We start from the raw sequence: 132,337 nt of genomic DNA on the forward strand, positions 1-132,337 counted from the left end.
CCAACTTTTTTAAAGTAAAGACAAAATCTTTGGAACAGAGTATGCTTTTTTTTTCAGTGTGAATAAAGTTCGAAACAAAACCGATACCGGTTTACCGGATTCAATTAATCAAATCGAAATCGAATACCGAAAAATTAGCAATTCGGTTAACATAATAAACTTCATAATTAATTCGATAAAACTGAAGATATATATTGTGTCTTTGACACAAAGTAAAAATATTTTCCTTCGGAATGATATTTTAATAAAACTGAAATTCCGCTTTGTTGTAAAGTCCTTACTTTGAGAACAAATAATCGCGAATTAATTAGAAACGTTGCGGCAGTTGTCCCAATTTTTTTAATATTTTTTTCTAAAGACATTTTTTAGTCCGACATCTTTGTTTTATTTCTTTGGGAAATCATCTTTAACCCATACACCAAAATTATTCATGGTTGTCAGCAAAATAGAAAAACCGAAAACCGGTTTAAAAAAAATTGAATTTTCAGATGAACCGAATCCCGACTTAAAAAAATGGTTATTTGGACCCACTAGCAAAAACCACATAAAGGTTTGATGTAGACAGACCGATGTTCTAGAATTTGGAGTTACTTTGAACCACACTGTTGAAGGGAGAGGAATTCGTTAATTTCTATTCGCATTTACTCTTTAGCAGTTTTTTTTCTTATTTGTCTGCAATTTAGGGCTCTTATGCGAATTTTGCAATTACTTAAAAGATGACTTATGGCATACTTATTTTTCTGGTAATTGGAAGATGTGCATGACTTACAAAATATAGACAATTTTTGATTGTATGTACGCCGAGAAGAAACATGATTAGCATGATAACATTCGAACAGCGATTCCGATATTCGGAATCGCAAATCGGAAAAATTTCCATTTCTTATGAAACAAGTAAGGAAAGTCTAAAGTCGGGCGGGGCCGATTATATTATACCCTGCACCACTTTGTAAATCCACATATTCGATACTATATCAAATCCGTCAAATGTGTTAGGTGCTATATAAAGGTTTTTGTCCCAAATACATACATTTAAATCAGACCAATTGGAAAGTAATTCCTCAATACACTATTCTATTTGCTTAAAGTTTCCAAAAATAAATGATTTGAAAAGTACATACATTTTATTCTTCATATATACCCTACTTAGTTCATTGTGGGATCCTGATGAATAACCATTTTTCTATAAAAATTTGAAGTTAGCTGACTTTGTCTTCCCTTTGCATGCACTAAACTAGCCTGTAAGTGTTCTTATCTTGATGGGGAGTTGTAATGTGCTGGCAATCTATCCATGACAATGCAAATATTATTCATGAATTTTTGCCTATTTTCTGCAAGACCTGCTTTAAGTGAACCTCCCGTCAATGTATTTGGGCTAAGCTAACTCTAAAGCTTTTGCAACGAACGATGAAATGATGAAGTGTGTTTTTTTACTTTTGTTTTCCTCTTTTGTATTCCATGGTATTTTTTCTTTGGCACAAATATGTGTTAGGTCTTAAGTCTTTTGAACTTTTGACCCTATTCTCTGTAGTGTTTGGCGTATGCGCACTTTTTTATGATTTTTATTATTTCGATTTTTTTTTTCTTTCAATGGTATTTAAAGTTTCGAAATTATGATTTTTTCCAACGGTGTTTCTTTTACATTTAACTAAGTTTTTTTTTTTATAAAATACCAGTTTCATTTGTTTGATGTTCTTATTGGGAGATTGTTAAATTACTATTTATTGTTTGTCTAGGTTCTAAATGATTTTACAAATTTTACGAATACATCTATCTACGTTCATTTTCATTTCGTGTTTTGTTTTGTTCTGTTTGCTTGGTTTTAGATTTTTCGTATTTTTTTTCCTTTGGTATTGTTGAAATCATAAAAATTATTTTTTCTTCTTCAAAAATAATTGTAATTTTATATTTGTTTGTTTGTTTTTAATACGCAAACATTTTTTTCAATGAAGAGAATGTGTGTGTGTAAAAAGTGGGTTAGTAAGACAAGAATTATAAATACCGGACTATCTAATTTAAATTGAACTAGGGGGAAGGTTTTATACCCCCTAGCACGGAAAATATAGTAATCACAAAACCTGGTTCTTTAAGGTCGGACTATTTTCTTAAACCAGTGGAATGTGTTTTTTAAATAAATAACCGGCATGACCGGTTAATCGGCGATTTCCCCAAAAAAAAATCATAAAAACGCTTAATTTAGAGAAGAAATACAAATTTTATTGTCATAAAAATCAACGTAAAAATTAATTCAATGATTAAAAAAATGGGTCCAATCGCCATCATTTGGCATTAAATTGGCAACTTTATATTGATATAACAAAAATCGAATCCCATGGAAACCATCAATTCTACTGGTTCATTGCAAACAGGATTTTCCACAAAACCGACAATGGATTTAAAAAAGATAAACTGATCCACCGGTTTTGAACACTCTAGTGGTGAGGTAATAACAAAAAATTCTCACAAGGACAATAGTTCATGATTACATTGCTTGTGTGTACGATGGAGACGCAGCTTCAATCTCTAAGTTCCACTAAACAAAGTTTAGCCCAAACAAGTATATACGGCCGTAAGTTCGGCCAGGCCGAATCTTATGTACCCTCCACCATGGATTGCGTCGAAACTTCTACGAAAGACTGTCATCCACAAATTTCAACTCTCTCGGATGAAATTTGCTCCTCCAAGAGTCTCCAAAACCAAATCTCTGGATCGGTTTATATGGGGTCTATAAATGATTATAGACTGATATGGACCACTTTTGGCATGGTTGTTAAATATCATATACCACCACCACGTACCAAATTTCAACCAGATCGGATGAATTTTGCTGCTCCAAAAGGCACCGGAGGTCAAATCTGGCGATCGGTTTATATGGGAGCTATATATAATTATGGACTGATAGAAACCAATTCCTGCATGGTTGTTGGATACCATATACTAACATCACGTACCAAATTTCAACCGAATGGGAAGAATTTTGCTCTTCCAAGGTGCTCCGGAGGTCAAATCTGGGGATCGGTTTATATGGGGCCTATATATAATTATGGACCGATATGGACCAATTTTTGCATGGTCATTAGGAATCATATACTACCATCATGTACCAAATTTCAGCCGGATCGGATGAAATTTGTTTCTCTTAGAGGCTCCGCAAGCCAAATCGGGGGATCGGTTTATATGGGGGCTCTTTATAATTATGGACCGATGTGAACCAATTTTTGCATTGTTGTTAGAGACCTTATAATAACACCATGTACTAAATTTCAGCCGGATCGGATGAAATTTGCTTCTCTTAGAGGCTCCGCAAGCCAAATCGGGTGATCGGTTTATATGGGGGCTATATATAATTATGGACCGATGTGGACCAATTTTTGCGTGGTTGTTAGAGACCATATACTAACACCATGTACTAAATTTCAGCCGGATCGGATGAAATTTGCTTCTCTTAGAGGCCTCGCAAGCCAAATTTGGGGGTCCGTTTATATGGGGGCTATACGTACACACAAAAAAATTTTTTTCTGATTCAATCACGAAATTAATTGATCCAATTAATTTTTAATTGAAATGTCTTCAATCACAAAAATGATAGTATCAATTAAAAAATTAATTGAAGGTCAATTAAAAAGTTAATTGATCCAATTAAAAAATTAATTGATACTATTATTATTGTGATTGATTTTTGTCTCAATTAAAAAACTTGTTGAATCAATTAAATTTTTAATTGAATATTTTTTAAAACTGATTTAAAATTTTAATTGGAAAAATTTTCGTGAAATTGTTTTTGTGTGTAAAAGTGGACCGATAGGTTAGGTTAGGTTAGGTTTGGTTATGTGGCAGCCCGATGTATCAGGCTCACTTAGACTATTCAGTCCATTGTGATACCACAGTGGTGAACTTCTCTCTTATCACTGAGTGCTGCCTGATTCCATGTTAAGCTCAATGACAAGGGACCTCCTTTTTATAGCCGAGTCCGAACGGCGTTCCACATTCCAGTGAAACCACTTAGAGAAGCTTTGAAACCCTCAGAAATGTCACCAGCATTACTGAGGTGGGATAATCCACCACTGAAAAACTTTTTGGTGTTCGGTCGTAGCAGGAATCGATCCCACGACCTTGTTTATGCAAGGCGGGCATGCTAACCATTGCACCTCGGTGGCTCCGATATGGCCCATTTGCAATACCATCCGACCTACATCAATAACAACTACTTGTGCCAAGTTTGAAGTCGATAGCTTGTTTCGTTCGGAAGTTAGCGTGATTTCGACAGACGGACGGACATGCTCAGATCGACTCAGAATTTCACCACGACCCAGAATATATATACTTTATGGGGTCTTAGATCAATATTTCGATGTGTTACAAACGGAATGACAAAGTTAATATACCCCCCTCCTATGGTGGAGGGTATAAAAACGATCAGTTAATATCAGGGTTTCCGTAAGTCTATGTGATTCAGTTTAATTATAATAATAAAATAATAATAAAAGGTATAAATCAACTATGCGTTGTCTTTTGATTTCATATGTGGCGATTTTTTTTGTGCCCATTTTTGCTGTGTTGGGTATTTTTCCCCAAGTTGGGTATATTTTTTCCTTGTAGGAGAGAATGGTTTTGACTTGGTGTCTTGGCGATTTGGTGGGAAATTTCCATAAATGTGGGAATTTTTTCGAAATTGTTCAGTGTAGTAAATCAGATTTGTAATAATGGTTTACAGGAAATACTTTTTATTTCTACATTATTAAAAACGAAGCACAGCGAAACGTCAAAATTTAACAAGTATATACGGCCGTAAGTTCGGCCGGGCCGAATCTTATGTACCCTCCACCATGGATTGCGTAGGAACTTCTACTAAAGGCTGTCATCCACAATCGAATTACTTGGGTTGCGATAACACTTGCCGATGGCAAGGTATCGCAAAACTTTTTAACACTGTCTTCTAAATTGTAAGTTAGCCCATACGGGGTATATATTAAACAAAAAAAGGCCGATTAAATACGTATATAATATAGTTTGACAAAATTTTCTATAGAAATGAAAACTTGACAAAATTTTCTATAGAAATAAAATTTTGACAAAATTTTCTATAGAAATAAAAACTTGACAAAATTTTCTATAGAAATAAAATGTTGACAAAATTTTCTATGGAAGTCAAATGTTGACAAAATTTTGTATAGAAATAAAATGTTGACAAAATTTTCTACAGAAATAAATTTTTTACAAAATTTTCTATAAAAATAAAATTTTGACAAAACTTTCTATGGAAATAAAATTTTGACAAACATTTCTATAGAAATAAACGTTTGACAAAACTTTCTATAGAAATGAAATTTTGACACAACTTTCTATAGTAATAAAATTTGACAAAATTTTCTATGGGAATAAAGTTTTGGTAGATTATTTTTGGGGATATGGACTAATTTTTGTGTAATAAGTCATCGGCTATATATAACTAAAGACCGATATTGACCAATTTTTACATGGCTGTTAGAGGCCATATATTGACAAAATGTACCAAATTTCAACCGCATCGGATGACTCTTGCTATATATAATTATGGACCGATATGGACCAATTTTTGCATGGTTGTTAGATACCATATACTAACACCACGTACTAAATTTCAATTGGATCGGATGAATTTTGCTCCTCCAAGAGGCTCCGGAGTTCAAATCTGGGGATCGGTTTATATGGGAGCTATATATAATTATGAACCGATATGGACCAATTTTTGCATGGTTGTTAGAGGCCGTATACTAACATCAGGTACCAAATTTCAACAGGATCGGATGAATTTTGCCCCTCCAAGAGGCTCCGGAGGTCAAATCTGGGGATCGGTTTATATGGGGGCTATATATAATTATGGACCGATATGGACCAATTTTTGCATGGTTGTTAGAGGCCGTATATTAACATCAGGTACCACATTTCAACCGGATCGGATGAATTTTTCACCTCCAAGAGGCTCCGGAGGTCAAATCTGGGGATCGGTTTATATGGGGGCTATATATAATTATGGACCGACATGAACCAATTTTTGCATGGGTGTTAGAGACCGTATACTAAGACCACGTACTAAATTTCAACCGGATCGGATGAATTTTGCTCCTCCAAGAGGCTCCGGAGGTCAAATCTGGGGATCGGTTTATATGGGAGCTATATATAATTATGAACCGATATGGACCAATTTTTGCATGGTTGTTAGAGGCCGTATACTAACATCAGGTACCAAATTTCAACCAGATCGGATGAATTTTGCTGCTCCGGGAGGCTCCCCAAGCCAAATTTTATATGGGGGCTATACGTAAACGTGGTCCGATATGGCCGATTTTCAATACCATCCGACCTACATCAATAACAACTACTTGTGCCAAGTTTCAAGTCGATAGCTTGTTTCGTTCGGAAGTTAGCGTGATTTCCACAGACGGACGGACAGCCGGACAGACGGACAGACGGACGGACATGCTTAGATCGACTCAGAATTTCACCACGACCCAGAATATATATACTTTATGGTGTCTTAGAGCAATATTTCGATGTGTTACAAACGGAATGACAAAGTTAATATACCCCCATCCTATGGTGGAGGGTATAAAAACGATCAGTTAATATCAGGGTTTCCGTAAGTCTATGTGATTCAGTTTAATTATAATAATAAAATAATAATAAAAGGTATAAATCAACTATGCGTTGTCTTTTGATTTCATATGTGGCGATTTTTTTGTGCCCATTTTTGCTGTGTTGGGTATTTTTCCCCAAGTTGGGTATATTTTTTCCTTGTAGGAGAGAATGGTTTTGACTTGGTGTCTTGGCGATTTGGTGGGGAATTTCCATAAATGTGGGAATTTTTTCGAAATTGATCAATGTAGTAAATCAGATTTGCAATAATGGTTTACAGGAAATACTTTTTATTTCTACATTATTAGAAACGAAGCACAGCGAAACGTCAAAATTTAAAAACGAAAACATTGGATTTTATTTTGGTGTTAATCACTGAGTTTGACGATATGTCCCATAATATAGAAATTATGAAGAGATTCACCTTCATTGTGATCTACCAGCCAATTTTATTACTTGAGTATTTAGAAGTTTTACAGTCGTTTGTATTTTGTAAAAAATTTCGTAAATGTTTCACTTTTGACCACAATCGAAATCGCCATAAGAAATCCTGTTGACAATTCTAGCGTTTCTAGAGAAAGGCTTATGTGTAGCTTCCCGGGCTCGTCTGTAAGAATGAATTTCAGAAAATAAAAACAAGTAAATTAAACAAAAAAATTAAAATTATATATTTTTTTGGTTCTTTCAAACTTAGGCCTTATTTTAATTTTTTGCAGATTTGAAACGTTTTTATCAAAGTAGCCTATATTAGAAAGGAGATTATAATGCCTAGCCTTACAGATTTTTGTACACAAAAAATCTGTACAAATATGTACAAAGAATTGGGTTGATATACATATTTTTTTGTAAATACTGGCACGATTTCGAAGTATTCCAACCTTGGATGGCATGTCGATCGCAATTATATATGATACACAAAAAGTGTATCATATATAATTGCCACGAAATTGAAAATATTTGTTTGGTCTCTTTTGGAAAATCTCAAAATGTCCGGTTTTATGAAGTAAAACAAAGAACTCGCCGACGAGTTTAATTGTATGTTTTTTGGATAGTATAGGTTGGGGTTTCTTCCAATCGATATTAATATTTAGTATTTTTTGTTACAATGTTTCAGGCATAATTATTGGCTTTAGTTTTGGATTCAATAGTCCATGACAAGGAAAATAATAATGAATTAATTTTCATTCAATGAACACATTCAATAAAGGCAGGCTGATTGTTGTTCTTTATAATTGTATGTCTTTGTTTTTGTTGGTATTTTTCGTTTTCGTTTTTATTAATTTATTTAGTTTTAGGCGTGGTTTATAATTGATAAACGTTTTAAGTTTTTCTTTTCTTTTAGGCCATTTGTCTTTAACTTCAAGAGCTGTTATTTATTGGCTTGTATTCTCAAATTGTGGTTGGTCCCTACGCCTTTTCAGATTTTGTTTTTTTTTTTTTTCAAATAAAAACTTTTTTAATTGTATTTGTAATTTCCGAATGTGAATATAATCAATTGGAAATATAATCTTGGGATAATAACGAAAAATAATAAGAGCAAATCTCTGATTTGTTTTTATAGAGATTCTTTGTGATGGATTTTTAATTTTGTTTTTTTCCGTATTTTGTTTTTTTTTTTTGCTGGTTAATAGAAAACACTGATTGTCGGAGTAATTGTTTGCGTATTAGTTAATGTTTAATATCTTCCCCGTCTGCATTGTTTGTTTGGTATAGTGTGTATCAATTCTTAATACTTAAGAGTGTATGTGTGTATTTTCTGTCTGTGTTTTTGTGTAGATTTTAACGTTCATTTCTTTTATTTTTATTTGGCTTTGTTTTATGGTGAAAACATATAAAATATAGTTTTTAAGTCTATTTTTCTACAAAATATTTGTTTTTGTGGTTTTTGTTTTAATTTCACAATCATTTAAATTTCTTTTATTTTTGTTTTTCGGTTTTTTTTTCTAAGTTTTTCGTTTCTTATAAATCTTTACAATATTAATGTACTATTATTACATACCATCTTTTGGGGTATTTTTTTTTTTGTTTTTGCATTTATTTATGTTATATATACGGTTTTCCGGTAAAGCCCAACATTTAATGCTCTCTAACAGACATTTATAAATCTCTATTTTTCTATACTTTTTTTTGCAAAGTTTTTTTTTCTTTTATGTTTTTTTTTTTATATTTAACGTCCTGGCGACAATTGCTTAAGTCTTTTTTTAGTCTACAGAAAAATGTACACACACTTTCTTAATTTTTCTATATATTTTTTTTCATTTATTTTCGTCTTTTTTGTTTATTTACTTTTCTTGTACACTTAATACATTCTAAAATATAAATAATATATATCGTGTGTATAGAGTTACTGTTTTTTGTTTTATATTATTTTTTAGTTTTTTCCATATATTTTGTGAAGCGGCAATTCTATTACTATTTTAATTGGTATTATCTGGTCATGGAGATAATGAGGATCATTTCGTTGCTTGAAAGTAGTTTGATTTGATTTGAAATGTTGGTGAAGTTTGAACAAATATTCATTTAATATTTAATTTATTATTATATATTATAATTATATTAATTGATTGAAACAATACAGTCGATTAATTTCGAATTAATGGCCTCGACCACACATGAAATTAATATACCTAGCAAACAAATTTGGAAGTACTTCTAAAGGCACAACTTTAAAAGCACTTCCAAAAATATCCTCCCAAATATGTTCTTTATTTTAACTAATAAGGAAGTTCTTTTAATTAAATATTTTATAACTATTTTTTTATATTTTTAAAGGGTAATTTAATATTTTTTTTTTGTTTCAAATAGATTAAAACCCGAGTAAGGATTAATGAAATGGTACAAATTATTTAAATTTTGTCGAAAAAATGCTAAGTCTATTGTAGAAAAATTTTGAAAATATTTGAGGCGAAGCTTTTGGACAGCATTATATTCAATACTTTTCAATCACAAACATTTTTTAAAGCATTATTTTTTTTAAGCAAATCATATGATAAAATGACTCCCTTTCTTATCTCCAGGTCTGTCCAGGTGAATACTTTTAATAACAATTGCAACACATTTATTAAATCCTGTTCCTTGTATTTGTTATATTGTTCAACCCCAAATTGTTTTATAAGATTTTTTTATAGCACATTTTTCTATAAATTTTTTGAAACCGGATAAAATAGAAAGAAATTTTTATATGAACCAAACATATTTATCTATTGTAAATAATAAATTCTTTAACAATTTAACAAATTATATACCTCTGTATATTTTAAGTTCATTTATATTCAATTATAAAAAATTGTAACTGCTTTAAAAATATATGTATATGTTTTTGTTTTTGCTATATTTATGTGTGAGTGTGTCTTTTAAAAATTTATATGACAAAATATATTTTATATATATATACGCTATCGCCTTTAAATGAGGTGCTGGCTTCACAACTGTCTTTGTTGATTTTCATTAGAAAAATACATATTTGTATATTATATTTTTATCATATATAATTTTATAAGAGTTCCAAAATATTATGTGTGGAATATTAATATCATATGTGTCAATATGAAACTTTGAAAACCAATTTTCTCAAAGTGAAAAAAATACATAAAAATTATGTGCTTTCTAAGTGCATTTTTTTAGAGTATAGAAATAAGTTTCTCTTAATTTTTCAAAATACCAGCAGGGCCATTTGTTAATATTCTTGGAGCGGTTATGGTAATGCCTATTGGTGAGGGAAGGACAATCGACATGTATAATTCCACACATACTTGAATCTTTCTCCCTCTAGCTTCCATAGGGGAACTACGATTACCATTTTATAGACATTGGGTATAAAAATTAATCCAGGAATTCAATGTGGAATATGGCAAAGCCCTCAAATCGCACTAAATTCAAGTGCTTTAGAAGGAAAGACTCTCCTTGTTGTAGGTCGAAGATCATCAGGCCAATTAAGTTGCCTTAGTTTCTGTAGGAATAGAAAATACTTCTTTATTTCTAAAAGCAAAGCCCCCACCTGGATAATTCGATCAGTATGTATAAAATGAGCAGCTACTGCCCAGAATTGTTAAAAATAAAAACATATACTTGATTAAATTCTTAATTGATTTCATCGGCACACTCAACTATTTTTAAAATACAATTAATTTTTTCTTTGTTTTGATTTTGATCGCATATTTTTTTTATATGAAACATTTATTTATTATGTTCATATTTATTTATATAAATATTTTTTTTTGTAATTTTATATGATTTACCCCCATTTTCATGAAGCTCCGTTAGTGCTACGTTAGCTAACGAACTTTTATACCTTACCATGGACATATCTGTCATCTTGCTTATATATTTCATATGCCAGTTAGGAACTTAACTGCTGAAAATTTTTCAGCTAAAGTTAACCGGAGAGAAGATATTTGCAATTTTCTTTCTGGTAACTGGCAGTTAAAGCCTGACGGAGCTACATGAAAATGGCCGTTAGTAGTTTTGGATTTTTCTGTGGATTTGAGATTTTCTTTTGGATTTCATTTAATTGAGACAATGATATATATACTAACCCGTAACATCTGCGACCAATATTTTGGAAAATATGGAAATGTAAATTTCAAACCATATCGTTTCCAAGAATATTAACAATCAGTACTTTGCAATAATAAAAAATTGATATAATAGCACAGTGGTAAGCTTAGGACCATATACAAGGAACATGAACTTGTCCCTTGTGGCATTCGATCCATGTCTGAATCTGGAAAATTTCGTTTTATTCAAATATTTACATAAATATATATATTATAAACTTAATACTAATTAACATTGTTTTTTATTTAATTTCTTTTTTTTTAACGAACATAGCCAGCATGTCCTTTGTTAGTAGGGTAAATTGTTATTAAATTTATTATTCAGATTTATTAGAGGTGATTTATATGGATTAAGGTAATTTAGAGATTCGAAAATCAAAAATTTAGAAAAAAAATAAATTGTAAAGTCTCTTATTAAATTTCCCATAGAAACCAAATTTTAAATCTATAATAAAGGAAATCTATTCCTTGAAAAAATCTTACAAAACTTGTTGCATATATCGTTTTGGGGTGAGGTTTTTTTTTAGAATGCAGGTTTATTTATTTTAAATTTCCATATAGCTGTTTTGGTTGATTTGATTGGAGTTAATATCGCGTTTAGTTTTGTTTTTTTTTTTAATGGTGGGGAGCTTTTGTTTTTATTTTGTTTAACCGGAATATGTAACACCTATTTCCACAAACAACAATTTTTTTAATTTAGTTTTAGTATTAATTATAGCCTATTATACTAATTTGGGTTTTTCGAAAAAAAAAATAACTTTGTTTTGGAAGGGATTTTCCCGTTTTATTTGACACCTTAATTGCTATGACATTTCGTTCTAAAAACATCGATTTTTGTTTTAGTTCTCTAAAATATTGTTTGTTTCATGGGGGATTGAGAAATGGATTTTCTTTGCCATTTGTTTTTGTCTTATTAAAATTACTAAAAAATGTTTTATTTCTCATTTTGTTTGTTTGTTTTTTTTTTTCTAACGACGATGGGCCAATTAAAAAGAAAACCAAAAAAATTAAGAGCATTTGTAAATATTTTCTATCAAAATTCAGTATAAATTGCAGTGAACTTATTTCGAATCGCACTTGATCGACAAACATACACATTTTGTGTGTGTGTATGGTTTTAGATTTGTCGTTGAGGCCAACCTGTTGATCGCCCGCATTACTTCCGTTTCCCTAACGGATGTTTTGATTGAGTGATTAGTGGCCTTTTAGTTTTAGTTTGTCTTGAGGTGAGATAAGTCTCTCAGGTGAGATTCGTGATGAGAGGAGAATTTACTTTGAATAGATGTGGGGTGTGTGATTGTGAAGCTATCTCTTTGGGTTTCTTTTTCTTTTGTTGAGGTTTGGTATTAAATAAATTCTATTAAATCAAATACCCGTATATAATTCTGTTTTTGTTGTTATTCTTGATTTTTTCCTCTTAAAAATGTAAGGAGTTGGTTTTCTTTAACAGTGTTTCCCTTTATATTTAGTTGTTGGCGATGCTGTGAAAGTTGAAACACAATTAATTTGATTCACTATTAAATGGGGTTTTTGCGATTTGCCTGATTCACATGCACTTGAGTTTAGGATAAATGGATGTCCAAAGGTGTATAAGTGGGCTAGTCTACACATACGAAATTATGTTGTAAACATTTTTCTATAACTATTGTCTGCACTTGTTTGACATTTTCTTTTTGTTGTTTTTTGTATTCGGGCTTTAGTTTTATTTGTTTCTTTTATTGTTTGGCATTCTTTTGTTGTATTTGTTTTCATTTTATCTAAATTCCTTTTATGATTTCTTGTTTTGTTTGCTTGTTTTTTTATTCGTTTTAATATTAAAAGAGTGTTTTGTCGAAAGGCTCACTGCTGGAGGCGTTTTATTTTGGGACAACGCTTCGGGTTTATTATTATTATGTATTTTGTTTGTCAGTTTAGGGTGGGGTCCGTTAATGCTTCTTTAGCTTGGAAATATTTTAAACGACACTACTGGGGGCAATCTCAATTGGTTTCGGGTAGTGGTGGGCAGGCGGTTTGCTTAAAATATAAAATCGCCACAGTCCATGGCATAGTCAAAGTCCTCACCACCCAGATCTTCCACAGTTGAGCCATGAAAATCGAAACCTCCAATGTCGGTATGGTATACAGCCCCACTGCAGGAGGTGTCAATTAGATTGGTGCAATGCGTAGTTGGCAGTGCATGTAAAGTGAATGTGTCCTCACATTGGGACCATGTTAAACCTTTAAGGGGAAAGCAACATTGTTATTGACATGCTTGGTATTGCGAGAAAAAAATGTTTTCTTACCTCCACTCCACACACCATTCGGTAATGTCGCCCATCCCCAGCCATGACCCCAGGGCAGTGCACAGGCTAAAGCTGCCTTTGAATCTGGATTTTTGCTTAGGATCGCTACAGCAGCATCACTTTTCACTAAAGGATTCTGATTATAAAAAGCCCTTTGAGTGGCCAAAGAGCGTGAGTGAGATTTACTATTCGCCAAAGCTTTGCGTTGTTTGACTTCAGATGTTGTGGCAGCTAGAACAGAGATAATGACACACAAACATGACATAGAATTGTTAAATACACAGATATGTGTGTTGAAAGAACTATTGAATAGTTCCATTAGATTTCTTTACTAAGGGGTCAAGGTATAAAAATGTCGATCTATGTGAAGTAGGCGCATATATAGTTTTTTTTTTTTTTGACTAATCGGCTTAGGGTTAAAAAAGTACTTTTTGTAATCTTTAATGGCGAAATTTTTTTTTTTTTGAAAATTAAGTCAAATGGATTAATCGTTCTATAATGTTGTCCATAATAGACATTAATATGGATCAAAATTGGCTAAACGATGTTGAACGAAAAAATTGAATTTGAATTGAAAGGGGAGCGTAATGCAGATTTTCTTCTAATGTAGGTTAGGTTAGGTGGCAGCCCGATGTATCAGGCTCACGTAGACTATTCAGTCCATTGTGATACCACATTGGTGAATGTAACTCATTCGAAAGTAGTGACGACAAAAGTCGACTTTCCACTAATGGAAAAAAGTCGAAAAGCTGACTTTTCAATTTGTAAAATGGTCTTTTCGACTCTTTGATTATCATTACAATCCCCAAAGTTTGTACTAAACAAATTTACTTGGAATTTGGTATTGATTCCAAGCCAAAGATATGGCTTCGTTAAAGTAAAGAAATTTTAGATAGTTATTCAGCTTTAAATCTATACTCAAAAAACAGTGAACTCACCAGGAAGTAAAATTATGGTTACTTTTAGAAAATTTAGGTTAGTTTTAGAAAATTTCGATTTGAGAAAAATAAGTAAATCACCCTTATTCTTGAAGACGCCCTCGCCGTCGCTTTTTGTCGCTTTTCGTCTGTCGCCACTAATTGGTATTCCGTTCGTCGATATATTCTGCTATCGACGAAAATCGGTATTCCTGGTGTCGCTTTTTGTCGCCAATATCGTCGCCGTTAAATTTACTAGCGACGAGTTTAGTGATTAATTTTTGAAGAAGTTATTTAGACTTTATTAATCGAACAATTGAAAAATAAATTTAAAAAATGAAATTTGGTAAGAAGTAAAGTGACTAATCTTCAAAAATTACAAAAAATTAAATAAAGGAACTAGATATCAGCCATTAGATGAGCTAGACTGACTCCAACGATTTACAACCAATTGGAACAAATGGTTTGTAGTTCAATGCCTTTGGTCTTTAGAGACAAATTGTAACAAATGGTAAAAAAGCTGTAACTATTATTAAAAAAAATGTATATTGTTCAAGTATTTATTCCAGCTTCCACTCTTTGAGGAACTCATGTTCTATATCAAGGAGTCCTGAGCTGACCACGATCACAAATCTATTGATATTAAAATGCGCTATTTATACTAAATTGACAAAGATCTGTATATATAGTTGTTATAGTCATCACATTCACATCATAGAAAAGAAAACTGCACAATTAAAGTAAACATCTTCAACCTCTTCAAGACCAATGTATTTTATTTAGCATCAAACAAAGATAATGTATATCATTTCCCGAGTCAAATTTATCATTTATCAAATAAGCTGATTGTTTTCTTTCACAATGATTCTTGTGCCATTGATCTCAGCGTCGTCGCCATTTTTATAGTTTTGGAAGCTTTTACTGTCCTTGAATATATATTCACATTTTTCCGCTTTAAATTAAATATTTTTTCTTGATTTTCCGACACAGAACTGCGTCAGATATAAAAATTTCTTAAACCGAAAAAATTAAAATTCATTTTTTGCACACTCTTAGAAAAATATGTTTTGTATATGTTCCGATATAAACAAAATGTGTTTCGGGCACAATTTTAAAACACAATATATTTAAGTGCAAGCATGTAATGTTCCTAAATTAACACTAAATGTTTGGGACATCTATGTTAATATGTTAGAATATATTATGTTTGGGGCATAAATGTTTCATAAAAATCGTATGTGTGAATGCAAACATATATAAATTTACAAATTTCGACTAAACATACATATGTTGTGATATTTTATTCAAAGCGACAGAGAGAGTATAGAGAAAGAAATAGAGATGAAAACCGGGAGAGTTGACGAAAGATATCAACATAACACAGCGAAAGAATCAAAAGAGAACAATTTCTGTGAAACCGCTGGTATGTTGTTTCGGAAAACTGTTTTATGATAAGCCCAAAAATTTGATATGCTTAAGTCTAAATATTATTTAATTTGAATAAAGAGAATGGACATTCAGAACCAAGAGAATAGACATTTGAAAAAAAAACATGTGTTTTCGCCTTGAGAGCAGCATTTTATGTATGTGTGGACATGTGTTTTGTTTATCATTTTGGCATTATGGGCACAATTTTTTTCTTGGTTCGTTAAAAGAAATCAGGGGTCTTCAAAATAACGAAAGGGCACTATACTCTTTTTATACCCACCACCATAGGATGGGGGGTATATTAACTTTGTCATTCCGTTTGTAACACATCGAAATATTGCTCTAAGACCCCATAAAGTATATATATTCTGGGTCGTGGTGAAATTCTGAGTCGATCTGAGCATGTCCGTCCGTCCGTCTGTTGAAATCACGCTAACTTCCGAACGAAACAAGCTATCGACTTGAAACTTGGCACAAGTAGTTGTTATTGATGTAGGTCGGATGGTATTGCAAATGGGCCATATCGGTCCACTTTTACGTATAGCCCCCATATAAACTGACCCCAATATTTGGCTTGCGAGGCCTCTAAGAGAAGCAAATTTCATCCGATCCGTCTGAATTTTGGTACATGGTGTTAGTATATGGTCTCCAACAACCACGCAAAAATTGGTCCACATCGGTCCATAATTATATATAGCCCCCATATAAACCGATCCCCCGATTTGGTTTGCGAGGCCCCTAAGAGAAGCAAATTTCATCCGATCCGGCTGGTGTCAGTATATGGTCTCTAACAACCATGCAAAAATTGGTCCACATCGGTTCATAATTATATATAGCCCCCATATAAACCGATCCCCCGATTTGGCTTGCGAGGCCTCTAAGAGAAGCAAATTTCATCCGATCCGGCTGAAATTTGGTACATGGTGTTAGTATATGGTCTCTAACAACCATGTAAAAATTTGTCCACATCGGTCCATAATTATATATAGCCCCCATATAAACCGATACCCCGATTTGGCTTGCGAGGCCTCTAAGAGAAGCAAATTTCATCCGATCCGGCTGAAATTTAGTACATGGTGTTAGTATATGGTCTCTAACAACCATGCGAAAATTGGTCCACATCGGTCCATAATTATATATAGCCCTCATATAAACCGATCCTCCGATTTGGCTTGCGAGGCCTCTAAGAGAAGCAAATTTCATCCGATCCAGCTGAAATTTGGTACGTGATGTTAGTATATGGTCTCTAACAACCATGCAAAAATTGGTCCACATCGGTTCATAATTATATAGCCCCCATATAAACCGATCACCAGATTTGACCTCCGAAACCCCTTGGAAGACCAAAATTCATCTGATTCATTTGAAATTTGGTACGTGGTGTTAATATATGGTCTCAAACTCCCATGCAAAAATTGGTCGATATCGGTCCATAATTATATATAGGCCCCATATAAACCGATCCCCAGATTTGACCCCCAGAGCCCCTTGGAAGGGCAAAATTCTTCCCATTCGGTTGGAATTTGGTACGTGATGTTGGTATATGGTATCCAACAACCATGCAGGAATTGGTTCATATCAGTCCACAATTATATATAGCTCCCATATAAACCGATCCCCAGATTTGACCTCCGGTGCCTTTTGGAGAAGCAAAATTCATCCGATCTGCTTGAAATTTGGTACGTGGTGGTAGTATATGATATTTAACATCCATGCCAAAAAGGGTCCATATCAGTCCATAATCGTGCATAGTCCCATATAAACCGATCCCGAGATTTGGTTTTGGAGCCTCTTGGAAGAGCAAATTTCATCCGAGTGAGTTGAAATTTGGTACATTGTGCTAGTATATGGTCGTTAACAACCATGCGTAACTAGGTCCATATCGGTATATAGTTATATATATCCCTTAGATAAATCGATTTCCAATCACACAAAAATTGGTCCATATCAAGTTCATAATTGTATATAGCCCCCGTATAAGCGACCCCCATATTTCAATTCTGGCTCTCTACGTACAAAAAGTCCATATCGATTCGTAATTATTTGTAGACTTAACTATACATAACTTTTTTGTCTAATATATACAATGTATGTACTAAATCACAATTTAGAAAACGATGTTAAGAAGTTTTAAGATACCACATCCCAAGTAATTCGATTGTGGATGATAGTCTTTCGTAGAAGTTTCTACGCAATCCATGGTGGTGGGTACATAAGATTCGGCCTGGCCGAACTTGCGGCCTTATATACTTGTTAGAGTTAGGACAGTAAAATGAAATAAGGAAGAAATAGTGAAAAATTACACAGTAAAATGTATAAAAACAAAGTTTAGTTCCTCTTTATTAATAAGTAGTCCAAGAAGTGTTGACGGACACCTTCAAATATAAAATCGGGCATTAAGTTCGAGTTTTGCAGCTAAAACAATTTAAAAAGTTTATTTTCTTTAAAATGAATTATTAAAGAAAAGTAAAACGCATTTTAGACCGATGGTGTTAAATGCTACTAAAAACTGTTCACACCTAAATAAACTTATGTTTATATTATAACATTATTTATGTATGTTTATACTCGACTCCACGTTCTTCTTTTGTTAGAGCTTTTGAATTCCTTCCAAATTTTAAAGTTTTGTACCAAAAACAGTTTTTTGTTACAAAATTGTTATTTTGTCAATAAAAAATAATATTTTATCCAAAAATCAGCCAATTTCGTTTATATCAAGCACTGTTAATGACTATAAATCTTTAATAACCCACATTTCGAAGTTTCATTATAAAAATTTAATATAGTTGATATATCCTGTATCTCAGTAACCTTTGTGTTAAAATATTTATGGCATCGAATTACCTTTGAATTGATATAGAAAATTATTTTCCATTTTTTATTATTTGATTTGAATTGAATAAACAAAGACACATTAATTGGCGACGAGGATAAAAATATAATGGAGCAAGCGTTTGAACAAATTTTGGAACGTCAGCAAGCTTGGGCACAACAAATGCTGACACAACAACAGAAATTCTTTGCAAGTGTATTGAACCAGCGTATAGCTAGTCCAGCTGTTAGTACATTGCCAGGAAGTATATCAGTGCCGAAATTTCATCACTTTGAGGAAGAAGTGACCGAATTTGATTCCTATAAGAGACAACTAGAGGAACATTTTAAAGCTTATGGAGTGGATGATGACGGTCGCAAAAGATCCTTTTTATTATCTTGGATTGGAGATAAAACATTTTGCGTTCTACAGAAACTTGTTGGGAAGGAGAGACTACAGTTATTGTCCTACACAGAGTTGATCAGCAGCTTACAAACACACTACAAAAGTAAGACACATGTAATCAAAGCAAGATATGAGTTTTATAAGAGATTGAAACGAGAAGGAGAAACTTACAATCAGTGGGTTACTGAATTGAGAGGTATGGCCAGAGAGTGTAATTTTGTATGTAGAAATGCAACCTGTTCTACTGAATATTCTGATGAACTTATTCGAGATATAGTGATCTTATATACACCGGATGAACCGGTTAGAACTGCTGCACTACATAAGGAGGAACCAACACTTAAGGAAGTGATGCAGATTGCTGAGACATTTGAAACTACCCAGAAAACAATTAATAGTATAAAAGCTAATAATACTGGCGATTCAGAGATTTTAGTGGTAAGAAATAGTTCCAGGAAAACATACGACCAAAGCTCGAATCAAGACTATAGGAAATGGAAATCGAGTCAGCAGTGGCCATCATGCACGGGCTGTTTTAAGACACATGAGAAAGAACAATGTAAATATCGTAGAGCCCAATGTTATATATGCAAGAAAATCGGTCATATTGCCCCGGTATGCAAGTCAAATCAGAATACTAATACTCACATACGAACGGTAGAAGACGAATTTGCAATGCTTTCATGTGATGTTGATGATAGTATCATTACAAGAACAGGCAACAAATTAGTTCTGAACGTGGAAATTAACGGTAAGGAAATGGAGTTTCAATTTGATACAGGTGCTATGAAATCTGTTATTGGAATCAGAGGGTACAACCAGCTAGGAAGCCCCCAACTGCAATACACAGACGTTAAGCTCTTCGGATATGGTAAGACCGAAATTCCCGTATTGGGTTTACTGAAAGTTGAAGTAAAAATTGAAGGGGAAATAAAAAACTTGGAGCTTATTGTTGCGGACTCAGTAGAGTGTTCAAATATATTCGGACTCAATTGGTACGATGAATTTAAAAGAGTTCATATTTTTAAGATTGAGGACAACGTACATATAGAAAATATATGTAAAGAATATAAAAAACTGTTTTCAAAAGAACTCGGCTTATGTAAAACTATGATGGGACATATATATATGAAATCGAATGCCAGGCCAAAATTTTTTAAATCTAGACCAATTCCGTATGCTATGAATGACCTTTTTAAGGAAGAAGCAGAAAGGTTAATTAAGTTAGGTATATGGAAACCGATTAAATACAGTCAATGGGCATCTCCACTTGTTATAGTGCCAAAACCCAACAACAAAATTAGGGTTTGTGCAGATTTCAAACTTACAATTAATCCTCAGATGGACGTGGAAAGATATCCTATAACCCGTATTAGAGATTTGTTTCATAAACTACGAAATGGAAGCTATTTTTCTAAGATAGACTTATCAGATGCATACCTACAAATTGAAATGGATGAAGAATCTAAGGCACTTTTGGTAGTCAACACCCCATTAGGATTGTACCAATACCAGAGGTTACCATTTGGTGTTGCTAGTGCTCCCGCCATATTTCAACGCCTAATCGAACAGACAATCCAAGACATACCAGGTTGTGTCAATTACTTAGATGATATAATTGTAACGGGAGATACAGAAGAAGATCATTTAAAGAACTTAAGACTCTTGTTCCAAAGGTTGACAGAGGGGGGATTTCGATGCAATCGTGATAAATGCTCGTTTTTAAAGTCAGAAATTGAGTACTTAGGTCATGTAATAACTAAGTCTGGGATTGTTCCTTCGGGTGCAAGAACAGAGGCAATCAAGAAACTGCCTCGGCCCAAAAATATTTCAGAGTTACAGTCTTTCTTGGGAAAAGTAAATTATTATTGCAATTTTATTAACAATTATTCTACCATATGCGGTCCCTTAAATCTACTTCGTAAGAAGGAACAAAAATTCGTTTGGGGAGACCAACAAGAAAGTTCATTTCAAGAATTGAAAAGACAGCTAGTGGAAATAGCAGAGCTGGTACATTATGATGAGAACATGGGAATTGTTTTAGCAACTGATGCTTCGTCGTATGGATTGGGAGCTGTAATATCACACAAATTCCCTGATGGTTCAGAACGACCGATTGCCTATGCATCAAAAACCCTGTCAGAGAGCCAAAAGAACTACAGCCAGATAGAAAAAGAAGCTCTATCTATTATATTTGGTGTTCGAAAATTTCATGAATATTTATACGGACGGGAGTTCATATTAGTGACGGATCACAAACCACTGGTCACTATATTTGGTCCAACGAAAGGAATTTCAACAACCACGGCGAATCGTCTTCAGAGGTGGGCCGTGATCCTTTCTGGATATAATTATACAATAAAGTATAAAGGCACTAAACACCACGGAAATGCCGACGCATTGTCCAGATTACCTTACAAAGAGGATAAAAGATTTGATGAGTCGGTGGAGGGAAATGAGGTTCATGTTATAGCAAGTTTAGAAAATTTTCCCGTGAATGCAAAACAAGTCGCAGAGCACACTAAAAAAGATCGAATATTAGGACAAGTTTTAAACTGGGTACTAGAGGGGTGGCCCGAAAAAGTGGCTGACAAAGACTGCTTGCCGTATTTTCATCACCGATACAACCTTACACAACGCGATGGAGTCTTGATTATGCTGACTGACTACAACCGTATAGTTATCCCAAAGCAGTTACGTTCTAAAGTTTTAGAGATGATGCATGAAGGTCATTGGGGTATTGTTCGCATGAAGCAGATAAGTAGACGTTATTGTTGGTGGCCCAAGATAGACGATGATATTTGTAGACTGGTATCATCTTGTCGCGCATGCATTATACATTCTTCAGATCCTCCTAAGCAGTTTTCACCTTGGCCGGAGACTTCTGCTCCGTGGCAACGAATACATTTAGATTTCGCTGGACCATTCCATGATTATATGTGGTTAGTTCTTATCGACACCTATTCTCAATTTCCGTATATAGTAAAGATGAAAAATGCTACGTCGACAGTGACAATAAGAGCTCTGCAGTCAATTTTTGCGACGGAAGGCTTACCGGAAACCATTGTAACAGATAACGGAACTCAATTTACGTCACATGAATTTTACTGTTTTTGTGAGAAAAACGGCATTAAGCACTTAACAACTTCACCGTTTCATCCAGCGTCAAATGGACAAGCCGAGAGATTTGTGAGAACAGTGAAAACATCATTAAAAAAGCAAATTGAGGGAGGTAAGAGTCTCGAAACTGCCCTACTAGCTTTTTTGAGTACGTATAGAACAACCCCAAACAAGAATGGCAAATCGCCTGCAGAACTGCTTCATGGGCGCCAACCCCGAACATTGTTGTCTTTGTTGAATCCTACAATGAATTCATGGAGGGATGAAGAAAAAACGGAAGCAAAATCGAAGTATTTCAACGTTAATGAAAGAATTGTGTTCAAGAACTTTGGCAAAGGGGAAAGATGGCTACCGGGGGTCATACTAAAACGGATGGGCAATGTAATGTATTGGATTAGAAGTGGAAATAATTCATTAATTAAAAGACATAGAAATCAAATAAAAAGGTCAAATGTATCGTCAGAGTTCACCGAATTGTCTCAAGCCGCCCGATTATTAATGGATGCTTGTGAGTCGAAGCTGGGCGGGATCAACACGTATTCTGTCCCATTGTTGATCGATGGAGACTCTTCTACAATTAATTCGAGAGATACTCCAATTGTCGGAAGGGACAGTAATAATACCAATGAACACCCAGAATCAATACCACTCCCACAACAGATCCACACTCCAGATGTTGGTGACGCTGTATATAGTAGGGAAAATCCAATACCACGTTTGAGGAAATCGGAGAGGGTTAAACGCAAACCTATTCGCTACTCTCCGATGATGGCAAACAAATTGGCACGGAGGATGTGATATATCCTGTATCTCAGTAACCTTTGTGTTAAAATATTTATGGCATCGAATTACCTTTGAATTGATATAGAAAATTATTTTCCATTTTTTATTATTTGATTTGAATTGAATAAACAAAGACACATTAATAGTATAAATATAAATGTGTAAATTAAAAAAAAAGTGTTCGGTCGGAGCAGGGATTGAACCCACGACCCTTTGCATGCAAGGCAGACATGCTAACCACTGCTCCACGTGGCAAACAAATGTATGTTTCTGTTAAATAATGTTGTGTTTGTATGGGCTCGTGGGCGCTGCAAACTATGCTATATAAATGTAACTTATAACGATAATTATCTGCTGGTGACCATAACAGCTACGTAGCCCAGTGGATAGTGTGTTGGCTTACAAACTGTATGGTCCTCGGTTCGATTCTCCGTGCAGGCGAAAGGTAAAATTTAAAAGATTTATAAAAGTGAATAATTTCTTCAACATTATTTGTATTACAGAAAAAGGTGCCAAGAATTAAAATATTTCGTGGAAGTGAAAATAACGAGTATGTTAGGGAATGAGCACAACCGTCTTTGGGAAAAATTCTTCCAAGCATATAATATTTTTGGGCTCAAAATGCTTCCAAACATATATTATGTTCACAAAGCTTCTCTAAGTGAAACCACACTTCAATGTGGAACCCCGTTCGGACTCGGCTATAAAAAGGATGTCCTTTGTCATTGAGCTTAATATAGAATCGGGCAGCACTCAGTGATAAGAGGGAAGTTTACCACTGTGGTATCACAATTGACTGAATAGTCTAAGTGAGTCTGAAATATCGGGCTGCCGCTATATGTTAGGTAACATCTTACTTTTAAATAAAATTACATACCGCGCACTAGCGGTAACGTGAACACGATTTTTCTTACACTAACTACTCCGTAAGGCTGAAAACCATGAAATTTGACGTTAAAGGCAGATTCACAATGACAAATACAAATACACTTACGAAATTGTTTATTGATCTAGTTTGGCTTTTTTCGTGAATTTTAATTTTTAATTTAAATTGCTTTATAATTCCATACCCACTGATATTTTTCCGATTTCTTTTTTTTTTAATTTTTCAATGAAAGTAAATAAATTAAATGTTTAATATTACTAATAACAAAAATAAAAGACTATTAAGCTAGAACGTGTAAAACTCCCGAATATGGCTATGTTTTGTTCTGAAATTCGCTGAAGTTCGCTAACGTGAAAATTTTCGCTAACGTGAACTCTCTCGGTTTTAATTAGTTCACGTTACCGCGAGTGAACTGTAGTTTGAATGAAAAAATTGGAGTTCAAAATAACACACATATCTTTGGTGCCATTCGACGTTCAAGGTTGGCCAATTATTGGTTTGAATTTTTTGTGGGGCAGGTTTAAAAAAAAATTTTGAAATGTAAAAATAATGCCAATATTTTTTTCCAATATTTATACCCTTCACCACTACTGTGGTACAGGGTATAATAAGTTTGTGCATTTGTATGTAACGCCAAAAAGGAGTAATCATAGACCAACCTTTTAGTATACGAATCGGCTTAGAATTAAATTCTGAGTCGATTTAGCGATGTCCGTCTGTCTGTTGGTGTATTTTTGTGTGCAAAGTACAGCTCGCAGTTTTAGTCCGATTGTCCTAAAATTTGGTATAGGGTCCTGTTTCGGCTCATAGACGATAAAATCGGTTCAGATTTAGATATAGCTGCCATATATATTTTTCACCGATCTGGTCATAATTGGCGTGTATATCAACCGATCTTTCTCAAATTCCGTACATCCGAATATTTTATGAGTCTCGAAAAACTTGCAAAATATTAGCCAAATCGGTTCAGATTTAGATATAGCTCCCATATATAGCTTTCGCCCGATTTACACTCATTTGCCCACAGAGGCCAATTTTTTGCTCCGATTTAGTTGAAATTTTGCATACGGAGTAGAATTAGCATCGTAACTATGGGTGCCAAATTTGGTTGAAATCGGTTCAGATTTGGATATATCTCCCATATATAAAGGGTGATTCTTTTGAGGTTAGGATTTTCATGCATTAGTATTTGACAGATCACGTGGGATTTCAGACATGGTGTCAAAGAGAAAGATGCTCAGTATGCTTTGACATTTCATCATGAATAGACTTACTAACGAGCCACAACGTCGAATTTTCAGTGAATGGGCCCTAGAAAAGTTGGCAGAAAATCCGCTTTTTTATCGACAAATTTTGTTCAGCGATGAGGCTCATTTCTGGTTGAATGGCTACGTAAATAAGCAAAATTGCCGCATTTGGAGTGAAGAGCAACCAGAAGCCGTTCAAGAACTGCCCATGCATCCCGAAAAATGCACTGTTTGGTGTGGTTTGTACGCTGGTGGAATCATTGGACCGTATTTTTTCAAAGATGCTGTTGGACGCAACGTTACGGTGAATGGCGATCGCTATCGTTCGATGCTAACAAACTTTTTGTTGCCAAAAATGGAAGAACTGAACTTGGTTGACATGTGGTTTCAACAAGATGGCGCTACATGCCACACAGCTCGCGATTCTATGGCCATTTTGAGGGAAAACTTCGGAGAACAATTCATCTCAAGAAATGGACCGGTAAGTTGGCCACCAAGATCATGCGATTTGACGCCTTTAGACTATTTTTTGTGGGGCTACGTCAAGTCTAAAGTCTACAGAAATAAGCCAGCAACTATTCCAGCTTTGGAAGACAACATTTCCGAAGAAATTCGGGCTATTCCGGCCGAAATGCTCGAAAAAGTTGCCCAAAATTGGACTTTCCGAATGGACCACCTAAGACGCAGCCGCGGTCAACATTTAAATGAAATTATCTTCAAAAAGTAAATGTCATGGACCAATCTAACGTTTCAAATAAAGAACCGATGAGATTTTGCAAATTTTATGCGTTTTTTTTTTTTAAAAAGTTATCAAGCTCTTAACAAATCACCCTTTAGCTTTCGCCCGATTTACACTCATATGACCACAGAGGCCAATTTTTAACTCCGATTTAGTTTAAATTTTGCACAGGGAGTAGAATTAGCATTGTAGCTATGCGTGCCAAATTTGGTTGTCATCGGTTCAGATTTAGATATAGCTCCCATATATATGTTTTTCTGATTTCGACAAAAATGGTCAAAATACCAAAAATGGTCAAAATACATATATATCGAGCGATAAATCATAAATAAACTTTTGCGAAGTTTCCTTAAAATTGCTTCAGATTTAACTTTTTCCCATATTTTTTTTACTAAAATTGTGTTCCACCCTAGTGCATTAGCCAACTTAAATTTTGAGTCTATAGATTTTGTAAAAGTCTATCAAATTCTGTCCAAATCGAGTGATATTTAAATGTATGTATTTGGGACAAACCTTTATATATAGCACCCAACACATTTGACGGATGTGATATGGTATCGAAAATTTAGATCTACAAAGTGGTGCAGGGTATAATATAGTCGCCCCGCCCGACTTTAGACCTTTCTTACTTGTTTTTTTTTTTTTTTAACATGAAAAGGTCTTTATTTTATTTGTCCATCAGTTAGTGTAATTTTTCTGAAATATCGGCAAATTAGAAAAATTATGAGATAGTTGGTCAATCTTCTCTTAAATTAATTTCTCGTGAAATAAAGAAATTATATGAAGAACAATCCATTCGCAGACAATCGTTCCTCAATGTTGGTGAATAAAGGAATTTTATTTAATCTTTGTAGTACAGACTAAGAAAGGACCTCATCTCATCTTTTGTCCATTGCAAACGAATCAATTTCTAATTAAAATGTAACAAGAACCTTGACTATGGCTATGTCGAGAAAGTGACTACCATCATAGGAAGAAATTAAGTGGTTAGGGACAGAGGGATCTTAAAAGAATAATTTCAAGACTTTATAGAGAAGATAACAAATACAATTAGTTACGCACTTAGAGAAATAAGTGAGATTCTATCTTGATTGATATTGATTGATATTTTATATGCTTTGATTAATATAACAAAGCCAAATTTCTTAAAATACAATTGGTGTATGAGAGAATAAAAAGCAAATGATGGACAATTGAAAAAAATTGGTAATATGACATAAATGTTTATAAATGTAAATCTCAACCAATATGGTTTATAAATAGTCAATTTGGGGACTTTAATGGAGTATTAACTTGTTAGATATCTGCAGGCAAAATTGGAATTAATATATCCAGATGATATATTTGTCTAGGGTCCTCAAGTTTTTTATTGTCCTTTTGTAATCACATACTTGTATATATATGTATGTAGATTTTATTTTTATAGAAGATCCCTTAACATTGAGGTCAAAACCTTAGGTTGCAAAAAAATGTTCGCCTTTTCTTACAAATGTGTCTTTAAATGCCAAAAAATCGTACAAAATAAAATAATCTCCTCTTCCTTAAAAGTTTCTATATCATGTGTTACACATACATAGGATTTTTTTAAATTACCAAATTTATGTTAGATAAATTAATAATTCATAAGACAAAATATCAGGAACTGGGTAACACCCTACTTAGGCGTAAGGAAGGGAAACCTTGAGTGATAAATTTCATGTATACAGATTTAGGGACCCTTAAATTTAAAAGGGATTTTTCCATTACTCAATATTACTTTTTTTGCCGAGTTTAAAACAAAAAAATTCTTTCAGTGTATCAAAAGGAGGAAAGAGGGAGGCATGTAGTAAAAGGATAATGATAAGGTTACCATTTACACTTACGTCGTATGCGTACCAATGGTCTGCGTAAGACATTCATTAAATGCGGTTTATCCACGACCAATTCAATTTGGGGAGGGGGTGGCAACTGTGGATGAGATTTAAAACAGATTAAAGTAAGTATTCACAAACATCATACACACACAAACAAACAAACAATTTCACTTAAATACACACACTCATGCATACTAATGTGTCCAGTTGGTTTATTCATAGGCCCTACACATTGTAAATGCGGCAGTGAAAATTCCGTTACACTTAAATAATAAGGCGCTGTAACATATTTGTCTAAAGTCGAAAATATTCAATAGTTATTGCTTCCAAATCAAGCCTATTAAAGGGTGATTTGTTAAGAGCTTGATAACTTTTAAAAAAAAAAAAAACGCATAAAATTTGCAAAATCTCATCGGTTCTTTATTTGAAACGTTAGATTGGTCCATGACATTTACTTTTTGAAGATAATTTCATTTAAATGTTGACCGCGGCTGCGTCTTAGGTGGTCCATTCGGAAAGTCCAATTTTGGGCAACTTTTTCGAGCATTTCGGCCGGAATAGCCCGAATTTCTTCGGAAATGTTGTCTTCCAAAGCTGGAATAGTTGCTGGCTGTAGACTTTAGACTTGACGTAGCCCCACAAAAAATAGTCTAAAGGCGTCAAATCGCATGATCTTGGTGGCCAACTTACCGGTCCATTTCTTGAGATGAATTGTTCTCCGAAGTTTTCCCTCAAAATGGCCATAGAATCGCGAGCTGTGTGGCACGTAGCGCAATCTTGTTGAAACCACATGTCAACCAAGTTCAGTTCTTCCATTTTTGGCAACAAAAAGTTTGTTAGCATCGAACGATAGCGATCGCCATTCACCGTAACGTTGCGTCCAACAGCATCTTTGAAAAAATACGGTCCAATGATTCCACCAGCGTACAAACCACACCAAACAGTGCATTTTTCGGGATGCATGGGCAGTTCTTGAACGGCTTCTGGTTGCTCTTCACTCCAAATGCGGCAATTTTGCTTATTTACGTAGCCATTCAACCAGAAATGAGCCTCATCGCTGAACAAAATTTGTCGATAAAAAAGCGGATTTTCTGCCAACTTTTCTAGGGCCCATTCACTGAAAATTCGACGTTGTGGCTCGTTAGTAAGTCTATTCATGATGAAATGTCAAAGCATACTGAGCATCTTTCTCTTTGACACCATGTCTGAAATCCCACGTGATCTGTCAAATACTAATGCATGAAAATCCTAACCTCAAAAGAATCACCCTTTATATGTTAATGTCTGTTTTAATATACACCCCCACTGATATTTAACCCTGAAATGCTCAAGATCACCGATTCCACCGAAAAAATATATAATATGCTAAATATTAAAAAAGAACATCTGCATACCATATTTTTTCAAAAAAAAAATAATAATAAATAATGTGTTTTTATATTTTTGAAAAAAAAAAAATAGTGGTTGTATCTTAATAAAATACAGTGCGCTTTAAACTAAGTTTATATTTCAAAATAAACAATTTGATTTTAGTAGAGAATAGAGATATTTGTACATTACACAGTTTTTTTTACCAACATTAATTTTATCTCTGGTAAATATTATTAAACTTCCAATTTGTAGTTTTTTAAATTTTTGGTCAAAATTTTATTTTCAATGTTGACTGCAGATTACTCAGAAATACTAACATTTTCCGAACACACATATTTTTAAATATAGCGTTATGATGTTTTAAATGCAACAAACTTGATTTCATAGAATTCGATCAACATTTTAAGAAGTAAGCATTTTTTCTGGTTGTATCTTAAAAGATACCGTGCGCGTTTCAGGGTTAACGTTCTTAAAATTCGGTCATTTCTTTGTGATACAAACTTTTTTACTTAACCAAAAATTGATAAGCATTTCAGAGTTGGCATTTCTGTGGCATAACAACTGCTTACTACATGAGGACCGATATAATGCCTGTATAATGTCGCTCTTTCCTGCTGGGCGCTTACACTGTCATAGGAGTATCCACACATATGTGTGTGTGTGTGCGAGTGTGGTTTAGTCAGCCGGATGAGAAAATGAGAATGGAATACGAGTGGTAATAAAAGTGACAACAATGCCAGCATCCGACAACCAGCAAAACCAAACAATGAACCAACCAAGCCATCCAGATAACCAATCCAACCAGACGAGTTGGCACGCAGGGAGGAGGAACTAACGTAATTAGATTGTTTTTTTCACTTTATGGAAGTTTATTGTTTTTTCTCCATTCTTTTGTCTCGGTTTTTGGTATTATTCAGTGTTCACTTTTCGTTGTTGTTATTGTTGCTGTCGACGTTTTCCACTGTTATTGTTTTTTATCATCGTTTTCCATTCATCCATGCAATGAATGAATTGTGGTATTTGCAATAATGTCTCAGTGGGTGGGTAACAGGACGAACAGAATGTATGATAAACAGGATGGCTGTGGGCGACTACGAACACTAACACTTCAATGTATGAACCGTGGGCGCCACCTCTTTTAACCACATTGTCAGATCTTGAGTATATAAACCCAACAATGATGATAGTTTACGGATAAAACATATTTACACACCCACATATACAAAGTACCCAAGGGCGGATAGAGTGAAACAACAATAAATGGCTTAATAAAAAAAAAGAATTAAAGGAGATTTTTAAATAGTAGAATGAGAAAAATTTTAAATTTAAAGACAAATGTTAGCGTTATAAAAGTCATGCATTTATACTTTATGTTGGCCTTAGCCCCTATCGGATATTTAGAGGCTCGTTTCAAATCTCCTTAAAACACAAAAAACTGGTCTCGCAGACCAGTTACTTTTTCCCAAAATTATATGTAATCGGATTTTGTGGCTTCCCAAATGGACTCACCCTAATGTTCATACCCAAACATCATCATTCATAGTGATGATAGTTTACACACAAACACATTCATTCATCCGGAGATTAGTTTGAACACTCTTTTTGTATTGACCCCCCAACCAAAGCAACATTAATACTTACTGTTTTTGTAATGGCATCAATCCATTCACTGGACAAAGGGAATGCGGAGAGAAGAAAGATACAAAAGGAAAAAAGTTTTAATAGACGGCCATAGACAATGATGTTTGGTGTGTATTATAAGCCAACCCTACCTAACTTCCTGTTCTGATTTGGCCAACATCCAATAGACCTTGGATCGTTTTCTTCTTGAGCCCAAGGCTATCAACTGTGAGACACTACAACCTTCTGGTAGTGGGGGACGCCTGGGAATTTGTCCAGTCCAATGTGCAATTGCCAACATTTCGGGGGCTTCTTTGACAAGGATCTTTCCCGATGGTGATGAACGTCCAGGCTCTGTAAACCAAGCCATGGTAGAGTCATCGTATAACACAACCCATTCTTCTGCCCATCGGTTCCATAGAAGTTGTTCTGTAATGAAAATAAAATATATACAGCGAGATTTTAGAAAACAAACCGTGATTCCAAACTAAACTAAAGGAATCTTTAAAAATGGTCTTTTTGAAAAATGTAAACAACTGTCAGCAGTGTAACTACGAGTAGATATGGCTGAAATTTTGTTCAAATATCTTTGAAATTGTCTTTAAATTCGATGATTTTGTAGAACTTCACATTAAACGTGTTCAGAAATAAGAGATATCGTTATTAATATGTCCCTGAAGCGTATGAGTTTGAATTTGGAATTTTAATTTGTGGTTAAGATGTTTACGAATAGTGCCGCCAGTATTGGGGATTTTCCCCCAAATTGGGTATATGTTTTCGAGAATGAGTACGAAATTTCTCATTTGTGGACAAGAGCCAGAAAAATACTGGCAACACTGTTTATGAAGGGAAAGTAATTTGTGCCTTATATATCTTTAGAGTAATTTTCCGCTACTTTGAATCGGAATCAATCATTGGAACCGGGTAAGCTTTTTTCCTGTATATGAGAGTACACGCAAAGAAAAAAAAACCTTTGGAAAACGTGTACCGAAAACGTTTTTCTTTTGTTACAGTTTTTTGAATTACTTCGAAAATTTTAAACTTTTATCACCAAAAAAATTCGTTTGTTACAAAATTTTTATTTTTTCAATAAAAAAAGTTATTTTTGAAACAACAACACAGCCCATTTCGTTTATATCAAACACTGTTCTTTTCTGACTTTAGGTCTTTAATAAGACACATTTTACAGTTCAAAATTTAATATAGTACAATGTAATGTTGAACATTTTTTCGGAATCTTCCGAACATATCTGGAATATATGTAAAAAAAAAAAAACAAGTATATACGGCCGTAAGTTCGGCCAGGCCGAAGCTTATGTACCCTCCATCATGGATTGCGTAGAAACTTCTTCTAAACACTGCCATCCACAATCGAATTACTTAAGTTGCGGTAACGCTTGCCGATGCCAAGGTATCTTAAAACCTCCTAACATCATCTTCTAAATTGTATGTCAATACGTGGTATATATTAAATCAAAAAAGATCGATCCATTACGTATATAATTCAGTTTGACAAAGTAGACATAAAATTTTGACAAAATTTTCTACAGAAAGAAAATATTAAAATTTTTTCTATGGAAATAAAATTTTGACAAAATTTTCTATAGAAATAAAAATTTTGACAAAATTTTCTATAGAAAGACAATTTTGACAAAAATTTCTACAGAAATAAAATTTTAACAAACTTTTCTATAGAAATAAACTTTTGACAAAATTTTCTATAGACATAAAATCTTGGTCGATTATTTTTGGCTCGAGTGGCAACTATGATTATGAACCGAATAAAATTTGAACAAAATTTTCTATAGAAATAAAATTTTGACAAAATTTTCTATAGAAATAAAATTTTGACAATGATGAAAATTTTACTATGAACCGAATAAAATTTTAACAAAATTTTCTCTAGAAATAAAATTTTGACAACATTTTCTATAGAAATAAAATTTTGGTAGATTATTTTTGGCTCTAGTGGCAACCATGATTATGAACCGATATGGACAAATTTTTGTGTGATTGGACCAATTTTGGTATGGTTGTTAGCGACCATATACTAACACCAGGTTCCTACTTTGAACCGGATCGGATGAATTTTGCTCCTTCAAGAGGCTCCGGAGGTCAATCTGGAGAACGTTTTATATGGGGGCTATATATAATTATGGACCGATGTGGACCAATTTTTGCACGGTTGTTAGAGACCATATACCAATATCATGTACTAAATTTCAGGCGGATCGGATAAAATTTGCTTCTCTTTGAGGCTCCGCAACCCAAATCTGGGGATCGGTTTATATGGGCGCTATATATAATTATGGACCGATGTGGACCAATTTTTGCACGGTTGTTAGAGACCATATACCAACACCATGTACCAAATTTCAGCCGGATCCGATGAAATATGCTTCTCTTAGAGGCTCCTCTAGCCAAATCTGGGGATCGGTTTATATGTGGGCTATATATAATTATGGACCGATGTGAACCAATTTTTGCATGGTTGTTAGAGACCATATACCAACACCATATACCAAATTTCAGCCGGATCGGATGAAATGTGCTTCTTTTAGAGGCTCCACAAGCCAAATCTGAGGGTCCCTTTATATGGGGGCTATACGTAAAAGTGGACCGATATGGCCCATTTTCAATACCATCCGACCTACATCGATAACAACTACTTTTGCCAAGTTTCAAGTCGATAGCTTGTTTCGTTCGGAAGTTAGCGTGATTTCAACAGACGGACGGACGGACGGACGGACGGACATGCTTAGATCGACTCAGAATTTCACCACGACCCAGAATATATATACTTTATGGGGTCTTAGAGCAATATTTCGATGTGTTACAAACGGAATGACAAAGTTAATATACCCCCATCCTATGATGGAGGGTATAAAAACTTTGGTCGAAGCAGGGGTCGAACCCACGACCCTTGGCATGCAAGTCGGACGTAGCAACCACTGTTCCACGGTGCCAAACTAAGTGTTTGTTTCTGTTAAATAAACTTTGTTTATTCGTATCGTGGGCGCCACAAGCTATGCTATATAAATATAACTTATATGGATAATTATCTACACACAACAAATTTTTTTTCTTATTCAATCACGAAATTAATTGATCCAATTAATTTTTTAATTGAAATGTCTTCAATCACGGAAATGATAGTATCAATTAAAAAATTAATTGATCCAATTAAAAAATTAATTGATGCTATTAATTGTTGTGATTGATTTTTGTTTCAATTAAAAAATTTGTTGATTCAATTAAATTTTTAATTGAATATCTTTTCAAACTCAATTAAAATTTTAATTGGAAAATTTTTCGTGAAATTTTTTTCTGTGTATTGATGACCATAACAGGTACATAGCTCAGTGGTTAGTGTGTTGGCTTACAAAGTGCATGGTCCTCGGTTCGATTCTCCGTCCACGCGAAAGGTAAAAAAAAAATTAAATTTATAAAATCGTATAATTTCTTCTACATTGTTGGTATTACAGGAAAAGGTGTTAAGAACTAAAATACCTCGTGGATGTGAGGGAAAATGCAATTAGCAAGAAAACAATTTTTTTGAGTTAGTCTTTATGAAATTGTTTTTACATTTTGGACAAGAATAAAAGTTTATCACAAAAAGTATATACTTTTCTTCCAAATACACTACAAATGAGAAACGAACTTTGTTTGTCTAAAATTTCGTTTGGGAGGAAAGAATTATTTTTTTGCGTGTAGCATCCGTCTATGCACTGAAAATAAGCATGGCCTTTTCCAATGATTCTGTCTTTACACTAATAATTTTGGTATTGATTTCGAGTGAAAGAAGCTTAGAATTGAAGAAACGATACATTTACGACACAATTCTCTTTCAAAATTTGAGTTTTGCGTACTTGATACTAGGAAATAAATTTGAATTTATTCGTTTTTCTGCTTTTTTCTTCATGTGTTGTCAGAGACCTTTAAAAACGTGTTAAATATCTGAGCATGCACAACATGTACAAAACAACATTCACGTTTTTCGGGAACTATCTTAAACCATTTCATGTTATCTCAGTCCTGAGGTGTGTCTATATTGTCCACTAAAACAATTTTCAGAAATGTGATTGAATATTCTCTTTGAAAATGACTCTTCTCTACAGACGAAATATACGTAAGTCCATTTGTGAAATTATTTCGGTATTTTGTGGAAATGTTAGAAATTGACAGGAACCCTTCGGGTATCATTTTCATAAAATTTCATTCATTTCATATTTGTAACAGGCCAAGTAGTTGGATATAAACTCAAGCCAATGAAATGTTGACGAACTTTCTCTATTGTTTGTGGGAAACCTTTTTTGCTATTTATCTTCTTGATGATGATGGAAGAGAGAATGATAAATTCAGATTTGTTGGTTGTCTGACTTTCAAATGTCATTTATATGTTTATTGTACTATCTTTATGGGATGGAGAGAGAGGGTCCAAACCTCCCCCCTTCTCCTGCATCCTTCGTATGGAGACAAAAGAAGGCAAAACATCACCAAGAGCAAGATGGATTGCATGAATGAATTTATTTATTATGTAGTTATGGTTGTTGTTTCATAAACTCGCTACGAAATTACCATTATTTATTAACGGTCATATTTTGATGACTTGGAAAACATTGTGGGATTTGTTAAAACTATATTGGTCGTTATTCGGTATACTCCTCTGTGCCTATTGCTTTGTTGATCAGAACGGCCTGACCCAAAAAATCCATTGTTATTTCATTTGTAGTGGTGCACCATCTGCTATGACATTAACCCAGGAGTGAAATTGCCATCCCAAAGGTCGATACTAATAATACATCAATATATTGACAATCATACTTGCAGAGTTAAGTATAAGTAGCAGAAATGACGAAATAGGTGAGGCCTAATTTTTGCAAAATTGTATATTCTAAAGGATTGTGATTTGGTGAAACTTCCCTTAAAAACATATATACACAAATAAAATTTCATGTCCATAAGTAAATGAATAAATAAGTGGACTCATAATAAAATAACATAAGTCGAGATATAAGTTTTGTTTTTAATCGTGGAGAAAAGTTTCAGTTTTTTATACCCTCCATCATAGGATGGGGGTATATTAACTTTGTCATTCCGTTTGTAACACATCGAAATATTGCTCTAAGACCCCATAAAGTATATATATTCTGGGTCGTGGTGAAATTCTGAGTCGATCTAAGCATGTCCGTCCGTCCGTCCGTCCGTCCGTCCGTCTGTTGAAATCACGCTAACTTCCGAACGAAACAAGCTATCGACTTGAAACTTGGCAAAAGTAGTTGTTATCGATGTAGGTCGGATGGTATTGAAAATGGGCCATATCGGTCCACTTTTACGTATAGCCCCCATATAAAGGGACCCTCAGATTTGGCTTGTGGAGCCTCTAAAAGAAGCACATTTCATCCGATCCGGCTGAAATTTGGTATATGGTGTTGGTATATGGTCTCTAACAACCATGCAAAAATTGGTTCACATCGGTCCATAATTATATATAGCCCACATATAAACCGATCCCCAGATTTGGCTAGAGGAGCCTCTAAGAGAAGCATATTTCATCGGATCCGGCTGAAATTTGGTACATGGTGTTGGTATATGGTCTCTAACAACCGTGCAAAAATTGGTCCACATCGGTCCATAATTATATATAGCGCCCATATAAACCGATCCCCAGATTTGGGTTGCGGAGCCTCAAAGAGAAGCAAATTTTATCCGATCCGCCTGAAATTTGGTACATGATATTGGTATATGGTCTCTAACAACCGTGCAAAAATTGGTCCACATCGGTCCATAATTATATATAGCCCCCATATAAAACGTTCTCCAGATTGACCTCCGGAGCCTCTTGAAGGAGCAAAATTCATCCGATCCGGTTCAAAGTAGGAACCTGGTGTTAGTATATGGTCGCTAACAACCATACCAAAATTGGTCCAATCACACAAAAATTTGTCCATATCGGTTCATAATCATGGTTGCCACTAGAGCCAAAAATAATCTACTAAAATTTTATTTCTATAGAAAATGTTGTCAAAATTTTATTTCTAGAGAAAATTTTGTTAAAATTTTATTCGGTTCATAGTAAAATTTTCATCATTGTCAAAATTTTATTTCTATAGAAAATTTTGTCAAAATTTTATTTCTATAGAAAATTTTGTTCAAATTTTATTCGGTTCATAATCATAGTTGCCACTCGAGCCAAAAATAATCGACCAAGATTTTATGTCTATAGTAAATTTTGTCAAAAGTTTATTTCTATAGAAAAGTTTGTTAAAATTTTATTTCTGTAGAAATTTTTGTCAAAATTGTCTTTCTATAGAAAATTTTGTCAAAATTTTTATTTCTATAGAAAATTTTGTCAAAATTTTATTTCCATAGAAAAAATTTTAATATTATCTGTCTGTAGAAAATTTTGTCAAAATTTTATGTCTACTTTGTCAAACTGAATTATATACGTAATGGATCGATCTTTTTTGATTTAATATATACCACGTATTGACATACAATTTAGAAGATGATGTTAGGAGGTTTTAAGATACCTTGGCATCGGCAAGCGTTACCGCAACTTAAGTAATTCGATTGTGGATGGCAGTGTTTAGAAGAAGTTTCTACGCAATCCATGATGGAGGGTACATAAGCTTCGGCCTGGCCGAACTTACGGCCGTATATACTTGTTTTTATTTTAATTTTACCTTTTGCCGGACGGGGATTCGAACAGCGGACCACACAGTTTGTAAGGATCAAAGAAGTAGCTGATCAATTGCCCAAGGAAAAATAAAATGTTAATTTTGTAATAACAAGCAACAACCACCAACTTAATTCAATATCGCTCCTTGTTAAATAGCGCTCCAAGCTACTAAACACATATATGTTTATAGGCTATTTCTAAATTAATATATGTTTGCATCCAAGCATATTATATTTAAAAACATTTTATGTCCCAAACATAATATGTTCTAACATATTAACATATATGTCCCAAACATGTTATGCTAGTTTATGAACATTATATGCTTGCACTCAAAAATATTGTGTTTAAAAATTTGTGTTCCAAACATATAATGTTTATAGCCAAACATATGAAAAACAGTCTTTTTCATCCGTGTAGATTGGGAAGCACTTGACTGCCTATGACACGTCAACGTAAAAGTAATACAGAAAATTTATCGGAAATGTGGAGTCGTTGTCTCGACAAAATCGGTATGATGTAATCGATTTCGTAATGTCGTTTTTTACCACTGGGTATTTTGGCAAAACAAGAACCGTTTTGTATCGTTTCAATCTTCAGTATTTTTCATCATCCTCGACTACGACACCGAAGTCGTTTCCGGGAAATGAAACTAAATCCTATTTTAAAAATACTGCAATTGTAATACTATCCCAGTGGTAAAAAAACGTCATTACCAAATCGATTATATCCTACCGATTTTGTCGAGACAACTACTCCACGTTTCCGATCAATTTTGCGCATTACTTTTACGTTGGCGTGTCATAGGCAGTCAAGTACTTCGCAATTTCCATGACAAGGTAAATTAAAACATACACTGAAAAAAATATTGTCGTGAGGTCAAAGATTTCATGTCTTTAAAATACGAATACAAATTTTGCTTAGCATAGAAGACGCATTTCTCTAAAATAAAGTTATTTTCCTTGTCCAAAAGTCGATAAACTTTTCAATGAAGTCGAATTGTCGTTATAATTAAGTGATTTGACTTAAAAATGGGTATCTTAACATGAAAGAAAAAATTTATAGGCTAAGGTCTACTTGACTTTAATAATTCAGAAAAATTCTTTAAATTGAATGAAATTGTCTTTAAATTTGTTGTCTTTTTGCATCTTGACTACAAAGCAAAAAATCGTTCAAATATAGGACATGTTTTCCAAAACTTTATTTTAAAGAAGTTTTTTACTTCAAACATAGCATAATTTCTACTGGAAGTCGAGTCCTAATTTGGAAAATAAAGTTGCCGTTAACTCGTTTTTAAAGGACTTTGATAGCATATGAAGAAAAAAAGCTGAGAAAGCGAAAAATTAAAATTTGCTTCCTAGAAGCAAGTACACAAAACCTAAATTTAAAAGAGAATTGTGTCTTAAAAGTATCCTTACTTGTATTCTCCGCTTCTTTGGCTCGGAATCAAAACCAAATTTTTTAAAGTAAAGACAAAATCTTTGGAACCGAGTATGCTTTTTTTCAGTGTAATGATAACCCATTACAACGGCATTGCCAATGCATAAGGGCTTCGGATGACGATTATTGAATATTGTGTTTTACTCGGTAATGGAAACGATGGAGCAAACCAGTTTTACTTTCTATTTATAAAAGTAATCTAGAGCTAAGCACCCCTATTTACCACCCGATTCGCTGGTAAACTATAAAAATCTGATGTATTTTATAGTATTTTTCCTAAAAATATACCACAAATAATATTGATATTTTGACAAATAAATAATTTTTAAATTTTTTATGATTTTTAATGCATTGTAACGCTTGTCTGGAAAGTTTGTCATCAAATATTTTATTTTTTTTTATTACCATTTATTTAAAAAATTCAAAGCCTTTACAGGGCCAATTTAACGAATTACAATGTAAAGGGTGATTCGTTAAGAGCTTGATAACTTTTTAAAAAAAAAAAACGCATAAAATTTGCAAAATCTCATCGGTTCTTTATTTGAAACGTTAGATTGGTCCATGACATTTACTTTTTGAAGATAATTTCATTTAAATGTTGACCGCGGCTGCGTCTTAGGTGGTCCATTCGGAAAGTCCAATTTTGGGCAACTTTTTCGAGCATTTCGGCCGGAATAGCCCGAATTTCTTCGGAAATGTTGTCTTCCAAAGCTGGAATAGTTGCTGGCTTATTTCTGTAGACTTTAGACTTGACGTAGCCCCACAAAAAATAGTCTAAAGGCGTCAAATCGCATGATCTTGGTGGCCAACTTACCGGTCCATTTCTTGAGATGAATTGTTCTCCGAAGTTTTCCCTCAAAATGGCCATAGAATCGCGAGCTGTGTGGCATGTAGCGCCATCTTGTTGAAACCACATGTCAACCAAGTTCAGTTCTTCCATTTTTGGCAACAAAAAGTTTGTTAGCATCGAACGATAGCGATCGCCATTCACCGTAACGTTGCGTCCAACAGCATCTTTGAAAAAATACGGTCCAATGATTCCACCAGCGTACAAACCACACCAAACAGTGCATTTTTCGGGATGCACGGGCAGTTCTTGAACGGCTTCTGGTTGCTCTTCACTCCAAATGCGGCAATTTTGCTTATTTACGTAGCCATTCAACCAGAAATGAGCCTCATCGCTGAACAAAATTTGTCGATAAAAAAGCGGATTTTCTGCCTACTTTTCTAGGGCCCATTCACTGAAAATTCGACGTTGTGGCAGATCGTTCGGCTATTCATGATGAAATGTCAAAGCATACTGAGCATCTTTCTCTTTGACACCATGTCTGAAATCCCACGTGATCTGTCAAATACTAATGCATGAAAATCCTAACCTCAAAAGAATCACCCTTTACTACTCTAACGGACATTACAATATTATATAAAAATATTAAATATAAATTAATAAAAATAAACAAAAATCTTATATAAACAATTGAACCAGCAATCTTATATCAATAATGTTATATATATTTTTTTATTTTAATTTTTTTTTGCGTTTGTTAATGTTCTTGGATCCCATTGAAATTAAAATCAGTTTTATTTCGCGAGTCAGGAGACTACTCATTAAACAATGTTTGCATTATGTTTCAGTCAATTTATCTTTATCTTTAATCATCAAGCTGATGTAAAATATTGAAGAAGGTTCTTTCGGTAGGTGTTGTAGGATAGATCAAAATGCTTCATTCCATTTTACAGACTATTATACAGTCTACCAATTCTCACATGAAATGATTTATTCATGTATCGACTGGCAGTTGGAATAATCAATTGATTGCGACGAGAGCGTCCAAAAGAAAACAAGTTGACAAGAAAAAGAGGAGGTTGTGTCTTAAAAATCCTGTAAAATAACAACAGAGATCTTAAATCAACAAATTCCGAGAAGGAACATCCTAAGAAGCGTCGAACATAGTCCGAAACATGATCGAACCGTCCAAGCGAATATAGATAACGTACTACTCTATTCACTGTTAATTTCACCTTTCTCAAGTTCTCTTAACTAATGCATGTATCAACTTCTCCTTCACCGAGTAAGGTAACATTAGATCCGAGTTATACAATTGACGCCATTTCATGTTGATTAGCCTAACTATGTTGTCAATATGATGGTCAAAACAAAGCTTGCCATCAACAGTGACCCCAAGACACTTAATACTATGGACGGACTCTATGAGTACACCATTATAATACAAATGAAGCTGCTGGCAGGAGTTCGCAGGAAAAAATAGGGCTTTCGTTTTTGTAGCGTTTATGTTCTTTTGTGCAAGGTTGCATAATCCGAAAATCGATATATGTTAATTTTTATACCCTGCTCCACACTGTGGAACAGGGTATTATAAGTTAGTGCATATGTTTGCAACACCCAGAAGGAGACGAGATAGACACATGGTGTCTTTGGCAAAAATGATCAAGGTGGGCTCTTGAGTCGATATAGCGATGTCCGTCTGTCCGTGAACACATTTTTGTAATCAAAGTCTAGGTCGCAGTTTTAGTCCAATTGACTTCAAATTTGTCACAAGTATGTGTTTTGGCTCAGAATAGATCCCTATTGATTTTGGAAGAAATCGGTTCAGATTTAGATATAGCTCCCATATATATCTTTCGCCCGATATGGACTAATACGGTCCCAGAAGCCAGAGTTTTACCCCAATTTGGTTGAAATTTTGCACAGGGAGTAGAATTAGCATTGTAGCTATGCGTGCCAAATTTGGTTGAAATCGGTTCAGATTTAGATATAGCTCCCATATATAGCTTTCGCCCGATTTACACTCATATGACCACAGAGGCCAATTTTTTGCTCCGATTTAGTTGAAATTTTGCACAGGGAGTAGAATTAGCATTGTAGCTATGCCTGCCAAATTTGGTTGAAATCTGTTCAGATTTAGATATAGCTCCAATATATAGCTTTCGGCCGATTTACACTCATATGACCACAGAGGCCAATATTTTGCTCCGATTTAGTTGAAATTTTGCACAGGGAGTAGAATTGGCATTGTAGCTATGCGTGCAAAATTTGGTTGAAATCGGTTCAGATTTAGATATATCTCCCATATATAGCTTTCGCCCGATTTACACTCATATGACCACAGAGGCCAATTTTTAACTCCGATTTAGTTGAAATTTTGTACAGGGAGTAGAATTAGCATTGTTGCTATGCGTGCCAAATTTGGTTGAAATCGGTTCAGATTTAGATATAGCTCCCATATATATGTTTTTCTGATTTCGACAAAAATGGTCAAAATACCAACATTTTCCTTGTAAAATCGCCACTGCTTAGTCGAAAAGTTGTAAAAATGACTCTAATTTTCCTAAACTGCTAATACATATATATCGAGCGATAAATCATAAATAAACTTTTTCGAAGTTTCCTTAAAATTGCTTCAGATTTAAACTTTTCCCATATTTTTTTACTAACATTGTGTTCCTCCCTAGTGTATTAGCCGACTTAAATTTTGAGTCTATAGATTTTGTAGAAGTCAATCAAATTCTGTCCAGATCGAGTGATATTTAAATGTATGTATTTGGGACAAACCCTTATATAAGCACCCAACACATTTGACGGATGTGATATGATATCGAAAATTTAGATCTACAAAGTGGTGCAGGGTATAATATAGTCGGCACCGCCCGACTTTAGACTTTCCTTACTTGTTTGTATTATTTTTTGTATTATTTGATAAAAAAAATTACTTTTCATATTAGCCTGATATCGAAACAAGTGATTAAAGTCCAAATGCATGATATTATTTATAATTAATTATTATTCGAGCTTTATGAACAAAAAAGATTAAGGAACTTGATCAATTGAGTCATTGAAAATAATACGCCAGATACAAATCTATAGACTATACATATTTCCGTTCGAGCGCTTGCACTTTTCCATAGTCTTTAGTATATTTCTGCTTGGAATAACTAATACATTTTCCTGGTGACTTCACACTTTTTCGAGTGTTGAAATGGAGGCCTCTTGTCGAAATTGATTACAGCTTTATTCTCCAAATGGCCAACACCATCATTCCCGTCACCAAAAACATCATCATTCTTGGTGAACTGGGCCATTGTATTTTTAATATTTAATAATACGCAATCGTAAACAAACAAGTCCAACGTGAAGTTGGAAGGATCCCTGCTCTCTTTATCGATGGATGGATGGCCATCATTCTATGGCATCAGCAAATAAAAATTACTATCCTATATGAGTTACACATATCCATATCCCAATTCATATGTGTACATTTTTTCTGTTTTTTTTTTTTGTTTTTGTAAAGGAATATGAACATTGGTTTTATACATAAATACGATAGTCCCGATGATTGTGTAACAGATGGAGGCAGTGTAAGATATGGCATTGTCAATGTCACTGTAGTCACTTTTATAAAATTTTAACGTGACAACTGTAAAATTCCACAGCATCATTATTTTCGTGGTCTCGTCTGGTGTCGAGGCAATTCACCATTCTCACTGTCTTTGATATGGCCATCATGATTATCATAATTATCATCGTTATCCTGATCCTCATAACCATCGTCATCATCATCATCGTCGCCATCATTTCTATCGTTTCCTGTCATATTTTTTTATAGTACAGACTGTAGCTGCACTCAATTTCACCCCCATATTCATAGCCCAATCATTTGTCTACCCATAATGAACAGACAGAAGGATCCAAAAAACGATGGATGGAAGTCACATAAAGCTACAACTTAGGGCAATACCCGCAATCTCTTGGGTCCAAACTGTCAAACACTTTTTAGTGGCAGTAAACATGGATTACTCCCAACATCCGTCTGGTGCTGAAGCTACGAATGCGTGTGCCATTGGGCACATTATTTACCCCCAGCCTAGTGTGTTTGCTTATATCTCCGGCAAGAGAAACCGTCATTCGAGTGTTTTGCTTTATCGCCTTCTGACTTAGGGGATTTTTAGGATGGTGAACCATTCAATAAGCAATGCCAGATGAGATGGAGTGATATCCCAAAGTGTGGTGCTGCCAAAGACAGCGCCAAAGTTGACAAATTCACCAAAGTGGTCATTAGAGTCAATTAACCGGAAACGGAAGCTTTTACCAAAAATTTCGGCTGCAGATTATGTGCCAGCCACACTTATTTCACTCTCTTTACACTCCCACTCTAATAGAGGGATAATCTGTCAATTTGTATGAAGGAAGTCAATAATTTTTGTTTTACGAGATAACTGGAATGAGGTATTAATAGTAATGGTGAATATACTTTTGCATAATGTTTACATAGCAATGGTGGTTACGAAATTCTACCCGCAAGTAAAATTGACATGGAAAGGTCTTATACTGAAAGCAGGTTCATTATGTAGACGGTAGTCAAAATAGACATCCATCTTTATCGATAGAGACATCGATTGTGATTTTTTAGTTGCAAACTTCATTAACAAGAATTTTTCGTTGAGTAGCTAATAATTGTTGTGTTTTTAGGCCAAGCTACACAGAAAAAAATATCACCAAAATATTTCCAATTAAAAAGTTAATTGAAGTTGAAAATTTTTTCAATTAATAAATTAATTGATACAATTAACTTTTTAATCAAGATAGAAAGATTAAGTTAGTTAAGTCAATGATTGAAAATTTTAAAAATTTTTATTTAAAAAATTCATTGATACAATTAACTTTTTAATCGAATTCGGAAGACTAATGGCGTTTTCTTTTCTTGTAAAAAATGCACACTTTTTTTGCATTTTGCCCGGAAAATGTACTCTTTAGGTTCTTTTCTAAAAAAAACAGGCAAAAGTGCGAAAAGGCTTCGAATTCTGTTGTGAAAATAGCGCCACGCATAGAGGCAAATTACGGGCATTTTCAGCACTGCCAATAAACGAGAGTGCTGCGATTGCCCTGTTTCCTTCTTTGAATTCTTTTCTGCCCGCTGAAATGATAGCATTTTTTTAGGTTTCTGGTAACATTTTAAAAATGCGCATTCTGTACAGACAAAATGAAGGCAAAGAACTTTTTTCAGAAAAGAAAACACCATAAGTCGGTTAACATAACAAAAGTGATGAACATTTTTTTATTTTTAATTAAACATTTATTTCAAACAATCAATTGTTTATCAAACACTAAGCCAGTTCAGAAAGTAATTGAAAATTGTTACCTTTTTTAATTAAAATTAATTGATATTTGCAATCAACATCAATTAAATTTTTAGTTGAATCAATTAATTTTTTTATGCCCAATTAAAACTGTGATTGATACTATCATTTTCGTGATTGAAGACATTTCAATTAAAAAATTAATTGGATAAATTAATTTCGTGATTGAATCAGAAAATTTTATTTTTGTGTGTACCAAAGATTAGTCCAACAAGAATTCACGATGCTAGGTGTGAACGGTGAATTAGTGCTGCCCTATTCAATTTGCATCGTAATGATAAACGATTTCAATGGTCATCGAGACTCATTGAACATCCATCATTGAACTGATGCGAAATTTTGGAAAAATTAAATATTTTTGTTTAGTTTAATTTTACAGTTTTGTTCTAAAATTTCCACCTTTCAATGAAATTCTCCTTATCATAAGTACGCCTTAAAAATGTATGAACTAAAGGTGAAAACTCAATGATCATACGAATAAGTTGAATGTAATCTAATGCCGAAAACCATCGTACTATTCATACACTAAAAAATATTAGTGTATGAATAATATGAAAGGTTATGCAACCTAAATTTAGGACACGTAATTTGCACAATATTAAGGAAAAAATGTTTAAATTTCGAACACGTATCTTTGAAGTTTACGTCCGTCTGTCGTATTTCGTTAAAGTAAGTCAAATGAAAATTATTTTGTTTTTTAATTTAAAGAAGATGTAGTGGATGGTGATGAAAAAAAGCATGCCCAGTTCCAAAGATTTTGTCTTTACTTTAAAAATTTTGGTACTGATTCCGAGCCAAAGAAGCGGAGAATATAAGTAAGGATACTTTTAAGACACAATTTTCTTTTAAATTTGGATTTTGTTTACTTGCTTCTAGGCAGCAAATTTAAATTTTTCGCTTTTTCATCTCATTTTCTTAATATGCTATCAAAGTCCTTTAAAAACGAGTTAACGACAACTTTATTTCCCAAAATAAGACTCGACTTGCAGTAGAAATTATGCAATGTTTCAAGTAAAAAAACGTCTTTAAAATAAAGTGTTGAAAAACATGTCCTATATTTGAACGATTTTTTGCTTTGTAGCCAATATGCAAACAGACTGTTGTCTTAAAGACGATTTCATTAAATTTAAAGAATTTTTCTAAATTATTAAAGTCAAGTTGACCTTAGCCCAAACATTTTTTCTTCCATGTTATGATAGCCATTTTTAAGTGAAATCACTTCATTATAAGGACAATACGACTTCATTGAAAAGTTTGTCGACTTTTGGACAATGAAAAAAAACTTTATATTAGTGAAATGCGTCTTCTATGCTAAGCAAAAATTGCATTCGTATTTTAAAGGCATGAAATGTTTGACCTCACGACAATATTTTTTTCAGTGTGGTAATTTCGAAAAAGATGTCCATCCAAGTCAAATAAATTTGAAAATCATAATTTTCCTACTTTTTGGTTAAGCTACACTTTTCAGTTTTTTTCAATGCATGATTTTAAGCTGAAATCAAAACAACAAATAATATAGAAATAATCTTAAAAATAACAGATAATGAATCTTTGGATTAAAGAGGACAGTGACAAAGGTAATGTTCCAATAACGTATAATTATACTTGCAACATCCTCTGATGTTCCTATTCAGCACAGATGTGCTCTCAATTCTAGGTACCCGGTCATTATTTCCACGGCCCTCCTGACTATCGTCGTACTCTCTTTGACCAGTTCTCTAGTTTTTTTCTTACAGGGGTTACCCCATTCTCGGCGTCCTTCCCACCGTTGCATTAGTCTATATTGCCTTATGTGTCCCCCTGCTCATCCAGTCAACGCGACCCATATTGCGCCTCTATTGGCTTTGCGTTTTCTAACAGCCAATTTCTGATATCCGAAACGAACGCTTTCTTTCGACTGAAATGCCAAAAACAGCTGATTTTCCTTTATAAATTCAGCTGTTTTGGGCATTCTAGTCGAACGAAAGCATTCGTTTCGGATAAGAGAAATTGGCTGTAAGTTCACTGTCCTAGCTCTTATTCTTATTCATTTGCCTTTACGTGTCCTGTTATTCCGTCATGTCCCGACACCCATCTGTTGTGGATCCTGCTGCATTCCGAGCTGATATGGTTCGCCATCGAAATTTAATATCTGCCTTCATTGCCCTCCGGCAATATGTGAAAATGTTCACGTTTTGCGTCCTCTTGCTATTTTCGGTCCATTGAACACATTCCGATATGGCACTAACTTCTGTTTGCAGGATTGTTTTGCGGAATAGGATTTCGGCGTCTGTCCCGTTCTCTCTCCCATATTTTCCCTCTGGTATCTCCCTTTGGTATCCCCCATAGCGTTCCCCCATGACCCTCTTACTGGCGCCAGAATGTCACTTTCGCCCGATATGGTCACCTCAAGTATACGATCATGGATTGTTGCGCCATTCTCCATCTCCAATCTCATCGTAGACATGGCGACTTTGTTTTTGATCTGAACCTCTATAGGTCTTAAGTCGAGTATAATCTCAAAGGCTATGATAAGACCTGGCCTTCATTGCCCCAGTTATGCCAAGAAAACATGTTGATCCTGTAGTAAAATTTCTATATTGCACTTCCTCTCCACCGATGTCCTCCAGACTATCGACGCTTATGTCAGAGTTAACCTAATTACGCTCTCATATATCACTTTTGGATTCAGGTCCCATTTAGAGCCCACCGCTCATCCATAAAAAGTCCAACTTCTGTAGACTTTCTCAGTCCTCTCTTAGATGTGAATCGTTCAAATCAGTTTCCTGTATACGGTTACTCCTAATACTAATGGTGTAAGGTATCACCATGGGTGCCACCGTGGTGCAATGGTTAGCATGCCCGCCTTGCATACACAAGGTCGTGGGTTCGATTCCTGCTACGACCGAACACCAAAAAGTTTTTCAGCGGTGGATTATCCCACCTCAGTAATGCTGGTGACATTTCTGAGGGTTTCAAAACTTCTCTAAGTGGTTTCACTGCAAGGTGGAACGCCGTTCGGACTCGGCTATAAAAGGAGGTCCCTTGTCATTGAGCTTAACATCGAATCGGGCAGCACTCAGTGATAAGAGAGAAGTTCACCACTGTGGTATCACAATGGACTGAATACTCTAAGTGAGCCTGATACATCGGGCTGCCACATAACCTAACCTAACCTAAGGTATCACCATTTTCAGTTCATTGAATTATCTAATATTAAATTCAAAGATGCAAGCGAAGTAATCTAAGATCCTCTCAAAAATAAATCAGTATCATATTGTCGAATTCGCCCAACATTTGGTCTCTTATTTATTCTTGTAATGTTAGTTTGCTTAATCTTTCAATAGACGTTTTATTCGAATATTCTATCGAATTTCTTGAAAATTGTCGATACGGAACAATGTGTACTCTGTGTAATTTTATCTCGATATTAAGCATTTCATCGGTATTTGTTGTTTAACTGATTTTCTTTCTTTATTGATATTTATCCTCTTTCCATTCAAACGACTTAATAGCATCACTCTCATTCATCCGATATTTGTTTTTGTAGTGGGTTATACAATTTACTGATATTCGAAAACTTTGCTGTGTCATACAAGTGTGAATTGCACTTGTGCTGATTTGGCACATTATAACAATGTGACGTACTCTTTCGTTGGTTTGTTGGTTGTTGTTGGTGATGCGTCTGCTGTTGTTATTACAAGTTGTAGTGTATGAAAGTCATGTGCAGAGAATCTTTCATACACTACTACATCGCTCATACGCTCCCAATGCACACATAGAGACGCACTGTGTTTTCTTTTACTACCAAAAGGAGCAACAGTAACATCATCGGAAGCCACAATATATCTATGTGAGATGGTGTATGCATGTATGTGTCTATGTGTGAGTGAGTGTATAAAGTGTTTATGAGAATGAGTTTTCTATATGACATTGTATGTGCGGGATGATGGTAGTGTAAACTGAGTATGAGATGACGAGTAATGGAATTTGATGTGCTTGGGAGCGGGTGGAATGAGTGAAGTTAGTTGTAGTTTGACTTTCAGAGATTCGTATAAATGCTCGTACATTTTATATGGTGAACAGTGGTTTCAAAATTATTTCAAATATAACAAAACACAAAATATTTTATATTCTTTTAATGATGTCGATGACTAATCTTGCAAAAGCAGCAATAAAATAAACCGAATTTTCCACATATTTGAATTGAATATATAACGTATTACACACTCTATAGGCCGTATAGATTCTTTCGAATGATACTAAAAACTTTTATTGCTTTTGATCGTTTTTTGATTTTATTCCGGATAGAATAACCGTGCAACAACTATTGCTGTTTCATCCCTTAGTAAAAATAATTAATTAAATCTATTTTGAAATTTAATTAACCCTTATACTACGTTGGGGTCATTTGATGACCCATATCGTATTTTTCAACACCGCATATCTTGCTGTTCGAATATAATTAACAATTTCTATCACTCAGTGCATTAATTGGTAACGTATGCTGAATTCATGCTGAATAGTAAGAACTTTTAATTATAATCCAACAGTAAGAAATTCGGTGATGAAAAATATGACCTAATACCCAAAGTAGTATAACGGTTAAAGACCGATATGAAAAAATGTTTGCGTTACTGTTTAGGGATGAGAACTAACATAACATAACATATCGAAGCGAATCGGATGCACCGTCAAAAAGCTCAAGAAATCAAATCCAGGAATCGGTTTGATTTACCTAAATATTAATATGAAGAATATTGGAGTGATGTGCTACAAATAAATAATGATGGAAGGTATATATTAAAAAGTACTAACAAATAACAAAATTGAAAATCCTAGATATCCTGCAAAACCCCTGTGCTTAAGTCATCAGTGTCATGGTTAGTGCCTCATTTGTAGCAAATGGGAATGTGTGTTGGGTTTGGGTGGGTGTTGCGTGTTGTGTCGTTAGACTGCCTCTTTCATGTGTCTGTGGCATTTTTGAGTTGGGAGTGTCATTTTAATGTGTCATATTGTGCTGGTGACTGCTGTTGCCGCCATTGCTGGCACTGCTACCTTACAACTTTTATTTCATTACACTGCAAGCTATTCCCCACTACGCGACCCCTTCCAAGGTCATAGAGGATCTCAGCTGTGGCTACAGCTACGGCAGAGGGAGGCTGCTTGCTTGTGAGATGATTTACTTTTATTGTTATTAACTTTTTTACTTAAGTTTACTACTTTGGCTTTTAATGCAATTTATGAGATGGATGGTTCGAGTGTTAGTGGCAATAAACCCACCAACCACCGACAGCAGCTCAGATAATAGAATCACCATTGTCACCAATGGTAGATAACCTTCATACTCAACCTTCTAGGGGTATGCTGGTAGGTGGTTATATTACCTTCGATGGGAGTAAAATTGCCAATGGATACTTACTTTTATAACGTAACAAATATCCTCCTTTGATTTGTTTACCAACATTACCTGCAATGAAAAAACAAAAAGACAGGAGATGAAATACCTGAAATTGTTATTTATACCTTGAGAGGATTATTATAATACTGTTTTTTTTTTTTGTTTTCGGGACTATATTTGGCGTTAATACGATAAAAATGAAAGCAAAATAATCCAACGTAAAGGCCACACTATTTGGACACAAAAAGGGTGGCATGAATTTAAGTCAATCAGGCGTATTTTAGGGATAAAAAGAAGACAATGATCGATTACACAAAAGATTATGATGTTCATAAAAATTCTTGAACGCATACACTGAAAAACTTGTGTCGTAAGCAAATAGATTTCATGCCGTTAAAATGTGAATTCCATGTTTGTGTAACATAGAAGGACAAATGCTTATAAATTTGTAATTTAGGGGGGAAGACTTTAAAGACTTTATTAAAAAAAAATCTTTCTACTTGAAAAATTTGTGTAATATATAATTAGGAATTGTACACTGAATAAGCTTGTTCGGTCGGCGAATTCGCTGATTGTTTTTTATTTAGTTATTCAGTCTATGGAATACATTCCTTACAGACTAGCAATTCTAAAAATAAATTAAGTCTAAAATAGAATTAAAATTATTTAGGGAAATTGAATCTAAATCTAAATCAAAGTTATTATTTAAATTGTTAAATTCCTTTAGAGATCTTAAAATTGGCTCCAAGGATGCATATTTAGTTCTATGAGCAGGAATTGTAAAATAATCATGACTTCGCAAACAATGTACTGGTACATTGAAACCAATCAACTCTAAAAGACGGACAATCTATAAATCCATTAATTATTTTATAAATTAACAAAACAGAAAACTTTAATCTAGATTTTGTCTTTAAAACTAATGATTTTGGTTTGATTTCCAGTCAAAAAAGTAAGGATACTCTTAAGACACATTGGTCTTTTAAATTTATGTTTTGCGTACTTGATTAAAGGAGACATATTTTAATCGATTCGTTTTTTAAGCTTGTTTCTACGTATACTGTCAGAGACCTTTAAAAGTGTGTTAACGACAACTTAAATCTCCAAACTCAGACTCGACTTCAAATAGAAATTATTCTATATTTAAAGTAAAAAATTACTTTAAATAAAGTATTGAAAAACATCTCCTATTTTGAAGGCTTTGTTGCTCTGTAGTCAAGACACATCTGGAAAATTATATCAGAAAAATTCGCATTCGTATTTTAAGGACAAGAAATCTTTGACCTTACAGCAAAACTTTTTTCAGTGTAAATTGCGGTTAACATATGTGTGAAGGGCTTTGTTGTTACATGGAAAAAATATTTTGAAAAATGAATAAAATATAATTTGTGTCTTAGTATTTTGTCCTAGTAAATGTATTCTTTCTGCAATGTCTCGCCTCTTTGACTCGTTATCAATTCCTAACACAAGCTTTTTTCAGTGTAAAAATTTCAAATTTCATACAATATGATAGAATCAGTGCCATAGCATCTACCATAAAAACCAAATCTATGAAACTGGGTGAACTTATTTCCAGTGTATGTTCAGGGTTTTCATATAATTTTGGATTTTAAAATGAGCCAAGTACATGTATCTCCTTGGGAATATATTTATGCAAGCATATCCTCCTTTGAAGCATATCCTCCTTTGAATTCCTCACAGAATTCTATTAAAATTATCTGTGATCCCTGACTTGATCCCCAGCCATTTCATTTGAGACTTGTTTATGGCAAATAATGTATGCATAAAACAAAAAAAAAATAAAATGAAGCAAAAAAAATCAACTAAATTCGTAAAGCCCAAAGGAAGCAATGAAATGAATCGAATTCGCACAATTTGTATGCGGGTATTTTGCAGTTATTCCAATTTACAAATCTCTGCAGACCAACCAATCCAGCGAATAAGACGGTTTTCTCAAAGTGACCCTATTGTGAGACATTTTCACTGCTTATCCTATGTTCAGGGTTTTTGCGTTTCCAAGCATTTTTGTTTTGGAGGGAACAACGACCATACCATGGCAGTGGAAATTTAAATTTGAAATTCAATCGAGTGAATAATCGTTCCATCATTCAGTCATTCATTCATTCGTTTCAGCTCAAAATGGCGGATTTTGAATTTTCAAATGCTGCCGATGGAAAGTTTCATTAGAATGGCAGCCACTGCGGCAGTTTCTCATTCTTCCGTATCGCCTAGGATGTGGGTCGGTGGGTGAGATAGCTTGGATGTGTAATTACTTGAAGGTTTTCTCTATGTTTTCTTAGTCCTTTGGATGTGAATCATCACCATCATCTTCTGTTGGTATTTCCAGTCAATAAGATACGATTTGTATGTATGCTAGGGAAACACCGATTATTGAACTTCGGTGTGTGGACAAGGTAGGCCGAAGAAACAAAGTAGGCATATTTGTTTAGTTGAAATATTTAGGCAGTTATCCAGAAAAACATCCTCCAAATTGTGTCCTTCTTTTATTATCGACAATAGCGTAAGAGGGTATCCAAATTCTTTTATCATAAAAATATTCAGCCTTACAGTATCTGGCTATAATGGGGTAAATTTTCTTTTGACTTTTGCCAAAACTCGAAGGCGACTTTTTGTATTTTTGAAATGCAACTAATGGACTTTTGATTAGTTTTTTTTTTTAAATCGCGCTAAACAGACTAAATTAAAATTTTAAGCCACGATTTTGACTCATTCGGAAGTATAAATCCTGCAATATAGATCCTTATGAACCAGTCTTGGACAACCTCTTAAGTAACATTTTCAGATGTGTTTTTACGGCACATTTAGACTCATTCATAATAGTATCTAATTAATTAGCTTTATTTCCCTCTGTAACTACTCTACTTTCCCCTGAAACTAAGATTCATAGATAGAACAGAATAGTAGAACCCAAGAGAGAAATCTCCATGCCACCGACTGTCAGTCCAAAATACCGAAACAGCATCTGTATCAGGAGTACAAAATTCTTTCTGTGAAAGAAGATTGTGAACTCCTCACACGCAGAGAAGGATGACCCCAAACATGTTTCGAGAGCAAAATGTTATTTTTGGACGGTGAGCATAGAACATGTTTTGTCGCAACCATGACATTTTCTTATTAGAGGGTAAGAGTAGATCAGAAACGAGGAAATTCATCCCACACCACAAAAAACCTCATCCTGGATGTCCTGAGAAACCGGTTTCATTCTGGACGCTGACTTCATACTGGACTCTACTTTCATTGAGGACGTTCGCTTCCTGTAAAGCTCAGGGATTATGCTAATAACAAGTTCAACTTTAAGTTAAATCGAGAGTCGTTCTGTATGATGTTAATATTTCACGGCTTTTTTGAAGAGTAAATAGGAAATTTATGTATCACCATGGCCATTGACTTTTTTTAAATTTCTTTTGCGAAAAAAAGGGAAAACAGGGTCGCCAAGGTTCATTTTTTATGTGAAATCAATTTTATCACTTACTGACTTTCTCACCGAGGCTTGCTTACATCTATCGAAGCAAAGACACAGAAATCGACTTCATCGGTGGTATTACAAATGTTCGGTTGGTTGATTTAAATTACTTCAGGATCTCAAGTTCTTCTTGTTGCTATTGTCATTTTTCATCCCCATCCTCATACTTGTTCGTTAACGATACTCAGTTAAAGTGCAGCATTGGAATCATCATCATCATACACATCCTCAACCAAAGAGATGGCCTTGCCTTCTTCCGATTTAAAGTTTTTCTCTGTCTCTACTCTAAGGCACTTGAAGGTTCTTAACAAATTGCCAACAATATGCAGTAACGGCAGTAGCTTCAGCTTCAAATGATGACTATACAGGCGGAATGACAAGGATAAGGATGAAGATGAGAATAATGACGACAACGATGATGTTGGCGATGACTACACTCAGATGATGAATTCAAAGATTCCTTATACTTCCCTATATACTTCCTCCTCCCATTCTCCGTTCAATGCCTAAGGACTAGAATCTCAGTCTCTTGTCATCATATTTTCCTTAAGATCAGTTTCCTTGGAATTGGGGAAATGTTGGAATGAAAGGAAATGCATTCACCAGCATAAATCAATCACATCGAAATGTGAGTTGCTGCTATCTTCGGCTATTATTCATGATGTGGAGGACGTGTTATCCTTACTATGTGTTTGTTGTTGCCACAGCAAATGGTCAAGGAAGCAGAAGAGCTCATTTTTGGGCCAAATACAGTCGTTTATTCTATTCACAGTCAGTCGAAAAGATATCCACATAAACAGGGTGGTGAGTCGAGGGTCATGTGAAGAGTTTGTGTCCTATTTCATTTTAATTAATCAATTCTTGTATGGACATTTTTTTTTTTTTGGTATTGTCGGGTATAGTTCAAATAGTTCATTGTTAATTTAGTTCTTGTTAATGAAGATGTAAATGTGAACAAAAAGACTTTTTTTGCACTTGGGGATTGAGAAATCCACTGGTCTTTATTACGATTTCGCATTGTTCAAAGCGTTGGCAATTTGCACACAGAAAGCCATGACCTTAATAAAAAATCTCAGGACTATGTATTTTTATTTTTTGTAACAATAAACGATACAAACTTTCCTTAAAAAATGACACTATGCAATACATTAGTCCAATAACAATAAAAATCGCTTCAAAATTGATCCTTGAAGAGAACAATAGATTTGGGGCTTCAATTAATTTCTTATAATTTTAAGAAATTTTTTATATTTTTAGATTTGATATTGAATAATACCGTTCTAAAGACAATATTGAAGACCTGGACAGAAAAACTTTTCGGTCATAGATCACGGATATTCCAATCCCAGCAAAAAAAATTGAGGAATTTCCATCGGTTTTGTCAAGAAGCTCAGACCTTAGCAGCACTTACAGTGTGTTTGAGGATTTCATTGGTGAATTTAACAAGAAATGTCTCGCTAAAATGCGCTTCTTTTATGAATCCTACTTTTCGCTTACGTGGATGCTGATCGTTATATATGAAGAAGTCAGTGAATGAAAGCGCTCGTAAAACTGGTGAAAATGGGTTAGGAAAACATTTATCCCCCGAAGCGCATTTTTCTTTTATAAATCGAAGTGTAATTTCATCACTCAAGGTACTTTTCAATATTTTTAAATTTTTTTTTATTTGTATAACTCATGTAAAACTTATAATAATTTTCACCAACGTGATACTCTACAGCTTCTAAAATATAAAATAATAAATTAGTCAGAAGAGATGGAATCATCCTAATACATACCGTGTCTTCATAAACTTTGAACAATTGTTCTCGTTCTAAAATGTGTTTAATGTTTGCAGGATTTAAATGAGTTGGCGATAAAATGTAATTCTAAGAATTAGAGAAACAAACACGCGTAGCAACGACCTCTCCATTAGACTTCAACACTGAAACTAACCAATCATCGGAAAAAATACGGCATTAATACTCACATACTTTAGTGCAATTAAGTAAGCGAAATTGGATACACTAAACGACTTCGGGTCTGAAATGAAGTGCGATCATTAACAAAAGCATTCTTTAGTGCTACTTGGTAAGCGTGAATGGTTGCACTAAATAGTCTTTCGCTTACTGAATTTATCAAAATCAGCGCTTGTTTCCTATTCCTACTTGTCTTGTTTCTTTTCGAAGTTTTCATGCTAAATGACGACAACATAAATACATAACAAGTATATACAGTAGTAAGTTCGGCCGGGCCGAATCTTAAATACCCACCACCATGAATCAAATATAATAAAGGGTGATTCTTTTGAGGTTAGGATTTTCATGCATTAGTATTTGACAGATCACGTGGGATTTCAGACATGGTGTCAAAGAGAAAGATGCTCAGTATGCTTTGACATTTCATCATGAATAGACTTACGATCTGCCACAACGTCGAATTTTCAGTGAATGGGCCCTAGAAAAGTTGGCAGAAAATCCGCTTTTTTATCGACAAATTTTGTTCAGCGATGAGGCTCATTTCTGGTTGAATGGCTACGTAAATAAGCAAAATTGCCGCATTTGGAGTGAAGAGCAACCAGAAGCCGTTCAAGAACTGCCCATGCATCCCGAAAAATGCACTGTTTGGTGTGGTTTGTACGCTGGTGGAATCATTGGACCGTATTTTTTCAAAAATGCTGTTGGACGCAACGTTACGGTGAATGGCGATCGCTATCGTTCGATGCTAACAAACTTTTTGTTGCCAAAAATGGAAGAACTGAACTTGGTTGACATGTGGTTTCAACAAGATGGCGCTACATGCCACACAGCTCGCGATTCTATGGCCATTTTGAGGGAAAACTTCGGAGAACAATTCATCTCAAGAAATGGACCGGTAAGTTGGCCACCAAGATCATGCGATTTGACGCCTTTAGACTATTTTTTGTGGGGCTACGTCAAGTCTAAAGTCTACAGAAATAAGCCAGCAACTATTCCAGCTTTGGAAGACAACATTTCCGAAGAAATTCGGGCTATTCCGGCCGAAATGCTCGAAAAAGTTGCCCAAAATTGGACTTTCCGAATGGACCACCTAAGACGCAGCCGCGGTCAACATTTAAATGAAATTATCTTCAAAAAGTAAATGTCATGGACCAATCTAACGTTTCAAATAAAGAACCGATGAGATTTTGCAAATTTTATGCGTTTTTTTTAAAAAAAAAGTTATCAAGCTCTTAACAAATCACCCTTTAGTTTCCTTTGAAAACTCTTCGTCGGTGCGGGTATCTTGATAATATATGTAGGATTTAAGGGGGTTTGATGACAGATATTCTCCCAAACAGATCAATTCAACCAGTACACTTCCCGAAGATAAATTTAAAGATTCTACCTATGAATACTAGATCAGATTCTGGATTTATAAGAACCAATTTTGTTTGAATTTTAGAGAAATCATAAACATATCGTGTAAATGATTAAAAAAAAACCTTAGGTTAGGTTAGGTTAGGTGGCAGCCCGATGTATCAGGCTCACTTAGACAATTCAGTCCATTGTGATACCACATTGGTGAACTTCTCTCTTATCACTGAGTGCTGCCCGATTCCATGTTAAGCTCAATGATAAGGGACCTCCTTTTTATAACCGAGTCCAAACGGTGTTCAAACCTTGATTTGAAATCTTAAATCCGATGATTTTTACCGCCATTATTTAAATGATAACGAGGAGTAAAATCTGGAAATGTTATTTTAGTTTCAAGCAATTTATATGATCAGTGCTCCCGCTATACCCTCAGGAAGTGAAATCGGTCGATCGATAATGTCTTAGATAATGGACCGGTAGAAATAAATGCGATACAAATTTTTGAGGGTCTAAACTACCAGTATATTTACATTTTCAGGCAAAGTGGATAAAAACTACAGATTCTAGCAGCCTACGAAATAAATCCGGGAGGTAGGTTTATATGGGAGCAATACCAAAACATGGACCAATGCTCAAAATTGTCGACACATCTCTTAATGTTCCTCAAATACCTCTAGAATTCCAATTTCAGACAAATTGGGTAAAAACGACTAAAATCGGGCGATCAGTCTATAATTGGGCTATACCAAAATATGGACCGATATGGACCATTTTCGACACACCTCTTTATGGTCCTAAAATACCTTCTCTTCAAATACCTAAGCTACACTTGTAGTTTAGTCAATGCATGGCTTTAAGCTGAGATCAAAAACAACAATAACGTCCTAAAATACCTCTAGATTTCTAATTTCTGGCAAATTGGATAAAAACTACGGAATCTATAAGTCCAAGAAGTAAATTTGGGAGATCGGTCTATATGGGGGCTACAACGAAACATGGACCGATACACCCCATTTTCATCTCATCTCGATTTCCAATTTTAGGAAAATCGAATAAAAACTACTGTTTCTAGAAGCTCAAGACCCCAAATCGGGGGATCGGTTTACTCCCCATTTTCGACACACTACTTGTGGTCTTAAAATACCTCTAGATTTCAATTTCAAGCAAATCTGATAGAAAATACAGTTTCTAGACGCCCAAGAAGAAATATCGTGAGATCCTATATGGGAGATATATCAAAACTTGGACCGATACTCCCCATTTTCGACACACCAAAGCAAATCGGATAGTAAATACAGTTTCTAGAAGCCCAAGAAAAAAAATCTGGAGATCGGTCTATATGTGGGCTGTACGAAAACATGGACCGATACGAACTATTTTCGACACATCTCTTTATGGTCCTAAAATACCTCTAGATTTTCAATTTCAGGCCAATTTGATAAAAAATACCAGAAACTGTATTTTTTATCAAATTGGCCTGAAATTGCCAAGAAGCAAAATCCGGAAACCGCTCTATATAGGGGCTATACGAAAACATGGACCGATAGGAACAATTTTCGGCACACTCTTTGATGGTATTAAAACACCTCTAAATTTCAAATTTAAGGCAAATTGGATAAAAAGCCCAAGGCCCCAAATCGGGAGGTCGGTTTATATGGGTACTATATCAAAACTTAGACCGATATAGCCAACTTGACCTGCCTGCAAACAAAACTCGAATCTGTGCCAAATTTCAGGACGATAGCGCCATTATTGAGGGTTGTAGCGTGATTACAACAGACAGACAGATGGACATGCTTATATCGTCTTAGAATTTCTCCCTGATCAAGAATATATATACTTTATATAGTCGGAAATCGATATTTCGATGTGTTACAAACCGAATGACAAACTTATTATACCCCCGTCACCATAAAAATGTATTGAATTTTGCTCCGAATAAATAGCGCAGCAAATTACTGCTTCCAGAATACAGTAATCTTTTGTACAGCTTCCAAATTTATGAATATTTTTTGCTGTGAATAGCACTCTGCACCAGAGATGGTCTGTTTTTTAGGTTTGTAGAAAAAGTAAAAAAAAACGTCGCAAACACAAAATACTTCAGTAAGGACAGCGAATTCGATGAGTTCCAAATGATATATATGAAGAAGTTTCAATTCTCAAGAATGCTTATACAATTCTTAGCGAATTTAAAAAAGTAAACTAGAGAATAACTTATGGGAGTCTATGTCCCACTCGATGGTGCAGTCAACTTGATTGTCTGTAGTCACTCATAATTAACTTTTCACAAATTAACAAATTTCTTCAGAAACTGACAGCGAATGGAAACATATCTTGCATAAGTGAACTGCTGTTTAGAGATAATTTTACACTTTTTGACTGATTAGAGCCAGTTCGCATACTAATTACAGATTGACTAAACTCTAGTTAGTCATTTCTGGGTTCAGTAAAAAATGAAGGGACAATTAAAAAATTTCTTTGGAAAGAGCAAATCGCCTCTTATTCAGAGATGGTCTGTATCAAACTTTTTTAGGTTTGCGACTGTCGCAAAGTTGTAAACGTCGTAAACGTCACATACATGTCGTAAATGTAGAAAAAGTAACAAAAGTCGCAAATTCAAAATACTTTAGTCGCGTCAGCTAGGCAGCAAATTCGATGATATCCAAGACGATGGTATGTGCGAAGAGAAGGTTTTAGTCCCCACATTTTCCCTATTGCCTTTTGCACGAGTACATGATAACCGTCCTTTCTTAGCTTTAAGTTCAGTCTCCTGTCCTTAAATGTTCCTTATTTGAATAATTTTTTGCTAACTTTAATGACGTGAACTAAAAATAAGAAAAAAAGTTGCATACAAATATAGTGCACAATTTTACTAAAAAATAAAATAGTTCATATTTTCCTAAAATGGTAGAAGTTTGCTTAAATTGAGTTCATAAGTCTCTCAAATGAGTAAATTTTACTAAAATTTTACCTGTCTAGAACTTCGTACAGCGCTAAACATATGAAATTCAACATATGAAATTTTCTTAAACAACAGAAAAAAAATAATTATTTTTAAAAAAATTTCTTCGATTTGACAAAAAGTATTAACTTATTTGTAACATGTTGCAATTAGAAAACTATTTTAGTTAAAATTTTCTAAAATAAACCTACATTTTCTTCCACCGTGGGTTCACTTATTTTTGGGTGTAAGAAAATAGGCTTGACCGTGGGAAAACTTTCACAAAATTCTGCAGAAACTCACAGCGAATGCTGTCAAGCTAAATTAAAAAATGTTCAGGAGTTCTTCTATTCAAAATTATGTTTTCTACAGTAGGTTTACGACTTTTGCGACATAGGTATTATACCGTCGCAAATGTATGTCGCAAAAGTCACAGTTTGTGACGGGCCAACCCTGCTCTTATTTTCAAAAATCCCTTTATAAATTTTTTCGCAAGTATTTTTCATATCTGACCATTTATTATAGTTTAATATTTAATAGAATGGAGTTTTTCCACTTGTTATTGTATGTATGGTCAAAATGAATAAATACATAAAATTATTTATATTTTTTATAAATTTTTCTCTTTGAAATGCATGTGAACAAAGCTTATTGATTTCAATTGATTTTATATCCTCCACTTCAAAGGACATTTGTGAAATGAAAGGTAGTCGGGCAATGGGGGAAATTGTCGTTTATTTATTCCACTCTTTGCATATGCGCTTTACTTTGGTAATATTTTTCCATAACGGTCCCATGTCCAATACAGGCAGTCAATCATTTATCCTTCATAGATGGCATAATGCAAAGGATTCATGAAAGTCAGTCATCAATATGTTGTGTCCTTGCTTCTTTTCTGTGGGTTTGAGTGTGTGTGTGTATGTGTTTGCCAACAACCACTTACTTATTTGTTACAGTTTGGAGCAATGAGTTCTCTGCTGTTGACATTATAGCAGCAGCAGCTGCTGCTATTGCTGTTAACATTATTTTTTGTTCAGGAATAAATCTGGTGCAGATTTTCATTGCTATTGTTTGTTTGTTTTTTTTTTTCTACTTATATAGGATCCGTCGGTTGTTGTTGGCATTGTTTTGCATTATAGAAATTTTAAAAAGCAATTGTGGCATGGCAAATGGTATTACCTTGAATATGTTTATCGTTCAATGAATGCCATTTATTCAAGTTGTCACTACTGGTTGTAGTTGTTGTTGTGGAACACAATTCACATGCAGTTAGAAATGGACCAAGGAAAACAAAACCCGACAGTCTCCTGCACTCAATTGCAATTGATCATCATTTTATGCGTATTTGCAATTCCTCTAAAAAAGGAAGTCAAATTTTATTGCAAATGCCATTAGGGGGGAAACGATAAAAACGTATGGAGTGCGATGCATGTGTCTGTTTGCTAATGAGATGCACAAGGACCATTCTACAAGTGATATTATGCTAATAAATATGACCATATTTATATGCAAATGAAATGCAAAATATCTTAACCATTTCGAATTATAAAATTTATGATATTTTTTAAAAGAAATGGTGTCTATGATACCACAACACTGGTGTGCATAACTTTTATGGCAAATGCTTCTCAAGATTTTCTTAAAAAATGCATTGAACAAAAATATGCAATGCACTGCTTTTTTCAGCAGCTTTGTAAAGCAAGCAAAGTCAAACAGCAATTATCCTTGTACGGAATCCATTGATGAATTAAGGTGAGTACTAACATAAGTTCGAGTTTTGCCGCTAAAGTGAAAACTAAATCAGTATAAAAGGCATAAAATTATACATATTTGTTGCAAAAAAAAATTATAACTTGATGGGGAATAGCCCAAAGCAACTTTTCACAAAGTTTGTATTCCTTAAAATGGATTATTAAAGAAAAGTAATCGTGAAAAATAGCGATTTTAGCAGCTAAACTCGAACTTAATACCCACCTTAAATAAATAAATGTCCTATTTGGATGAGCTTCCTATACTATTTATTTATTTTCATTTGAGCCTGATATCGAAACTATCGATTAACGACCAAATGCATGTTTTTATTTATAATTAATTATTGTGCGAGCTTTGTGGACAAAGAAGATTAAGGAACTTGCTTAATTGAGCCATTAAAAAGAAAACTCTAGATACACGCCTGGCTATAAATGTTTCCGTTCGGGCGAATAAACTTTTCCATGTTCTTTAGTATAGATGTGACTGGGATGGATAACTCAATTTGGGATCTATATGCAAACTTTTAATGCAGAACCGAATCTCATGTAAATTCATCTTCTACTTCATGAGCATCCTGGGGGAGCAAATTTCATCATATCTTGTTGAAACTTGTTATGCGATGTCAGTATATGCCCTTTTATAACCTTTAAAAAATGTGTCCATAATTATGTGTTTGTAATCAAAACAAACGTGTTGAGTAGTTTTTTCATACTAAATCTTTATTTGAACCTCTGTTATCACAAAGGTTTTGACAAATCTTAAATCTAGTCTAGAGGCAACACTTGGTTACCCCATGCTAAGCCTATAATCTTATCGCTATCCTAAATATACAAATGCTGCGGAGTTTTATTATGGTCTTCTTAGGAGAGAAGATCTTAAACACAACGACACCCAATGCACTGATAATAGAGACCACCCTAAACAACCAAATGCACTTAACATACATTATCTCCAGTGCTCTTCATGATCGTTTTTAAGGGCATTTCAATTATCAGTGGAATATCACCAACGGTGATATTACATGTTCAATGCATTTGCTTGAATATTATGTGTTGTCCACATATAATTGGTACCAAGATTGGAATTTTAAACCTCACGGAGGAACAAATTTCTTCTTTCTAGTAACCATTCCAAAAATTATGATTATATCCGCGCTTTTATAAACCTATCACCAGATGTGATATCATGAGACTCATGGAGGAGTATATTTTATCCGATCCGTACACTGAAAAAACAGCATGCCCGGTTCCAAAGATTTTGTCTTTACTTTAACAATTTTGGTATTGATTCCGAGCCAAAGAAGCGGAGAATTGAAGTAAGGATATTTTTAAGACACAATTCTCTTTTAAATTTGGGATTTGTGTGCTTGAATCTAGGAAGCAAATTTTAATTTTTCGCCTTTTCCGCTTTTTCTGATTTTTTTCTACATATGCTATCAAAGTCCTTTAAAAACAAATTAACGACAACTTTATTTTCCAAATTCAGACACGACTTCCAGTAGAAATTATGCTGTGTTTCAAGTAAAAATGTCTTTAAAATAAAGTGTTGAAAAACATGTCCTATATTTGAACGATTCTTTGCTTTGTAGTCAAGATGCATAAAGACAACAAATTTAAAGACAATTTCATTAATTTTAAAGAATTTTTCTGAATTTTTAAAGTCAAGTTGACCTTAGCCAAAAAAATTTTTCTTTCATGTTATGATACCCATTTTTAAGTCAAGTCACTTAACTATAAGGACAACACGACTTCATTGAAAAGTTTATCGACTTTTGGACAACAAAAAAAACTTTATATTAGAGAAATGCTTCTTCTACGCTAAGCAAAATTTGCATTCGTATTTTAAGGAAGTGAAATCTTTGTTCTCACGACAATATTTTTGTCAGTGTAGATTTGAAATTTTTTGCTAAATGTTAGTATATTCCCTCTAACTACTATGGAAAATTGGTCGATATCGGTTCAGCAGTACATATGTACATACTCCTCTGTAACTAAAATTGCTTACATAGATACGTATTCAATCTGTCATTTTTTTATCTAACATGGACTCCATATGAGCTTACAATTTAGAGGAGAGAAGACGTTTTAGGATTTGTTCCCATCGGTAACTTGTAACATAACCCAATTATTTCGATCTTGGTATCGAACTTTGTATGCAATCCATCAAAGATTATAGATTACAGAAGATTGGCTACAAAACATCAAACATCAAATCTAACCTGGTCAAATCACATATGTTGCGCTGTGGGAAGACTAAATGGAATGCTTCGGAACTTAGGGGTGATACGTACAAGTACACTGCTTAACACACGAATGATGATTTCTAAGGCTTATTCAATACCAACTCTCTTATACGGATATGTCATTTTTTCCAATTGCGATTTTCCCGATACCTCAAGATCGAAAATAGCATATAAACATATGCACTAACTTATAATACCCTGTTCCACAGTGTGGCGCAGGGTATAAAAATAATAGCAAGGTTCGGCGAGATAGGATCTCAGAATCGTCATAAAAAATTTTTAATATAACGTTTGAAAATTTTGTGAAAGCGAAATGTCTCATACAACTCCACATTTACACGAAACAACCGTCCAATTTGCAAGATCGAACAGAGGCCTAAAAATAATTCACCCTAGGATTAAATACCTTGTTTCTGAAAGAAACACGCTTATCGCCTTTGAAACTTGCCATTTCGGATACAAGCTATTAGCAATGCTAAAATAATTAAAAACGAAATTAAATTTTTTTTCTTTTTTCTTATTATTTTTTTTTTTAAATTAATTAATGAATTAATTATCCAAATTTTATTTTTTAAATATTATTCTAATATTCCTTTCTGATATTCACATTGAATTGATTTATCAAAATTAAGCTAGTACTGTCAATTATAAGATATAAAATCCTGTTGTTCTCTAACATTCCAAAAATCATAAATAATTAAAATAAATATAATTATAAATAAAATAAATAATTTGATTTTCTGCTGCAAAAATGCTCTTTTTCTCCCCCACACAAAAATAGACGTTAGACGAGTGGCTTAGAAATGGGAGCACCCCGAAGTTGGTTGCAATACATATCAGCCACTTTGTATATCACATTTCACAAACAGTTATTACAACAACTCGGATGTGAATTACACGAAGTCTTATCATGTACTATATCTCCTGTTGCCCTCTTTGCCATGTCCGATTATTACTTCCACCTTTACTAAAAGACTCCAACGTTCATTCATTACGTATGTACTCCATGATACGTTCACGTTTACCCATCCCTCTCAATCCTATTTTCACAAGATAAATAAAATGCCTTGTTAGTTTTTATGCAGTGGAAATTGCGAATGTAACGGTATCTTATGGTAAATATTTCATGCCGTACGTACGTGGGTGTATAGCAAATATATACATATACACCATAGGCAAAGAGAGTGAGAGAGCGCGTTCACATGTGTGTGTACGTGTTTCATGTTGGCTTTTCTCAAAGGAAACGGAAATATGTTTATACATTCGAATTCAGTGCCACTTGTACAAATGTATGCATGCCAGCCTGCGTGTATGTTGGTATGTAAATATTTCCAAAGATATTCATGCTGAGTGTGAGATTGTGTGTGTGTTTGTGTTCATGTATGATTGCTTGCTTGTGTATGATGTTGTCGCTTGTCGCGTTTTGCCACTCGAAGAAAGCTCGAAAGTCATACCACTCCATGGTGGGTATGTCCCATCGTCATCATCGCCATTCACGGACATGCCATAAAACTGGCTGGTGTCACATCTTCTTCTGTTGCGGTTGCTTTAATATTAGACGTTTATCAGTGAAGAAACTTCAAGCATCTCTGACGGATGCATGCCCTTGTCCATGTTTCCCATCTACCGACGACTGTCTTGTGAAGAAGTTTAGGATTTTTGATTGACATTTCTTCATCAATTCTTTGTTTTGTGGCATTTTGTGGTATAGTTTCAAATTTCCGCAGGAAATTCACGATTATCTCACACAGATTTCATTTCCAGTTTATTTGAAATTCTTCTGTTTTGAGGTTGGTTTGATAAGACCAAGCGGTGAATCGTTTAAAAGTTTATTTACATTCAAACGACATTTGGTTGTAAATGTATTCTCCCATACACACTAATCGCTAAGTCATTATCTATGTTTATGTAAACGATTTAAAGTAGGAATACTTGTGGGACAATAAAGGAATTATAATTTGAGGTTTCCTCTTACCAATGAGTAGATAAATTTCACCAATAGATTACAAATGAATAGGATTTGGAAAAATGTGGCAATTCGTATAGATTTCATAAAATTCGACATCAGTTCGTTTTCAGCGAATAAAATAACGCTTAACCAACAGAGTCTAATAACTGAAATGAGTAGATTGTTCAATAAAGGGTACAACTATTTTGGCCAACATTTTTACCTTTCCATAATATCATTAAAAATCAGTAATTATAGGCTAATAACTAATCCACTATATCATTACTAAGATACGTTAAATATACTTCGTAAAACAAAAGTTTTCTTAATTTTTTAATTTTCATTTATGTAAGTAATTTAAAAAAATATAAATACTGAATTTTCGCCGCACTACCAGGGCTGTGGAGTCGGAACCGGAGTCGAAGTCTTGGAGTCATAGTCAGATGATTTTGCTGGAGTCGGAGCCGGAGTCGTAGAAATTTTACTCGACTCCGACTCCGGCGAAACAAGATTTGAAAAACACTTCATATCTTTGTAATTAAGGAAATATTTCGACAATTTAGATTCCATTAGGGCTTTTAATCGAAAAACGAAGTACTGGGTTTCAGGCCATTGAATGTGTATTTATATGGGTGAAATTTCACGGTGATATAAAAAATAAGGTTTTACTAGAATATGGGCTGAATTCTATTGTTCATTTTTAACACATTAAAATATCGATTTTTGGCCCTATATACACTCTTGATAACGGTACAATTTTAAGGCAATACTCGTACAGCAATAGAACCTAACGTTTTGAATTTTTGGCAAGCATGTCGAGTTTGAAGATGGGTTATACCGGAAAATTTTGTGATATGGCACCTACAAATAAACCCAACTTCCGATTTGTTTTAAGAATTTTTTTCCAGTCTAAAATTTTCATAAGATCTGTCAGAAATTTTGAATTTAGAGTTATTTGAGATCCATAAATAAATGCGGAAATTTCCCGTCAGCCCAGATTTTGAGGTAGCCCTACATAATTACTTGAGAAATCTCCATATACAGCCGACGTCCTTGGAAGCTGTAATAACCTCTGCCAACGTGCCATCTGAGCCGGTCTTTTGGGAGAAAGTTTGTTTCATCAAAGCCACTCGTAATTCTTTCCATTAAATTAATGGCCCCTAATGTCCATAACTGATAGACCATTTATAAATCGATGTTTCACCATTTTACTTTTATAGAAACAATATTCGTAACTGTCCAGCTATTCTTGTCATCTGTTGTATGATAGTGGTTATTTAAAATTCCGTCCGTCCTAATTTTTGGCAGTTTATGTTTGTTTTATATATCAGACACATTACATTGTTTAGCATCTAAACTTTCTATCTGATTAGCCCGGCATTTTGTTTTTTGTGTATTTTTCTTTTTTATATAGATTTATTTTTTATAAAATGCATATATAAACCAATACCAGGATTTTACTCCTTAAACTTCTGGAAGCCTACACCCAGAGAAGGAATATGATCACCTCAAAGATGTTCTAAGAGCAAAATGTTATTTTTGGGTGGTGACCATGTAACATGGTTTTCGCAGCCATTTATTTTGACGTGAAAATAACATTTTAGTGACAAACATGTTACATGGTCACCATACAAAAATAACATTTTGCTCTTGAAACATGTTTGAGATGATCATATTCCTTCTCTGCGTGTAATTATTTTTTGAAATTTTGTGTTTTTATAAATACATATTCTGGAGATGGTAATTATCTACACATATTTTGATGTGGTCTCTATATAGTCTTGTGTCGTATTTAAAATGTAGAGCTTTTACATCCCTAAAATGCTAAGGTTTGTCGTCGAGTCGTTTCGAAATTTAAAATTAGAGTACTTTTGGACAAATAGAATACTAATATCGGTGAAACCTTAAAAATACAATTGGAATACTGTTAAAATGTGATTTAGGTACACCACCTGGAGTCGACTCCGGAGTCGGAGTCGAAGCTTATAAGAAATGCTGGAGTCGGAGCCGTAGTCGGGCAAAATTAACTCGACTCCACAGCCCTGCGCACTACCATCTCTGAATATTTTAATTGAATCCGGCAACTTAAATTAGTTTTTCAACTCAGCCAGGGCCTCTCCCTACGTGGTCAAATGTTAAAAAGAGGAAGAAAATTTTTGTCGCGCCAAAACCCATAAACATTTCCACTAAATTGGAAAGCAAAAGATTTACACTCATACGACCACAGAGGCCAACTTTTAGCTCCAATTTAGTTGACATTTTGCACAGGGAATAGAATTAGCTTTGTGGCTATGCGTGCCAAATTTGGTTGAAATCGGTTCAGATTTAGATATAGCTCCCATATATAGCTTTCGCCCGATTTACACTCATATGACCACAGAGGCCAATTTTAAACTCCGATTTAGTTGAAATTTTGCACAGGGAGTAGAATTTGCATTGTAGCTATGCGTGCCAAATTTGGTTGAAATCGGTTCAGATTTAGATATAGCTAGGGATGTCAGACGTGCTCTTTTAAAGAGCACATGTGCTCTTTTTTACAAAATGTGCTCTTAAAACAAGATAGGCCAAAAGAGCACGCGAAAGTGCTCTTTTTTCTGCATCACAACAAATATTAATCAAATGGTAAAAGTAAACTGAAAATATGTAAATGTCGCACCCCTGCCAGCATTTCAAAGTTCCATTTCATCCTCATCGCTACCACAGACTCGTAAATGTCACCACAACCATCGCGAACTGTGATGGGGGAAGCATATCAAAAAGTACAAAATGTACATGAAAGTATTTTGCCATCACTACTGTTAGAAGAGCCATTTTATTTTTGTTGAAACGCCAAGCGCAACCAGCTTGTTATATTTTATTTAAATAAAAACGAAAATAAAGTTCTGAAAACATAGATATTACGCTTAAAATTGTGAAAGGTATATGGTGAACAATTTTCGAATTTCCAAATAGAATAAAGTGATCGTTTTTCAACTATTTTTCCAGGCACGCTGTCTCCATCGAAAATAAACAAACTGGCTGATAGACGCTGTAATATGTAACTTGCTACTTAAAACTCAACATCATTCTTTTATTAATGCAAAAAATTATGTTAAATGTGATGAGATAAACCGAAAAATGTTATATTTATAAGAAATTATAAATGTTTAATCAAATCAATAAACATCTACACAATCGTGTTTTACTTGACCACAATGATTCTTCTACAATTACCTTAAAATTCACTTTTTCTGATAGTTTGCAGGGGTTCTTATTGGCGTCCTTCGAAATTGATCTAAATAGGCACCTAATAATTGCACTGATGAGAAACTTTTTCGTAGTAACTTGGCGTGGTACAACTTCTCAATAGTGACGGCGCTTTTCCGACGAGTTTTTGATGTCGTATATGATTGTTTTCGACGTAGTGGGGATTCTCAGAAGCGCCCCCAAATTCAAAAAATGTTGGCAGGGACTAAGAGATTTTCCTAGCCGTTATTTTCTAATTAAATAGTGTGTTACTTTATATATCAGAGTCGTAGAAGAGCATGCCGATGTTGCTTCTTCACTTTGTTCTCTGTTCTAAATGTAATCAAACTTCTTCAATAACGTTTTTCACAAAAACAACAAAAAATGACTTACAAGTAAGAAAATTAGCATGAGTTGAAAGTGACTTATTTTATGTTTATGGTATGTACCTTTTTGCTTTGTTTAAATGAATTATATTTCAATTAAATTAAATGATTTTCTTTTATTTGAAAAAGTGTACTCTATTCCTTTCGTATGTGCTCTTTTTATAAGCTCTTTTTTCCTCTTTAAAATCTGGCATCCCTAGATATAGCTCCCATATATGTTTTTCTGATTTCGACAAAAATGGTCAAAATACCAAAATTTTCCTTGTAAAATCGCCACTGCTTAGTCGAAAAGTTGTAAAAATGACTCTAATTTTCCTAAACTTTTAATACATATATATCGGGCGATAAATCATAAATAAACTTTTTAAAGGAAACTTCCGTAAAATTGCTTCAGATTTAAATGTTTCTCATATTTTTTTTTACTAACATTGTGCTCCACCCTAGTGTATTAGCCGACTTAAATTTTGAGTCTATAGATTTTGTAGAAGTCTATTAAATTCTGTCCAGATCGAGTGATATTTAAATGTATGTATTTGGGACAAACCTTTATATATAGCCCCCAACACATTTTTATTTATTTATTTATATATTAATCCACGAAGTAATACAAAAGTCCTAGGGCCAAAAAAACGTATTACATAGCAAAACAAAATACCTGAATTATAGAAAATAATTAAATTCAAAAACTTAAAATCTAGATTACCTAAATTACAAAAAAAAAAAAATACTTAACCAAAATATATTTGGCTCCCCCCCCCCCCCATTTATAAATACATTTAAAAAATGAACACTAAAATATGCCCAATTCTCCATGTTAAAGCAACACAAAAATAGAGAATCATTCAGTATCACCCGAAAAATGTTGCAAAAGCTTACGCCTAAAAGCATTATTAGAGTGTGAAAAAGTCTGTAATTCAATGGACAAATAATTCCAACAACGTGCCACACGAATCAGAAAAGATCTATCGAAGGTACTACACGTACTCAGAGGAATATCAATATGATTAACCCTTGCAGACCGAATAAAAGAAAATGCATTACATAGTGGTAAAACTACTCCGCACTTAAGCGTCCTATAGAAAAGATATACTGCGCGAATCTTAACGAAATCCCTGAAAGAAGATCCTAACAATTCTCTAACATAACCCGATATATGTTCCCTTCTCCTAACGCCAAAGACAAATCTCGCCACAGAATTAACAATACGTCCAAGTAAGTCAATATTGTTAGATGTAGTGCCCGAATAGACCTCGAGTCCATATAGTACCTGCGGCATGAACTATACGATACTTAGTACCAAGTGGCAAATAAATGTTAGTAGAATAAATCCTTCGTAGAACACACAAGACCTTACGCTGGACAGATTCTATGTGGAACAAAAAGCGTATACGCTATAGCTGCTCATCTAGAATAACTCCAAGACAATTAAATTGACTAACAAATTCGATAGCAGTCCCATCAATAAATAATCCATAATTGAAATAACGACTCGAGGAGCAAAATGCGATAGCTTTAGATTTGACCGGATTAATGGCCAACGCATTCACTGCCGACCATTGAAAAATCCGATCGAGGCAAGATTGTATATTATCACGCAATAAATCAGGGCAATTCCGTGCAGAACTAAAATGTAAAAATATGCCGTCCGCAAACAAAAACAGGGTACAGAATCTGCTATCCACACAATCAGGGAGGTCATTTATATACAAAATGAATAAAAGGGGTCCCAGGACAGTGCCTTGGGGTACACCCGATGATAATCCCAGATTGCTAGACACAGCACAGTTCATCTCTACAAATTACGACCTACCAGTCAAAAAGGACCATATCAACCTACACGCCGAATTAGAAAAATTAAAGTTATTCCTGAGCTTATCATCGTAATATAACAAATAGAATTAAAAGCTTTGGTTAAGTCCAGGGACACAAGAATAGACAACCTTTTTTCATTCTCACACCTTCTAGCAGTGTCCGTCAAGTGCACAAGAAGAGATGTAGCATTGTGTCCAGCACGAAGAGCATATTGTGAATTGAAGATTGCGTTTCTAGTTTGCGACAATACTCGGTCCTTTATTAAGAGCTCCACTATCTTCGAAACTGCCGGGAGTATTGATATGGGCCTCAAATCTTCCGGACCCCTAACTCTGGCCGACTTAGGAATCGGAACAACCCGCGCTTTCTTCCATAGAATAGGAAACGTCGAAGTAGTAAGTATCGAATTGACTAAATCTAACAAGACTAAATTAACTAAATCTAACACATATGACGGATGTGATATGGTATCGACAATTTAGATCTACAAAGTGGTGCAGGGTATAATATAGTCGGCCCCGACCGACTTTAGACTTTCCTTACTTGTGTTTTACCTTAGGGCATACACTGGTAGTAAAAAATTTTAATGAAATTTTCTTTGTGTGGATATATTTTTAAGGCGCCAATTTCCATTATTTTACTTGCAGCATACTCTCTAGGTCTCTCTTTCTAAACAAATATGTTTGCATCTAAGCTTGCTTGTACTTAAAAATATTGTGTTAAAATATTTCAGTTCGAAACATATAATTTTTACACCCAAACATATGAAAAACAGTCTGAGTTTATAGTAAATTGATATTACCAACAAAGGTAATATCAATTTACTATAAACTCATACCATAGGGGAAGGTATGATGGCTTCTATACCGCCCATAACAGTACAAATAGTACAAATTCCCAAGAATTTTCTCATTAGCTTAATTCACTGAACTTCGAACTATAACCCTTTGTAGTTTGAATTATATGGAGGGATGAAAATATTGCAAAGCAGAATATGGGCGATAGCCATTCCCGCCCTTTCATTAATGCTTGTTGTTCATATTAATAATTTTACTTAAGGCGTTATTGTATTACTGAGATGTTTTCTATTCCAAACGAGTATCATCTTTTACTACACAGATTCTGTGTATATAAATATTCCTATTCAAGAAACCTGAGGCTTCTATCATTGACTATCTAACGCTGTCTCTTTCACTTTCAGTCTTTTACTCAAACTTCTTTATATGTTATATCTACCTCAATCAAATACTCTGTCAGATATTGGGGGGGAGGAGAAGACCCTTTTAGCCATTAATCAATCAATTTGTGAAATACCTATTGTTGTTTTTGTTGTTTTATTTATTAATAATTTAATAAGAAATTCGATTAGACGCGTTCACCTGAAATCACTCTATAGATACGAGTATTGTGTCTGTATTCTAGCGTACACTAATAAAGAGACTAACATCCATTAGGCCATCAAAGAGTAGACAAATTTTCGATTACCAAATCTAGCACCAGCACTGCCGCCATTTCCACAATATCAATGGTATACCATGAGTACAATAGCTCGATTTAAGTGATAAATAATTAAATTTGAATCTCTATTGTTGTGGAAATATGTACACTATGAAATGTTCAATATAAAGGATAAATAGAAATATTCCAGTACTTCGATTAAACTGATACACATACGACAAATTAAAAATTAAACAAGTGAAAATTCAAAAATTAATTTAATTTAATTTATTTAATTTAATTTATTGAAAATTCACTCACTATAATATTATATATAACATATATATTACTTGCAGCACAAATATTTCCATATTCTAGGGATCTATAAATCGAAAATCGATTAATCGATTATTCGAATTTTGGCATGAAAATCTAAAAAAGTCGAAATCGATTATTAAGCTAAAAATAATCGCAAAATCGATTTTAGATTTTCAACTAATTTTTAATTTTGACCACCAAAAATTTAGTTTAAATTTTGAACTAGAAAAATAAAAATTCTGATTTTATTAAATAAAATATCAAATTGGTGGAAATGAGTCTTTGTGTTTTCAATTTCCTTGAATTTATAGTGTAATTATTTGGGGAAATAAAAATTAATGATTGGCACATGTTAAACATTTTATATTGAACATTTTAATTTTTAAACAAATTTAAAAATTAACATGTTTGACTGGAACACTAATTTTTTGCTTTTCTTACCAAATATTGTTAATAATACTCACAAAAAGACAAATAGATTTCATAAAATCGAATATTTTTTAGAATCATTATTTCTATGAAAATCGATTATGAAAAATCGAATACTCGAATTTTCATTGGTAAAAATAATCGAAAATCGATTTTTGATTAAAAGTCAATAATCGAAATGTCGAAAAATCGATTATTAGTTTGTACTATAGATCCCTACCATATTCGTGATTTAAAGCAGGTTTTTCAAGCGAAAAATATTAAAAAATTTGTTCCTAATTCCGGTGTAATTTTAGGCAATCCACACGATTGTGAGCAATTGGATATTTACTCGTAAGACCCTAGAAACTTATGAGTCCAAAATGCGACCAGTATATTGTTTCCTGGGTGCTTCTGGTTCTTTCCAAATTTTTAGGTTATCTTACACCTTATAAAGTGGAACAATTCCCAATCAAATTTGGAACAATTTTGCAATGTATTTGGACAAAACAATGCGGGAGGTCAACCTATGTTAATAAATAACTATAACCCTTTTCTAATACTTCTGTTGAAAGGGCAAATTAAGAAATCGTTATGTTTTTTAACTTCAAAAACTGAAACCAAGCAAAGTTGTTCATAATTTCATGGGCTACATTTCTTCCCTCGACTGTTTGGTAAAAATTTCAATAGTTCAAGAGCTGTAGTCGAAAAACGGAAAAAAATCAGTGATAAAAGTGGTTTTCGATATTTTTGCGATTTTTAGCATAAAGATTAACATTTTCCAAACTAATATATTCAGCATTTTTGTTGGCCGAGTGAAAAGCTACAACTCTGTTATATATCAAGAACAAATTCACAGCATTTTTCGAGCCAAACAAAAATTGCAAAAAAAAAGTGCTCAAAATCGAATCTGGCAACAAAACTTTAGAGGCTCATAAAAAAACGAACGGCAACCTATCTAGCAAAATCCAGAAATTTCTTTTCTTCTCTCATCGAGTACTTTCGAAAGTTGAATTCTGCGTCACAATGTTATCAAAAATGAGTATTTTCAAATTTTTGGCCTGAGAATTCATTCAAATGTTAACAATGTTTTTACCTTTTTTCTTGACACATATCAAAATCAAATTTCTTTAGTTTGAAATACGAAAAAAAGGCTGTCGTTTGAAATAAGAAAGAAGGCTTTTGCTCGACATACAGGAACAGGGTATAAGTTTAATTCAAACAATTTGTACAATGCAATTGTAGAAGGTTTAGAAAATTTGGTGCCTTTTGGCGAATAATGTATATATTTACTGAATTTATTTTTTTTTTCTACTTTATAAACCGAATTTTCACAAATATATTTTTTTAACTAAATGGGACATAAATTTATAATATGAATTTTTATTTTTGATATTGATATTTGTTTTTAATTGAAATACAGAATTTTTCATAACATTTGGATAACCATTTATAAACCCTACGGGAAATTGGTGCAAATTTCCACTGACGGACCTATCACAGGACTGGTACCGATGATTCACTTTGTCGCAGTTTTTAACTAGTCATAATTTAATGATTTCCATACTTGCTTGATGTAAAAATCTACACATTTAGTGAAGTAGAATTACCAGAATAACCTATTGTTCAACATATTTCAAAATTGTTCATTTCTGATGCAATTCGGATAACCAAAATTAAACAGATTCCTAAGAGTTTTTCAGAGACTGGTTCATAATGACCTGTCTATGGAGTGCTACTACAAAAAATTTCCCAGGACGTATCCTTAGGAACGAGTACAAGACGTGTCCTAAAGTGTAAATTTACCCCGTCAATTACAAACCCATGTTAAAGTGACCGGTCCCTTTCACACGTCTTGATCAGAACTAGGACTGATCCATACACACTAGGGACTAGTCCTGTACCGGTCCCGTGGTTGATCCATTTCACATAGGGTATTTACATTCCTTTTTGTTCAGTTTTGAGCATGTCAATAACAAAATAAAATTTTTAGATTTTCTGTCCTTATACCCGGATAATTGGCATGGTGCCTACATTTGGTTTGGTGTTAGGTAGATTTTCGGAAATGTACTTTTTCACCACGGTCTGCGATGTTTAGTGCAAAATTTTGAAGTGAGGAAATATGTTAGACAGAATGGACAATATGAAGCTTAAAATCCACCTCCCATTGAGTATAAGATACAAGCAAAAAAAAAGTTGTTAGAAAAAAGTTACGAATGAAATTTTATCCAAAATTCTGTCTTTTTCTGAAATTTTAAATCTACAACTTTTTTCACAAGCATATTGGCACATAAATGCAGTAAAGAAATGAAAATATAAATATAAAGGATTCAAATTTTACCAAAACAATGTTTTAAGGTGCATATCTCCATAACTAATAGAGGTACAAGCTCTATGTAGCAAAGAAAAGATCTTATAAATCAGTTCATAATTGTAGATTGGCCAGCTAAAACAAAATATCATACATCCAAGGTGACTGACTTTCGACGTCTATAGGCCCATTGGCGCGCTAGGTACTTGCAAACATCAACTACGTCGTGCAAAAATTGAGATTTCCACAAGAATTGAGATTTGCAAGAATGAACTATGATTTCCACAAAGCGTTATTAAAACCAGGAAAATATAATGTCCTGGTTAACTTTTCCACTACTACTCACGAAACTACACCCTCTCATAGTAACAGGTTGGCTGATAAGTCCCCGGTCTAACAAAGAAAAACACATTTTTTTGTCAAAATTCGTTTTTATTATTCAACACAGTTCCTTTCAAGAGCGATACAACGATTATAACGACCTTCCAATTTTTTGAAACCATTTTGGTAGTACTCCATCGACTTTGCCTCAAAATAGGCCTCAGTTTCGGCGATCACCTCTTCATTGCAGCCAATTTTTTCCCTGCGAGCATCCTTTTGAGGTCCGAGAACAAGAAAAAGTCGCTGGGAGCCAGATCTGGAGAATACGGTGGGTGGGTAAGCAATTTTTTCCATTTTTTTCACAATAACAAAAGTTGCTTCACAAAATACGCTCTATCTCACAAACTAATTGACTTACAGACGTCAAATTTTGACACGAATCATTTGAAGGTTGGTACTATCAGCCAACCTGTTAAAATAAAATGAATAAAATAACAAAATCATTGGCGCCAAATCATGACCGTGTTAGCCGTACTGCAGTTACTTATTTTTACCATTTTTGAGAATTGTACTAAAATCTTCTGTTGCTTTAGTTCATATTGAACTTATGTTTACTATACCCAAGTTCATAAAATGTGTGAGACATACTTAAAAATGGAAAATTTCATGGGGCTGTGGAAAATTTCGAAAATAATAATGACATTTATCTAGAAAAAATATGTTTTTCTGCAATAAAAATAAGTTAAATTTAGCGTTAGTTTAACTACGATTTTTTTTGTGGTGTTGTAGAAAAACCCCCAGCTTTCACAAAAAAATTCATGTCGATTTCATGAACCCTTTAAAAGTTGCTTAATTAATTAAAAAAAATTGCAACCACTAAATGCAGTCCAACTTTGTATCCAACTCAATCATAAACAAAAACAACAGAAACTAAATAATTCCATTGTAGATACTAGAGGTCTGCACAATTCCATTTGTAAATGCAGAGTACACGTGTACTTGCTAAATGAGTACATCTATTTGAGAGAGTCGCAAAACAATTGGTACACATTTTAATAAACACCAAAAGCCACGAGTAACTTCTTGTTGCTACTCTGATGTCTTCACTACCAACAAACACATATTCCTCTTTCTCTCTTATTGAAGTGTACTCGGAGTGATCACGTCGAGTATGTTGCGAGAACAAAACTTCATAGAGTACTCCATGTACCACGTGCAGTTTCAGAAATACAAGAAAACAGTTACTCTCCATAATATATGTTTTCGAATTGATATAAAGAACGGCAAACGTTAAGGTAAGTGTGTGACATACATAAATATATGAAATATGTGACATACATACATATCTATGATTAATAATAATGGAAAGTTTTGCTTCGCACATAACTGAGAAATACTTGTGGTACCACGTGATGTGAAGAGAATCCATGTTGTACTTTTTCTCAAGTACTTACATTTTTATTGTTCCTTTTTTTTCGGAACACATATTGTTTCGGATAAGTACTTGGTGGTATTTGACAAGCAAGTGTTCTCTTCACTTCACTACTTGCGCTCTGAGAGAAAGACAGTGTATGTACTATATTCGACAGCGAATTGCATACATGTAGTGAAAAGTTATTCGATGCAGACCTCTACTAGATACCTTATTTTGTTTCGAGGAAACAACGAAATTTCTTGGTGAATCCTTACAACACAAACTTCGAGTGAAAATCGTCCTGTTGTTCGTGAAAAAACTGGACATATTCTAATGATAGAAAAAATATATCAAATTTTTATGTAATTGACTCTAATCGAATATAACGCACATAAAAAATTCCCCTTATAGTGGACAAGAAAAATACTGAAAAACTGAATATATGCTTGGTATGAACGTTTAGAACAAAAGCAATGTTTTTTGACTGTCTTTTGTCCTTTTCACATAATTACAGGGAAAATCATAGCTCGGGGAAGGCCAAGCATTTCAAGGAAACGGAAACATAACCTTGGTGCGTTTAAACGTGCAGTCATTAAAAGGGGGAACCCATTCATGCACCACTCACTTATCGAGATGAAAACCCGAACGGAATGGCCCTGGTCTTCTTTTCTCTTACCTCGGCCCTTTAACACGGTCGCCGTACTGTGTGTACTTGAACACACAAAGGATATCCATCCCATACAAACTTGACCTTTGATCAATTCGTATGATGTTGGTGTTGGCCGTGGATGATGACAATGCAAAAAGGAGAGCCCACTTATGTGAATAAAACGAAAATGTTTCATCCAAGCAACAATCAAAAATATTGATGGTCCTGTTACACGCCATACACATACACACATTGCTGCACCTTCGGAATTGACACGTTGTTTTTTTAATCATCTCACAATAAAAGATAACAAGGAATTGCTACATTCATTCATTCCTCTATTATATATGTAGTGGTATTCCAAAACAGTGTTGCCAGATATAATGACTCAGGAGTTATATAAAACTTATACGTGGGGGTAAGGACAATTGGCCTTAAGGCAAATTCTAACTACGCACTGAAAAAATATTGCCTTGATGTGAAAGACGTCCCCAAAATACAAATGCAAGTATTGCTTAGCAGGGAAGTCGCATTTCTCTGGTTTTTTCCTTGTCCAAAAGAATTGTGTTTTCTTGTTTTTGATTTCAGCTTAAAACCATGCATTGACTAAACTACAAGTGTAGCTTAACCAACAGAGGAATAGAATGTTTGTCAAATTTATTTGGGCAAAGCCCTATACACTGCAATATGGTTGGATGGACGCACGTTTCGATATTACCACATTCCACATCAGCACGTTTCGAAATTACCACATTCCTCATCAGCAAAACTATCAATCAATTATAAGAATAAATTCAGGCAGTTCACTAAATCCAAAGTGAACCACACTTGAACCTTCCGAAAAAATATTTATAATAGCTGGCCTTTGCAGAAATAAATTTTTACAAACATATCTCTTTTCCTTTGCCACTGTCAAATCATCGATTTGAGTGCAGTTGGCTTAAAAGTATCCTTATTCCAATTCCCCGCTTTTTCGGCTCGGAATAAATACCAAAATCATTAGTTTAAAGACAAAATCTTTGGAACGCGGCATGCTGTTTCACCGTGGCGCAATGGTTAGCATGCCCGCCTTACATACAAAGGATCATGGGTTCAATCCCAGTTTGGACCAAAGCCCTAAAAGTTTTTCAGTAATGCTTGTGACATTCCTGAGTATTTCAAAGCTTCTCTATATTATTTCACCCCAACGTGGAACGCCGTTCGTAACCGGCTTTTAAAAGGAGGTAGAAAGGTAAGAAATGTATCAGTGTGTCTTAAGCTGAATACTATGTTCAGTTTTCACGGTTACTTTTTTAATTAATTCATTTAGAAATATAAAATGAATAGCAATCAATTCCTTGGATCTTTTCCATCCATTATTTGGCCAGATTTGATCAAAATATAGTCGTCTTTATAAATATATTTGTACTTTTAATTTAGTGTTTGGTGAAAAACCCGAACATAGTACTCACCTTTAAATTGTAGTTTTGTTTATTAAAATTTAGTTTTATATATAATTATTTATATTATTCTATGGCAATACAATAATTACATATATTTTGAACGTTTGATTTTGACTTAAGAAAATTGTATTAATTCCAAGCCAAAGAGGCAGTCTCTTTCAAATAAAGACATTTTTAAGAAAAAGACGGCTTTAAATCTAGGCTCTATAATAATAAGATTTAATTTATTGAATTTCTTTTTTCCTTTCTTAATTCCAAAAGACCTCTAAATCACAGATGCGACATCCCCAAAATTAATCTTTTTGATCTTTAATTCTCAAAGTCGCAACATTTCAGTTCGTTAAAAGATTATTTTTTGTGTAACTAATAAATTTGCCTAACCTCAAAGACATACTTTACGGAGGAACGCAAATTTCGAGATGTATCGTAAATCTAACGATAACAAGGTTAGAGATTTCTCGTTTTATGAAAATAACTCTATACACAGAGAAGAAACATGATTGTCACAATCAAATTCTAAGAGCAAAATAATATGATAAGAGCTATTATTGCGGCGACCATGTAACATTTTCATCTGCAACCATGCTTGCTCAGTGAACATTGTTCTAAGAAAAATAAAATTGCCCTCATTTAAAATGTTATATTGATAAAAATAATTTAGTTTGAATCAAAAGACAATGGTCACGATCTAAAATGTTTTGGTATTTGTCAAAAATGTTTTTCTTCCAGTTAAAAGAACATGTTCACAATCTAAAATGTTTTGATCTTTATGAAAAAAACTTTTTTCGTCGTCGAAAAAGAACACCACTTTATTTTTTATTTTATTTATTTATAAACTAATTCATTGTTTATTTGTATTTATAATGTCGTGCAAGCAAACATCACATAATTTTACACACTCTATTTTGGTGCAATTTCAACAATATGTAATCATTCCATATTTACGTCGTGTCCATCAAATGTACAAACGCAGGCATCATGTAAGTGCAAATAAATATAAATTATACTATAAGCACAATGCAGAATAAAACCTGATAATTTGTTTTCAATTAAACTTTCCTTTTTTGTGTTCACATAAAACCATGTGCCTCTTCTGAATAAATAAATTAACACAAAACACAGTATACGGAATACTCCGTTCATTCCAAGCAACAATCAACACGCGACTGACGCGCAAAATGAAAATCGTGTGTACCAACTCAATGTTCTTATAAAATTCTTTTCGCTGCAAAAAAGGTTAAAAAATTAAATGGTCACAAAAAAATGTACATGGTCTTTATGGCCATGTAATGGTTCTAAACATGTCTATACCTAACCTATAAAAGTTCTTTTTTCCCTACAAAAAAAGTCGAAAAATTTAATGGTCAGGTAAATGATTTTCCTGACCATGTAATGGTCTCAAATTCTATCATTTAAATAATAGAACATGTTTGCGGTATTTGAGAACCATTTAAATGCTTATTTGCCAGCATACATTTTTCTCTGCTCGAAAATTATTTTTACAAAGACAAAATACATGGTTTTCGCGACAATTTCATGCTGTAGATAAGTATTAAATGGATGCGGCAACCATGTCCAATCATGTTTTTTCTGTGCGTGTATCTTAGAGAAAATTTTAGTAGTAGGTTTCATAGTCGAGGTTTCATAATCTTTCGTATAGGGAGAATATTTTTCATGGTAGAGATACAAATTCCAAATAATAATAAGGAAAATTGTTGAAGTTGCGAGAACTACAAATTTGTTTTTGTAATGATTTGATTACAAAATGTTTGAATTAGGCCTTAGATACAAAACCTGTCGACTGTAATGGAATAAAAAACGTATCTGGCCACTCTGATTTCAATGCATTTTTGGATTTGTGTGTATGTGACTTGCCCTGTAAAACCAAACATGTGAAGGAGGAATATCATGCATCTGTTTTTTTTTTTTTTTTTTTTTTTTTGTTTAAGCATTTAAGTGAGGGCATGTAAGCTATGACTTACTATTCTCTCACGATTTAGTTTTAACCATTTCCCCCGCCTCACCACACAATACTTATGATATATGGTACATTTACAACTTGGATTGTGGAAGTGTTTGTGGATGTGTATTTGGGTGTGACAGTATGTGTGTATCCCTTTTTTCCTTCTGGCGTTCAACAACTATGGACACGTAACGTGCCACACCCGATGTGGAAAAAAGAATATTCGACCATGCACATTATACGAATGGTGACTGCGATGGCAGCAAGAACGACAACGAGGTCGTTGGATACATGAACGCGATATGGTACATGTTTCATACTGTTGCCGTTGTTGTTGCTTTTTTATGTTTGAATGAGTGCACGAAAGTGCAAACATAACGAAACGAACTAAGGTAGATGTTTGACCAAGTAGATCATCACCTTCATCTCTCCTCCTCCTCCTCCTCCATATGGCTTAGGCCTATTGCTCCAGCCTGACGACGAGAAGTGGTCTAAACAACAACAACAAGGAGAACGGAACCAACAACGGTAGCGGTTACAAACAAAACACAAGAGCAATAACAAAGACGACGACAAGTGGAACTGCACTCATACACATGTTTATGAGTGTTTCCATGTGGATGCTGCAGACAGATTAAAAATGTCGCTGGCTGTCGCATATATTATTAAAAAGCCCTCCGAAGGACATTGAAGCCCCCACATTTTCTGTCGACCAGTGATGCCACTTCATTTGATTGGAATGACTGTCATCTAATACAAAAATGACATTATCGCTAGCCCTGTACTGGGTGTATACAGTGGGGAATAAAACCGAGTGCATGTTCTCCCTCTTTATTAAATAGAAAATGTCTAGTTAGATTGGATCGTTCGTGACTGGAAATAAGTTATATGGTCAGATAAAACAAAAATAGACCGTTTTCCATCCGAGTTGATATTACCTCCTTTGTATGTGGTGGTATCCAAATTCTTATATTTTATTTTGATTTTTATTTGAGATTTTTGGCTTTTCTAGAGCTTATATGCTCTAGAAAAAGTATGGCAACATTATTGGCCTCTCCTACATATGAAACCCATCACTCATCCACTGATATGCATTTAACTCACTAGCGGTTGTATGGATGGGCTATACAGGGACATCATCAAATGCCATTCCGAGAAGCAGAAAAGCCTTGGGCTATCTTGATAATACTTAGTTAGCTACTAAGCACTTGTAACGAAATAATTTCTTTGGGCAATCAAAAAATTCTAGAAAATTAAGGATTTAAAGAAAGTTAAAAATTAAAAAAGAAACAAACTTAAGATAAGCTATTGTTCTACTACAGCAAGATGTAGATTTTTACAATCCTAGCAAACAAAATTGAAAGTTTTGTGGAACAACATGTCTTTTTAAGTGCATCTCGGAATCATCCATCAATTTTTTCCACTACGTTAATTGACCTTTCAAAGTCAAAACCCGTGTAAAAATTGGAGGATCCAATCCTATCTAATAATATCAAATTGGATCTAATTGGATCTGTTCAGATATTGGTTCAGACATAATTAGATATGCACAGATATGCTATATATGGTGCTAGATCTGGTTAGATATAATTGCAGATCTCATCATATATAGTATAATATCTAATTATATCTGGCATATCTAATAATATAGGACCATATATAGCACTATATCTAATAAGATATGGTAGATATAACATCATATCTGACTATATATGGGGTTAAATACGGTGCAAAATATAATAAAAAAAATCATGAATAAGTTAAAAAGATTTTTGAAATACACATGTAAACCTCAATGTCATTATGTCAAATGTCAACGCCGTCAGGGGCATCACTTCTAAACAAATTTAACGCCAGACTAGCTGAGAAAATTAAGAAATTTAATATAATTGTTTTAAATGTGTTCCTTTGATAAAGTGTATATCGTTTCCTTTATTGCGGAAATTATGTAGGTAAGTAGATTGTATTTGTTATTTCCTTAATAGTCATTTTCATATTGTTTTACTATTTTCTAGATTTGGAAAAAAAGGAAACCTCAGTGGTGTACTGGTTAACATGCCCGCCTTGCATTCAAAAGGTCACGGGTTCAATCCCAGTTCCGACCAACACCAAAAATTATTTCGGCGGTGGATTATCTCCTCGCAGTAATGTTGGTGACATTTCTGCTTCAAAGATTCTCAAGTTGTTTCAGCGCAACGTGAAATGCCGATAGGACTCGATTATAGCAAGGAGGTCCCGTGTTATTGAGCTAATTATTGAATCGAGCAGCAGTCAGTGATAAGTGAGATGTTGATCACTGTGATGTCATGATGGTCTGAATACTATGTATGAGCCTAAAATAACAGCCTATCGCTATACCTAACCTAATCCCGAATACACTTTAAATGTGAGTATTAAAAGCAACATAAAATTATATGGCAATTTTTATTGCAACTTAAAGAAGAATGATCCAAAACAATACTAATACTTGCTCACATAGTTCAATATATTCCCATGTTTGTTTATTCCTATATTTGTTTAATAATTGTTTTTTTACTTAATTGCATTGCAGATTGCCTTAACGCTGTAATACTTTAGTCGCGTGTCTAAGTCCAAAGCAGAAGAAACAAACGAAAAAACCCTTGGACGACACTCTAACTCAACTGTCAATACTCTTAAATAGCTTTGATGGATCAATTTAAATTAAACATATTTATTATGCACATACTTTTTGTCTGTATTATTAAATAAAACAATTGATCTCATTTTATATACAAATTATGGGCTTTTATGTGTTGAAAGATCTCGAAAGATACAATTGTATCAAATAATATACAATTATATCAAATTAGATCTGATTAGATGTGTCTCATTTTTGAGATCTGATCAGATCCAATTTCATAGTATTTAGATCTGACCATATATAACCATTTTTCGGATCTGCTCAGATCTGACCATATCTTGGCTCAGATCTAACCATATCAAATCTGATCCCCCAATTTTTACACGGGAATTTAATTTTGGACAATTAAATGTCGCAACAAATGATTAGTAAATCAATAAAAACGTAAAAAAACAAGAATTAACGTCATTGAAATTTGAACTTATGACACTATGAACTCTATCCATGGAAGTCCTTTTAAAAAGATTTTGCAAATTTTTGTTGAGTTTAAATGAAAAAAAATATTTAAATACAAAACGATTTGATCAAAACTTCGCCCATGGTAAGATTTTAACTTTCGTTCGTACTGATAAATAACCTCACGAGTAGTAGTTAGAATGCTTTGAAACTAACCCCCATTTTCATGAAGGTCTGTTAGTGGTTCGTTAGCTAACGAACTTTTAAACCGCACTATGAACATATCTGTCATTTTGCCTATATATTCCATACGTCAGTTAGAAACTTAACTGCTGAAAATTTTTCAGTTAAAGTTAACCGGAGAGAAGACATTTGCAATTTACTTTCTGTTAACTGGCAGTTAAAGCCTAACGGAGCTACATGAAAATGGCCGTAAATCGAAAAAGTTTTTCAAATTGTAAAAATTAGATAATTAGAAAATAAAAGTGTAATAAAAAACAAGTAAGTAAAGTCTAAATTCGGGCGGAGCCGACTATATTATACCCTTCTTCACCACTATGTAGACAAACATTTGTGTTACCATCTCAATTACTTCAAATTTGATGGGAGCTATATAAAGGTTTTCATTTCCAGATACAAATACTTTTAATGGAGACAATTTTTTGTACTTCTACAAAAACTCTAGAATTAAAATCTAAATCAGCTAAGGCCCTAGGATGAAACACAATGTTAGTAAAAACAAGTATATACGGCTATAAGTTCGGCCAGGCCGAAGCTTATGTACCCTCCACCATGGATTGCGTAGAAACTTCTACTGAAGAATGTCATCCACAATCGAATTACTTGGGTAAATACGTATATAATTAAGTTTGACAAAATTTTCTATACAAATAAAATGTTGACAACATTTTCTATAGAAGTAAAATTTGGACAAAATTTTCTATAGAAATACGATTTTAACAAAATTGTCTATACAAATAACATTTTGACAAAATTTTCTATAGAAATAAAATTTTGACAAAATTTTCAAAAGATTTAAAATTTTGACAACATTCTCTATAGAATTAAAATATTGACAAAATTTTCTATAGGAATAAAATTTTATCTAATTATACAATTATTTTTCGAGCTTTATGGACAGATATAGATTAAGGAACATGGTTAATAGAGCCATTGAAAAGAAAACGCCAGACACCAATCTATACACGCCTGGACTGTACATGTTTCTGTTCGGGCGAATGAACCTTTCCACAGCCTTTAGTATAGATCTGGCTGGGAGAGATAAATCAATTTTGGGCCCTTTATGCTAACTCCTTATGGAGAAAACATTTGGGAAATTTCCTCTTACAAATTGAATCATCTTTTCTCCCACTGTACATCATCTTTTCATATAACTTACAAGTCCCTTAATCTTATTTTTATTTCGTTTTGTTACATAGTAATGCAACAACACGAAATTTATTTTTAGAAAGCTAATTTGTTAGAATTCACCTAAGTGGTGAACAGTCGAACAATGCTTATTGTTTCTACAGTCAACTACAACATATGACAATTAACAGAAACTGGTTTCCAGGATACAACAACAATTCTAACGCGTACATTAGTCGTGTTTTTCCTAGTTTTACGACGGGCTCATAGTTGCTTATTATATTTCATGTTAGCCTGATAATGAAACAGGCAATTGACGTCCAAATGCATTATATCTAATTATACAATTATTTTTCGAGCTTTATGGACAGATATAGATTAAGGAACATGGTTAATAGAGCCATTGAAAAGAAAACGCCAGATACAAATCTATACACGCCTGGACTGTACATGTTTCGGTTCGGGCGAATGAACCTTTCCACAGCCTTTAGTATAGATCTGGCTGGGAGAGATAACTCAATTTTGGGCCCTTTATAAATTGAATCATCTTTTCTCCCACTGTACATCATCTTTTCCTTTTCAATGGCTCTATTAACCATGTTCTTTAATCTATATCTGTCCATAAAGCTCGAAAAATAATTGTATAATTAGATATAATGCATTTGGACGTCAATTGCCTGTTTCATTATCAGGCTAACATGAAATATAATAAAATTTTGACAAAATTTTCTATAGAAATAAAATTTTGCTAGATTATTTTTGACTCGAATGGCAACCATGATTATGAACCGATATGGACCAATTTTTGTGTGATTGGGGATCGGCTATATATAACTATAGAGCGATATGGACCACTTTTGGCATGGTTATTAGCGGCCATATACTAACACCACGTTGCAAATTTGAACCGGATCGGATGAATTTTGCTCCTCCAAGAGGCTCCGGAGTTCAAATCTGGGGATCGGTTTATGTGGGGGCTACATATAATTATGGACCGATGTGAACCAATTTTTGCAAGGATGTTAAGGACCATATACCAACACCATGTGCCAAAATTCAGCCGGATCGGATGAAATTTGCTTCTCTTTGAGGCTCAACAAGCCAATCGGGGGATCGGTTTATATGGGGGCTATATATAATTATGGACCAATATGAACCAATTTATACATGGTTGTTAGAGACCATATACTAACACCACGTACCAAATTTCAACCGGATCGGATGAATTTTGCTCCTCTAAGAGGCTCCGAAGTTTAAATCTGTGGATCGGTTTATATGGGGGCTATATATAATTATGGACCAATATGGACCAATTTTTGCATGGTTGTTAGAGACCATATACTTATACCATGTACCAAATTTCAGCCGTATCGGATGAAATTTGCTTCTCTTTGAGGCTTCGCAAGCCAAATCTGGGGATCGGTTTATATGGGGGCTATATAATTATGGACCGATGTGAACCAATTTTTGCAAGAATGTTAAGGACCATATACCAACACCATGTACCAAAATTCAGCCAGATCGGATGAAATATGCTTCTCTTATAGGCTCTGCAAGCCAAATTTGGGGGTCCGTTTATATGGGGGCTATACGAAAAAGTGGACCGATATGGCCCATTTGCAATACCATCCGACCTACATCAATAACAACTACTTGTGCCAAGTTTCGATAGCTTGTTTCGTTCGGAAGTTAGCGTGATTTCAACAGACGGACGGACGGACATGCTCAGATCGACTCAGAATTTCACCACGACCCAGAATATATATACTTTATGGGGTCTTAGAGCAATATTTCGATGTGTTACAAACGGAATAACAAAGTTAATATACCCCCCATCCTATGGTGGAGGGTATACAAATATGGGAAATATGACGCGTGAGAAATTTTAATGCAATTGTACAAAAGAACATTTATGATTTATCAGGCGATACATATGTATTCGAGATATAGGACAATTTTATTAATATTTAGCATTTTTGCTACTCATCAGTGGCGATTTTACAAGGATATTGGTTAGATCTCGCCAAGATATGAACCGGGTTGTGATATATTATTTGGTCAAGTCGGGGACTTGGAGCCTTATTTTAAACTCAACCGTTTTGTGGAAATTCTGGCATTGCAGTGTGTAGGATATGACTAAGATATGTGGAAATCATCACAGAATAAACCGGAAAAATGAATATATGGAGGCTTTATCTAAATCTGAACCAAATTAGAACAAACTTGACACACTTAAATATCATATTAAATATATTCTCTGTGGAAACTATCCAGTCAATTGGAGGAAAATCCCATTGAAAATTGGTATAAAATATGAAAAAGTCTACCATATTTCCCCAACTCTGGTGTACGAATATATGGGAGCTATATATAATCTAAACCGATTTCAATAAAATTTACCAAACATTTGTAGAATGCCAACTCTACTCTCAGTGAAAATTTTCACGAAAATCGGTAGTAAACTTTGGCCTCTGTTGCCATATGAGTCTAAATCGGACGAAAGATATATATGGGATCTATATCTAAATCTGAACCGATTTGGATAATATTTTGCAAGTTTTTCGAGACTCATAAAATATTCGGATGTACGGAACATCGGTTGATAAACACGCCAATTATAACCAGATAGGGGATAAATATATATGACAGCTATATCTAAATCTGAACCGATTTTTCCCAAAATCGATAACGATCGTCCTTATTCCCCAAAACGACCCTATGCCAAATTTGAGGACGATCGGACTTAAACTGCGACCTGTACTTTGCGTACAAAAATACATGAACAGACAGACGGACAGACGGACAGACGGACAGACGGACAGACAGACAGACAGACAAACGGACAGACAGACAGACGGACATCGCTAAATCGACTCAGAATTTAATTCTAAGACGATCGGTATACTAAACGATGGGTCTCAGACTATTCCTTCTTGGCGTTACATACAAATGCACAAACTTATTATACCCTGTACCACAGTAGTGGTGAAGGGTATAAATATTGATAAAAATAAAATGTGAAATTGGTGAAGAGATTTTGTTTTTTACTTTTTTTTTAAACTTCTTCACTCAAATAAACGTTCAAGGCACAATTTCTAAAGCAATGCAAAGGATTCGAAAACGAAATACTTCGGTCCTATAACAAGCCCATGCAATATTCATTGAAGATGAAAAAAAATCACGTTTACTCAAAACAACGATTCATGTCGCTGTTGCTTTACTGATATTTATGCCAAATTCTTCAGTTTTCTTTCCTTTGGAATACGAAAGGAAGCTTTTGTATGAGGTAAGGGAACAGAGCATTAATATCAACAAAATTTATCCTTAAAATAGAATACATATCCTATTTACTGTTCAACATTTATTAACAAACGAGTACAGCTTCAAACACATGAATTTTATTGTGTAACCTTGTCACATCATCATCTACTAAACTAAAAATATTACATATCTTTACATTTGATTTAATTTAAATACATATGAATTTTTTACTCTAGCCGGCCAATTATTAAACATTTCAAGATATTTCTCTGAAAAATTACAAATATCTTTATTCTTTAGTAAAACACACTGATTTTCAATTAAATCAAATTAAATCTTCAGATTACGAATTATGGCAATTGCATTGCAATTAAAATGAGCTTAGTCTTGGAATGACATTTTTCACATGAAGTCAAAAGTTTCCTGGATAACGACAAAGTTTTCATTCCACCACCCCTCCCCTCGCAACTGTGTAAGGTCAGAAAAAAAACCAATCTCAAAAAAACTCATATACGAGTAGAAGATGAAGAAGAAGAAGCAAAAAACATGCAAAAGTTTAAAGTATTAATTCACATTCCAAGAACACACTTGTTTCAAGGAATTTCCTTCCTCCTGATGTTTAAACAGTGCTATTATATTGCCTTTCACTGTCACCAGAAACAAGTTGGCATGTCAAGCTTAAACTTTCATATATGCATTCTGTCCCTCGCATGTTTGATTATCCTTATGCACACTTATACACACTCACATTCATACATTGATAAATAATATATACAAAATATAGAACACACTTCAATATCATGTGGAGAGTGTTTAGTTTGGCAGGGGGTAGGGAAAATCAGGACTTTTGGTATTTATGTTCATTGTTGGTAAATAAAATCCTAGATAAGCATCGATGTCTAGGACATAAAGTGGCATAATTGAATTTAACAAAGGTTGATGTTCGCGTTCTTGGAATTTCAAGCGAAAAATGGATTGGGAAAACAAAAATGAACTTTAGTTCATTATATTGGTAAATAAGGTCAAATTATTTTCATTGCTAAAGAATTTCCTGCATCCCTATTATAGCGCTATAATTTTATATTTTTAGGAAAGCGAGGCAGACTAATCAATGCTTGACTGAAAAAACATTTAACACACAACCTACATTATTAACACATTTTGCATAATGTTAACGATATTTTTCTTTAAAAATACATACATTTTCATTAAAAATAAAATTTACAATCTTTCGTTTAATTTTTTTTTGTACAATTAAAGTACTCATCTTTGAAGCCAAGTTTTCCTTCATATAAAATCATATTTGGTTTGAAGAAATAGTCTTTAATTACCTTTAGTACGTATACATACATGAATTAGAAATAAAAAAGCATACGTAATTTAAGGATATAAAAATATGAAAGCACTTATTTAATTTGAAATAAATGTGTTGTAATGTCGATTAATATAAAATGAAAAATTCGATAACCGAGTTCTTTATCCCAATATCTAGTTTATAGAGCCTACACAGAAAAAAAAAACCTTGTTAAATGCATGTTAAAATTAACTTACTTTTTAGAAAAAAATTATTTTGGTTTACTTTATTTTTAAATGTTTAAACCTATTTTCATATGTCTCGAAAATTGTATGCATAGCGCCAAAAGTGCCAGTAAATTTTCGTTATTTGAAATCAATTTTCCCACGATTCAATAGTTCAAGTCATTTTTCTTATAGAACTGTTCACTTTTTTTTGTGAAGATTTAGATAATTATTTTTATTTTCAAAAAGTAACTTCCTTGAGTCGGAATCAATTTTTCACATACACACGCACAGAAAAAACTTGTTTGGACATGGTTGCCGCATCCATTAAATGCTTATCTAGAGTATGTAATTGTCCCGAAAACCATGTATTTTGTCTTTGTAAAAATAATTTTCGAGCGGAGAAAAATATATTTTGGCAATAAGCATTTAAATGGTTCTCAAATGTCGCAAACATGTTCTATTATTTAAATGATAGAATTTGAGATGATAGAATTTGCAGGGAAAAAAGTATTTTTATAGGTTACGTATAGACATGTCTATTACATGGCCATAAAGACCATGTACATTACATGGCCATAAAGACCATGTACATTGTTTTCGTGACCATTTACTTTTTTATTTTTTTTTTTTTTTGCAGCGAATATAATTTTATAAAAACATTGAGCAGGTACACATGATTTTCATTTTGCGCGGCAGTCGTGTGTTGATTGTTTCTTGGAATGGACGGAGAATACGGAATTACTGTGTTTTGTATTAATTTATTTATTCAGAAGTGGCACGTGGTTTTATGTGAACACAAAAAAGGAAAGTGTAATTGAAAAAATGTACCTGTTTTTTGTTTTGCATTTTGATATATGGTATAATTTATTTTTATTTGTAGTTACATGATGTCTGCGTTGGTACATTTGATGGGCACGAAGTAAATATTGAATGATTACTTATTGTTGAAATTGAACCGAAATAGAGTGTGTAAATATATATGATGTTTGCTTTCACGACATTATAAATACAAACAAACAATGAATTATTTTATAAATAAATAAAAATAAATAAATAAAGTTAATTTTGTGTCAAGTTGCGTCCTTTTTTCGACGACGAGAAAAGTTTTTTTCATAAAGATCAAAACATTTTAGATTATGACCATGTTCTTTTAATTGGAAGAAAAACATTGTTGACGAATACCATAACATTTTAGATCGTGCCCATTGTATTTTGATTCAAACAAAATTCTTTTTATCAATATAATAACATTTTAGATGAGGACAATTTTATTTTTCTTGGAACCATGTTCACTGAGCCAACATGGCTGCAAGTGAAAATGTTACATAGTCGCCGCAAAAATAGCTCATATCATATTATCTTGCTCTTCGAATATGATTGTGACAATCATGTTTCTTCTCTGCGTGCAGAGTGGTTTAATACAGGTGGTCCTATTCGAATTTAAATATTCCTTTTTACTTGTACAATTTTAAAATATATTTTTTCTTTACTTCAAGTCGTGTCATCCACACTGAAAAAAATATTGTCGTGAGGCCAAAGATTTCATGTCCTTAAAATACGAATGCAAAGTTTGCTTAGTATAGAAGACGCATTTCTCTAATATAAAGTTTTTTTTCCTTGTCCAAAAGTCGATAAACTTTTCAATGAAGTCGTATTGTCCTTATAATTAAGTGATTTCATTTAAAAATGGGTATCATAACATGAAAAAAAATTTTTTTGGGGTAAGGTCAACTTGACTTTAATAATTCAGAAAAAATCTTTAAAATTAATTAACTTGTCTTTAAATTTGTTGTCTTTTTGCATCTTGACTACAAAGCAAAAAATCGTTCAAATATAGGACACGTTTTTCAACACTTTATTTTAAAGACGTTTTTTACTTGAAACATAGCATAAATTCTACCGAAAGTCGAGTCTGAATGTGGAAAATAAAGTTGTCGTTAACTCGTTTTTAAGGGACTTTGATGGCATATGAAGAAAAAAAGCTGAAAAAACGAAAAATTAAAATTTGCTTCCTAGAAGCAAGTACACAAAACCCAAATTTAAAAGAGAATTGTGTCTTAAAAGTATCCTTACTTGTATTCTCCGCTTCTTTGGCTCGGAATCAATACCAAAATTTTTAAAGTAAAGACAAAAGCTTTGGATCCGGGCATGCTTTTTTTTCAGTGCACTTGCTGCTGCATTCACACATGCTTGTTAGTGGTTAGTGTTTACCAACAGATTTCATAAAATATTAAGGCTAGCTAATTCTCCGGCTTAGTTTTGTAATTGCTGAATTGTATCCACTTGATAGCAGCCCATCCCTAAGATGCACTTTTGTTGATAGTTTCAATAGTTTCCCAACCAAAAAGCCCCTATCAAATTCCATTTAAAAATTTTAATCCGATTTTGACCCAGATTTTATGTTCTCAAATCCTTCACACTCAAGAGTAAGGGTTATTTGGTCTGAATAAGCGTATATGTATACATACATATGTATGTATGCGTGTGTATTGATATAGCGCTGGAAATTGGTATTTGTTTGGTTAAGGTTTAAGGTCATTTATGTATGTACAACTAGGCAGGGCTGTTTCTACCTTGCAGGCAGACAATCTATGCTACATACAAACACACTGACACAAGATCAATATTTAAAGTTTGTATATGAATGTGGTTTGAGAGTTTTGGTGAGAAGGTGGGACTTTTGTAAAAAAAACTTATTGATATAATTGCCAAAATAAAAGAACCATTGTCCATGTTTTGTTATTGAATTGCTAATGTAGAAGATAAAGAAGAAAGAAGATAGCGAAAACCACCAGACAGTTTAATCTATTTTTTTTTTGTTTATTTTGTGAAATACCTAAGTGAGTTCAACCAACCCTCTTCATTATAGTGAACTAAAATTTTTTGAATGGAAAACCAGATAAAATAAAGGTGACAGTATATTTAAAAATAATAAAAATCTTACTATTTCGAAGGTATTCTTGGAAGGAAGAGTTTCTTGGGGACAAATCATATAGGCAAAATCATGCAACGAAGGGTTTACAAGTCAATGGGGAAAATCAAACGGTTTCAAATAGAATGACTCCTCGTGTCGCTTATTGTTGAACTGCACATAACATAGAAGCGAGCAACGCTCATCCAAAACAGAAAAGGTCCAATGCAAATCTACTAATAGATAAGCGATTAAAATGTCCAAAAAATGTTCCCATTATTATTATTATTGAAGATTTTAAACAAAGTTTTTTTTTTATCCGGTATTGAACCCATTACTTTATCTATACCTAACCAAAGCTGGTAGTAAAAGTGCATAATTACATTTACTAAGCTCAAACGGGCCATTCATACTCAACCAAAACTGAATAACAGAGAGAATGTATGACATGTTGGTAACTCACTTTCATTTGCACTCATTCACCATCTAACATAACTACACCAATAATGCATGATACTATCATGCAATGACATAGCCCACGTGTAGAGAACCAACAAGTAAATGTAAGCTTTTCAATGTCCATAGCACTCACACACATGCATCGCTATTAACACGCACTCGTATGGAGGCTACTCTGTTGACACTTACACGAGAATGTCACACACGCCTACATCACCTACAGAGATATGGAGCAAATGTTTGTTTCTCTTGTGAATGATGATGGATCTCTTTTTGGTTTTATTTTTCATTTTATGGTGGGGTTTGATGTTTGTTGCTTGACAGAGAATTAAACAACGACATCGACAGAAATGAGAAATCTATACACCTTCACATTTAATGGCCCATAAAATCTACATAAATATATCCACTCGTGTGTTTTCCGAGCATATTAATCAGCATATTTTGACTAGACTGTGATAAATCGAAATGTTCAAGAATATTTTCATAAATTGAAACAGGTGAGAATTTGCTACTACAAGAGGGTGAGTAATTTAAATAAAACAAGTAAGGGAAGTCTAAAGTCGGGCGGGGCCGACTATATTATACCCTGCACCACTTTGTAGATCTAAATTTTCGATACCATATCACATCCGTCAAATGTGTTGGGGGCTATATATAAAGGTTTGTCCCAAATACATACATTTACATATCACTCGATCTGGACAGAATTTGATAGACTTCTACAAAATCTATAGACTTAAAATTTAAGTCGGCTAATGCACTAGGGTGGAACACAATGTTAGTAAAAACAAGGAAAATGTTGATATTTTGACCATTTTTGTCGAAATCAGAAAAACATATATATGGGAGCTATATCTAAATCTGAACCGATTTCAATCAAATTTGGCACACATGACTATATTACTAATTGTACTCCTAGTGCAAAATTTCAACCACATTGGACCAAAACTCTGGCTTCTGGGGCCATATAAGTCCAAATCGGGCGAAAAATATATATGGAAGCTATATCTAAATCTGAACCGATTTCAATCAAATTTGGCACACATGACTATACGACTAAGTGTTATGTTTGTACAAAATTTCAAGCATATCTGTATAAAACTCAGGCTGCTGGGTCCATATTAGTGCATATCGGGCGAAAGATATGTATGGGAGCTATATCTAAATCTGAACCGATTTCTTCCAAAATCAATAGTGTACTACCAATTGTACTCCTTGTCCAAAGTTTCAAGCTAATCGGGATAAAACTCTGGCTTCTGGGTCCATATAAGTGCATATCGGGCGAAAGATATATATGGGAGCTATATCTAAATCTGAATTGATTTCAACCAAATTTGGCACGCATAGGTACAATGCTAAATCTACTCTCTGTGCAAAATTTCAACCAAATTCGGCCAAAAATCTGGCTTCTGGGGCCATATAAGTCCATATCGGGCGAAAGATATATATGGGAGCTTTATCTAAATCTGAACCGATTTCAATCAAATTTTGCACACTTGACTATACGACTAAGTGTTATGTTTGTACAAAATTTCAAGCAAATCTGTATAAAACTCTGGCTGCTGGGTCCATATTAGTGCATATCGGGCGAAAGATATGTATGGGAGCTATATCTAAATCTGAACCGATTTCTTCCAAAATCAATAGGGTTCTATTCTGACCCAAATTAGGAACATGTGCCAAATTTGAAGGCGATTGGACTTAAATTGCGACCTAGACTTTGATCACAAAAATGTGTTCACAGACAGACGGACGGACGGACGGACGGACGGACGGACGGACAGACGGACATGGTTATATCGATTCAGGGACCCACCCTGAGCATTACTGCCAAAGACACCATGTGTCTATCTCGTCTCCTTCTGGGTGTTACAAACATATGCACTAACTTATAATACCCTGTTCCACAGTGTGGCGCAGGGTATAAAAATTGTCACTGTATTTCTTGATAGTACTTAGCATAAGACTGAAAACTTTCGAATCTTTGTAAAACAGCTCCTTGATCTCTCAAATCTCCAGTTTAATTAAAAATATTCTAGAATATTTTTTCAATCAAATTTTCGTTTTAAATTGTTTTTTAATATTTTGTTGTTACTGTCTTCTCGCAAGAACTCTTTGCATTTGCTTGTATATACACACAAGTGCGAGAGGGTGTCAGGGCGTGTGAATTTGTGCGTTTATATACCAACAAGTCTTGTGTAAACAAACAAACTCATGGACTCAGTCGGAGAAATTTTTAAATGCAAACACAAACATACAAATACTCTTCGTACTTGTGAAAACACTAGCACTCATGCGTTGCCGTGTTTAACATTTCCCATACAACCCACAGAGAGGTTGGTGTGATCAGTTTGAAAATTGTTCGTAGCTCTATCCTAATATGTTGGAGCTCTAGTTTATTTGCATAGCATGGAAGCACATAGACTATAATGTGTTTACCATTAGAGCAACGTCTCTACATCTCAATTACACCCAAAATGGATATGGACTGGGGAAAAAGAACTCAGCTTTAAGGGAAAAAATAAATACTTTGTGCGAAAATTTAACAAAATTGTATTACATTTTCTAAATTTCTTTAATGCGTTTTAAAACTTAATGATGTTATTTGTTTGGCTCATAAAATGTTTAACAAATAATAATGCACAAGAAAAAATGGGCTAAAGAAAATTTCGAAAAAAAAATATAGAATACAACTAAAACAAATTCATAATTGTTTTTCATGAAAAAAAAAACTCAACAATTTCAAATTCTTTGTATCGTATAATTTAACTAGCACGATATATGAATGAAAAAGTATTCAATAGGTTATGAGACATTTTTTATAAAACGAACATACTTTCACTGCAAATAATTGCATATCTATTTATGGTTCAACCAGGATTCACAGGGAGGGAGCTACTTTAAAATAGTTTGCACAATTTGTCTTCCATAGACATTGTAGACCCTTGAAAAAGCTATACATAACCAACGTAGAATCAAATTTCAAAATTAATTGCATCGACAAATAATAAAAAACAATCAATTAATTTGGTATTAGTAATTTATATTCTACACACCCATGAGGGATACAAAGACCGAAACACATCTTTTCGTCTAATAGCCCTTTTGTCAAAAAAGGTGAAAAGTCGACTTATAATATTTTTGAAATAAGATTAATCGACTTTTGATATATTCGACTTTTGATGTTGACCAAAAGTCGACTTTAAACTAAAACGTCCAAAATTCAAAATTGAATGAATTTGAGAGTATGTATAGACATTATTTGATTCTATAAAAAAAAAAAAACAAATAAAATTCTATATCGTAAAGCATAAGACAGCTTCACACATTTAGGTATGTTATAAAACAAATTCGTACTATAACTATTCATACCGTAAAATCCTCTCCAAACCATTATTTTACGATTTATTTAGTGCTTAACAGGAGCATAATTCTTAGAACCCATTTTTCCGAAATATTCAAAATATCGAAAAATAGGTTCATTCTAAAATTCCAAAATTCAACTTTTTCATATAATCCCTAATACCCCATTGACTAGAGGCTCGAAATCTACTAAAAGTAGATTTGAAATCCATATTTTATAAAGCAAATGGAAGTGTAATGTGAACGAGTTATAACACACATATGGTATAGCTGGAACCACTTGGCGTATGAGTTATGAATTTTTGAAGTATATGACTCATACGCTCCTTGTAACTTCCTTGTTTTGAACAATGCAAGTTCATGAATACAAACATGAAGGCAACGAGGAACAAACGTGGTGTGGTGTCAAGAGTTCGTTAACTGTTTAATTCTGTAAAATTTTGTCAATAATGACTACTTGAACATTTATGATCCAATACTTTACTATTCTCTCAAAAACATAACAATTGTTCATTGAAAATGGTTCATGATAAAATTTGGGAATATCAAGCAACAAAATAGAATATTATAGCTTTTTAACAAATGGTTGTTACAAAGATTTCTTCCATTTTGTTCTCATTATTCCCAGGTGACAAACGAATTTATTTGCGACAGTATTCACAGTTTAGATATTTCAAATCCCAACATATCATACCCACACTTGTTTGTTATCATAACCAACAAACGTTCTCAACAGATTGTCCGTCCGTTTGCACACTGCTGGGATGATTAACATTTCGCAAAGGGGGATCTAACTGGTGTTGCTGATGTTTCGTTGTTTTTTTTTTTCTCCGCAATACTCATCATCTACACCAAAAGTTTGTCTGTCTCTTTATATGAAATGTATGTGTGTGTGAATCTACTTTCCTTCGTCTGCTAAATGTGAATTTCATTGAGAAAATACTTAAAGCCCGCCATTAACACATTTCATGTATTTTTGTTTTTTGTATTTCGTTTAACAGAGAAGCGAATATATATGTACATTAATTCTCATGTAGTTTGATTTAGAAAAAGAGAGTTGGTGGTCAATAGAGATATCATTCAGAGAGTTATAGGGTTAGGTTAATTAAAAAACATCAAAAATTAATGAAATTTATATATCAACTTACAAATCATTTCTGGAAAACAATGCTAGAATCAATATTATGAACACCAATATTCTGAAGTTGTACTATAATGATATCAACTCGTTCTTTATATCGGAAATTACTGAATACGAAGCATTAAGTATTAGAAGTTTCACTAATATTAATTACACTTGGATATCCCGCTTTCCCATCTTCAATGACATCCCTATTGAGCTCCTCAAATGGGGAGAGAGATAGGGAGCGCGAGAGATATCGCCACAAGAACTCTCAAAGATAGTTGAAATATAATTTAAGGAAAGATGCGTAAGGGAACAGTTCGTTTTAATGTTTAATATCCAGAGGGTCGGCCATTTCTCATTATTCGTTGTGCGTTGAAAGTGACAGTCGGTTTTCTACTTAAGGAAAGGGAAACAACATATGCCTTTGTTGTTGTGGCTATAACAGCACGAATTTCAGAATGAAAATTATGTTTATATGTTAATGGGTGGTAAATGGACTCGCCCATTCATTTTTCTTTTCGATTTGTTTTTTCGCTTTTTTCTATTGCCTAACCCATGTTGTCTATTTTGTAGACAGAATAAGGACGGCGGTTGAAAAGTAGAAGAGTTGTAGTGGATGTATGGTTTGCTTGTCTTGCTGGAGTGGTATTTGAATCATTTTCTGTTTTGTTTTCTTTCTTTACTTTGGTTCTCTGGTACTTACCCGTTGGCTGTTGCGGATGTTGTTGGTGGTGTTGTGAATTTACAGAATTTCGGGGTTTGACTTTGGAGCACATGGAGAACATTATGGATGCTTGCTGGCTGAGTGGCTGGCTGCTTGCTTGACTGCTGGTGCTCTGCTTTGTTTGGTGTTCTGGTACCGCTGTTTAATTTCGCCTAAGGGATTTCCTTTTGTATTTGTTCGATTTTCTTCTTTGTTCACTTAATTTTCTTATTGTTGCTGTTTTTTATGTTAGTTCTTTAGTTTTGTTTTGTTTCTTTAAGTACTTTTGTTGTTGTTGGTATAAAATTGATGAGGTTTTTCTTTTGGCTGAAATTTATTTTTAGATGCCTTATTCCTTCTTATGCTGCTGCTTCTACTGCTTACACTTTTAATCTAACAAGGAGCAAATGTTATTCGCTGTTAATATCAACATTCAATTGTGTTGTGTGTGTAAGTGAATACATATGTGAGTTTGAAGAGAAACTAATTGTAATGAGTAGACCCACACAACAAAAGAGTTAGTCTATGAATCGTAAGTGATGTCACCATTGTTAAAGAGGTTTCAATTTCATTGCCATATAATATCATATTTTATATAAAATTTGTGGTATATTTAAATCTCGTCTTACTACTAAGGATGGACATTATGTTATGTCGGTTATTCTGCACAAAAAAACTCTAAATTATAAGTGCGAAAATATATATGACGATGTTTACGTTTCGAACAAATTTTGGAAAATATTGAGGGCTTTGATTGTAAAACATTTCATACTTCATCAATCTAACAAATAACAGGCCGAAACAATGCTCACATTAAATTTCTTCACCATAAAAAAATTGCTCAAACATTTTTACATGATCAAATTTGCTTCAACCTTTTTGTTATGAAATATGTATGTTCGTCAGCCAAACGGAAAACTAAAGGTTTGAGATCGCGGGGTAAGAATATATTCTAAAATGATTTTCCGAAAAGTTTTAGAGTAAACATTTTGTTTTATCCCAAAGATGCATGTAGTACATCGTCCTAAAGGAAGAAAGAGCCACTCAACTGCGAGGAAGTCGTCTAAAATTTCACTTGGAGGAAGGATTTGCGTGTAGATCGAAAATTGAATGCTATAACCCGATTTGCGTGAGCTTCAGTTCTGCAATGAGTGCTATGGCAACCTTCTATGCACAAGGACACGGATTTTGCCCAAGTTTCAGCCGCATACCAACAAATGCTTATATGTTTAGACCTTATAACTTTTTCCCGTGAAAGTTGTTGACAAATTTCTCTCACGACCAAAGGGGCAGTCAAAGCAAAGATTACCTTAATAAAGGGTGATTTGTTAAGAGCTTGATAACTTTAAAAAAAAAACGCATAAAATTTGCAAAATCTCATCGGTTCTTTATTTGAAACGTTAGATTGGTCCATGACATTTACTTTTTGAAGATAATTTCATTTAAATGTTGACCGCGGCTGCGTCTTAGGTGGTCCATTCGGAAAGTCCAATTTTGGGCAACTTTTTCGAGCATTTCGGCCGGAATAGCCCGAATTTCTTCGGAAATGTTGTCTTCCAAAGCTGGAATAGTTGCTGGCTTATTTCTGTAGACTTTAGACTTGACGTAGCCCCACAAAAAATAGTCTAAAGGCGTCAAATCGCATGATCTTGGTGGCCAACTTACCGGTCCATTTCTTGAGATGAATTGTTCTCCGAAGTTTTCCCTCAAAATGGCCATAGAATCGCGAGCTGTGTGGCATGTAGCGCCATCTTGTTGAAACCACATGTCAACCAAGTTCAGTTCTTCCATTTTTGGCAACAAAAAGTTTGTTAGCATCGAACGATAGCGATCGCCATTCACCGTAACGTTGCGTCCAACAGCATCTTTGAAAAAATACGGTCCAATGATTCCACCAGCGTACAAACCACACCAAACAGTGCATTTTTCGGGATGCATGGGCAGTTCTTGAACGGCTTCTGGTTGCTCTTCACTCCAAATGCGGCAATTTTGCTTATTTACGTAGTCATTCAACCAGAAATGAGCCTCATCGCTGAACAAAATTTGTCGATAAAAAAGCGGATTTTCTGCCAACTTTTCTAGGGCCCATTCACTGAAAATTCGACGTTGTGGCAGATCGTAAGTCTATTCATGATGAAATGTCAAAGCATACTGAGCATCTTTCTCTTTGACACCATGTCTGAAATCCCACGTGATCTGTCAAATACTAATGCATGAAAATCCTAACCTCAAAAGAATCACCCTTTATATAATAAAGTCAGCTAGCAAATATTGGGTGCGCTAATTAGTAATTTGAGAATGAAAACAGGTGGCATAGTTCCGAATATAACCTCATTTCATAGATTTCATGTTCAATATGTGTGATTTGCTTGTATTGTAAACAATATAGCTTTTTTGACTCCCAATTCGTACCCACAAAAAACATTTGTCGAAAGCTCGCGAACATCAGCTCCAAAGGCAACAGAGGAAAGGTTTCTTGGATCGCATCGTTACTGGTGACAAAAGCGAAGAAAGCCATACGGTTGCCCATATCATACTACAACATCGCCGAATATCCATGGAAAGAAGCTTACGCTGCAAAACCCATAAAAACGTATTTGGAATCACTCAAATGGGAAGCCCTATACCACCCGCCGTATAGCTCGGACATTGCTCCCCCTGAATTCAAAGTGATCCGATCGATGACGCATTACCTGCCTGATCACCATTTTCCCACTCCCACTCTTATGATCAAATAATTAGTTCTATTTTATTTCATTCTTTGAACAAACTACAGAAAAGTGGCCAACAATACGTTCCCCATAAAACGTCAATGTTGCAGTTTTTCGACGTGTCCCCAAAACAAAGTTAAATTTCAATGATACTACATCCAAGACACTATTCAAAGAAGCATCCACTTGTATGATAAATGCCTCTTACATTTATTTTCCCCTAGCCTGATCATGTTATCAAAGGATACTCATCATGCACTAACACAACAACACCCAACCATCTATACACAGATGTACGCATTTCATTTCGTTCACTACTAAGAACACTTAGGACTAAAGTATTCACATTCAGGTTTAGTATGTCCTCATCTTTCGTTTTTTGTTTTCTTTCCGCACTGTCTTTTAATTGGAGACATTTAAGTTTGCTTTTAATGGCAATTAGTTTTTTGTTGCAAGTGAATGAGAGAAAAAGAGGGTAGAGAGGGGAGAAAAGGAGCCCATTGACACTTTGAACGAAGCTTAAATTGTCAAACAGGTGTGATGGCAAGTAAGGTGTCGTGGTTGAAATTTATAATGGACTCCCCACACTCGTCTACACCTTTTCTCCTCTGCCACTTTAGCTCTCTTTTGTTGACACTTTTAAGTATTTTCTTAACTTGTTGGTTAGTTTTTGTTAAATTTTTAATGAATTTTTATTTTCTGTGAAGTTCTCATAAGCTTTTGTGTCTCGTCGCGACGTTGAAAGTCGTTAACTATAAATTGCCAATAGCTTTTATCATGAAATTAACGTTTTATATCAATGGCCTCACGATGCCATTCACCGTTCTCCATTTGGTCTGCTTGTGCTGTTCCGTTACCGGGAAATTTCATTTAGTTTTTCAGAATTTTTGAAATTTCAATTGAAAATGTTTAGAGTAATTAACACCTTCTATAAGAAGTTTCTTTTTAGCACTCTCGTCTGCCATAGGCTTCTCTGCTATTCGCTCTCTCTCTCTCTCTCTCTCTTGCTCTTTCACCACTACTGGCAATGCTATGTTGAATTGAAGATAGTGGCTTGAAGCAAGTTTAACAGCACTGCTGTTGGCTTTGGTTATACATGAGAGAGTGTATATATGTGCATTTTATGCTATTGCCAGACATTTAAATGATGTTTTTTCTTCATTACTTTGGGTATTGTCTCCTCCTGTTGTTGTGATGATAATTTAGATATTGTGTTACTGTTGAGTTTTTCTTGAGAATTTTTCTGGCTGGTCCATTGTTTTATGAAGTGGTCCTCTTCCGTTGTTGCTGGCCCATAATAGGAGTAAGAAAATATATCACACTTACACTATCAAGAACTGAAAATGAAAGTGAAAAGCAAAAGTGATTCCCTTCTGTTTTCTCCGGTTAAATTGCTCAACACCTCCCCTTCATCGAATTTTAGTTCGGTATAAGTGGATTTCACAATACTTTAGCCTGTTGTCGATCCTTCTATCACCTTTACAATAACCTAGTGAGGATGAGGCTGCTGAGGACGTGCATATTGCTGTGGCGTAATGAAGTGAAAAACAAATACCAAATTTTACTGGCCATTCTTCGGAGTATATGCTTCAGACATTAAGGTTGTCAGTGCCTGAAGCCAGCGCCAGAAGAATACTCAATGGTGATTGGCAAGCACAAGTTTTAATTGGTTCTTCTTTGCTATTGTTTTCCTTTTTACTTATTCAGCATTTTTTTGTGCTAGGCTTTCACCGCTATTTGCCAATGTTGATAGCTTTTATTAGGTGTATTTTTTTTTTGGCGAGTATGAGGATATGGCACAGAACAGACAAACAGTCTTTTATGTTTCTTTTTAACATATCTTTAAGTCGTTACACGGATCTTTCTACAAAGTCCACTGTCTGAAAACCCATCACACCACTGATATAAAATTCTCTTTGAAACTCTTGCAAAATGTAAACCTCTTGCGGGGTCAGTTGTTTAAAGTTTTCTTTTCACAATTAATTAATTTCTTTTATTGCTATTCTTCTTTACAGTAAATGTGTGTCTTTTCTAAATTTTATTTTATTTCATAGACATGAATTTACTTGTCTACCGAATATTTTTGGAGTTTTTTGAGTACACACCTCAGTTTAAGTTAACGGCCGAGACTCAACTAAATGGATAACTGTAAAATATGTGTGACTACTCGTCAGCAACGAATATAACGGCGACGATGACGACGACAGCAGCAATGACGGGACAGCAGCTTCGTCGTCTGTCTGTTAATGGTCGTACATATGTATGTAAGTTGATGATGCTTGGCAGGCTGATACTCCTACCCGCAGTAACCGAAGAAACGAATGTCAGCATCAGAACAAAAAAAAAAACACGATGTTAACAGTGGCAGCAAAAAAGCTCTAATATCCCTTCACTGAGGCAGTGGGGAAATAATCCTTACCAGCGCAAATTGTTTCAACAACAAAATCGGAGCTTTCACCAAAGGTTTTAGGGACCTATTCTCAAAAGAATTTATAGGTCAAGTGTACGTTGCACAGTGAACGCAACTTTTGAAAATGTCTATAATCAAATTATACTAGTAGTCGAGTCTTAATTTTAAAAATTTAAAATTTTAAGTTTTGGTTAACACATTTTTGAAGAACATGAGAGCAAACAAAAAAAAAAACATGGTAAATTCAGTTTGTATCCTAATATAACGTACACAAAACTTTAATTTAAAAGGGAATTCTATCTAAAATACATCTTTAATGCAATCCTCTGCATTAGTGCTAAGACCAAATCTTTGGACGGTGAAGAAGTCAAACCTGGGGATCGGTTTATTTGTGGGCTATATATTATTATGAAATATCACATATCCAACATCACGTGCCAAATTCCTACCAGATTGGATGAAAATAGTGGCCCTAACAGATTAAAGAAGTCAAATGTAGTGATCTATTGATAAGAGTGTCATATCTGGTCCATTCGCAATACATGTCGAGCTTAATCAATTAGAATATATGTTGGCATCTGATATTTTGTTTCGTTCACAAGTTTACGTGATTTTAACAGATGGATGGACATAACAAGATCGACTCAGATTTTCACCACAACCGAATAATATATACATTATGGGGGATCAATATTTCGATTCATTACCAACGGTTATAAAGGATATCCTTTAAAGAACAAGTAAACAAACACATTTCGTTCTTTGTATACAAATTGATATATTGCATATACCTTATAACACCATCCATATTTCATTGGTCGAAAATCTCTAAATTCTATCAGAGCATACACTGAAAAAACAGTGAACCCACCAGTATAGAAAATTTTAGTTAGTTGATGAAAAAATAAATTAATTTTAGAAAATTTTAACTAAACTGTATTAGAAACGCAGATGTCACGCCGATTTCACACAAAAATAAGTAAATAATTTTCGACAAATTCAAGAAAATTCATTCAACATAATTCATTTTTTTTCCACTCGTTAAAGAAAATTTCTATGTTTGAAGGAAAAAATTGGAGTTAAAAATTGCAAAAATGTCTTTACGAAGTTCATGATGGGCTCATTATTGGTAATACATTTACAAATTTGAAGAAATTCTAAACTATTTTGGGGGAGACACGAATTTAGTTAAACTTTATGCTTCATTTGTGTATAAGTTTTTTCCTCTGTTTTAGTTAATTTAACTAACGTACGCAAAAAAATTATTAACGTCATGAAAACTTTCTTAATACGATAATTCGATGAACTAAAATAGAATTAAATCGGCTTTAGTGAAATATAGGGTATACTTTTTGTGAGGGTAATTTTAATTTATATGAGATAAATTAAAATACCGTTCGAAAATTATTTTAAATTAATTTACAAATGTACCAAAAAGCAAAGCTGCGCCACTTACTCTCTACGCGAAAATGTTTCATATTAAAATTCTAAAGTATACCTTCAAATTGTTCTGCATGATAATTTGGCAAATTCATTGGAAACCACACCTGTATGTCCTTCACATATTCATGTAGGTATGTGTGTGTGTGTCTGGGGGTATGTTTGCATGTGCATCGAGAGAAAAGCTTTCATTCATAAAATCATGAATGTTAAGCACACATACATTAAAACACATACATATTCACAAATTTCACCCATACATAAATATTTAAGTGGAGCTTTTTCATAAAAGTCTTCATCAGATGTGTTTTTGAGAGGTTATCATCCATGAGTTTTATATGAATTAAATACATTTGCTACACGGAGGGTTTTGAAGTTTATCAAAATGCATGTATATCCAAATTGTAACCAGTATACCAATCCTTGCGTGACTAGAAGCAACATCGCGTTCGATAGACTAATACGAATTAGGAAAATTTTTTTTCAGGATTTTATATGGTGGACTAGTGATAGAGGACATAGACGTAACGGACATAGACGTAATTAACCCATTAATACCCAAAATGAAACTGCCGCACAAAAATTGATTTTATGGGTTTTTATTACTTCAATAATGACTAAATAAAAGGATTTAAGTAAAAAATATAGATTAGACACAGTATAAAGCTGTCACAAAAAATCTGTTAAAAAAACGAGTAGTTTATAGTTGTATGACTTTAAACAGGTGTCCTCATATGGAGACAGAGGGCGGTAATGGGTTAATAATCTATATCATTACTGCACTACGTGCATCTCAATTTTCACTATTAAACCCTGTAAACTACAAATACATTTACATACACCACAGAAAGGTAATTATCGGAAAAGGTGCACTCAATGAAAATTTGGTTTTTCTTTTGGTATGGTAATACTTCGTGTAGGAAGATTTACTTTTCATGAGTAGTTTTGTAGTTCCTCAAGAAATTTCCAAGGAAATTGAAATTGTTAAATTTTCCTTTCGAATAAGTTAACTTTTGCTGAGGACATGAAAACTGAATTGAAATACAGTAAAATATTTGTAATAAGTTGAAATAAAAAATTTGCTCTGTGTGGGCGTATAAAGGTATATGTTATATGTGGGCGTACAAAGGTATACAGATTTGTTAAAAATTGTGGTGCGGGAAAGATTTGGGTCAAATATTAAATTTCGACATTTCGTCTAAACCAACATGTCCTATAATAAGACCATGGGAAAACCTCGGAAAATCTTTCAAAAGGCAAAGTTCAGGAAGAGAATACAAACGAGAATTACTGAGAATCACTTAACTCATATGGATTGAGTTTTGTAGTGGCGTAGATCGTTGCCCAATCTTTGCCTCGTAATCAGTATTTAAATCCGTAAATTGTCGGTCTTAGATTTTTTTATAGATATATCCTTTAAACCCAATAGTTCGCCGAATTTCATCATGTATGGCCAAATTATGATTCCATTAATTGCTGTACAGAGTGTGATAAATTCAAATTTTGTGATTACTGATCCTTTAATCGTTCTATATGCTCTTTTCAGTTTCTGGAGAAACAAATACATACTGAGTTTTATTGCTTTATGACTCGGTTGATAGCAAACGCCTTTAAAAAGAGGCAAATTCATCCCATATTACAAATGATATTTTACCAGTGATGACACTAAACTGCGGAAACATAGGACGAGTGAAGATGGCGACGAAGACGTGATAATAAAAAAAAAAACAAACTCAAATGACAACAATAACAGACATTCTCCCTAGATACCGCCATATCAATTCAACAAAATCTACACCAACACTCGTGCGTTTACCATTCGACAAGAACGTAACGCGTTTAAGAAGAACTTGACAACATTAACACTTGCTAGGCATCCATTCAGCTATACCAGACCAAGCCAGGAAAGCAATAATGCTGGATGGTGCCTTACTCGTTCATTAGAACATATTCACTCATACACAAACATACGCACGTACGATGTATTACACTGTGTAATCCTTGCATAACTGCCAACAACAGACATACAATTTGGCGTCCTTCGCTGTCAGACAATGTGTGTGAGAGTGTGTGTGCGTTTGTACAAGTCTAGAGATTTTTGCTGAACTATCATCATCGTCTCCTTCGTATACTCTGGATATTGCTATCGTTCCATAAACCGTGGGCCTGTCAGAAATGTTAACTGACAATTCGCCATTCTCCAGCTTGCCTCATCATTTCACTTTTAGCGGCAACGACCCTAAAACATATGATGATATCCCCACACACCCTCACTCATGCTAGCAATATCATGGCCTTCTTCATTTGCTCACGTACTAACATATATCAACGAAGAGCAACACAGAGCAAAATAGAGAGAGAGAGAGAGAAAGAGATACATGAAATATGTTTTTGTACACCTAACATATTCTCGTCGTCATAGCGGCTGTTCTTCTCATTGAATCCCCTTGTTGTGTATGTGCGTGTGTGAATATGTGATGTCGTTTTACAGTGGATGTAAGTCAGATGAATTGCTCTGTCGCTGTAAGCTAACAGACTGGCGTTAACTATAGCGTCTTCTGTTGTATTTGGCGCGATGAGTAGGATTCAGTGCTGCCGCTAGTGAAAAATTGCGTGAAGTAGATTTTGGAAAAAAGTGGAGTAGATTGAATAAAATTGAAGTAGCATACATTTTTGAAAACAAAACAATAGAATTTATTTTATTATACCCTCCACCATAGGATGGGGGTATATTAACTTTGTCATTCCGTTTGTAACACATCGAAATATTGCTCTAAGACCCCATAAAGTATATATATTCTGGGTCGTTGTGAAATTCTGAGTCGATCTGAGCATGTCCGTCCGTCCGTGCGTCTGTTGAAATCACGCTAACTTCCGAACGGAAGAAGCTATCGACTTGAAACTTGGCACAAGAAATTGTTATCGATGTAGGTCGGATGGTATTGCAAATGAGCCATATCGGTCCACTTTTACGTATAGCCCCATATAAACGGACCCCCAAATTTGGCTTGCGGGGACTCTAAGAGAAGCAAATTTCATCCGATCCAGCTGAAATTTGTACATGGTTTCAGCATATGATCTCTAACAACCATGCAAACATTGGTCCACATCGGTCCATAATTATATATAGCCCCTATATAAAACGATCCCCCGATTTGGCTTTCGGAGCCTCTAAGAGAAGCAAATTTCACCCGATACGGCTGAAATTTGGTACATGGTGTAAGTATATGGTCTCTAACAATTACGCAGAAATTGGTTCACATCGGTCCATAATTATATATAGCCCCCATATAAACTGATCCCCCGATTTGGCTTGCGGAGCCTCTAAGAGAACCAAATTTCATCCGATCCGGCTGAAATTTGGTACATGGTGTAAGTATATGGTCTCTAACACCTATGCAAAAATTGGTCCACATCGGTTAATAATTCAATGATTAAAACCGCTGTTCATCGTAATTAAAGGAATAGGAAAAGCAATTAGGTAATATGGGAAAAATTTCAAAAATTTGAAGCAGAACAAAAAGTGAAGCAGATTTTTGGAAGAAGGAGTGACGAAGTAAATTTTGTGAAAATGAAGCAAAATACTTCGATTGAAGTAGTAGCGGCAGCACTGGTAGGATTGTTACCTCTGAAATGGCCATTGTTGTTGTGTCATGTCCTGATTTATTTTAATGGGAGCAAAGCTCTCCCACAAGCCGTTCCCTTTGAACCATTTGCGAATCTCATCACTGAGTCCGAGCTTTCACAAAAACAGATTCTGGAGAGCACAAATGAAGATGAATACGATGATTATGAGGTCTATTGTTGGTACACAGATGATTGTTTGTTTGATATATGGTTGTGGCAAACAAGTTCATTGCTGGTGCTTTGATATGACTTTGACCGCGTTTCTTAACATTACTCATGGGCGGGTGTGTTTGTAAATGTTTGGTTGGTATCTGTTGTAAGCTGTAAGTAGGCTACGTACACCCACATTGGCAAATATCTTGCAGACATTCCAAATTCTTCGCCCTCTCTCTCTCTCTGCTATGAACGGATATGTCCCACTAGCCGTTCGTCTGTGTGTATGGCCATTTTCGTTTCATTTTTTTGGATCTACTTCTTTTAAAATCTCAACCTTCTTGTCATATCCTCCAAATATTATGAACAACTTTGGTACACTTTTACCGTGTGATATCACTGTGTATTCTATTAGGTGCAATACTTACATACAAACATTTTCAATTGAGTTATTTGGTAGAATGGCTGTATATGTAACCTTCCACACCCATGCACACATTCTTGTAGACTCACATTACATATCCTTGTATCACAAAATACCAGAAGGATGTTTAGAACAAATTCCAGTCCTGAGAAGATTTTTTTTCATGGCAATTTGTATTTCATTCGTTGTTGGATTATGTTGCCTACAGGAAAACTTTACCGTATTTCGAAGGATTTGAATTTGTTTTAAACTTAAATGCTCTGTGATATACTGCTGTACTGGGATTTAGATAAAAATATGCACACTAAATATAATTTGTCCGTGAAATAAAAAAGTATTGTTAGTTCAGAGTGTATATGTATTCTAGGATGGGAGTATCTATGAACAGGTTTTTGTTATGCAACCGACTGCATGCGATATTTTAGCACATTGTTTCCAAAGCATGTTTTGTTTCAAAATAAATGATATATCGTTTATTAATGATATATCGGATTGTGTCAAATGGTCAAATTGATTTATCTGCATGTAAATTCTATTGGAATATAAGTAATTAATACTGCACTTGTGTATAAAATACTTTAGAATTACACATCTAGTCGTTTTGAATGTATGAACTTTTTGTTATACTGAAATGTACAAATTGAAAATTTTTTTAGTGTCTTAATAAACTCTTCACCAAAACGTTTGTTCGTTCTACAGGTTATGGGCTAAAATTTTGTAGATTTTTTTTTTTCAATTAACAAAGAAAATTACAAATATGTTTCCACGTGAAGATATTAAGTCCACGGTTACCAAACTCAATGGTTTCAATTACGCAGTTTGGAAAATTAAGATGGAGTTAATCTTAATTAAGGAAGATCTTTGGGATGTGGTTTGCAATCCTAAACCAGTCACTCCAGATGCTAATTGGCTAAAGAAGGACGGCCAGGCTAGAGCTTGTATTGGTCTGATGGTGGAAGATGACCAGCTCGTACATTTAAAGGATAGTAAAATAGCGCATGAATTTTGGGAAAATTTGAAGGAACATTTTGAGAAGCCATCCCTAAGTACACGTGTGTTTATCATGAAAACAATTTGCAAGATGCAGTTGCTAAATGATGAAAAAATGGAATCTCATATTAACGAAATGATGACTTATATAGATCAACTGGCAGTAATGGGTGACCCGTTAAGTGAGTCATGGGCGGTAGCTATGCTCTTGAGAAGTCTTCCAGACTCGTATGATCCGTTGATAGTGGCACTAGAAGCTAGAAGTGATGATAAACTGAATCTGACATATGTAAAAGGTAAGCTGATAGATGAAGCTATGAGAAAAGTCCACAAGAGAGAGGCCTCAGACATGTCGGTGATGAAGGTTCAAAGAAATCGAAATAATGGAGATGAACAACGAAACAAAAAGTGCTTTTATTGTGATAAAGCGGGCCATTTCAAGAAAAATTGCAAAATGTATAAGGCAGCGATTGAAAAGAAAAACAGGGTAAACATCACGGAAACTTTTGAACCAAAAGAAGAACTTTGTCTGTCATTTGGTGTGAATGGTAAATTTGATTGGTTTATTGACTCAGGGGCAACATGCCATATTTCAAATAATGAGGCGTTCTTTAACAAACTTATTTCGAATCACAGCGAGTCAGTAAATGTTGCAAACGGATTTAAGATTCAAGCTCAAGGGAAAGGAGACGTTTTTCTTCCAGTAGCTAACGAAAACCAATATCCTAAAATATTTTAACTAAAGGGAGTTCTATTTGTTCCGTCAATAGAAACGAATCTTTTATCAGTAAGGAAATTAACGGAAAATGGATACATGGTCACGTTTGGTAAGTCGATTTGCAAAATAATAAAAGACGGTAATGTGATCGCCATTGGTGACATGATAAACGGGTTATATAAGTTAAGATTGGATTGTAATAAAGCGCAAATGATTCAAGAAGGTCGTGGTCACGAAAATTGCATTCATGATTGGCATCGACGAATGTGTCATAGAGATATAAATGCGGTATACAAAATGTTGAAAATGGCAAATATAAAACCCAAAGATTGCGGAATGCGATACGAATGTGAAATATGTCCATCTGGTAAAATGTCACGGAAATCCTTTTCTCAAGCATCAGGTGAGCAAAGTAAAAACATCTTAGACATAATACACACAGATGTGGCTGTGATGAATGAGACTACTCCAAGCGGATATCGTTATTTTGTAACTTTTATTGACGATTTTAGTCGATATTGTGTTATTTATCTTATGAGAAACAAAAACGAGGTTCTCCAAAAACTCAAGGAGTATTTTCAATATGTTAAAGTAAAATTCAATAAAATTCCGAAAATTTTGAGGTCGGACCGCGGAGGTGAGTACATCGGGGCAAAAGTCAAAGAATTTCTGAAGCAAAATGGTACACAGCAACAACTTACAACTCCCTACACTCCTCAGCAAAATGGAGTTGCCGAAAGGCGCTATCGTTATTTGGTTGAAATGGTGAGATGTATGCTAGAAGATGGAAAATTACCGAATAAATTTTGGGGTGAAGCTGTATTTACGGCAAATTTTGTCCAAAACAGACTCGTAACAAGATCCAATGAACGAATTCCTTACGAAGTTTGGGAAGGGAAAAAAGTTGATGTAAACAACTTTGAGATTTTTGGATCTGAGGCTCATGTTTTTATTCCAAGTCAACGACGAAAGAAGTTAGATAGAAAAACAGAGGTCTTACAATTCGTAGGATACTCCGAGCAGTCAAAAGCACTTCGATTCTTAAATAAAGAAAATCTCACAATAACGCTCAGCAGGGACTATAAAATACTAAAATTTAAAGTAAATGAACCAAAGCAGACCGTCAAGATAGGAGAAGATGTTGAAATTCCTTTAAGTAAAAACATAGAAGGATCACTATTTGACGAGGTAGATTATTATTCTGCCGAAGAAGATAATCACGTTCCAGATGATACTACAGAGGAGGTGATTGTAAGAAGATCAGAGCGTACAACAAAAGGTAATGTTCCAAAGCGTTATGCAAATGTGGTAGAAGACAATGAAGATAAGAAATGGGTAGAAGCTAGGAACGAAGAAATGAAGTCATTAAAATATAATAATACTTGGCAGCTTGTTACACTACCTGAAGGCAGAAATCCAATTGGATGTAAGTGGGTATACAAGATAAAGCGAGGCGCTGATGGGGAAATCCTGAAGTACAAAGCTAGATTGGTTGCCCAAGGTTTTAGTCAAAAGTTTGGTGTTGACTATGACGAAGTCTTCGCTCCGGTAGTTCGACAAACCACAGTGCGCATGTTTTTGACAATAGCAGGAGCAAATAAATCCCGAGTGAAACACTATGATATAAAAACAGCATTTTTAAACGGGGAGCTATCAGAGAGTATATATATGCGACAACCTCCAGGATATGAAGTTCAATCTGAAGATGGTACACCACTTGTTTGCAAATTGCAGAAAAATTTATATGGTCTAAAACAGGCAGCAAGATGCTGGAATATAAAACTTTTCGAAATAATCAAGAAAAACGGATTTACTCAAGGCAAGGCAGATCCTTGTTTATTTTCAAAGCCGGGAAGAAAAGGAAATATCAATATACTAGTATATGTGGATGATATATTAGTTTCAGCACAAGATATCAAAGATTTTGAAGATATTGAAAAAAATATTAGAGAGCAATTTTGAGCTTACAAATTTGGGAGATGTTAAATATTATCTTGGTGTCAAAATTGAGAGAGGTGATGATGGTTTTTATAGCATCCTTCAGGATCAATACATCTCAGATTTATTAGAAAAAACAACTTTAGAAGACAGCAAAATTTCGAAAATACCGTTAGATGTCGGATATTGTAAACTCGACAGAAAGCAATTTAAAGCAATGAAAAATAATAAAATGTATCAAGAAACTATTGGAAGCTTAATATATTTAGCAGTTAATAGCAGACCAGATATAGCAGCATCAGTATCTATTCTGAGCCAACATGTGAGCCAACCGATGGAAGAAGATTGGACAGAAGTAAAAAGATTGCTAAAGTATCTTAAAGGTTCCAGAAATTTGAAACTTAAACTTGGAAGCAATGAAGACCTTAATCAAGGCTTAATAGGTTTTGTGGATGCGGACTGGGCACAAAACCTCATTGACAGAAAATCTTTAAGCGGTTACGTTTTCAAGTTCAACGGCGGGTGTGTAAGTTGGTCTTGTCATAAACAACAAAGTGTTTCCTTATCGTCAACCGAAGCTGAATACATAGCCTTAGCAGAGGCAACACAAGAAGCCATTTGGCTGAGACGGCTTTTAACGGATTTTGGAATTCAAATCGAAACACCAACCGAAATATTTGAAGACAATCAGAGTTGCATAAAACTTGTTGAAAACGAAAAATTTAGCCGAAGAACTAAACACGTTGACACGAAATACCATTTCATTCGTGATTCAAAAATGAAGAATGTAATCAAACTATCTTATTGCCCAACGGAAGATATGCAATCTGATCTGTTAACAAAAGCACTTAATTTTGTTAAATTACATAAATTTAGAAGTTTGCTAAAATTGTATTAATTAAGGAAGGGTATTGGAATATAAGTAATTAATACTCCACTTGTGTATAAAATACTTTAGAATTACACATCTAGTCGTTTTGAATGTATGAACTTTTTGTTATACTGAAATGTACAAATTGAAAATTTTTTTAGTGTCTTAATAAACTCTTCACCAAAACGTTTGTTCGTTCTACAAATTCGATTTGTGATTGTATGAAATTACAAGAAGAATTGCGGAATATTTTCCGCTGGTGTGTTTTGAATTGTCTTGAGATCAATGTACATGTAGTAAGTGTCAAAGTCCAGTGTGTTTCGATTATTATTTGGATTCTAAGAGGCTGAGACAGGTAGATGAGGTTAGAGACCTTGGTGTTGTGTTTGACTGTAAATTTACTTTTGCTCCACATCTAGATTTTATAATTCCGAAGGCTTATGCATTGTTAGCTTTTGTCAATAGGAATTGTAAGGACTTCTCTGATCCTTATACCGTAAAACTTGTTTATATGTCTATCGTGAGATCCGAACTTGAATATGCTAGCTTCATATGGAATCCTTTTTATGAAAAGTACACAAATAGAATAGAGCGAGTTCAAAAAAAGGCTTTGAAATTTATGTTGCGGTCAATTAATTTTAGTGCTCCTGAACCTTCGTACATTGATAGATGTAGATTGATATCTCTAAAAACTCTTGAGAATGGAAGACTTTTCTTATCTCAAGTATTTATCTTTAAAATAATTAATAACATTGTGGATTGTAATAATTTATTGGGCAATTTAAACTTTAATGTACCATCTCGTGTGCCACGTGAACACAAAAGTTTTTAATATAGCTATACACCGAAGTAAATATTCTAATAATGAGCCAGTGGAAAGATCTTTAATAGAATTCAATCGAATTTCTAGTACAGATTTAGATTTTTCGATTCCATTGCGTAATTTTCTAATGAAATTAGATATAATTTGTTTTTAGATGTAAGCCATAGTCTGTAAGGATTTTTATATATCCATAGACTGAAATAAATGAAATGAAATGAAACGAAATTTTAGGCCAACGAACATCGTTTGGAATTTTCTTTTCACAGTATTTTTTTTTTTTTTTTGTAGAAAAGTATATTCTTTTTGTGATAAAGAGAGGCTCAAAAAAATTAAATTTTCTACATAATTGTACTTTTTCCCCTATATCTTTCTCACTGTCACATTATTTATTTAGCTCTTACCACTTTCTCTACAATTAATGTGAACTAATGCTTAAATTAACTTATAAATAAATAATGTATTTTGCTTTTACAACTTTTTGGGAAATTTTCCTCCAACCCAATGACATTTTATTTATTTCAAGTAGGCCTCAAACATTTTATGAACACTTCTCAAAAATAGTAAGAATACGGTAATATGGTAATGATTTGGCGCCAATGATTTTTTTTCTTCACTTTTAGTTCATTTTTGCTTTACGAAGTAGGAAGAATTTCATAAATGGTATTTAAAAATTCAAAAATCTCATTAAATTATTGTTATTATAACAACACGTTATCGAAATCCCAAAATATATATGGTATAATTTAGTTAACTTTTCGCCATGAATGCACACGCAAGCGCATTTAAAAAAAAAAAAACTTCGTCATCTAATGCCAGGGAAATTATATAAGAATCCAACATAGTATGTATGATACGGTGTCGGTGACTGCTCAGTGTTGAAGTTGATTCGGCGTTGATGGTTCGTACACCCAAAGAAGGAATACAATCACCTCAAACATGTTTCAAGAGCAAAATGTTATTTTTGGATGGTGACCATGTAACATTTTTATCGCAACCATGTTATTTTCTCGGAAAGTATGTATCTTTTTTCGGAAAACATGTTATGTTTGGCGAGAAAACAATATTTTTGTTACATGGTCATTTGCTCTTGAAGCATGTTTGAGGTGATCATATTCCTTCTCTATGTGTAGGAACTAAACTCAATTTAAAACAAGTGTGGAATATTAACATGATAATATTTTGCCTTGACTAACAATAGAAGTATCATGAACTTTCGCTGTCGATTATTTTATTTTCACAAAAGAATAACAACTCAAATTTACTACCTTCGTTACAGCATTATTTTGTCAATATTGTTAGAATTTTTGAAATTGATTAGCAATCATTTTAGCTGTTCGTCGATCGTCTCCATTTTCCTCGCTTTGCACAACATTCCCCAAAGTGAATAAAATTTATTCGTTTTATTGCTAGATTGCTAACAAAATTCAATTCAATGACAATTGATTGATTTAAAGCTGAAATCAATTAATAATCCAATTATGCTGATGAATTACGAACCTCAGGCCAAAGAGGAACCCATAAAGTCTTGAAGGTCTTTTCGTCTTTGGTGGCACAGCACATCTTAAAGTGTTGACATGACATTGGGGGAGGAAATAAATGACTTCCTTGGCATACCTGCAATGGCAAAAACAAAAATAAGAAACCCACCTATGGCATCAATAACTATGACGAACATGGTGCATGGTTATGTACTCCTTCCGTTTGTCAATAAAATTTCCCAACAGCAACACAAGTATGCCCTCACACAAAAAAAATCAACACAAGTATTATTCAAACTTTACACGGAGTTTTTGTTCTCGCGTACAACCCCCTGGAGAATCCTTTCATGATTCCCTGTATATAAAAGCAGTTACCAGCCTCTACAAACGGTGGCAACGGTAGTGGCTAAAAATCTATACCCCATTCACTTATAACCTAAAAGCATATGACATGAATTTATTATAATAAATTGGGTCACCATCTTAGAAAAACGAATTGAGAAAAGAATGACACATTGGCTAATCAACGAACGACTAATCTAATCTAACCCAATACACACAGAGAAGGAGTATGATCACTAGGGTTTTTTCCCGGACTTTTTCCATTCCCGGGAAAGCGGGAATATTTTTCGAATTTGCCGAGATCTCGGTCAAATGGAAACCTGCTTCGATGGTTATAAATCGCTGTCGTGACAGCTAACAATGTACATTATGTTAATTTCTTACATTAGCCATAAATCATACCAAAATAAAAACTATTTTGTAATACACAAAAAACTTTTACAATGGTTACAATGGACAGTCTCTTCCGATAAAGTGGGAGATTTTGTAACATTAAAAATTGTATGGAAATGAAAGAAACTTGTTTCGATTTCACCATTGCAAAACAGAGTCACTATATTTCACAATATACACATGTTCGGTCAATATTCCCGAAAGGAATACACCATCGAAATTTGAAATTTAAGAGTGTTTTCGTTTCGCAAAAAATATGTTGCCTTGGTGTTACACTACTTTCTCCCTCATGGTATTTTCGCCCAAATGATAGTGTCATTCCAAAGTTATTATTAATGCATAACATTTTGAGGGATACATGATCCAAAATTTATGACAGTGTCCTTCGTATGTGACAATCAATTACGAGAATGTTGCACCTTTTTTCCCAATCGAAATCGCCATAAGTAACTATCATAATAAAAGTTGCCATTTTACTTAATTAATTGATTTTTCCCTATTTTCGCTTGGGCAGATCTCTCCCTTGCCCTAAGTTTTTACAGTTTAACTTAAGGTATCCGTTTTTTTCAATATGTTAATGTAACCCACCTTAATGTACCAACGAGAATAAACTCTTTACCTTGACAAATGTTTGCACTTTATTGATAATAATAGCCCAGATGAAGATGCCATCAACAACAATTTCATTCATGTAAATGTATGTGGATGTGTGTGTGTGTGCATCTCCTGCCAAGGGATGTTGTAGTACCTATTAGGTGCATTGATATTTTTGTAGAGTTGCCAAATTTTCCTTCGACAATTCATGTTAGTCAGCACCTTATCAAATGTTTTCAAAATAAAAAATTTTCAAAAATAAAAAATTTTGTACAGCAATCCCTCGATTTACGTCGCTTCGGTTTACGTTGTTTCGATTTACATTGTCAAATTTTTTGTTCCATCCAACTTCCATTTACGTCGCCATTCGATTTACGCCGTCGATTTTTTTGCCAACTTTATTAGAAGCACTTTCCATAAGTGAAATATGTACCAACGACGATGACATCGAAACATTTATTTCTGAAATTGTTATCGAAAATTCGTCAAATTCTGATTGATATTCCATACACTCAAAAAAAGTTTACTTGTACTACAAAGTAAAAAAATTCCAGAAAAAGTTTAAACCAAAGACGCTAAACTCTCCAAATAAGTCTTAGCCTATATTTGAAGTGTTTTTATTTTTTGCCGATTTTTTAAATTGGTATTTGTTTGTACGTGAATAGCTTTATTAATATACCGCGAAAAGAAAATGCAAATTCAAACAATTAAAGGGTGATACGGTCAAAATTTGGTCAAGGGAAAACGCGAGTAAATCGGTGAAATCGTTTATTTAAAAAATCAAATTAAATTTCTTTTTCAAGTTCAATTAGTATAAAATTCAAGAAAAATATTCAGTTAGGCTTTCGCTTTTCAAAATCCGAATTGCCGGGCCTCACGCCTGACACCTGCCATCAGATTTTGTACAGCCCCCTTGTCCACCTTCTTCGCCGCAGAAAGCCAGTTTGCCTTGAACTACTGCTCGTCCTTAGCAGTTTTTTTGGTCTTCTTTAGGTTCCGCTTGACAATAGTCCAGTATTTCTCAATTGGGCGGAGCTCTGGCGTGTTGGGAGGTTCTTTTCCTTGGGAACCACCTGCACGTTGTTGGCGGCGTACCACTCCATGGCCTTTTTCCGTAATGGCAAGATGCCAAATCCGGCCAAAACAGTACGGAACAACTGTGTTTCTTCAGGAAAAGCAGCAGGCGTTTATTCAAACACTCTTTCACGTAAATTTCTTGGTTGACAGTCCCGGAAGCTATGAAAATGCAGCTTTTCAAGCCACAGGTACAGATGGCTTGCCAAATCAGATATTTCTTTGCGAACTTTGACAGTTTTATGTGCTTGAAAATATCTGCTACCTTTCCCCTTCCTTTTGCCGTATAAAACTTTGACGTAGGTTTCTTCGTCCATTACCATGCAGTCAAACTTCGTCAGCATCGTCGTGTACAGCCTCCGGGATCGCGCTTTGGCCGTCGTATTTTGTTTATCATCGCGATTTGGAGTCACTACCGTCTTGTAATTTGATAGTCCGGCTCGTTTTTTGGCTCGATGCACGGTTGTATACGATACACCCAGCTTATTTGCGGCATCTCGGAGAGAGAGGTTAGGGTTTCGCTTGAAACTACCGGCAACTTTCTTTGTCGTCTCAGCGGCTTCCGGTTTTCGATTTTCGACGTTCCCCAAACACTTTAATAACATTTGTAACGGTTGATTTTGGGAAGGATTTGGATCTTCGGATCCAAGCAAACTTTTTTTTTGAGTGTGGGAACAGGAACGTTCAAATAATTCTGCGTACATCCCCGTACGAGACGCTATTATTTGATTGTAATAGTTTTTCCGCCGCATTGAGTCAGAGTAACTAACAGCTGCTCATGGAACTCTAAAATAAGTCCATTGTTTATGCTGCAGGTGATAAAAAGGGGTCACTAAGCCACATTTAATTATAAACTTCACCACTACTGTGGTACAGGGTATAATAAGTTTGTGCATTTGTATGTAACGCCAAGAAGGAAAAGTCTGGGACCCATCGTTTAGTATACCGATCGTCTTAGAATTAAATTCTGAGTCGATTTAGCGATGTCCGTCTGTCTGTATATGTAATTTTGTGTGCAAAGTACAGCTCGCAGTTTAAGTCCGATCGTCCTCAAATTTGGCACAGAGTTTTACATTGGCTCAAAGACAATCGCTATTGATTTTGGAAAAAAATCGGTTCAGATTTAGATATAGCTGCCATATATATTTATCACCGATGTGGTCATAATTGATGTATTTATCAACGTATTTTCTCAAAATTTCGACCAGCCAAATATTTTGGGGCTTTCGTAAGATGTGCAAAATATCAGCCAAATCGGTTCAGATTTAGATATAGCTCCCATATATATCTTTCGTCCGATTTGAACTTATATGGCCTCAAAAGCAAGAGGTTTACCATGATTTGCTTCAAATTTTGCACAAGGAGTACGTATGAGTAGTATCGTTAAGCGGGCTAATTTTGGTTGAATAACTCCCATATATCTTTCAGCCGATTTTCACCCATATGACCACGGAGGCCAAAATTATTCTCCCATTTATGTCTTTTGCTGAGATAGCAGGATTATTATTCTAACTATGCATGTCAAATTTGGTCAAAATCGGTTTATATTTAGATATATCTCCCATATATATGTACGCCAGAGTAGGGGAAATATGGTAGAATGTTTCATATTTTAGACCCATTTTCAATGGGAGTTTCCTCCAATTGATTCGATAGTTTCCACATAGAATACATTTAATATGCTACTTAAGTGTGTCATTTTGATCTAATATGGCCAAAATACCCACATTTTACATAAAATTCTGTGATGATTTCCCCATATCGTAGTCATATCCTACACACTGTAATGCCAAACTTTCCACAGAATGGTCGAATTTTCAATAATCCTCCGACTTATGGAAATACCGCCAGAATTGGCCAAATAATATATCACAACCCACAATTGACGACATATCTTGGCGAGATTAAACCAATATCCTTGTAAAATCGCCACTGCTGAGTAGCAAAATTGTAAATATTACTCAAATTGTCCTATATCTCGAATACATATATATCGCCCGATAAATCATAAATGCTATTTTGTACAATTGCATCAAAGTTGCTCTAGCTTTATATTTCCCATATTTTTTTACTAACATTGTGTTTCATCCCAGGGTTAATTTTTAATTCTAGCGATTTTGTAGAAGTACAAAAAATTGTCTCCAAATCTTTTCGGATATAAATCAGATATGGTAACACAAATTTTGGTCTACATAATGGTGAAGGGTATAATATAGTCTGCCCCGCCCGACTTTAGACTTTACTTATTTTATTTTAGTTTATGGAAATTCATGTTTTGGTTATAATGGCAATACTGGCAGACAAGTTCCAACACCTTCGGTGGTGGTTAATAACACCCAATACTTGTAATACCATTGACTAGGGAGCTGTTACCATTGTTTTCATCATAACTGAAGCTCATAGCGTAATTGTGATGAAAATCCAACATGCTGCTGCTGGAGTTTAATTAAAATTTGTTACTAAAAACAACGATAAAATACTTCCTAGTTATAGGTTCCAACAAAGGAACTCATCTTAACGCTTTGTCAGTGTCAGTATGTAATAAAAAAATCTATATTTTTCTATAGAATTTTGGAATTCCTATGAAGTGGTCTCCATGCTCTAGTTTCTTTACTTTTGCTCTGTCATCAAACATGGAACAATGGAATATGTGTGTCATGGCCAAGATAGGTCACCGTACTTTCCGTCTCCCACCATTAGTACAAACATCAATTGCATCACCGCTATTGCCACCAGCAAGCAACCTCATCAACTGCAGCTACATCATCATGAACTTGTTGTTTGCTCAGCTTTGGTGTTCAGCTTTGACACGATTTTTTTTTGTGTACATTTCTTCCGCTTGGTTGCATAGTCTTGTTGCAAACTTCGACTAGATAGTGGGAGATAGAGGTGTAGTGGTTTTGGTCTATAAAATGCTCTTTCATATGGACCAAAGAAGGCACACAAAAAATAATGGAAAAATACGAGGAATTTGAAATGAAAAGTTTAGATAAATATATCAGAATTATTTACTTACATGACCAAGAAGATCATTGTATATGGGTAGAAGGTTAGACAGACAGTGGTTTAATAAGCGGACTTGGCTCGGGGAATGGTCCTTGGATCCGAAACTTTCTATTGAATTGTTATGAATCTCTAAGAGGGCACATTTGCATGTACACTAATCGTAAGAGTTGCAAAAAGTTAGAACTGACTACTAACGGCCATTTTCATGTAGCTCCGTTAGCCTTTAACTGCCAGTTAGCGGAAAGTAATATCTTTTCTCCGATTAAGTTTAACAGAAAAATGTTCAGTAGTTTGGTTTCAAATTCCCATCTGGCAAGTTGACAGGTACGTCCATAGTAGGGTAAAAGTTCGTTCGTTACCTGAAAATGGGAGTTAATATCTAAACAATGGTAAGGAGCGCATGATCGCAGATCTTGAGTCATGAGAGGCGAAGAGACCATTTGCAGTCTACACTCGCAGACAAAAGTCTGCTAAATACAGGATTCGGTATTTGCTTTTATATTTTTGTACGTAGAGGTTTAGCGAACAACAAATTGTACATTTTACATTTCACCCAAAGCATATTTAAGAACCAATAGTTTTTTATATTCGTACACTCTAATATCCTTAAAAGCTCTTAAATGCTATCAGCAAAAAAATTATTTGTTATTAATGCACCACAAAAAAAAATGGTTTCCAAAAGAGTAGTTGGGATCCCTAACTAACCGGAAACAAAGCAAATTTTTGTGTACTTGCTTCTACACGCACAGAAAAAACATGTTAGGACATGGTTGCCGCATCCATTTAATGCTTATAGAGAATACGTAATTGCCGCGAAAATCATTTATTTTGTAAAAAAATGTATGCTGGCAATAGTCATTTAAATGGTTCTCAAATGCCGCAAACATGTTCTATTATTTAAATGATAGAATTGGAGACAATTAAATGGTCGCCAAAATCATGTACCTGTCCATTCACTTTTTTTACTTTCTTGCAGGGAAAAAAGTATTTTTATAGGTTACGTATAGACATGTCTAGAACCATTAAATGGCGAAAAAGGCCATGTACATTGTTTTCGTGACCATTTAATTTTTTAATTTTTTTTATAAAAACATTGATCAGGTACACATGATTTTCATTTTGCGCGTCAGTCGTGTGTTGATTGTTTCTTGGAATGGAATTACTGTGTTTTGTGTTAATTTATTTATTCAGAAGTGTCACGTGGTTTTATGTCAACACAAAAAGGGAAGTGTAATTGAAAAATGTTTTTTGTTCTGCATTTTGTTATATGGTATCATTTATTTTTATTTGCAGTTACATGATGTCTGCGTTTGTACATTTGATGAGCACGAAGTAAGTATGGATTACTTATTGTTGAAATTAAACCAAAATAGAGTGTGTAAAAATATGTGATGTTTGCTTGCACGACATTATAAATACAAATAAACAATGATTTACTTTATAAATAAATAAAAACTGTTGAAAGGGCCTGAACCTTAAACAATCCTTGTAATCGGTTTAAGTGAAACACGCGCTCAGCTTGATGTACAAAAGGAGTGTGAAAAAAGTTTTTATTCAAACCGAAGATAATTGAGTATAACAAGATTAAGAATTGTGCTCTTATAAAGAGAAAACACATGTCAAGGTGTAGAGGGCTATGAGAAAAAAATTATTTTATTTGTCAATTTTTTCCAAAGCAGCTCTGCCTAGGAATAAATTTAAAACTGCAATATTCACATAAAACCACAATGAATATTTGCTTTAAAATACACATACGTTTTATTTTAATTTTCTACAATCGTTTTGGTATTGCTTTTGCGGGTTTTTATTCAGAAATTTATGAAAAACACAAATGTTATGATATTTTCCGACGCAAACGGCAATACATTTGAGAGACACGTCGACGCAAACTTTATGATATTTTGTTGGCAGAGTCCTCTGGTGCTTCAGTTTTGCTATGACAAGACTGCATCTTCTTCTCAATTATCTTTGTTCAAACTATAATGTTGCCATATAGATACGAAATATTTACATATGTAATAAATTATGTTGCTAACTTAGCGTGTAAATACATTTTTCAATTCCAACAAAAACCAATAAATAAAGTTATTTTTTTTGTGGTTCTTTTCTCAAGTGGCGTCTTTTTTTCATTAAATTTATTTATTTATTTAAGTCTATGGATATAAGTCCTTACAGACTACCGCTTAATAATAAATTATTTCTAAAAGTTTTTTAGGTTGTAACCATGTTCTTTTAACTGAAGGAAACCCATTTGTGACGAATACCATAACATTTTAGATCGTGACCATTGTCTTTTGATTCAAACAAAATTCTATTTATCAATATAATAACATTTTAGATGAGGAAAATTTTATTTTTCTTTTCATTTTCACTGAGCCATAATGGTTGGAGGTGAAAATGTTACATGGTCGGCGCAAATAGCTCCTATCATATTATTTTGCTCTTCGAATATGATTGTGACAATCATGTATCTTCTCGAGTTAACGACAACTTTATTTTCCAGTAGAAATATACTATCAAGAAAAAAACGTCTTTAAAATAAAGTGTTGGAAAACATGTCCTATATTTGAACGATGTTTTGCTTTGTAGTCAAGATGCAAAAAGACAACAAATTTAAAGACAATTTAAATTAAATTTAAAGAATTTTTCTGAATTATTACGAGTAAAGTCAAGTTGACATTAGCCCAAACGTTTTTTTTTTCATGTTATGATACCCATGATTAAGTGAAACCACTTAATTATAAGGACAATACGACTTCATTGAAAAGTTTATCGGCTTTTGGACAAGGAAAAAAACTTTATATTAGAGAAATGCGTCTTCTATGCTAAGCAAAATTTGCATTCGTATTTTAAAGACATAAAATCTTTGACCTCACGACAATATTTTTTTCAGTGCAATGAATTTTACATAGCGTTCATTTGAATGAAGAAATTAAAAGCGAAAAAAATAATTTCACCAATTTCACTTTTAAGTTTTATTTTCTTATTATATAATTTTTTCAATTTGAAAATTTTTGTTTGCTGCAACCGAATGTTGAACCTGGATTTGATGGCTCCATAACAGAACGCCTTAGCATATTGAGCCACAAACAGCATTGAACATGAATCACCTCGTTTTTAGTTTGTTATTTTGACATATATGTATAAATATATTTCTTTAGAGGAAACATTTGATTATTTCAAAAAAAATTAAATTATCCCTAGTTTGCAAAGTCTTCTTAAAAGAACCTACATGGATGTGAAAAAGACAATCGTCACAAAATTTATTTTCATTGTTTTCTAAATTCTTTATTGAATTGCTATTCTTTTTTTTTTTTTTTTTTTTTGATTGTCCAAAATTTGAATGATCACTTTAAACGTTCATACATTGAAAGAAGAATGCCCGATTTTGTCTTTACACTAATGATTTTGGTATTGATTCCGAACCAAAGAAGCGGAGAAAGTAAGAATAATTTAAAGACAAAATTCTCTTTTAATTTGAGTTTTCGTTAGTTTATCTAGGAAACAAATTTAAATTTATTCTTTGTTTCAACTTTTTCCTTAATTTTCCGGCAAATTCCTTTAAAAATGTATTAAAGACAGCATAAAATTCCAAATTCAGACTCGTCTTCAAGTAGAAAATTGTGCTATGTTTGAAGTGAAAAACGTCTTTAAAATAAACCTTTGAAAAACATATCCTATTTTTGACTTTTTGCTTAGTAGTCAAGATGCAAAAACAATAAATTTAAAGACAATTTTGTTTTGAAGAATTTTTCTAAATTATTAAAGCCAAGTTTTATTTCATATTAAGATACCGATTTCCGCTTAACAATAAGGACAAGACGACTTCGTTGCAAAGTTTATCGATTTTTGGATAAAGCAAAAAATTTATATCTGAGAAATGCGTTCTCTATTCTAAACAAAATCAATGTATAGCGTGGTTTCTAATACTTGTTCAAAAGAACTTCATCGGAAAATGCAAGACATATTCTTATGACCATATTCATAATAATTTACTGAAAGTTTATCGAAGGAATTTGTATGGTAATAGTAGGTTTAAAGTGCACGTTAACTTTTATGAATATGGGGGTTAATATATTGTTTTTATTGTGTTACTATAGCCCCTAGTCTAACTTTTCTGTTTGTTTCATTCAACATAGACCAAGGAAGGTATAGACATCTCAAGTGAATTCACAGCGCTGTAGTTTGTCTGCACACCGTAGATGGCTCTTTTTCGTCTGCAATTGAGTGATTTTTTAATTTGGCTTTAATTTGTTTTCTTTACTTTGTTCTCTCGTTGAAACACCAAATATTGTGAAAGTTTATAAAATACTATTCATCCACACCTTTTTTGTAATGCAAATTGACGAATTTATACGGTTATTCTCGTTTTCCAAAAAGAAATTGAGTCACTTGACTGCGCAATTGAGTGGAATGACTGCGCACTGCAAATAAACAAAACCATGGTGAATTATCAAGGTATGTCTCTATATTTTCTTGGTCTATGCATTCAATCTAAAACACATACATAAAACAGCAGGCAAGGTTTGCAGCTTTTTTGCTGATTTATCATACTTTTCTGCTGTTTGTCCAAAAAATTTCTTTGGGTGTATATAAAAATGAGTGGAACATATATGTTACCACAATATTCAGATGACATGGAAAATCTTAACGAGTGTTGTCCAATTTTGTTTTCACCCCAACACTGAAAGTGTGATATGAAGTACTCCTTAGGTTACCTAAGTATTGTGGCATTAGTCGATTTTGAAAAACATCAATCGTAAAATGTGAAATGTGACAAAAAAACAGCTTAAAACGCAAACAATCTGCTAAGAAATGCGTTATTTTAGTTAATTAAAATTAGTTGATTTTAAATCATTTTTGCCAAATGTGAAAAAAATTATAAATTTAATTATATTTTGTTTGCTTTAATCATATTCATACTAACATAAATATGAAAATAGTTCATATTTTGTCAAAATGGATGAAGTTTTTTTAAACTAAATTCATAAGTTTCTCAAATGAGTAAATGTTACTTAAATTGTGTATTTCCAGATCTTCATATAGCGCTAAAGGTATTTTAAACAATTTTTAATTTCATTTCATATGAAATTTTACTAAAGAACGGAAAGAAATATTAAATAATAAATTTTCATCAATTTTCAATTTTTTTGTTAAAATCTAATATAAACCTACATTTTCTTTGATGGTGGGTTCATTTTTTTCTGGATGTTTACTGCCTGCTATTTTTAAGTTCGATTACACTCAAAAAAAAGTTTACTTGAATCCAAAGATTTTGACCTTCCTTTAAGTATTTTGGTATTGATTCCGAGCCAAAGATGCGGTTTCTTTCAAATAAAGACATTTTTTAGGGACCTCCCTTGCTTTAAATCTAGGATAGATAAAATTAAAATTGGATACATATCTCATTCATCGAATTTTTATTCTCTGTTTGCGATATATTAATAAATAAATTAATAAATAAAGGTATTCATGTACAAACAAATTCATGTACAAACAAAATCCAAATTATGCCAAGTACTTCAAAGTAAAAACTGTTTTCTTAATGCTAACAAAACTTTAAACCAAAGATGCAAATCCTTAAAATAAGTCTTAACCTATATTTGAAGCATTTTTATCTTAAATTTAAAAATTCAATAAGTCAGTTGACTTAAAGACGATTTCTTTAAATTAAAAATGTTTTTTCTTTATTTTAAAAAACATTTGCCTTACTTCAAAGATCTACAACTTCAACAGAGGGACGCAATATTTCAAAATTAAATTTAATGAAAAAAATTTTTGAAGCAAGGATTATAAACTTTCTTTTGTCATTATTTTAAAGAATTTTGTCCTTAGCATTGCGTAAATTTCGAGTCCTAAAATTTATGTTACATAATCTTCCATATTAGGTTTTAGGTTCGATACAATAAACAAAACAAGTATATACGGCCGTAAGTTCGGCCAGGCCGAATCTTATGTACCCTCCACCATGGATTGCGTAGAATCTTCTACGAAAGACTGTCATCCACAATCGAATTACTTGGGTTGTGGTATCATATACTATCACCACGTACCGAATTTCAAGCAGATCGGATGAATTTTGCTTCTCCAAAAGGAACCGGAGGTCAAATCTGGGGATCGGTTTATATGGGAACTATATATAATTATGGACTGATAGGAACCAATTCCTGCATGGTTGTTGGATACCATATATTAATATCACGTACCAAATTTCAACCGAATGGGAAGAATTTTGCTCTTCCAACGGGCTCTGGAGGTCAAATCTGGGGATCGGTTTGTATGGGGCGTATATATAATTATGGACCGATACCGACCAATTTTTGCATGGGAGTTTGAGGCCATATATTAACACCACGTACCAAATTTCAACTGAATCAGATGAATTTTGGTCTTCCAAGAGGCTCCGGAGGACAAATCTGGTGATCGGTTTATATGGGGGCTATATATAATTATGGACCGATGTGGACCAATTTTTGCATGAATGTTAGAGACCATATACTAACACCATGTACCAAATTTCAGCCGGATCGGAGGAAATTTGCTTCTCTTAGAGGCCTCGCAAGCCAAATCGGGAGATCGGTTTATATGGGGGCTATATATAATTATCGCAAGCCAAATTTGGGGGTCCGTTTATATGGGGGCTATACGTAAAAGTGGACCGATTTGGCCCATTTTCAATACCATCCGACCTACATCAATAACAACTATTTGTGCCAAGTTTCAAGTCGATAGCTTGTTTCGTTCGGAAGTTAGCGTGATTTCAACAGACGGACGGACGGACGGACATGCTCAGATCGACTCAGAATTTCACCACGACCCAGAATATATATACTTTATGGGGTCTTAGAGCAATATTTCGATGTGTTACAAACGGAATGACAAAGTTAATATACCCCCCATCCTATGGTGGAGGGTATAAAAATATCGTAACACAATATTAAGAATACGTCTTGCCCCAAAAAAATCTGAATACTAAACAAATTAAGGAATTACAGCAAAAAATGTTTGATAATCTCTTTTAGGAACTTGTAAGGATATCAGAGTGCAGGAATATACAATTTTCTTGTTCTTGACTATACTTCTGGATAAAAGTTAAAAGAAAAAAAAATACAAAGTGTTGTTCACTATACCCTGAAGCACAAATAACAGTCACCGACTGCTATTTAAGCAGACTATTTTGTATGAGTGTAGGTAAAAAAATACATTTCTAGGATGTTACAATGAAATTAGGTCAATTTTGAGCCTTGCTATGATGTCCTAATAACTACTGTTGATATAGCTGCATGGTCCCCGCTTTGTTGCGCCTGTTAGTTCTTGTTTGTCCTTTGATAATGCCTCTTTGCAGCCTGGTGCACTAAATGCCAATATTAGTACTGCATCAGCTTCACTTGGCCTGGTAATAATGTTCCGCTATGTACACAGTTGGCAAGGGGCTCATTTTTATGTATTCACAGCTAATGGAACATTTATTAAAGTTAGCCCAACAGCAGCTACAGCAATAACAACAAATTAGTTTGTAATCATAAAAAATGGTTTCCACACTGCTGTAGCTCCCAGCTGGATACGTTGTCATCCCAATGAGTCTTCCATGGTAATTATAATTATGCTCAGTAGACATTTTTATTTTATTTTTTTTTTTTTTTGCACCATATTTTTCACTCATAACTTTGCAAAGGATGTGTGAGAGTGTGTAAACGAGTTCATAAATGAACCATGTGAATGTGGTTGTGCAAATTGAAATCCTTGTTGGAGGTGTGTGCATGAGGAACATAGACAATAGTACATCCACATGGGCAGCCAATGCTTTCTGCTGTGTATTGCAACGACAAATCCACTGGAATATTTTTTAATTAAAAACTGAAAGCCATGAACATTTTAATTTTTACAAGTTTTTCTACTGCATGTGGCCAATTCATGGTTTTTTCATATATGAAATATTTGTCAAACTGCACAGTCGATTCCCACTAAACACACATGCCCATATTCATAATAATTTACTGACAGTTTATCAAATGAATTTGTAAGGTAATAGTAGGTATAAAGTTTACGTTAACTTTTATGAATATGGGGGTCAGAATTAAAGCATATTTAATACAGTCATTTAAATACCATTTCAATAAAGTTCAGTGACAAAATTAATAGGTTGATTGACCAACAGACTCTACCAAAATAAGTTTATTTCACTGTGTCTATCTGTGTTCAAGTCTTTTTGGTTGAAATGAAAAAACTCACCCGTTAAACTTATTTTTATTTTTTATTGCAAAACAAAAAAAAAAGATTTTGTTTTAGTTAAACTTTATATTTTTTCGAAATTTTATATACACCCAAAAAATTTTGTTACTTATAATAGCAAAAATGTTTGCTAAAACAGCAGATTTTGTTTGCTGAAAAAGGGACAGTAGTAGCATGTAGTTGTTTCAGCAAACATTCGTTAGTTGAAACAGCAAACATTTTTTAAAGCTAAAATAGCAAATAAATACTGCTGAATTAGCAAACTTGTTTGCTAAAAGTTTTTGACAAACATCACTGCTGAAATAGCAAATTGCGTTAGTTGAAATAGCTAACTTTTTTACTGCTATAACAACTACAAATGTTTGTTCTCCCAGCAACAAAATTTGTGGTTTTTAACGATATGTTGAAATGAAACCCTTAAATCATTTAATACAATAACTTCTATATTTATTAAATGTGTGAAATAAATTGAATTCCATCGAAGTATTGGAAGTTGAGTTGAAGTGTTGTACAAGATTTATTTACGTTTATTTTTCTTCTTTGGCCTTATACACGCGGATAAAACATAACAATCTGTAATGAAAAGAAGTAGAAGAAAGCAATTAATAACTACACTAGTTTACACAGCAATTTACATTTGATTAGAGGTTGCTTTTTATGTATTTTCATCAAGTGAATTCGAAAATAGAGGTTAAAAATGTTTTAATGAAACAGTTTTTGAGATATACTTTTATATTTTTTTGTCCTTTTTTCATTACGAGGGCGGTTCGGAAACTTCTTAGTCTATCAATGAAAGAGAATAGTTAGTTTTTCAAAAATAATTTTATTTTTCAATATAATCTCCTAAAACTTCAATACACTTAGTCCAAAACAATTCTATCTCTTGATTAAAATAGTTTTCTCAAGGTTTACAACTGTAATTGCATCTTCATTTGAGGTAAAAACGCTTGCCAGCAAGTAACTTTTTTAGATTTGGGAACAAGTAAAAATCACTGGGAGCTAAATCAGGAGAAGAAAGTGGGTGGTCAAGCAACTCGTACTTTAATTCGTTTATTTTAGACATTGTTAAAATACTCTTGTGCGCTGGTGCGTTGTCTTGATGAAATTTTTTTTTTTTTTTTGTGTTGTAAGCCAGGACGTTTTTCTCGAATTTGTACATTTAATTGATCCAAAAGGTTGCAATAATACTCTAAATTTATTGTTTTACCCTTTTGCAGATAGTCAATCAATAAAATACCTTTGAAGTCCCAAAACCCCTTTGCCACGACCTCTTTATGCTCACCTTTACGAGCATAAAGAGGACGTTATTTCAACGGTTGGCACTTTTCCACCGGCACAGAATCACTGTAAATCATAATGAAAATGTGCTCAATTTTTATCGATATATTTAGAACCACTTAACTTATCACAGATTCAACGATATAAGCGGACATTTCTAGCTTGAGATATGATTCTCGCGTCTAGTAAAAAACTAATATTGTAAGTATATCTCAAAACGTGTTGCATATAAAAATTTAACTTCTACCCAGCAAAAACTCTCATTACCCGGTAATCTTGTAGGTAAGCCTATTTAAAAATTAATAACCACTTATTAATTGGCATCGCTTCGGATTACATTTACATACGCATGTCCTAGAAGGAAAGTACTTCTCCCCAGGCATACTTTCGGCCATAAAATAAG

The 132,337-nt window shown here is 33.9% G+C and overlaps 2 protein-coding genes and 1 long non-coding RNA gene across 3 annotated transcripts; 2 read left to right on the forward strand and 1 right to left on the reverse strand.

Moving 5' to 3' along the window:
- Positions 1-11,687: 11,687 nt before the first annotated feature.
- On the reverse strand, positions 11,688-99,821 carry LOC142225748 (uncharacterized). Its single transcript, XM_075295574.1, has 7 exons — positions 99,433-99,821; positions 50,314-50,361; positions 30,787-31,063; positions 30,656-30,683; positions 27,653-27,737; positions 13,454-13,684; positions 11,688-13,388 (listed from the first exon to the last, which is right to left on the reverse strand). Exons 1-7 carry the CDS (start codon positions 99,512-99,514, stop codon positions 13,186-13,188), a joined length of 954 nt encoding a protein of 317 aa, XP_075151689.1. The 5' UTR covers positions 99,515-99,821; the 3' UTR covers positions 11,688-13,185.
- Positions 68,774-69,033, forward strand: LOC142219799 (uncharacterized). Its single transcript, XR_012717776.1, has 2 exons — positions 68,774-68,891; positions 68,959-69,033. It is a non-coding gene; the product is annotated as an uncharacterized LOC142219799 (long non-coding RNA).
- A 14,254-nt stretch (positions 99,822-114,075) lies between the features above and the next one.
- LOC142236702 (uncharacterized) lies at positions 114,076-115,961 on the forward strand. Its single transcript, XM_075307938.1, has 3 exons — positions 114,076-114,630; positions 114,876-115,010; positions 115,932-115,961. The coding sequence occupies exons 1-3, from the start codon at positions 114,076-114,078 to the stop codon at positions 115,959-115,961; spliced, it is 720 nt and encodes a 239-aa protein (XP_075164053.1).
- Positions 115,962-132,337: the final 16,376 nt, after the last annotated feature.

This window comes from Haematobia irritans, chromosome 1, assembly GCF_050003625.1.
Source record: "Haematobia irritans isolate KBUSLIRL chromosome 1, ASM5000362v1, whole genome shotgun sequence".
In the NCBI taxonomy this organism is placed as follows: domain Eukaryota; kingdom Metazoa; phylum Arthropoda; class Insecta; order Diptera; family Muscidae; genus Haematobia; species Haematobia irritans.

Coding starts and splice junctions, on each gene's coding strand:
- LOC142225748 (XM_075295574.1), bottom strand. CDS start 99,514: ATGTTCTCCATGTGCTCCAAAGTCAAACCCCGAAATTCTGTAAATTCA. Junction 50,362..99,432: donor ACATCCGCAACAGCCAACGG/GTAAGTACCAGA, acceptor TTTTCATTGCAG/GTAATGTTGGTAAACAAATC. Junction 13,685..27,652: donor ACCATTGGTACGCATACGAC/GTAAGTGTAAAT, acceptor TCTCTGTTCTAG/CTGCCACAACATCTGAAGTC.
- LOC142236702 (XM_075307938.1), top strand. CDS start 114,076: ATGTATCAAGAAACTATTGGAAGCTTAATATATTTAGCAGTTAATAGC. Junction 114,631..114,875: donor GTGATTCAAAAATGAAGAAT/GTAATCAAACTA, acceptor AAATTTTTTTAG/TGTCTTAATAAACTCTTCAC. Junction 115,011..115,931: donor TTGAGATCAATGTACATGTA/GTAAGTGTCAAA, acceptor TTATTTATTTAG/CTCTTACCACTTTCTCTACA.